At 39.7% G+C, this 144179-nt stretch overlaps 6 protein-coding genes across 12 annotated transcripts; 2 read left to right on the forward strand and 4 right to left on the reverse strand.

Moving 5' to 3' along the window:
- The first annotated feature begins 568 nt into the window (after positions 1 to 568).
- Positions 569 to 32780, forward strand: TRAF3IP3 (TRAF3 interacting protein 3). Of its 2 annotated transcripts, none has more exons than XM_070745601.1 (16): positions 569 to 696; positions 7691 to 8080; positions 9771 to 10160; positions 10762 to 10861; positions 13142 to 13199; positions 14238 to 14262; positions 14973 to 15002; positions 15710 to 15805; positions 19274 to 19345; positions 20335 to 20475; positions 22056 to 22193; positions 22902 to 23037; positions 25012 to 25074; positions 28654 to 28802; positions 31144 to 31257; positions 32514 to 32780. In XM_070745601.1, the coding sequence occupies exons 2-16, from the start codon at positions 7733 to 7735 to the stop codon at positions 32595 to 32597; spliced, it is 1944 nt and encodes a 647-aa protein (XP_070601702.1). In that variant the 5' UTR covers positions 569 to 696; positions 7691 to 7732; the 3' UTR covers positions 32598 to 32780. The 2 variants fall into 2 exon arrangements, 1 of the variants encoding a protein (XP_070601702.1); XR_011558560.1 differs by having other exon boundaries at positions 575 to 696; positions 28654 to 28810.
- Positions 31630 to 34121, reverse strand: C3H1orf74 (chromosome 3 C1orf74 homolog). The gene has a single exon (XM_070745602.1). The coding sequence runs from the start codon at positions 34030 to 34032 to the stop codon at positions 33232 to 33234; it is 801 nt and encodes a 266-aa protein (XP_070601703.1). The 5' UTR covers positions 34033 to 34121; the 3' UTR covers positions 31630 to 33231.
- An 8108-nt stretch (positions 34122 to 42229) lies between these two features.
- Positions 42230 to 68272, reverse strand: IRF6 (interferon regulatory factor 6). 2 transcript variants are annotated; one of them, XM_070745613.1, is made up of 9 exons: positions 68177 to 68272; positions 64833 to 65017; positions 56501 to 56677; positions 55113 to 55317; positions 54113 to 54235; positions 50344 to 50502; positions 45103 to 45495; positions 44706 to 44824; positions 42230 to 42755 (listed from the first exon to the last, which is right to left on the reverse strand). In XM_070745613.1, the coding sequence occupies exons 3-9, from the start codon at positions 56672 to 56674 to the stop codon at positions 42534 to 42536; spliced, it is 1395 nt and encodes a 464-aa protein (XP_070601714.1). In that variant the 5' UTR covers positions 56675 to 56677; positions 64833 to 65017; positions 68177 to 68272; the 3' UTR covers positions 42230 to 42533. The 2 variants fall into 2 exon arrangements, with proteins under 2 accessions (XP_070601714.1, XP_070601715.1); XM_070745614.1 differs by lacking the exon at positions 64833 to 65017 and having other exon boundaries at positions 68177 to 68261.
- Positions 68273 to 68619: 347 nt separating this feature from the next.
- Positions 68620 to 92642, forward strand: GUCA1B (guanylate cyclase activator 1B). Of its 5 annotated transcripts, none has more exons than XM_070748915.1 (6): positions 68620 to 68672; positions 70530 to 70615; positions 81113 to 81546; positions 87195 to 87344; positions 87970 to 88099; positions 90040 to 90242. In XM_070748915.1, exons 3-6 carry the CDS (start codon positions 81343 to 81345, stop codon positions 90162 to 90164), a joined length of 609 nt encoding a protein of 202 aa, XP_070605016.1. In that variant the 5' UTR covers positions 68620 to 68672; positions 70530 to 70615; positions 81113 to 81342; the 3' UTR covers positions 90165 to 90242. The 5 variants fall into 5 exon arrangements, with proteins under 5 accessions (XP_070605016.1, XP_070605019.1, XP_070605018.1 ...); XM_070748918.1 differs by lacking the exon at positions 68620 to 68672 and adding an exon at positions 71421 to 71476 and having other exon boundaries at positions 70104 to 70615; positions 87985 to 88099; positions 90040 to 92642; XM_070748917.1 differs by lacking the exon at positions 68620 to 68672 and having other exon boundaries at positions 70483 to 70615; positions 87985 to 88099; positions 90040 to 92642.
- A 6270-nt stretch (positions 92643 to 98912) lies between these two features.
- GUCA1A (guanylate cyclase activator 1A) lies at positions 98913 to 110344 on the reverse strand. The gene is made up of 4 exons (XM_070748919.1): positions 110147 to 110344; positions 104833 to 104982; positions 103206 to 103296; positions 98913 to 101271 (listed from the first exon to the last, which is right to left on the reverse strand). The coding sequence occupies exons 1-4, from the start codon at positions 110342 to 110344 to the stop codon at positions 101114 to 101116; spliced, it is 597 nt and encodes a 198-aa protein (XP_070605020.1). The 3' UTR covers positions 98913 to 101113.
- A 4339-nt stretch (positions 110345 to 114683) lies between these two features.
- CIMIP3 (ciliary microtubule inner protein 3) lies at positions 114684 to 125757 on the reverse strand. Its single transcript, XM_070748920.1, has 4 exons — positions 125677 to 125757; positions 124938 to 125246; positions 116345 to 116407; positions 114684 to 115429 (listed from the first exon to the last, which is right to left on the reverse strand). The coding sequence occupies exon 4, from the start codon at positions 115415 to 115417 to the stop codon at positions 115016 to 115018; it is 402 nt and encodes a 133-aa protein (XP_070605021.1). The 5' UTR covers positions 115418 to 115429; positions 116345 to 116407; positions 124938 to 125246; positions 125677 to 125757; the 3' UTR covers positions 114684 to 115015.
- Positions 125758 to 144179: the final 18422 nt, after the last annotated feature.

Here is a 144179-nt window from a genome sequence, read left to right on the forward strand (position 1 = left end):
GCACTAGTGTGCCTTTCGTCCCCTGTCCAATTGTCTTTCCTTTATCTGATATATCATATATATTTTCTTCCTTTCATATATCTTCTCCTCTATTTTTACATATTATCTTTATATATATTACTTCATGTCTATTCTCTTCCATATGTATTGTGTACTGGACAAATGAATAAAAAAATAAAAATGATTGTGAGGCAAGAGCTCAAGGTACCAAGCTGATAACTGCAGCAAAAAGTTGTTGCTGTAATGGAGATATGGGCTGCAGAAATGTGGATAGCCAGGAGATGGCAGTGAAGAAATATCATCACTGGGTTTTCTAGGAGGTTTTAGCAACTCAGATGTGGATGTTTTACCCAATGTTAAAAGAAATGTAGATCTGTTTGCAAAAAAAAGGGGGGGGAAGAGGGAAAAGAAACCAAATTACTACAAAACTGCTTATAGAAAGCTACAATTCCTTATTGTTTCAGATCAAGGTGTGTGTGTATGTCTCGCTGTGTGTGTGTGTGTGTGTGTGTATGAGAGAGAGAGAGAGAGAGAATGAGCACATGGGTGCAATACCAGTCCTGAGCTCAGAGCATTTCCATTTTTTTGAAAAAGGAACGAATTCTTGTTGCTTCTACAGCGAGTTAGCAGTGGAATACTAAAGTAATGCTTTGGATCTTGATGAACTTCAATCAGGACTACCATTGAGAAGCAAAGGTAAGGACTTCTCAGTAATGACCTCGGTTTTAATTTCTAAGTTAAGAGAGAGCAAGCATATTAGTTTTAAAACAGATCAGATTCTGGCATTCGCCTGCAACAATGCCCATACAAAAAGATAAAGGGCATTTGTGCTCATTAGAGAAAAACTTATTGGTCTCGAAAGGAAGAAACCCCATAATCTGATAATTAAACCTCAAAAGTTTGTCCAGGTTAATTAAATACTGTAACTGGAGTAATATATCTCCTCTTCATTGCTGAGAATTACTTAAAGGAAGGGCTTTTCAATTAGTTGCGCTATAAAGATATTGAAAGCATGGCATCTGAACAAGGTAAGCTGTTATTGCGTGCTCTGAGAAAAGGGCCAGTTAATTCATTTTTGGGGTTTCCAAATCATTCAAATGTCAGATGCACACATAAAATACTTTGAAAACTATCTTTTAATTTTTTTTTTAATGAAAAATTAATAAACTATTTAAATTTGTCTTAACTATAGACTCTGCAGATCAATTTTGTATAAACAAAACAAATTTTTATTATTATTACAAATGCCACAGTTAAAATCTAGATACTTTCCCATTCTAGCCTAAAATTTAATGCAAAACTGTATTTTCAAATCGGCAAAATGGGGGGAAATAAATAGAACAGTAATGGCAATTCTTCTTTTTCAACAAGAACAAAATACCTAAGATACAAGGCCTTGTGAAAGAAGCATTCCATGATATTTTCCATCTGGGATAATTCTGTTGCTATTTAAATCCCAGAATGCTATCTGCAATGGTGGCAAAATATCAAGTCTAGTGACATCTTTTCCAACTAATTGATTTTATTAAAAGCTATATACTGTATTTTTCTTTAATTTTCTTGCATTTAAATTTCTTGGTCATAAAAAGTGGTGCCATATTTCTTCAGATTTAGTATCATGGTCTAGCAATAGCTTCTTGGGTGGATATATTAGTGTATGCCACTTATACAAAATAGGGGTGGGGAAAATTAATAACCTAAATACAATATAATATTGAAACTAAGAAATTAAATATTAATTAATTTCTGCCCCAATTGCTTCTTTAGTAATATGAAATAGGAAATGAATTCCTACAGGATTAAAAATGACACATCACAAACAATCATAATAATTCTAAGCAATTAACTAAATATGAGTAGCTTATTTAACTTTTTCCAAACATCAATAATTTTAACCCAGATGAAAAAGTACACTGCCACAGTAAACTGGAGGTAGTTTAAAAATAAAAAAGCTTTCAAGTATTATCTAGAAATCAATTTAAAATATTTTTTCCAAAATATTATAATAAAAGAAAAATAATGCATCCTGGGGGCATAGGTTTTTATTTCCTGCACTAAACGTATTGTTTAATACAACAAGGAATTAGGTACAGTATGTTGGTTATGAGTGAAATAAAGAATTGTAACTAACATTTTCTACAGCTTATAACATAAACCACACTAAAGATAATTGTGAAAGACAATAAGTCCTAATCAAACAAAGGGAATGAGGGTGGAAACATATGCTTCTGTGCAATGGTGAAATCCCAATTTTTTTACTACCAGTTCTTTGGATGTGGTGTGTGGCCTGGTGGGCGTGGCGGGGAAGGATACTGCAAAATCCCCATTCCTTCTCCACTCCTGGGGGAAGGATATTGCAAAATCTCCATTCCCACCTCACTATTCAAAATCTCTGCTACCAGTTCTCTGAACTACTCAAAATTTATGCTACCGGTTCTCCAGAACCTGTTAGAACTGCTAGATTTCAGCCCTGCTTCTGTGTTTGAGTGTGCATTTACTTTTTCTAGCAGTTTTAACACAAAACAGAAGCATGTTTCTTTGACAGCATTTTTGGACATTTTTTTAATAGAATAGAATAGAATTTTTATTATTGGCCAAGTGTGATTGGACACACAAGGAATTTGTCTTGGTGCATATGCTCATATGTCTATCCTCTATTCTTTTGGAACCACATTCAATGTGGTCTTTTAGCAGATAAGGTAACTGATATGTTTCCTTTTTAGATATCTATACCCAAATGTATACTTTTGCTAATATGGCATTGCAGTGGCAAACTGAAAATTAGGGAATGGTGTAAGAGGGAAACAGTAGAATTTATATTGGTCATTTCATGGTTTCAGCCTTGATACATTTCATCCTTATCATGGGATATATAATGATGATGTTTGTCCATTGTTTTCAAAGAGAACCTTGACATCTTGGAGGAGATGTCAAGATTTACACGGGATATATAATAAGAGGCAATAGTCCTACAAGTAAAAACCGAAAAATTGAACTATGTTCACTTTTACTGAGATTATATGATAAATGCTGATGATGCTGATGCTGATGATGATGAGAGAGAGAGATGGATGGGTAGACATACACACACACAAATACACACACTTATTAAAAACAAATAAGACAGGAAGAGTGATGAAAAATATGGGAGGAATTCAAGTGGAAGAAGATAAAATAATCTAAATAACCTAAAGGGGATTGCAAAATAAAATTGCCAGAATCAGGAACCTGGTTTGACGAAAGGCAACAGAAGATTATATTTAGTCTTACAGATTTTGTAGGGCATATGTGTTCGCAACTGATAAACCCTTCGGGACATATATCTCACAGCTTCTTACATCTTTAAAAATATTTCAATTAAAAATATGCACTAATCACAAAAAACAGAACAGCTTATTCTAAAGTTAGAGGTGAAAGGCCTCTAGCCTGTAGGCCGGATGCAGATGTACAACATTGTAAATAGCTTTGTTGGGTTTGGTGACTACTGTGATGTGAAGGAGAGCAGAGAAGTGGTTTTCCTGCTCTGCAGAACTGACAGGAAGTTCTTTCTTCTTACTCAAAGTGGAATTTATATTCAAAGTAGGCAATAATGCAGCTCTGCTCTATAGATACAGTACTGAAGAAGATTGGAAACAGAGCCCCACATTTTGTAGAATGGATTTATTTATTTAGTTAGTTAGTTAGTTAGTTAGTTAGTTAGTGAGTTAGTGAGTGAGTGAGTGAGTGAGTTAGTTAGTTAGTTAGTCCAATACACAATGAGGGTTTTAGTGGGTATATATCTATATACACATAGTAAAATACATGATGAAGGTTATAGAGGAGATACTCATAGTAAAATATATCTAAGAAAGAATAGAAAAGAAGGTATAGTAATAGAACATACCAATGAAAGAATAGAAGCAGAGATATAGGAATAGAAGAAAGGTATAGGAGATATAGGAGAGCAATAGGACAGGGGACGGAAGGCACTCTAGTGCACTTGTACTCGCCCCTTACTGACCTCTTAGGAATCTGGATAAGTCAACCGTAGATAATCTAAGGGTAAAGTGTTGGGGGTTTGGGGATGACACTGTGGAGTCCGGTAATGAGTTCCACGCTTCGACAACTCGGTTACTGAAGTCATATTTTTTACAGTCAAGTTTGGAGCGGTTAATATTAAGTTTAAATCTTGTGTTGTTGTGGTTGAAGCTGAAGTAGTCGCCGACAGGCAGGACGTTGCAGCATATGATCTTGTGGGCAATACTTAGATCTTGTTTAAGGTGTCTTAGTTCTAAACTTTCTAGGCCCAGGATTGAAAGTCTAGTCTCATAGGGTATTCTATTTCGAGTGGAGGAGTGATTGTACTGTTTCAGTGTGTGAAATGGTGTCACAACATTGATTCTTCCCCTCATTGAGAAACATCAAGCAATAGTGGCAGGGAAAGAGAGACAACATAACTGGAAATATTGCAGCAAAGGGAGTTGTGGCTATTGATCTGCGGAAACTAACTTTGTGCAAGAGCCTAGAAAGCAGCCCAGAACCCAAACCACTTGGACTGAAATCAAGGCAGAAACTGTCAACCCAGAATGTTGAAGCCTCAGGACAATGCCTAGCTGGTTATAAACTGTGTTTGAAATACCCATGCATTATGTTCCATCACTACCATCCTGCTTTTTAAGGTACTATGTATGCATATATTTGCAGTAGCATGCAAAAAATGTTAATAGGCATATACTACGAATGAAGCAAATCAGATTATATTTTTCGGAATTCAGACTTTATAATACCGAACACTTACACTAGAACATTGTGCAAATGAATGAATCCAAAAGGAGAAGAAAGAAGATGGAGAGGAGTGAAGATTAACAGAATGAAACCTGTTAAAACCTATATTTAGAACCTTTTAAAATGCCTGTGGTCTTCTTAATGTTTGATGTAATCTATTCAATATAAAAGTCAAACTATATGCAACATTATTCATATTATTTATGATAGTTCTGCATCCTGTGTCCTATTTCTTTTTAAGAAATAGCTGGCTTGGGGGTTAGTGAATCATAATCAGTCGAAAATAAGAGAAGGTAAGCCAAATCATCCCCATTAAATTTCTGACTGCATGATGCTTTAGGAAAAAAAAACTTAATTTAAAAGCCAAACAGCAAATGAAGTTCACTCAACAGTTATTTCACTGGTTCCATGGAATAGTTATATTTATAATTTATAATAGTTATATAGTTATATATAGATAGTTCATTGGATTTGCAGCTGGCTGAAGTGTAGACATCAGAGAGTTGTTGTTAATGGCGAGTATTCTGAGCAGAGACAGGTTACAAGCGGTGTGCCACAAGGGTCTGTTCTGGGTCCTATTCTTTTTAATATGTTTGTGAGTGACATAGGGAAAGGTTTGGTACGGAAGGTTTGCCTATTTGCCGATGACTCTAAAGTATGCAATAGGGTTGATATTCCTGGAGGGGTCTGTAATATGGTAAATGATTTAGCTTTACTAGATAAATGGTCAAAGCAATGGAAACTGCAGTTTAATGTTTCCAAATGTAAATTAATGCACTTGGGTAAAAGGAATCCTCAATCTGAGTATTGTATTGGCAATTCTGTGTTAGCAAAAACCTCAGAAGAGAAGGATTTAGGGGTAGTGATTTCTGACAGTCTCAAACTGGGTGAGCAGTGTGGTTGGGCGGTAGGAAAAGCAAGTAGGATGCTTGGCTACATAGCTAGAGGTATAAAAAGCAGGAAGAGGGAGATTATGATTACGCTATATAGAATGCTGGTGAGACCACATTTGGAATACTGTGTTCAGTTCTGTAGACCTCACCTACAAAAAGATATTGACAAAATTGAACGAGTCCAAAGACGGGCTACAAGAATGGTGGAAGGTCTTAAGCATAAAACGTATCAGGAAAGACTTAATGAACTCAATCTGTATAGTCTGGAGGACAGAAGGAAAAGTGGGGACATGATCAAAACATTTAAATATGTTAAAGGGTTTAATAAGGTTCAGGAGGGAAGTGTTTTTAATAGGAAAGTGAACACAAGAACAAGGGGACAGAATCTGAAGTTAGTTGGGGGAAAGATGAAAAGCAACATGAGGAAATATTATTTTACTGAAAGAGTAGTAGATCCTTGGAACAAACTTCCAACAGACGTGGTTGGTAAATCCACAGTAACTGAATTTAAACATGCCTGGGATAAACGTATATCCATCCTAAGATAAAATACAGGAAATAGTATAAGGGCAGACGAGATGAACCATGGGGTCTTTTTCTGCCCTCAGTCTTCTGTTTCTATGTTTCTATACAGTATTTACACTTTTCAGTGAAGAGAAAATTATCTTCTGTAAATCACCAGCTGCATTTGAAACGCTGTTCAATTTTTAAAAGCAGTGTGAAGGAGAAAACATGTTTAATACCCACATGGAAAATGTAATCCTTTGCTTTCAAGTATATATTATGTGTTTTTGCATCTGCATTGAATTATGATTAGATAATATAAATGTTTGAATCATCAATCATTGTTCTCCACATCCATCTTTGTAGCGATTTGCTTAATTCCCCACAGGCAAAGCTTCTTCAAGACAAAGAAATCATCTTGCACACTGTCAAATCTAGATGTGAAACTTCATTTAAAAAAATGTTTCCTGGAAGGCAAAACTTGTCCATATCATATAAAACCCACTGGGATCTAATATTTGAATTCTGGAGATGGCTCGGAATCAAACACTGATTGTTCTTTATTCCTTTTTATGACTGTTCCTTCTTTTTCATCTTTTGTACATTTGTTGTTATGTTTCATCTTTTTCTTCCTTTGTGCCATTGTTCCTTTGGCTATCTTTATTATGCAGATGATGAGTTGTAGCTAAACATGTGTACCAGATGAGATCACTATGTTCCTTTGTTGTATAAATTTCGGTGTGCAGAAAAATATGCCACATATTTACTCTTTTAAATTCACTGCTGCCTTTATGTGTCATACGAGTTCTGCCCTGCATATGTTTGTTTATAGCATTAATGGACTTCTCTTTCAAAATATTTTCCAAAAAGTGCTTTTCAATACTATTTCAAATCCAATTTTCAACAATATTGTTTAAAATCCAAAACAATACACCTATCTATCTATCTATCTATCTATCTATCTATCTATCTATCTATCTATCTATCTATCTATCTATCTACTATCTATCTACCTACCTACGCACCCACCTACCAACCTACTTATCTGTCATCTATCTATCATCTATCATCTCTTTTTTAATTAAATATTTTATTAGTTTTTATAATATCAATAACAATAACAATATCATCTATCATGTCCATCTATATAGCCAACTAGTTAGCTTTCATCAACATGAAAAATCATTCAGATGATGAAGTGAGAGTGAAAAAATAAGTATTTCCAAAGATGCATTAAAAAAACAATGATTTTTAAAATGTAAACATCTTAATGACATGCTCCCTGGAAAAAGAAGCCTGAAAAAAAAGTTCTCTGAACATTTTAGTATCTGAGGAGTTTTTTTAGAGAGAGGGGAATGTTTTCAAATAGACTCAACTGTTGAGACACAGGTCTTTAACAGCAATACTTTAAATTGGACTTTGATATCTCACAGTAGTGGTAGCTATCACAAAGAAATATAGAAAATAATTTGCATGGCTTTATACAAAAGAACTCCATTGTCCTGACTGTTTTTTCTTAATTTTTCTAGGAAGTTGAGTCTCAACTATATTTGAAAAGTGTTGTTGGTAGGATGATCACTGGATTTGCCAAATCTCCTGGCCAGCAAGGCCGCCAGCATGAGAGTTATGAAGAAAAATATGAACGGCGGTGCAAGAAGCATGAAAGCCTGCTCAGAAGAAACAACAGCCCCACATGTCACCTCACAGCCAAATGCCAAAGCAAAGAAGCCAAGGAACCAGTTCTGAGCCCTCGACAAAAAGAATTCTTCCGAAGAAGGAATTTAACCACTGAAGAGCTTGGAAGGACAAAAATGATGTTGTCTCCTGGCAAGAGAGGATCTTCATTTCCTGTAAACTGTTCTGACAATCTAGGGGAAATACCACCTCAGACCTATTTGAACTATTTGTCAAATATCCAGGTAATATTTAATGATAGGAATAAAGCATCTATTAGACCATCCCAAAATAATTAGTTGGGAAATATATCTGTATATACCTTTTTTTCCTTGGATGCCAAAATTGCATGTGCCCATACCCATAATATAATGTCACCCGCAGGCTCTGCCTCCTGTGCATGCATGCACAATCCATCTTGTGCTGCTCCGCCCCTCATGCATGTGTGAATGGCCACCCCCACCCCCCCATTCACCCCATTTTGAGCCTAGCAAGCCTTCCTGAAGCCTCCGGAGGCCGGAAACAACCGGTGTCCTGACTTCTGGTATGTCTGTTTTTAGCCCTCCCAAAGCTCCGGAGGCTTTCCCAGAGCCTGTGGAGGGTAAAAACAACCTCCCTAAGCCCTCTGGAGGCCAGAAACTGCCCATTTCTGGACTTCCAGTAGGCCCAGTAGGGCAATTTTTCACCCTCCACAGGCTCCAGATGCTTTCCTGGAGCATCCAGGAGGGCGTCCTGGCCCTCTGGACGTCCTTATTTCCGGACTTCTGGGAGGCCCATTTTTCCCCCTCTCAGAGCCTCCGCACAAGCCCTATACTTTACCTGGGCATTAAAAACAGGCCGTGTAGATACTCCTGGGAGGGGTGTTGGTTCTAAACTGGCTCTGCTAATTGATGGATTAAAGCTTCTGTACAGCTGCTGTTTGGAATACTTTGTCTTCTACTTATATTCTAAAATATCAGAGTAGTAAATAAATAAGCAAAATTGCAGGCATCAAACAATGATATAAATGTGATATAAACAGGTCCATATTATAAAAAGCAGAGTGTGTAGTACACTTAAAACAAACCTGTGTTTTGAAACACTTGTTAAAATAAATTTTAATTTTATGCCAATGTAGTAGCTGTCTGGATGCTAATCCACATTACATGAACATTCTAGAGATGGAGCTTCACAAGAGAAAAGGCCTTATGCTTACCCTGTCCTCAACAAGATTCTCTTGGAAAAGGAAGCCTGGAAAAATGTTCCCTGAATATTTTAGTATCTGGGCAGTTTTTTAGAGAGAGGGGAGTGTTTTCAAATAGTTTAGTTTAGTTTAGTTTATTTAGATTTGTATGCCGCCCCTCTCCGAAGACTCGGGGCAGCTAACAACAATAAAAAACAATGTAACAAATCTAATATTAAAAAGTAATCTAAAAAACCCCAATTTAAGAGACCAATCATACCAACAAGCATACCATGTATAAATTCTATAAGCCTAGGGGGAAGGGAGAAAAAATTTTCAATTCCCCCATGCCTGACAACAGAGGTGGGTTTTAAGGAGCTTGCGAAAGGCAAGGAGGGTGGGGGCAACTCTGATATCTGGGGGGAGCTGGTTCCAGAGGGTCGGGGCCGCCACAGAGAAGGCTCTTCTCCTGGGTCCCGCCAAATGACATTGTTTAGTCGACGGGACCCGGAGAAGGCCAACTCTGTGGGACCTAACTGGTCGCTGGGATTCGTGCAGCAGAAGGCGGTCCCGGAGATATTCTGGTCCGGTGCCATGAAGGGCTTTATAGGCTCCTCAATTGTTGAGACACAGGTCTTTAACAGCAATACTTTAAATTGGACTTTGATATCTCATAATAGTGGTAGCTATCTCAAAGAAATATGGAAAATAATTTGCATGGCTTTGTACAAAAGAACTCCATTGTCCTGACTGTTTTTTCTTCATTTTTCTAGGAAGTTGAGTCTCAACTATATTTGAAAAGTGTTGTTGGTAGGATGATCACTGGATTTGCCAAATCTCCTGGCCAGCAAGGCCGCCAGCATGAGAGTTATGAAGAAAAACATGAACGGCAGTGCAACAAGCATGAAAGCCTGCTCAGAATAAACAACAGCCCCACATGTCACCTCACAGCCAAATGCCAAAGCAAAGAAGCCAAGGAACCAGTTCTGAACCCTCGACAAAAAGAATTCTTCCGAAGAAGGAATTTAACCACTGAAGAGCTTGGAAGGACAAAAATGATGTTGTCTCCTGGCAAGAGAGGATCTTCATTTCCTGTAAACTGTTCTGACAATCTAGGGGAAATACCACCTCAGACCTATTTGAACTATTTGTCAAATATCCAGGTAATATTTAATGATAGGAATAAAGCACCTATTAGACCATCCCAAAATAATTAGTTGGGAAATATATCTTTTGAATTTAGAAATTTAGATTTTCACATCTGTTGACCTGTGTTAGATTAGTCATGAGTAATGTATAGTTTTAATCTTTGTGTGTGTATACATGTGTGTGTGTGTACACAGTTCTTTTAACAGTCCCTGTGTATGTGAGTGTGTATGTTCCCGCTCTTTGTTGTCATATAAAATATTCCTAGGTTTGCAATTTACAAAATCTTGCTTAAAGTTACCAAAATTTCACAAGATTTCTTGATCTCATGAGATTTTTAGAATTTTTATTTTATTGTTTAGGAAATGATCGAAGAGTTTTTCTAAAATATTAATGTCAGGTAGCAGAAAAGCTTCAAAAACCGTTTTTCTTCTTTCTTTACTGATTTCAACACAATTTACTATTTAGCAACCATGCAATTAAACAATGCTCCTCATTAAAGTAAGAAAAATGTATCCCAACAAATTTGGAGAGTGTTATTGGAGTACTGTCTTATTTTCTCAGGAATGTAGTCAACACATGGAAATGACAAAATATTGTTCTGTTTTTATCTTTCAGCCTCATACCAAATCTATACAACATGACTTCAGTAATATTTTCCCTCTTAGCAAATCATCTCAAGCCATGCTTGTTGTGAATGTTCCCCAAAATTGTAAAAGTAAGTGAAAGTAAGAATGTATAAATCAGCATAAATACAACTTTTTTTGACTGTCCATGACTACCGGTAATTTTGATTATTTTTTTGTTGTTTTTCAGATTTTTAATTTTAAAAAAAATTGTATAGTGTATACAGTATTTTTATTGATAACTTTCCTCGATGTGTGGAGATTTTGCTTTCAGATTCCTTTAATATAGGTAACTCTTATCCTACATTCTGTGAGAAACGATACTGCTAAAAAAAAACCAAAGGAAACACTCAAATAACACATCCTAGATCTGAATGAATGAAATATTCTCATTGAATACTTTGTTATGTACAAAGTTGAATATGCACAACAGCATGTTATTGTTATTGTCAATCAGTGTTGCTTCCTAAATGGACAATTTGATTTCACAGAAGTTTGATTTACTTGGAGTTATATTGTGTTGTTTAAGTGTTCCCTTTATTTGTTTGAGCAGTGTATTTTAATCTCAAATGCATTTTTTAAAAATTTTAACTACAGTGATCCCCCGGTTATTGCGTCCCCGACCATTGCGAACAGGGTAATTTGCGATTTTTCAACCCGGAAGTCAAAATACCATCTACGCATGCGTGCCCTTTTTTTTCTATGGGCACGCATGCGTAGATGGCAACCGGGAGATCAGCTGCTGGGCGGCTTCCCTGGGTCTTCCCCCTCTTGCTGGCATCAGCGAGGAGTTTCCCCACCGCCCACGCAAACTCCTCGCTGCCGCTCGCCCGCCCTTCGCCTGCCCACGCCGTTCGCTCCCCCTCTTGCTGGCGGGAGGGCGAGAAGCCCTCCCCAGCACCCGCTCGCCCGCCCTTCGCCGCTCGCCCGCCCTTCGCCCTGGCGGAGAAATTCCAGCCCCCACCTGGTCCCGCCCGATCCTCCTCCCTGAGGCAGCTCGCCCTCCCATGGCCGCTTCCTCCACCCTCCATCGCAAGCCCTCGCCACCGCAGCCAACGCGCGCTGCGATCTTCAAGCCCGGCTCCTTTCGGCCCAGCATCCCGGGCCAAGCAGCTGCCTTCCGTGACTGAGCCTGGCTGGCCCGGAAGATCGTAGCGCGCGTTGGCTGCAGCGGCGAGCGAAGCCAAGCCGGCAGCAATGTCGCCGCCGCTGCAGCCAATGCATGCTACGATCTTCCGGGCCAGCCAGGCTCAGTCACGGAAGGCAGCCGCTTGGCCCGGGATGCTGGGCCGAGAGGAGCCGGGCTTGATCCGCTGAGCCTGGCTGGCCCGGAAGATCGTAGCGCGCGTTGGCTGCAGCGGCGGCGACATTGCTGCCGGCTTGGCTTCGCTCGCTCGCCGCTGAGGACCCGAAGATTGGGGGGCGGCGCGGCGAGCGAGCGAGCGAAGCCAAGCCGGCAGCAATGTCGCCGCCGCTGCAGCCAACGCGCGCTACGATCTTCCGGGCCAGCCAGGCTCAGTCACGGAAGGCAGCCGCTTGGCCCGGGATGCTGGGCCGAGAGGAGCCGGGCTTGATCCGCTGAGCCTGGCTGGCCCGGAAGATCGTAGCGCGCGTTGGCTGCAGCGGCGGCGACATTGCTGCCGGCTTGGCTTTGCTCGCTCGCCGCTGAGGAGCCGAAGATTGGGGGGCGGCGCGGCGAGCGAGCGAAGCCAAGCCGGCAGCAATGTCGCCGCCGCTGCAGCCAACGCGCGCTACGATCTTCCGGGCCAGCCAGGCTCAGCGGATCAAGCCCGGCTCCTCTCGACCCAGCATCCCGGGCCAAGCGGCTGCCTTCCGTGACTGAGCCTGGCTGGCCCGGAAGATCGTAGCGCGCGTTGGCTGCAGCGGCGGCGACATTGCTGCCGGCTTGGCTTCGCTCGCTCGCCGCTGAGGAGCCGAAGATTGGGGGCGGCGCGGCTCTTTTAAAACATCGCCGCCGACATGGGGGGCTTGCTAGCACCCCCCCAAACCCGGGTTGGGGGGTCGGGGGGGTGCTAGCGAGCCCCCCATGTCGGCGGTGATGTTTTAAAAGAGCCGCGCCGCCCCCCAATCTTCGGCTCCTCGCTAGCACTGCGGAAGTTTAAAACACCATCTGCACATGCGCAGATGGTGTTTTTACTTCCGCAGCGCTACTTCGCGAAAACCCGCTCGTTGCGGGGGGTCCTGGAACGGAACCCTCGCAACGAGCGGGGGATCACTGTATATATTTTTGATCATAATTTTAGAAACCTATGTTTTCTTACAAATGAATCCCTTACAGATAAAAACAGTGGTGTTTCACTATCAATTGTTAAAAGTATTGAAATGGAATTTATATTTATGTATTTATAAAGGTACACAAACCACAAAAGAACTGAGTTCTGAAAAGAAAAACTCCTATCAGCAAACAGAGTAAGTAAAGAGATTATTCAAGCTTTTTTCTCCTTTGGAACTAGTGTTTTTAAAATTGGATAGTAGGCATTTTATATTGAATATATAGTATTTTTTTTGTGAATAAAGATGATCAATTTTTTTCAGTCCATAAAATAATTGCAGTTTGAGTCATATTTTTAGATATATTTTTTCAGATTCAAGGTTCCTTAGTTGCTCATTCAAAATTATCAAAAATCCAGAACATTCTTGTTTGCAAAAGATTAAGGAATAGCATGCCATAACTTCATAAACCACTTACAGTATAAAATTCTCTTGAAGTTGTATAACAAACAGTGATTATAAGTCCCACCGACGCAAGGTCTTCTGTGCCCAGGCAGCAGATTAACCTCTGGAAAAGCATTTTTGAGCATATAAAAATGTTATGTCACTCTGATTTTGAACAATTCATAGCCTGACCTATGCCAGAAACCTTCCAAACCCTTAATGAAGCCTTGAATTGTTTTGTTTGCCATGCTTCAAAAAACATTATGCATTACAAGTATTACATTTACATCAGATGTTATGCACTACATTTGAGTTTTTCAACCACTGTGTTTACGAGCTCCCTCAATTATCTTGGTCATATAGCAACCAGTGTCGGGGAGGAAAAAATACACAGGTTCCTGTTCATTAAAAGGTGAATGGCAGCTAAGACTACAGAAACTCCATTTCATAGTGTGAATTATTGTTTGCACAAATGCATAGATTTATTGCAAATCTTCACATATGCAGTAATGAATGAATAGAGTTCTTGGATACCACCTCATAGTGATATTTCAGCGGGTAGAAAAAGATGGTAGCAAGTGGAAAATTCCATTGGGCTACCTAGCACTTCTTGACTATTCTAGAATTTTTTAAAAAACATTTTGATTTGGTGACTTTTTCAGGAGTTTTTGTTCAGCTCTTAAATGTTTATATGGGCAAATTCTATATGGATAATGTTTTACCTTCTTCCTCTTAACAGTCATATCACACTGCAACTGTCTCGTTGATAATTCTTTTCTCTTTTGTTTTTAGTTGTGGAGCAGAGATTTTAGATAAGGTATGGATAATGTGAAAATGAGTAAATAAATAAGACTTCAATGAGAAGGGAACAGCGCTCCGTGTTGTCATGCTGACCACATGACCACAGAAATGTCTTCAGGCAGGGGTGGCTAAACAGTATTGAAATGGAGATGAGAGTTGACAATAACTAGTGGAGGAAAATCCGGAGGGACTACTTTTAACGAAAAACGGAAGTAATGATATTCCTCTTTCTTTAAGAAATAAAGAAATGCAAATGTGGGGCAAATGGTATTTAGTATTTGGTATTTTTTTCTCATTTCTGTGTACATGCTTAGTCTTCCTGTTTATAAGGGCCTTAATCAGGCAAGTTGTTATAGTTGGGATGTTTTAGACCATAAAATCATGGCTCCTTTCTGAAGATGACCCATAGTAAAGTTTCACCAGATTTTCAATAATCAGATTTTAATTATTTAAGCATTTGGTGAATTTAAAAGAAGTGGAGGATACCGGAGCACTGTTCTTTCTGTATAATTCTGTATGTATAGCGTTTCCATTTTCCCCCTGATTATAAACATGTTTTAAGGGTAACTAAATAATAAATTATTATTATTAATAGCAATAAAAACTGGCCATCTTCAAGTATAGTAGACTTTTTTGAATTTTGTGATTCAAAGGCTGACAAATAGTACAGATTATATTTCTTTGCCAAGTCAATTGGGATTATAAATATCTTTATTTGTATTTCAGGAAATTACTCAACTTTCTAACTACCTCAACGTGAGTACTCAATATTAATATTCAGACCATTTGAAAGATCCTTTCACAAATTACCGTATATTTCAGAATATAAGACGCACCTTTCCTCCCCTAAAAGAGGATGAAAATGTCGGTGCGTCTTATATACCAAAAGCAGCCATTTTTGCTATTTCAAAGCCCCACCCCCACATCCCATTTTTGCAAAAAAATTGGGCTTCCCCCCCCCCCACCCAAAAATGGGGTGGACAAGGGGTCTGGGTGGCCTGCAACATTTGGTGTATAAGACACACCCAGTTTTTGATGTACTTTTTTGAGATAAAAAGGTGTGTCTTATATACTCAAAATACGGTAATTGGCATTAATTTCCAGCACTAGTGTGCAGAAACTGAAAGACTGAAAAGAAACAAAACATATGATTTTAGAGTGTTATAACTATAATTTAATTTTTAAAAGGATATGAAATATGATTGGTAAATGCAAATTAGTAACAGACTTATATGAGTTAGACTTTATAGAATCAGCTCAGTCAGACTGAATAGATGAAAAGGCCTGTATTCTCTGTGAAATAGTCAAATTGCTATAGTCAAATTTCTCCATGCTTTCTTTGAATAAGAAGTTTGATGGTAGAGTAAGAGAATCCTCGCTAATCATAGAATTAGGACAACAAATTCAGAGCATGCTTGGGATATCATTTGAACATTTTATGACTTTGATTTCTTCTTTTTTAGGAAGCACTACATCGAGAACTAGTATTGAAGCAGAAAATGGCGATTCTACAAGAGCTGCTAGCCATGTTGTTAGAAGCAGCAGAAAAATCTTGGAAGGTATCACATGGTCATACTAAGATTACTACTATCATACTTATGTGTTACTTTATATAAGGGCTGCCAAACTCCCAGCCCATGGGCCGGATGCATCATATGCTGGCCATGCCCACACCCGGATTAGCAAAGGGGAAAAAAGTCCAGATATGTCACATTAAACTGCTGTGACAATGTGAATTTGACATAGTTTGACAACGTGAGTTTGACTCTATAGCAATGATGGCGAACCTATGGCACGGGTTCCACAAGTGGCACATAGAGCCATATCTGCTGACACTCGAGCTGTTGGCCTAGCTCAGCTTTAACAGGCATGTGTGTGCTGGACAGCCAATTTTTGGCTCGCACAGAGGCTCTGGGAGGGAGTTTTTGGCTTCCAGAGAGCCTCTGGGGGGGATGGGGGAGGGCATTTCTATCCTCCCCCGGCTCCAGAGAAGCCTTGGAGCCTGGGGAGGGCAAAACATGAGCCTACTGGCCCCACCAGAAGTTGGGAAACAGGCTGTTTCCAGCCTCCAGAGGACCTCCGGTGGATGGGGGAAGCTGTTTTCACCCTCCCCAGGCATTGAATTATGGGTGTGGGCATTCACGCATGCACGATAGCACACACGCTCTTTCGGCACCCAAGGGGGAAAAGGTTGCCATCACTGTTCTATAGCACATATAAATATCATTAAAATTAATGACATTATTCTATAATGACAAGTGTATTAATAGACATCCTTTCCATCTTTGAGTGGCACACCTGTAAATACAAAGCTTTAGATAAATAAAATTGTACAATCAAACTAGATTTATCTTTCATATTATGTTTGATCCTGTTTGGAGGGTGGGGAAGAAGACATATCTGTGCTCCATGGAATTGTGCTTCAACTAAATAGAACTGACGCTAAAGAAGCGCCTCAAGTTACTTGGTCCAGAAAAGAAATTGTAATTCAGTCAAATTTTCAAACTAAATTCACTGCGAGATCTCTTAGAACAGAAGTGTCAACATTTACTGTTTGATACCATTGTGGTTTGTACTTCCTCTCTGAAACATGCTGTTAGCAGCCAGAAAAGTAGTTTAACATTTTTACTGACAGGAAGTGGTAATTAAAACCTCAGCTTAGCAGCAGGTAGGTGTGTACTGTCTCATTTGTTTTCTGTAAGTTTCCAGAGTAGCCCATGTTTCCGTTTGCTACTCATTAAAGCAACAGACTGCTTGTGGCATTTCCAAATGAATACAAAGCTGAAATTTTCATATTTTCCAATGATAAATGGAATAAGAGATGCAAATTTTAGTTGAGATATAAAAGTGTCTTTAGTGCTTTAAAGCTTTCAATTCCATTTCAAGCGCTGTTGCTGCTGGCTGGGGTGGCGAGATTCGGCTACTGCACATGCACAGAAGCCGAATCTCGTGTGCATGGTGTGTGCATGGCCGGCGGTGATGGACTTGCATGCACAGCTCTATTTCTACCAGTGGAACGGTGTTCCATGCTGTCCCACCTCTTGCCCACCCATGATTACATCTGTTACGTACAGCATATGGTTTGTTGGATACTTAGAAAATAAATCTATGGATCTCATATTCAGCAGTCCCATAGACCAGTGTTTCCCAACCTTTTTTGAGCCGCGGCACATTATTCATATTTTCAAAATCCTGGGGAACATTGAAAGGGAGGGCGGCGGGCTAAAGAAAAGTTTGGACAAAAAACCCTCTCTCTTCCTCCCTTTTGCTCTATTTCTCCCTCTTTCTCTCTTTTCCTTCCTTCCCTTCTTTCTCTCTCTCCATCCCTCTTTCTTTCTTCCTTCCTCTCTTTTTTGCTCTTTCTCTCTCCCTCCTTCCCTTCCTCTATGTCTTTCTCTCTCCCTTGCGCTCTCTCTCTCTCTCTGTGTCTTTCTTGCTATCTTTCTTGCTTTTTTCTCTCTTTCTTGCTCTCTCTCTCTTTCATTGTCTCTTGCTATATGTCTCTTTCTTTCTTTGCCTCTCTTGCTATCTCTCTTTCTTTCTCTCTCTCTGTCTCTCTTGCTATGTCTCTCTTTCTTTCTCTTTCTCTCTCTCTGCCTCTCTTGTTAAGTCTCTCTTTTTCTCTTGCTATGTCTCTCTTTCTTTTTCTCTCTCTCTGCCTCTCTTGCTGTCTCTCTTTCTCTCTCTCTTTCTCTGCCTCTCTTGCTGTCTCTCTTTCTCGCTCTCTCTCTCTGCCTCTCTTGCTGTCTCTCTTTCTCGCTCTGTCTCTCTTTCTCTGCCTCTCTTGCTATGTCTCTCTTTCTCTGTCTCTCTCTCTCTCTCTCTCTGCCTCTCTTATATGTCTCTCTTTCTTTCTCTCTCTCTCTCTCTCTCAGCTGACTGCAAGCGGGAGCCCTGACGGCAGCAGCTGGACGTGCTGCTGGGTGCCGTATATGCCAGGCCCACAGCGCTAGCATGTACGGCGTCCAGCAGCACATCCAACCACCACCGTCAGGGCTCCCGCTTGCAGTCAGCTGAGAGAGAGAGAGCTCTCTCTCGCCGCCGCCTGGAGCTCCCTCTCGCCGCCGCCATCTCCCCGCGACTGCCTGAGGCCGCTTCAGCCACCCCCACCCCCCGCTCCCACCGCCAGTGCCCTCCCGCCGGACCCCAAAGGACACTTGCCGCCGACGCCAGAGAAGCTCCAGCTGGGCGGGGCGCTGCCGGTGCCTCCGATCTGGCTGTGGAATTCTGGGAGTTGAAGTCCAGATCTCTTCAAGTTGCCAAGGTTAGGAAACACTGGACTAAACAATATTGTCTGGCAGGCCCCAGGGGAAGAGCCTTCTCTGTGGCAGCCCCGGCCCTCTGGAATCAACTCCCCCCAGAGATCAGAACTGCCCCCACCCTCCTTGTCTTTCGTAAATTGCTTAAGACCCACCTATACCGCCAGGCATGGGAGAATTGAGACATTTCCCCCAGGCTTATATAGTTTTATGTATGGTATGCTTGTGTTGTATGTTTTTATATAATGGGACTTTAGATATTTTTTCTTTTAAATATTAGATTTGTTTATTGTAGTTTATTATTGTTGTGAGCCGCCCCGAGTCTGCGGAGAGGGGAGGCATACAAATCTAATAAATAATAATAATTATTATTATTATTAATGTAATTTTAATAATATTAATAATATTATTATAATAATAATATTATTATTAATGTAATTTTATGTATGGCAGGCAAGTTTGTATGTGTAACTATGTTTGTGTTAATCCTGGCTGATCTAATTGCAACTACAGGTATCTGGAATTTTAAAATAAAAAAAATAGCATAGACCTTTTGGCAATTAGGATAGCTATAAGGATAAGTGATATGAATGATTTTCTTTTCTGTCCTGAATGCCATAGATTCCAATGTGCTTTTTTTGTGAAGGATCTGATGCTTAAATGAAACTTTTAAATAATGCGAATAAAGCAAGGCACTTGGTATCAGCAAGTTTAAAAGTTCTTATTTTCAAAATTATTTACAATTTTTAACTTTTTTTATTCCATTAGGGTCAGTTTAATGAAGACAAACTCAAATGCAGGCTGACCATGCTAGAAAATCAACTGCAAATATGTACCCAGGTAATATATTAGGCTCAAAAAGGGAAAGCTTAAAATTTTAGCTTTAAATTTAAAAATTTAAACTAAAACTAAATTTTTAAAACCATAAGTATATACACGGAGAATGTCAACTTCTGTAGTTTGGGGACATGCTTTGTTCTCCAGGTATCAATTCATTAATAATATTAACATTATACAAATATTTGATATATTTGAAAGAATATAGTCATAACTTTTCCTTAAAAACCTGAAAAATGATAACATCTTTTCTTTGAAAAATAATTTGTTTCCTGTGCATCGTGAGGGTTTTCTTTTATACTTTGTTGTTGAACTATACTGTTTCTATTTTTTATGGTTGTGTCTCACATACATTCAGATTTTTGTGATTATTGCTAAAAGATTTGTCCCTATAGAGTGCATATAAAATTGCAGTACAGAAACATTTTACATGAGATCAACATATTGCTTCTTCTCCATATACGTAATAAAAGTGTGACACTGCTAAGAAAGTTTAACACGACTAAGAATTTTTTGCAGATCCTAGACATCATTTTAACTTTTTAAATAAGGTGGTTTAAAAAAAAAAAAAAAATTTGATTCACATTTTAATAGATGCAATGTAGGCTTCATAACATTTCAAAGTTTTGGTCTGTTGGCTGTGCCTGGAATCTTAATTTAAGAATGTTTAACATGTTAATGGCTTTTATAGTGTTAAATTGCCAGTTTTCTTTGCCATTTTTAAAGAAACAATATTCTTTAGAATATTATTGCTTGCAAAAAAAAGTACCTGTTACAGCAAGTTTAGCTTGATGAAGAATGAATCTCTTGGATTTCAGTAGGTTAGATCCACATTAAGTCCTGTCTTAGTCCATGCTAATCATGACTGATATATCTCAGTGGGATAAAGTTTATCAGATAAACCAATTAGATAACGCATAGCATGACAAGTATTTTAAGACAAGGAATTTTGATCCCCCCCCTCTCTTGTTTTCTTTTCTTTTTTTTCTTAGAGTTATTCAAAGCGAGGCTTAAAAAGGATTCTTCTCGAGATGGAAGATCAAAAGCAGAATTATGAACAGAAAGTAAAAGAATCTCTTCAGAAACTGCTTGAGGAGAAAACACAGGCACAAAAGCAATTTCAAAATGCCCAGGTAGGCAAGGATTTTAGCCTGAGGCCTATAGGAAGATGCATATATGTTATTGAAGCTCTAAATATCTTGAGATGTTTTCAGATCATCAAAGATTATCAGGAAACTCCTTGATTCATTGAGGATCATTCTGCTTGTGGGAGAAATTCTTCTCAAAAAAAATGAAAGAAATTGCATTGTAGGGCAATGTTGTTTCATCATATGTTGTTTTCTACCTGATATGTAGAAAGATCATTTTGATGAATTCAGAAGAATGAAACTATTCTAAAGAACTGGAAGACATGGGTATCAAACTGACAGCCTGCAAGCCGTATGCATCATGCACAGGCTATGCTCACCATGGCTCTGCAAAGGCAAAAATTGTTGATGATGCCATGTGACACGATCATGTTTGACACCCATGCTATCGAAAATCTAGAAATGCATGTGAGTTAGGAATAATGTACCAATATAAAGTATATAAATGATTGAAAATGAGAAAGCCTCTGTTGTGGTTAGCTCTGGCCCAGCTCTTGCCCCAAGGAATGTGCAGGTGGATGTGGGGGAGACATCCACATGCCACAGGCCTGTTTTGCTACCGATGGAATCTGCCGATGAAGCCTACTCTGACCAAGGAACCATGAGTGACAGGGAAGAGGGGAGTTTAGCAGACAGCCCAGGAGGAGATCAATCATCTGTATCATCCTTGGATTCTGAACAAGAATTAATGACACATCCACACATGCGTAGAGTGATGCATAAGAGACAACAACTGAAGGATTATTACAAGAGAAAATGAGACCACCTGTGGTTGGGTGGGGCTCCAGTAATTAGGGCTGCTGCTATAAATAGCAGTGTGTGGGTTTGGCCGTTGTGAAAGAGTATCTGATCGCAGTTCTTCAGGAATCGTGTGTTGCTGTTTTCTGAACTTTGTTTGTTGGTTTTTCACGCCTTTGAAACCAAAGCAGAGCAACGTGTGTGTGTGTGTGTGTGTGTGTGTGTGTGTCTCACTTCTTTGGAAGAAGAAGGAGTGTGAAGTTTCTTCACAGCTGCTAGCTAAGTACTTAATGACTGCTTAAGGGAAATTGTACAGACTACCCCGTTGTTTTGGGACGTTGTTTTGCAATACAAAAAGAGTGCTTAGTTTATTTTGAATTTTGTGATAAAGAACATTGTTTTGAATTTTCAAACGTGTGTGTGTCTGCAATTTGTACCCTTGAATTTTTGGGAGGCTCCATCAGAGAGCCCAGCAGAACAGCCTCTAGCTCAGGTTCTGGGCCAGCTACTATTTCAGCCTCAGATCCCAGGGAACAGCCCTTCACAAGAAGAAAGCTATTTAAAAATGGATGTCATTAATCCAAAAAATATTGATTTATTTTGACTGTATATTCCATCTTTGCAAAATAGGAGACCAGTTATCTCCATGTATAAGCATGCCTATCAAGTTGTAATATAGTTTGTTCAATCGGATCCCCTATCACATCAAATTAGATTTGCAATAAAATTGCCACATTTACAAATGAACCATTATTCTGATTTTAAACAAGACTGTTAAGACAATGTTTGTCAACTTTACTTATGATAAATGATTCTATTCCTCTTAGAGAGCCCTAACTGTTGCTGAGGATAATTGCAACCTCTGGAAAGATCAACTTGACAATTTACAAAAAGATTGGAGTCAACTAACTGACCAGCACTCTGAAGTCAAAAACAAGCTGCATGCCTTGGAGAATAAACTGCAGGTAACCACCTTGTGAGGCTATATTTTAGTTTTTTTCAAGTTAGCAGTTTTTAGTGAAAGAACTGGAAAACAAAGCATGGCTCAGACACCCATTTATGGTGAATTGCTACCAGCATGCCAAGGACAGTAGCATATATTTTAACACATAGGAACAAAGTTGCTGCTGTTATTGTTTTATGCACCTTGACAAAAGTCATAGTAATTACAAAATTATGTCCAATACAATTAGCTTACAACTTAGCATCCAAACCAGTAAATAAACATCAACAACTAATATAAACTAAATGCAACAATTATACATATTGAAAATGCCATATGGCTAAGAACATATACAACCATCATTAAAATAAAACCAGTAATAACTCAGGAACTGTCAAAATTGACAGTGGGGGAATCATGCTTTAAAGAAACCCATTAGTCAAATAAGCAATTTGAAGCAATACTGAAAGAATTTGAAGTAATCTAAGCACTACATTTCCCCAGACACAACAGATTTAAAGTACCACCATCCAAAAACTTGTTTTCAAAGAGGTAGAATTCTAGTTGTTAAGCTTAAAGACATCTCATTTACATGTTAAACTATAAATCAGTGTAACAGCCGTCATGTTATTTTTGTTCAACACTTGAATACTCTTTTGTGTGATTTATAAAAGCAACTCCATTTTTCTTTCTTTGGCTACTTCTTATTGTGCTTTTTTCATGCTTGCAGTGGTCAGACACCCAGAACTCTCAACTTCAACAAACCCTAAAAGACATGGAGAATGAGTGTGCAAATCTATATTCAAGAATTGATCATCTGCAAGAAGAAAAGAGACTCATCATGGAATATCTTGGTGAAGTGGAAGGTAAAGAATCAACAGCATGAACACGCTGAATTGTGGTAGACTTAATTTATGTAGAAATCACATTACAGTGATCCCTCTATTATCGCGAGGGTTCCGTTCCAAGACCCCTCGCGATAATCGATTTTTCGCGATGTAGGGTTGCGGAAGTAAAAACACCATCTGCGCATGCACGCCCTTTTTTCTATGGCCACGCATGCGTAGATGGTGGAGTTTGCGTTCCCCGCCGCCCACACAAAGGGGAAACCTCCGAGACCGCCTTCTGCCGCACGAATCCCAGCGACCGATTAGGTCCCACAGAGTGGGCCTCCTCCGGGTCCAGTCAACTAAACAATGTCGGTTGGCGGGCCCCAGGGGGAGAGCCTTCTCTGTGGCGGCACCGACTCTCTGGAACCAACTCCCCCCGGAGATCAGAACTGCCCCTACTCTTCCTGCCTTCCGTAAACTCCTCAAAACCCACCTTTGCCGTCAGGCATGGGGGAACTAAACATCTCCCCCTGGGCACATTTAATTTATACATGGTATGCCTGTGTGTGTGTCTGTTAGTGTATGGGGTTTTTTTAAATCTTTAAATATTTTAATTAATTGAATTATTTATGATTTGTTTTACACTTGTTGTGAGCCGCCCCGAGTCTTCGGAGAGGGGCGGCATACAAATCCAAATAATAAATAAATAAACCCCGATTCGGCTCCTCGCTGCTGCTGCGCTACCGAGCAGATCAGCTGCTGGGCGGCCGAAGGAACCTTCCCTGGGTCTTCCCCCTCTTGCTGGTGGGCGGGCGAGCGGCGGGCATCAGCGAGGAGCCGGGGTTTCCCCTTTGCGTGCGCGGCCGGGAAGACCCAGGTTGGGGGTTCGGGGGGGTGCTGGGAAGCCCCCCAGGCCGGCTGCGACCTTTTAAAACAGCCGCGCCGCTTCCCAGCTGAGTCCTGAAGCCAAACGCGGAAGTTCGCCTTTGGCGTTTGGCTTCAGGACTCAGCTGGGAAGTGGCGCGGCTGTTTTAAAAGGTCGTAGCCGGCCAGCACCCCCCCGAACCCGGGTTGGGGGTTCGGGGAGGTGCTGGGAAGCCCCCCAGGCCGGCTGCAACCTTTTAAAACAGCCACGCCGCTTCCCAGCTGACTCCCAAAGCCAAACCCGGAAGTGGTTTTTTTTTTAATTAATTTTTTTTTTTAAATCGCGATATAGCGTTTCACGAAGATCGAGATCGCGAAACTTGAGGGATCACGGTATACTTCTATTCAAATTACCATGAATAATGAAAACCAAGTGATGCAATTTATACAATAATAGTACACTACAAATTGAACTGAACTGAAACAGAATTGCACAATTTATCAGGACCTTAGGCAAGATAGAGTCTGGTAAAGTTAAAGATCTCCCCCCCCCAATCGCGTGTATTTTATGTATAGTATTTTAAAACTAACTGTCTGTTTCTGGGATAGTCGCCACTGATTTCAAACACTGCTGAGATACTGAATAATAACTGAATAACCTTAGAATTAATAAATTTATATCACAATAAATTTATAACTGAATAAACTTAGAATGAATATTGAAGAAAGGTTATTTGAAAGATCTGCTCTTCCCTGAAAATCAAAATTTATAGCAATTTGCTGTTAAGTGCTAGCTGTGGAAAATAGAAATGTAAATATATTCAGGCAAGCAATTCCCTCATGCATTATACTATAAAAGATTTATCAGTCCTGAAATCTGGAATACAATCGCAATAATAAGTTAAACCTTTTTTTTAATGAAAGGTACAGCTTACTTCTTCTTGAGCTACCAGAATATTCAAGTTACTAAGCAAGTGACAAAAAGTGCTGCTCTGCTTAGTGTGATAACAATGCTGCCTCATTTGGTTTTAGGGAAAAAAGAGTGTCAAGGATACAGTGTAAATTTCTATAAGCTAGACCTAAATCCATCTCCCACTTACAGCACACACACAAGGAAAATTATGCATCATTCCTTACTGTTTTCAGGCAAGCTGCAAACTGAAGAAAAACAAAAACTTATACTGGTGGCAAAAACTGAACACCTTCAAAGTAAGTAAAGCTGTCTGAAAAAAAGGGTGAATAATTAGCTTGGAGGTCTACCAACATAAGGTAGGTATGAGAATACAGTGGTCCCTCGACTTGCGCGTTCTCGATTAGCGCGAAACGCTGCAACGCGGTTTTTCAAAAAATATTATTTAAAAAAATAAAATATTAAAAAATAATTTTTTTTATATAAAATATTAAAAAATAATTTTTTTTTTATTCTGTTCCCTGAATGGAGACCGCCGGCCGCTCAATCGGGCCGGCAGGGAACAGAATGGAGCCTTCCGCGGCGGGGCTGGTAAGGGGGGGAGCCGAGGGGGCAGCCGAGCCCAGCCCCGTGGCATTCGCTTTCCTCCCGCCGGCAGCCGACTGATCGTGGGCTCCTTCGCAACCTCGGAGAGCTTCCTGGTTTTCGTGAGCTTTCATGCCCCGGAAGCTCTCCGAGGTTGCGAAGGAGCCCACAATCAGTCTCGGCTGCGGGTGGGAGGAAGGCGAATCCCCCGTGGGCTCCGTTACATCTTCCGCTGCCAGCCAGGCCATGCTGGCGGCAGCGGAACAATCGCTGGCTGTCAACTTTTCTTTTTAAAACTGGGCAGGAGCTGACTTGCCTCCCCAGTGCTAAAAAGAAAAGTTGACAGCCAGCGCCACGCCTGGCTCGACTTCCCTGGCTGCTTGGCCGGGGAGGCTCGGCCGAAAGCGGCTGGAGCGGCAGAGCCGAGCACGCCTTCCGCCCGGGAAGTCCTGCCCCTTCATCCCCACCCCTCGCCCCTGTGGTCGGCGGGGATGAAAGGGCAGGACTCCCTGGGTGGAAGGCGTGCTCGGCTCTGCCGCTCCAGCCGCTTTCGGCCGAGCCTCCCCGGCCAAGCAGCCAGGGAAGTCGAGCCAGACGTGGCGGCGGCAGCGCTGCTTCTCCGGTCGCCCGGTCCTCTCCTGCCTCCTGCGCCGATGTTCCCCGCTGCGACGGAAGGCAGTCGCTTGGCTAGGGAGGCTCGGCCGAAAGCGGCTGGAGCGGCAGAGCCGAGCACGCCTTCCACCCAGGGAGTCCTGCCCTTTCATCCCCGCCGACCACAGGGGCGAGGGGTGGGGATGAAGGGGCAGGACTTCCCGGGCGGAAGGCGTGCTCGGCTCTGCCGCTCCAGCCGCTTTCGGCCGAGCCTCCCTAGCCAAGCGACTGCCTTCCGTCGCAGCGGGGAACATCGGCGCAGGAGAGGACCGGGCGACCGGAGAAGCAGCGCTGCCGCCGCCACGCCTGGCTCGACTTCCCTGGCTGCTTGGCCGGGGAGGCTCGGCCGAAAGCGGCTGGAGCGGCAGAGCCGAGCATGCCTTCCGCCCGGGAAGTCCTGCCCCTTCATCCCCACCCCTCGCCCCTGTGGCCGGCTCATCCAGGGGGGCGTGTGTGGACTGGCAAGCGGCAAGCGGGAAGACCAAGGGAAGGTTCCTTCAGCCGCCCAACACCTGATCCGCTCCGCAGCGCGGCAGCAGCGAGGAGCCGAAGATGGGGTTTCCCCTTTGCCTTTACCCCATCTTCGGCTCCTCGCTGCTTCCGCGCTGCGGAGCAGATCAGCTGTTGGGCGGCTGAAGGAATCTTCCCTTGGTCTTCCCCGCCGCCCACACGCAAACTCCACCATCTGCGCATGTGCGGCCATGAAAAAAATGGCGCACATGCGCAGATGGTAGTTTTACTTCCGCATCCAATATAACGCGGAAATCGGTTAGCGCGGGAGGTCTTGGAACGTAACCCCCGCGCTAACCGAGAGATCACTGTATTGTGAATCAAAAGCCTCAAGTTGTTATTTTTGTTTCTTCTCAGTATATGAACGCTTGGGAATATAATTCCTGCAATTTCCCATTTTTTACAGCTACCATTGCGGCTACCAGGTCGAACCAGTAGCAACCCACTACCAGGATAGATATTCTCTTACCATTTCCCTGTTAATTTTGACTTGCCTTTTAAAATTACAGTATTTTTATACATTGGACTGGTTTTTTTTTCCTTTTGTGTAAAGTTCTGCTTTCTCCATGCTGCTTATCATTTTCTTGTCATTTTCTCTCATTAATGGACCAATCATTTCCTTGACTTTTTAAATATTTTACATGTTGAAAGAAACTTTAAAATTTATTTATTTCTTTATTTATTTATTTATTTATTTATTTATTATTGGATTTATATGCTGCCCCTCTCCGAAAGCTCGGAGCGGCTCATAGCATATAAAAAATTAAACAATACAATATAGTAGCCTAAATCCAATTAATTTAAAACTAAATATACAAATCTATAATCCCAAATTTTATTTAAAAACCAGTCATACCCACTCAGACAGCAACCATATGAGATATTCATCGGCCAGGGGGCTACAGTCTAATCGCCGCAAGCCTGGCAACATAGGTGTGTCTTAAGATTCTTGTGGAAGGCAAGGAGTGTAGGGGCAGTATGAATCTCCGTGGGGAGCTGATTCCAGAGAGTCAGAGCCCCCACAGAGAAGGCTCTTCCCCTAGGCCTCACCAAGTGACATTGTCTAATTGACGGGATCTGGGGAAGGCCGACTCTGTGGGACCTAACTGGTCACTGGGACTCATGCGGCAGAAGGCAGTCCCACAAGTAATCTGGCCCAATGCCGTGTAGGGCTTTATAAATCATTACCAACACTTTGAATTGTGTCTGGAAACCAAATGGCAGCAAATACAGTCTGCGGAGTGCTGGAGAAACATAGACATGCCGAGAGGCCCATGATTGCCCCCGCGGCTACATTTTGCACAATTTGTAGTTTCCCAACGCTGTTCAAAGGTAGCCCCATGTAGAAAGTTTTATCGCAAACCTCAGTTTATTTTATGCCTTAGCTTTCCTGACTTTATCTTTGCAAGTTCAAGCTATTTCATAATGTTCTGCCTTAGTTATATGCCTTTTATTTATTTATATATACCCACTAAAACTCTCATTGTGTATTGGACAAAATAAATAAATACTTGTCCTTTTCCATCTTTTAATTTTTCAGAGTTCTTTTGTAAAGCCATGCTGGTTTCTTTTGAGATCTCTTATTTTTATTCTTCATTGGAATTGTGATAGACTGTTTTTATAATATAAGTTGCCTAAGCTTTTTGAATTGTTTTCCCCTTGCGGCTTCTTGCCCTGGAATCCTTCAGCTCTACATTTATTGACATCAGCTATCTTGAAGTATCTAAGATTTTAGTAAGTTATATTAATTGTTTCATACTAGTTGAATATTTGGGAACTGTTATCCAGTACCCATGAGACCCATACATCAAGGATTATTCTAATATCTTACCGTTGTGCTCATTTATAATTTAAGCAACTTTGGTCCTATATTTCCACCCAACTTTTTCAGCTGATCAGTTTATATGCTTTCTTGTAGATTAACAATATGGCACCTGCATAATGATATCATGGCTTTCAAAAAAGGTGTATCCTATTTTAACATACTATTGACTTAAACCCTAAAGGCATATAAATCAAATAAATAAATAAATAAATGATACAATTTAATTCATGCATTTATTGGGCAAGGCAAACATCTTGCAGTATCATAGGAATCCAAGAATATGTTTCTAATATCATTGTTTTTATAGAGCAGATTGCCACAGTGCCCAATGAACTCCTCAGTTGGGTGACAACTAAGCAGAATGTCCAATCATTGGATCATGAGGGAGAGAAAGAGAGCAGCTTGAGAGAAGAACTGCAAAAAAGGACATCCCAGCTTGCAGCTAAGAGAAAAGAGGTGATGAGGTGATTCAAATAGTTAATAAGATTTAACTTAAATCTCTCATTAGGAGATTGTTATTTGTAAATACATTGGTACCTCTGCCTAAGAACGCCTCTACGAACTTTTCTAGATAAGAACCAGGTGTTCAAGATTTTTTTGCCTCTTCTCAAGAACTATTTTCCACTTACAAACCCGAGCCTCCGAAACTATAACCAGAAAAGGCAGGGAGAAGCCTCTGTGGGGCCTCTCTAGGAATCTCCTGGGAGGAAACAAGGCCGGAAAAGGCGGGGAGAAGCCTTCATGGTGCCTCTCTAGGAATCTCCTGGGCGGAAACAGGGCCTCCATGTTCCCTGTGGTTTCCTCAATCGCACACATTATTTGATTTTACATTGATTCCTATGGGAAAAATTGCTTCTTCTTACAAACTTTTCTACTTAAGAACCTGGTCACGAAACAAATTAAGTTTGTGAGTAGAGGTACCACTGTATCTTGCAATGGAATTATGAACGCTTTGTGTTATCAGTTTGTATCTCATCAAGCTTAGTGTCTTGCATTTGATCTCTTACATGCATTATTTCAAATTTATTTTACACTAAATATATGTCCAACAATATATTTCTATTGTGTATGAAAACGCTGATCATTACTGTACTGATACAGTACAAAGACGGGGAAAAGAGGGATTGATCCAGATCCCATATTGGATTTCTCACATCCAGTCACTAATAGATCAACTCAGTTTTAGCATATGTTAACACAAGAGCTAATGTTTCCCTGATCACAATCTAATTTGAGAATCAAGTCCATATTATTTCAGCAATTTTGCAAACTAAAACTTGTACTTGGTACTATCCTGTCAATTAAGAACAAGGTCAAGAGAATTAGCATGTATGTCATAGAAATAACTAGTGTTCTGTCCAAAAATGTGTTGCACATCTTTTCATCCATTCTTAAATGAGCTGATAAAATGAATTCTCCTGAAAGAAAATTTCACTCAATACTGTATTTCACCCATGTTTCGACGTGTAATTAGTTACATATAAAGGAGACAAGCTTGGTATGTAAATATCCTGTCTTTCATTGTCTCCTCCAGCAGCATGTAGACTTTGCAGCTTTCCATTATTGAGTTACAACCCAAGCAATTTATCATAATGAATCAACTCTTTTCAAAGCAGCTCAGGTAGCATTGCCATAGAATAACATAGAATGCTTTTAAACAATATTGATAAGACATTTTCCTGTTGTTACATTTCTCTCAAGTGTTGTTCTCTAATTAAGCTAGTTTCCTAAATTTAAACTAAATTTAAGAAAGGTTTTAACATCCCTGATCCCTTTGTTCCTTTTGCTATTGGGGCGGACACATATACAGATTTAACAGATTAACAGAGTTGGAAGGGACCTTGCAGGTCATCTAGTCCAGCGTTTCCCAACCTTGGCAACTTGAAGATATCTGGACTTCAACTCCCAGAATTCCCCAGCCAGCGTTTGCGGGCTGGGGAATTCTGGGAGTTGAAGTCCAAATATCTTCAAGTTGCCAAGGTTGGGAAACACTGATCTAGTCCAACCCCAAACAGGAGCTGTTACATCTGCCTCTACCTAGGATTAAATTCCAACCTCTTGATTATATCTCTCAAATTGTCCCTAATGTTTCTTAACTTCACTGCTTATTGCTGCCCCTCCTAATTCCAAAATATATGGACAATTCTGTAGTATTTATATAGTTTCCCAGTGAAATGTGGGCCTCACAGTAGGAACTGTGCCATTAAAACCCTCAAAGAAAATGCCATCACCTTAATGACTTTTCTAATACAATACATTGCAGCTAACTTTGACACAAAATGGAAAAGCTTCCCCTACAATCATCGGGAACCATTTTTTTTCACCTGGCAGTATATAAAATGCCAACACTGCTTTGCAGACAAAAATTGATAAAGATACATTCAGGGGCAGATGTTTCCAGTGTGGCAGGAAGGTAAACATATACATTTAAAAAAATTGAAATTGTAATTTCAGAAAATAAAGCAGAACTATAATCTGTGGAACCAAGAAGCAGAACTGGAACATAAACTATGAAACAACAGATGTTCATAACTTCACAGTAATTCAGAAAAACTGGGAGGTTTAAAATAAAATAACTAACTAGCAAATGATTTTGTTTGTTAAATCAGCTAGAATTGCACATACTGCAGGATTTTAGCAACTTGATCTTATGTTAGAAAACTTTGGGGTCTGTAAAAAATAGGAATGAGGAATGGCAGATAGCTTCCTGGGCTCATGATGCCCACCCCTACCATAAACCTTTCTTTAAAACAATATAGAATAGGCATGTTAAGCATGTTTTTGTTGTCTTGTCCAGTGCACTGATCTCTGCCATAAACTAGAGATCCTGAACAATAAGTATAGCAGTTGCCTTGAAAATTTACAGCATTGCCTTGATGAACTCAAGCACTCTCAAAGCAAGCCTATCCAGGTAAGAGGTTTTGAACTTCCATTTGTGTCACCTAATCTTGCAATCTTAATAATCAAAGATGGCATCATCAATGCCAAGTTGATTTCCCCAATCAATTCCATAGAAATTGGGATTCAAATGCCCAGAATTTAGAAGTTGAAATCCTACCCAATCCAAACAGTTCCTGGTCGACAAAATTATTGTAGCCTATCTTCCTTGTTTTGGTGCCCTGCTTATTAAGGATTTGAACTTGGATGTTTCAAAAATAAAATACATACATACATACATATATACATACATACATAAAATAACGATATGATGATGTTACATTACTATTAGATACTGGATGTCAGGCAGGCCTTCATAGAAAGCCGAGGATATACAAAATGGGTATTTTTTATTTTTTTAAATAAGTTTTATTCACAAATAGAAAAACAATACAATTGAAAAATAATAGTAAACAACCATTACAAACATGTAATTAAGAGAAAGAAAAGAAAGGGTAAGGAGAAGAAAAAAAGAAAAACCTAGCAAAAGAAAAGAAAGAGAAACAAGAAAGTTGGACAGAGAGAGAAAAAGAGAGAAAAGAAAATAGAAGAAAAAGAAAATAGAAAAATGGGTACTTTTAAATTAGACTGTATATTCCTAAGGTCAGTAAGAGGCGTACATAAGCGCACTAGAGTGCCTTCCGTCCCCTGTCCAATAGTCTCTCCTATATCTCGTATTTCTTCTCTACTATATCCTCTATAACCTTCATTGTGTATTGTGTATTGGACAAAATAAATAAATAAAAATAAAAAATATATACATATGTATGAAGGTATGAAGGTTGTTTATAATAACCTGCCCGGAGTCACTTAGGTGAGAGGAGTGATGTAGAAATGTGATTAATAAAGTCTTTTTATACACCTGTAATTTTCTTAAGAACGATGCACAAAAGATTCACCTTGCATCCCTGAAGTATTTCTATGAAATGCAGCTTTTAAGATACTGGTAATCTTTTTACCAAAACACACTGAGTAGCATTGAATCCTGATTCATCTATCTTCAGCATGAACTGTACTGTATAGGGGTTTTTTTCCCTTGCTATTGCAAAGGGGGGAAAAACCTCTTTTACTTGATACCGATAGCAGTAGAAGCTTCTCTGGAATGAAATAACAATGTGAAAGCACAATAGAAATGTCACTACATGACCAGAAGTACTGTACACTTGTTTTTTTTCTGTGTATTTTATTTGTAATCAGTTTATTAACTCAAAACATTTTATCTTTTTTCAGAGAAATTACAAGCATTGGATTCCTATCATAATGGTAATCATGGTAACAGCTCTGGTATGTTACTTAAGCAACTTTATACCTTGAACATACCTGGACATATTTGCCTATTATTGATTGCAATATAGCAGTCTAGATTATTCCAAATGGTTGGTATTTCAATTTTAAAATGTCTTGTAAAATTAAGTATTGTGTATTGTACTCAAGGAGTCTAGTTTTGTGTATTGCTTAAATTAGTTTTTGAATTATTATTAAAACCAAAGCAACAAATATTATTTGTATGTCTATCCATATATTGTTTGTATGTCTATCCATATATATCATTGATCTCTATAACCACTGACACAATAGCCATTCTTACAGTTGCAAAAATCTTAAGTTCCTCAATTCACTTAAATTTTGCTTGATCTTACTGGAATTGACATCATTGCCAATTCTAGCTGGAGAAAAACACTGAATTCTTTTTGCCTGGAACTTGAAATAGAAGATCAGTTAATAATATTTTCTGGAAAAGTATGCTAACCTGAAATAGATTATTGGAAATTTAATTATGAAGGATATCCTGAATGCTGCTGAAAGGAAAAGTGCATACAGTATTTGTTTAAAACACTGCCATAATTGCTTGAACTATGCTTCCAAACTTCTGTTCTAAAGCTTTTAAACAAATCAGTAGAATACTGTGGAGCAGCACTGTTATCTATCTCTAAACTCTAATTCATATTTACAAGGCCACTGCTGATAGAGCAACCACATCACTTGCAATGCAGAGATCAGCAAATTCTTTCTGAGCTTTAAAAGCCTCTGTGAGCTTTTCACACCATGCACTGAGGTTCATTTTCATGTCTGGATACAAGACCTCTGGGATGCTGAAAGAATAAAACCGAACTCTGAAATCACTGTTAACCATACAAAATGTGGCTTGAATAGTAAACACTCTCAGTGGAATTAGTGTAAGACAATTATCAAAACTCTTCTGAATAGGAAAATTATAGGATGCTGGATACCCTAGCAATACGCCAAATAGAGTACAGAGATTCCATTCAGTCGAAAAGAGTTCACTTGAAGATATTGTCTGGGATGTCTCTTCTGTTAATGCTTTAATATGATTCAATATCTCTGACACATGGCTTTTTATAAGGTTCACATTTTCTGGGTTAGAAAAGGTAGGACATGGTCTAAAAGCAGAAACGTCAATGAAGATGACATCATTGCTGAGCAGGACTGACTCCAAACACAAACACATCCGTTCCAGGTTGATTATGAGAACATTTTCAGCTATATTAAGAATATGTAGCCGACATGTAAGTTGAAGAGTAATTTGAAGATGTTGAACATAGTCCAGTATCTGAGAACTCCCAGCAGAATTGTAATCATACAGAAAAGCTGGTTTCAACCCAGTTGCTACTGCCAGTACCTCCCCAGCTACATTCAAGGAGGCTGAAGATGATAGTTTTTTCTTCTTTCCAGTTCTAAGGTGAAGTTGAGCTGTTTTAATAAGCTGTTGTATCAATGATTCCGCCATTCACAGGTCATTCATTCATTAGAGAGAGAACTGTATTAAAGAACTCCTGAAACACTTAATTGTCCACTGGCTTTAGACATCTGCTTCTTCAGCCAGGCCTTAGGAAATAGTAAAACATCAATTCATGGTAATGTAACAAAAGTAACCAATAGAGTTTCATTTTTATAAATGAGTCAATAAATTAAATTGAAAGAAATAATAAGAGGACGTTATGTGAGGGGAAAGAGCAGTGGACAGATTTACATACATGTAAGAAGTCAAATAAATAATAATTCATCCTGAAAAAAGTCTGTAATACAGAAGTATACACACCAAATTCAGAAAACAAAACAGAAGTTCAGAAAGGTTCTCAGAAAAAACACTGGATGTTCAGGCTTTACTGCAGTCTGGATAAGCTTAATATTACATCTACAGGCAGTACCTCATTCAAATCAAAGTAATCCAGTGGAATTTTTTTTTTCACAGTAACCAATGTTCTGCCTTGCAACAGCAAAAATCATAAAGTAGACTGGTTACTGTAAATATAAAGCATGTAAGAATTAATGAAGTTGCTTCTCTGTTCAAGGACTGGAGAGGGGGGAATAGGTGCTAGAATGCTTTCTGGCCATCTAGTTGATTGTTTAATCAGCTTCCTCCTCTATTTTTTATTTATGTCTTCAAGTAATGACTCCTGGCAACTGTTTGGAGAAGCCCTTGTAGATTTTTTGGCAAGATGTTGAAAGTGGTTTGCTATTGCTTGCTTAAAGTTGATAGGTTATGACTGGCTCAAGGTCACTTAGTTTCTGCCTAAGTTCTGACTAGTACTTACAGCCTCCCAGAAGAACTAGCACTTGCAGCTTCTATATCATATTGGCTCTTCCCCTCAACTTACATTGAGATACATATTAGTCTGTTGGTCTTTATTTAAATTGTTTAGGTTATAATTCTGTCATATATTCCCGTATTGCTAAATGATACCACATAAACCTGATCTGTAATAGTACATGCAGTTAATATTTATTAACTATATATATCCCCATTGTGCACGCCACTGATTTGGTTAAGATGAAGACACTGAAAAAGCCCATTTTTCCTCTTGATGGAAAGAGTAAGTCAGGAGTAATGGATCTGTGCCTATTCAGATGCTAGTTATAACTTCTAGCTTCTGTAATCATGGGCTAAATGAAAAGATGTAGTTCAGAAACACTGAGAGGACCATTTGGTTCTAACTCATTTCATGTTACATACCACACAATACAGAAATAAGAAAAGCAGTGGTGGAGATACTGTTGCTACAAAATGGGATCAGAAAATCCAAGCAAAACCAATAACAAAATTTGTTGAAATAACAAAAGACCCACTTTGGTTATGAGTTGTACATCTCAACAATTTGCAAAGGATCAGTGCTTCAATCACATTAATTCCAACTTCCCGCTGCATTTCTTAGCCTCTGGTCCCATTTTACTTTTTCAGTACTAGCCTTTTACTGAGGACAGGCTCTGATCCATAAAGCTCTAGCAGCAGAACCCAGGCCCGAATCTCGAAGTAAAATACCACAAGACTGAAGTTATCTTACATTTATTTAATATCTCCCCATCATTCATCCTTCCGGATGTAAAAGCCAGCTTCAAAAAGCTAGATCACCATCTCAATAATGGTTATTTGTTGTATTTATTTCTTAACGGTCAGTCCACATAAAGATCAATCTTTTTATTTATTTATTTAATTTATTTACCTGTCAAACGTGCATGGAGGTTTATATAAACGTAAGTAAAAAGTAATGATAAAAGAGGACAATAGGGCAGGGACGTCAGGCACAATGGTGCGCTTATGAACGCCCCTTACAGACTCCTTAGAAATGGAGAGGTTTGGTTACCCCTATTTTCTTGACTTTATTGAACGAAACTTTTTGCATTTGTGCCCTGCAGTGAGATGCTCTCTCTGCAATCTACTTGTGTAGGTTGAATGAGGTTTTTGTCCAAGTCATCATTTAAACGAGGTTTTATATTCAGTAAGCCACCTCTACAACCTACGCTCAAGTAGGTAGTAGTTTCAGAGCGCAGGTAGGAGGATATCGCTAAGCGACATTAGGAAGCCGACCTGCCTCCGCTGCCCGCTCTCCCTCCTTAGTTCGCTAGCTCCCACTAACCTCCGCGAAGCTCGGCCACGCCGAAATAAAGCAACTCGGTTCCGTTCGAGAATGAATTGCATTTCCGCTTGCGAAGGCAACCGACGTAGAGCTACAAACCGGAAGGGAAAGGCTGGCTCTCACCGCCAACAGCCCGGCCTTAAAGAGACAGAAGAGGATTTGGTACCGAAGAGGGAGGCCGGTGATCCAAGTTAGCCCGCTAAGACAGTGTTTCCCAACCTTGGCTGGGGAATTCTGGGAGTTGAAGTCCAAATATCTTCAAGTGGCCAAGGTTGGGAAACACTGCGCTAAGATATACTAAGCTCGGGAGGGGAGGGGAAGAAAGGGGGAGCGGATTTCGTTCCCCCAGTAAAGCTAACGTCTGTATCACCAGTGTTGCGCCAAGGGCTGATTTTTTTTACCCAAATTTACCTATACCTACTTGCTTTTGTTTATGTTTATACCATACCTATTATCTTATACACGTTTTGATGAATGAATGGATAATAAATATATTATAAGAAATAAATAATAATTTTAATAAATAAATAATAAATATATCCTTCCTGTTAATGACTACTTCAGCTTCAACCACAACAACACACGAGCACACAACAGATACAAACTTAAAATAAACTGCTCTAAACTCAACTGCAGGAAATACGACTTTAGTAACGGAGTACAGTACATGGAACTCACTACCAGACTCTGTAGTATCATCACCTAACCCTCAAAACTCTCCTGATTCCTAAGAGGTCAATAAGGGGCATGCATAAGTGCACCAGAGTGCCATCCGTCCCGTCCTAATGTTTCTCTCTTACTAGTATCATGTATATAAATATTATTATATCTTTGTATACCACTAATACGTACTTGACAAAACAAGCAAACAAACAAAATAAAATATAAATTACCCTGGAATAACAGCCACAGGCTCTACCGAAACGGATGTAGTAAATGTAGCCACAGCAAACTGATTTATCAGGATAACATACATGCTTAGAACCAGGTAGTATCCTGCTTCTAACCCTGCTCGCACATACTGTAGATACACACTCACTTTCATGCCATTCTATAAATCATACTTTTCCCTTTGTGGCTCGCTTCCCACCCTCTAGGGCTGATGCTCGAGTAAGTCTTGAAATAGTGGTTTATTGTTTTGCTCATTAAAAAGGAGTTTATCATTACTGTAGTTTTTGTCACTGGTATCTTACGATTTGTATTATTTACTTAGTACCCTAGCATGATTTATGCTTATTTAGTATCCCTGACTATCACTTGGGATTGTATGTATCTAATGTTTTATGATGAATGTATTTTTACCGTGCCAATAATGATCTATCACTATTGTTGTATGTACAAAGATCTTATGGACCAAAATTCTTAATGTGTCTAATCACACTTATGCACACGCTTATGCACAGTAGTGCATAAGCGCACCACTGTGTCTACTGTCACTGTCATATTGTCCACTTTTATTGTTACTTTTTACTTATGTTTATACAAACTACTACTAGCCTATAGATGTTTAACAAATAAATAAAATTAAACTTAAAAAACACACTTGGCCAAAAATGAATTCTAATTCTAATATGAGGAGAAAACAACAGAATTGGAAGGGACCTTGGAGGTCTCCTAGTCCAAGCAGAAGACCCTATGCCATTTCAGACAAATGGTTATCTGAACCATGTTGTAACTTTGAAGAGGCCAGAGAACTAATGAATGTGAGTATTTCTGAACATTTGACTTAGCTATAGCTACTAGATCTGAGCTGGCAAAATCCAAACCCTCGCTATCTGTAAAGCATTTAAATTGTTTAACTCTTGTCCGCCATCTAATGGTCATGTTTCTTGGAAGTTTGCAGCCCTAGTGTCTAGGTACATTATTTAGTAAACAGGAGAGGAGAAAGAATGATAAACTCATGATGGTAGTTCACTTGATCTGTATTTGGTTTTTATTTGAAGCCATTCACAAACTGGCTTCATGGAAAAGTTGGAAGTAGATATTTTTAAAAGGTGCACATTTTCATGTATGCCATCATAATGTTCTTATGTAACATAGGGCATTTTACAAGGCTATTTAGTAAGACAATAGACGATTCCCAACTGTTCCATTTATTGTAGAAAAAAGCAGCTATGAAAACATTTTAATATACAAATGATTTTCAAAACAAGAAGTTCCAAATCAAACACTTAGTAGAAAGCAGAATGTCAATTATGTTTGGAATGCAAAATAGGTTTGGTTCAGTTATATGTAACTGCTACTTAGCAAAAATGTAGATGTATCTCATGCTAAGAATATATGATGTGCTATATGAAAATATATTTTACATCAGTCAGTCTACAACTAAACTACAATTACAATTTTAAAATCGCCATATTTTATTATAATTAAACATTGCAATTAAAAAGATAAAAATACAAAAAAACCCAAAGTGCATAAAAGAAAGAAAAATAAAAATATAGTAAAGAAAAAGAAATATAAAATATAAAGAAACAACTTTCCCTCTAATCACAAGTTTAAACAATTTTAGTAATATATCACCCTTTCTTAAAAAACAACACATGAACTCTTTTCTCTGTATTTCATCTCTTATTTATAAACAGATTCTTAAAATCTTGCCATGTACCGGGTCTGCATAAATGTTACCAGATATAACAATGGATCTATTCTAACCAACTTTACATTCCTTCCTTTTACTTTTCATCCTTTTAAATAATGTCCTAGAACTTGAATTCTTTTCTCTTTATTGTCCCTTCTCATATGTTTCAAAGGTCTTAACAGATCTCTTTTGTAAATCAAGTATGGGATCATTATCCAGGCAACCTTTAAAATTATTATTTGTGTATCCCTTTTAATTATTAAGACATCATCTGGTTTCATATGCCCAGTATGGAATATTTTTCCATGTCATGATTGTATCCTATCATTTTTAAATCTCTCAGATCAGTCTCAGACTTGTTCCTCTACCATAACATCCTTTAAACATTATCTATGCCAGATGCTCTTAAAATTTATTTCTGTGTCTGTTGGTCAAAAGTATCCTTCAGTATACTCAATGTATTTTGCTCTATTCTGTGTTAGTAACAACTTGCCATTTAATTGTAATATTTAATTCTTTCTTATTTCCCTCTAATATCCAACTTTCAAAGTTTTATCCCATTTTTTGAGGTATTTATTTTTCCATGGGAAGAATTCTTACAATTCCAAAATTTTAGATCAAATCCATCTTTCATTTCTATCAGCATTCTAATTACCATTTTGCTATTTAATTAAAAAAGTATTCAAACTTACATTTAAAACTATTTTTCTAAGAATTGAAGCAAAATTACTTGGTATTATAAAACATGTCAGTCCAAGGGTTCTAATAACTGTAAAACAGTTTGCTAAAGTGATTTTTTTTAAAAGAATGTACTCAGTGTCCTTTTAAAGGTGCCAACTATGATGTGAATATAGCTTTCCCTCATCTACTAAAGTTCTAAACCTGCAAAACACAGTCTTACAGTCTGTTCATAAGGAACAGCTATCAAAAATTGTTATAAGCCAATTTCAAGAGAAATTATAAAGTGCCAGTTTATTTTTTATATTATTTCATTCTGTCATGGTCTTCAGTTCACCATTTCTTCTCCGGAAGTTCTAAAATTGCCATATTTACAACAGACTGAATAAGCTTTTGTCAGAATATTTATTTTGTATATTCACATTTTGGCAACATTAATTAAAAAAACCCCCTTCCCACACATGCTGTCTTGTATCTTCTATCAATGTAACAGTTTAATTCAGTTAGAAATGCCTGATTGCATTTGAATAATTTTTTCACACTGTAAAAGTAGGTTTCACGTTGGGCTACAACATTCAGTACATAAAAACATGAAAAGGGCTATTTTATCAAACTTTATATATATTATTAAGTCTTTGTTATTCCTTTCAATTGGTTTTAAATTTTAAAATTTAATTTTAAAACATCCTAAGCTTTCCATCTTAAAACGTATGTATTTTCTCATTTATAGACAAATAATAAAACAACAAACACTCTTTAATAGAATAAAACTGCCTACTGCTAATTATCAGGTCACTATTTTGAAACATTTAGTTTGTAGTGGTTATATATTTCACATGCAGCAGGAGTATTTTTTTAAAGTCATCATTAACTAATACCGTGTTTCCCCGAAAGTAAGGCAGTGTCTTACTTTCTTTTTATCCCCAAAAGCCCCACTATGTCTTACTTTCGGGGTATGTCTTATATTGGAGGCGACCGGGGAGGCGACCGGCAGCGAACGGGAGAAGCCGCCGCTGCTTCGGAGCCGCTCGCGGGCAAAGAGCGAACGAGAAACTTTCCCCGGATCTTTTTTCCCAGCGACGCGATCTGGAGGAGGAGAGATCCTGCACCCGCCAGGTGGGGGGGAGGTGGGAAAAAAAGTGCCACAGCGATAGCGCTTGGGGGGGAGACGCTTCGAAGCGGGGGGTTGGTGTCAGTCTGGGGAGCCGACCGGCAGCGAACGGGAGAAGCCGGCGCTGCTGCTGCTTCGGAGCCGCTCGCGGGCAAAGAGCGAACGAGAAACTTTCCCCGGAGGACTGCCCGTACAAACCCGCCTCCTTCCAGCCCACCGACCTTTCAGAAGCGGGTTTACCGCATACTCGGTATGCAGCCGCTGGCATCGTAGCTCCTTCTGGACCGTCTCCGTGAAGATCTTGTTCTGGCTTACTGGGTCCAATGGTTCCTTTACGCCCCCTTTAAACGCAGCCATGAGGCCTTCCTTGGCTCGCTATCATTCATTTATTCATTGGCTGAATAAATTAAAGCTCAACGCAAGCCGGGATCTCTAACTCCGCCTCTCCTTTTTTTCGTTGGCTGAAAAATTAATGCTTTAAAGAACGCAAGTCGGGATTTTTAACTCCGCCTCTCCTCTTTTTCATTGGCTCAAAAATTAAAGCTTCCCCAAGGCTGATTGGTGGTTGCGGCCGGTGGAAAAATATTTGAACCCCGCAGCGCGAGTCAGGCAACTCGAACGTGAGAAATGTCTCTTTCAAACCGGCTCGGTCGACGGCGGGCTGAAGAAGTGATCTGCACCGCAACCCAACGCGTGGTTTGAGTGGATCCCGATCTCGGGTCTTTGTCATGTTTGCATGTCCGCTCTCTCGGCTTCACCCCGCAGAATGCGACCGGCGGAAGACTCGGAGCTGGATGGGCGGATTCGCTGCACGGTGGCAGTGGAGCATCTGGGTGCGGCGGCGGCCCCAAACCGGCTGCTGCTGCGAGATGCCTGGGTCCACCTCGGGCGGAACGAGTTTCGCGAACTGGTCTTGCAGGTGGCAAGCGCCTCGGGTCCGGCCCGTCTCCAGACCTTCCCTCTGCGGCCGAACGAACTGCGCCTGTTCACGCGTTTCGCGAAGGAAGGGAAGAGCTCAATCCGGTTGGGGGCCCCGGGTTCCAGTTACGTGCAGGTGCTGCTCTCCAACTGCCCTCCGGATCGCTTGCGTCGCTTCGTTCAGACGTTGCGCATCAAATTTGAAGCGGCCCAGCACGCAGGGCGGCCGGTGGCTGAGCGGACCAAGCCGCCGCCCCGCTCGGCTTGCTTCGGACCAGCGCCGTCCTTCGCTTTGCCAAGCCGGGGAAGAGGCGGTGGCGGCGAGGCGAAGGACGGCGCTGGTCCGAAGTGAGCCGAGCGGGCGGCGGCTTGCAGCGAAGGCGCTCGTCCCAGCAACCGACCCGCAATGAGGGAAATCCTTTGTGCCTTGCCGCCGAGCTCTCCCACCTGCTCAGCGGCCGCAAGCCTCTCCCTGCCACTGCGCTGCCAAGGGAACCGCCGCCAGGGCTGCTGCCGCGCTGCCGAGCAGATCAGCTGCTGGGCGGCCGAAGAAACCTTCCCTGGGTCTTCCCGACGTCATTGGGCTCCCCCCCCCCGCAATACCCCCGTGTTTCCCCGAAAGTAAGACATATGTCTTACTTTCGGGGTAGGGCTTATATTAGCCGACCCCCCTGAAACCCCCCATATGTCTTACAATCAGGGGTGTCTTACTATCGGGGAAACACGGTAGAACACATTTAACCTATTTTAAAAATACTCTAAGAATGAAGTAGGAGTGAAGTTAGTAAGTAAATAAAAAGCAACTTTAAAAAAAAGCACAGTATTACATGCAAGCAAAGAAAAGTTTAAAGCTTTACATTTATATAGTTACATTTATAAAAGTGAAAACAACTAGAGAAATATGTCTACATGTATTTAACTTGATCAATTTTTGCTAAATTATTTAAAACAGATTACATTGTATATCAACATTCCTTATTAAAATGACACATACTGAAGAGATATTTAAAAGTGTTCCTATTTCAATTAATTTCGATCTAGAAATGAAGAATCCAGAAATTGCTTGGTTATTCAACACCGGGATATCACTGTGCTGTGAGGGGTGGAGTCATCTGCATATTTGGTGACTGCACTGGCCAACTTTCTTGGTGATTCTGCAGCAGACGGTAGAGTTGTTTCAGCTGGGCAACAATGTTATCCTTGATATCCGGGATAGAGATCTGTAGACGCACACTGCCACTGTCAAAGGAGCGGGTGAAGTCACCAGAGAACATTTCATAGATCATCCGTGCTACAATTGGAATTACCTGTTTGAAAAGAAAGTTTGTGTTAATCTAATATAAGACGATATCTAATATTATCCTAAAAGTTCATCTGGAAACGTAGAATAAACCAAACGCTCAAGCTGGTGAAGACTATTGAGAAATATACTCTTGACTGATCATATTTACACTTCCCGCACAATCTCAAAGGATTCACGGTGCTTTACAAAGTTAGAAGTATATATTTAGAGTTTATATAACTTGCTTCTTTGAGATCGAAGTCATGAAAACATTTCAGGACAGAGGTAGAAAAAAAATGCAGCAACTATCAGCATTCTATTCAGCACTGAAATGGAAAAAGAAAAGTAGTGTTCCATCCCAAAGGTGCTTTTCAAAAGGCAACTAACATCCTTGATTTTATTTTCCTTGAAAAGGTTTCACTTCTTATCCAAGAAGCTGCTTCAGTTCTGAACTGAAGAAGATTCTTTGATGAAGTGAAAGATTTTTAAGGAACAAACCAAGGAAATCCAGTTGCCTTTTGAAAAGCACCTTTGGAACAACCATTACCCTAGATGATTGAAAATCTTCATTAATATGTAGTATTTCATCAAAACATTATTAGCTACTATGGATTATGTCACCTGTGAACAGTCCTGCAATGAAGAGGAGCCATGGAGGGAAAAAATGCACCAACAACTATGCGCCAACTGCTATACCATTAAGTATTTCAAAACAACTGTTTCCAAGGACATTCGGGTACTTGATTGATTTCCATTAACTCATTAATGCAAATCCAAGTCTGTGATTTCTACAGTCCACACTATATTTCATATTTAAGACAAACCTGCTCAAATCCAGCACTAACACAACAAGGCAAAGGTTCTTTCCATAGCAGCAAGAGATCAGCAAAAACAATAGATACTAAAAGGAAAAAAGCTCTGTCTTTCATGGAATAATAAATAATAATAATATTAATAAATAATAAATGGAATTGTATAATCATGTCTATGGGATTACTTGAGTTGTAGATCTGCATCCCTATGGCCAGATTCATAACTGTGTAAACCACTATCATTAGTAAATCACATCAATATATTCATACAATTTTTTAGCTATGTTCTGCAATATAGAAAACATAGTATTTTGGTTTGTACAGCATAGACAAACCATACTATGGCTGATTAGCACATTATTATTAACACAATGTGTCAAGACTCCATCATCATTTATACACATGTAAAACAATTATTATTTTGGTAATTGGTTAATAGCAGAGATATTCACTGACTATAGGTTCTAGTCGCTTGAAATTACTTTTGGCATAAAATATTTGTAATCTTTCATTTAAATTGTTAGGAAATTTCTAATTAGGCTAGTTCTTATCAAAGTGAATAGGAATTGGTGTCAAAAGATAAGACGTTCTGACTATTTAGTCTGACTCTAATGATGGTGATAGACCAAAATAAATCACATTAGAAACTTAATTCTTCAAGGTACACTGCTACCACTATTAAATGGGAAAGATATTCTTCCCAAAATCAGTCTTTCCTTTCAGTGTCATTTTATTGGGTTTCATTCAATCCATTACATTTCCTTAGTTCAGACATTGGTAGCTTCACTGCATTAGACAAAAAGGAAATGTGGATCCTGATTTTCATTCTCAGATTCGTATTAAATCAGATTTGAGAATGGGTGTCATTGATTGATTGATTGACTGACTGGACTTGTATGCCGCCCCTCTCTCACTGTCTCTCTCACTGTCTTTAACAGTCTTTCCTTTGGTTCATCTTGCTCAATACAAGAAAACCTGAAAACAAGAGATGAAACGTGTGCACTAATGAACTAGCAGCTCTGGCTCTTTATAATATTCAAAAAGAACACATGAAGCAGATTTTACACATTCTAGGTGAAGATTTATTCTATGGTAGATGCAACTTCAGTCTTCTGCTAAGGAGTACTAGCATAAAGTATTTTTGCAGCAAATGGTCTTCTTACCTGAACAACAATCAGCTTTCGCTCTTTTGATTTTCCATCTGGCCATTCTTCTCCAAAACAAAAATAGATTTCATATGGTGGCTGTATACTAATCTGTCCTTTCTGATGGGCAATTAACTCTAAATTACAGAAATAATGTGAAAAGGAGAGATAGAGTATGTGATAAATTACATTATTATGATTAGAGAACAGATTAGTTATGTCCAGTAAGATATGCATACATTTGAAAATGACATATTTGAAGAAATTACTTGAAGCAATTATCCTTCCCTCAACTTCCTATTGTATTAATTGATCCAATTAATAAATTGGATTTGCCTTCAAGGGTTAAAGGTTAAAATAAACAACACTGCTAATTATTCATTGATAGTGATACAAAGGCATTAGAGCTACTCACCACTTAGAAATGTTTCCAAACAAAAGAGCTTAACTCTCTTCTGTCTTTCAATTAAGTTTGGTGTGGTGGAGGAAGGTGCACATGGCCCAGACCAATATACTTTGCACTGGCAAAGTCTGATAGCATAGATAGCATGGCCACTGACTTCTAGTATTAGCCCTCTGTCCATTACATCAAGCAGCCGGCTGGTGAACAGCTTTTGTTTTTCATTCGGGATGGATTCAGGCCCTGGAAATTTGACTTGCTCCAAATTAATAGGCCCGAAGAGTTCTTCTTGATCTGGCATAGGACCTAATTCTCCATAGAAAAGTCTGCAGCCTTGGGGGTTGCTCACAGTCATTGTCTGCCCAAACTCCTTGCCACGATATTCAAACTTGATTTCAAGATCTGTCACTTAAGAAAAATATATTATTAATTATATATTATTAACAGCAGGCACTATAATTGTATTGTACCATATCTAACTACCGTATATACTCGAGTATAAGCCGAGTTTTTCAGCCCAAAAAATGGGCTGAAAAACACAACCTCGGCTTATACTCAGGTCATTGACAAAGTCACCACACGAGGGCGCCATTGCTTGAGCCAGAGCGAGGAGGCACCAGCTTTTGTCCGCTCTCGCACGCCGTAGTTCCTCTCCCTGGCTCAAGCAAACGAGGCAGCCATTTGCTCCAACTGAGATTCTCCTCCCCCTCCTTTGAAAGGATTTAAACTGTTTAAAAAATGGTATTTTGTGGTAGTTGCTGTCCTTGCTTGGATAGGATCTAATAATGTGTTATGAGGCAGAGCTAGACAGGAATTCTTTTTCTATCTGTCTATCTTTCTATCTATCTATTTTTCTATCTATCTATTTTTCTATCTGTCTATTTTTCTATCTATCTATCTATTTTTCTATCTGTCTGTCTATCTATCTATCTATCTGTATCTATTTCTATCTATCTATCTATCTATCTATTTTCTATCTTTCTATCAATCTATTTTTCTATCTATCTATTTTTCTTTCTTTCTATCTATCTATCTATCTATCTATCTGTATCTATTTCTATCTATCTATCTATCTATCTATCTATCTATTTTTCTATCTGTCTGTCTGTCTGTCTGTCTATCTTTCTATCTATATCTATCTATCTATCTATCTATCTATCTATCTATCTATCTATTTGGTTTTCTATGCTGATAACCTCACAGCAGCTAATGCTGAAGCTCTTCTTTGGATACACTTATTTATTTGTTTGTTTGTTTGTTTATTTATTTAATTGGATTTGTACGCCATCCCTCTCCAAGGACTCAGGGTGGCTCACAGCATATATAAAAACAGAACAATAATGTAAATCCAATTAATGATGAGAAGGAATCCAGTTTTGAAGGATTTTAACTCTTAGGTTTTAGCTTTGTTGCTGATCGAGCTACTTTTTTTACTTTTTACTTTATTGTTAATATTGTTAATTTGTTTACCCTCTTTTAAATTTACAGAGCTAGTTTACTGGTTTTCTTTAAAATAAATATTCTAAAACATGTCTCAATTAATGTAATTTTATTGTTTTCCATTTTTATAAGTTACCAGTAGCCACTGCATTTTCTAACTTCGGCTTATACTCGGGTCAATACGTTTTCCCAGTTTTTGTGGCAAAAATTGGTGCCTCGGCTTATACTCGGGTCGGCTTATACTCGAGTATATACGGTAAATAAAATCAATACAAAGCAGGACAGACTACAGGTATTAGGGGGGGAAAGATATAATTTGCCATAATTACAAAAAAAAAAAATACCCTAAAAATCATGGAGTCAGATAGATTTTAAAATTACTGTTAAAAGACCTGCCATTATATGAATCCAGTGCTTGCCCATAGCAGCAATCTAATCACCTATTATACCTATTGCTTACCCATAGCAACAATCTAATCACCTGTTATATGCTCAATGGCTACCCAATTAATGACAAGCCACCCTAACATCATTAATCAACATTTCAACAGCTTTCAACTATAAGTAGTCATTTCTTAACAACTATTTGTTCAGCACCTATTTGAAAGTAGGATAGCACTGGACTAGAGATTTATGGCCTATGCCTGAAATTACAAACACAGCAGCCTTCCAATGAGATGATAAAAATTTGGTGTTTGGTGATGCAGGCCTTAAGACCATGGGGGTGTTGTAATTCTGTCCCACCTGCCTATACCATCCTCTCCAGCATCTGAAATACAGGCCCAAGGCCTTTGATAATCTCAGCCAGCTGCCACTGCCCCAAGCTTTGATGTCAGCTTCAACACCACCAACTGCCAAGCAGAAATACCACCATGAAGCATTGTCCAAGGCAGGCAAACCTTAAGGAATTGTATGATTTCCAAGCATCCCCCAAAATTTCCCATCTTCAGGTGTTTTTCTCCTGCTGTTGAGAGGCCAAGTGTTGAGTCCCGGCAACAGTCGGCCCTCACTGATTGGAGCACCAGCCGAGCAGGAACAGGGAAGATGTTCATTGGTCGCCGTGTCTGACAGCTCTATATAACAGAACTGTCACAATGTGGCTGAGGTGATCTTCTGCGCTCTGCTGATCACTGTTTGCTTTCGTTTTGCTGTTCTTCTACTGTTGCAACGTTCAGAATTAAAAGAAGTTGCTTCATGTCTGTCTATTACTGAGAGGCCTTCCCAGAACTGCCTTGAAGCCAATTCTAGAAGGACTTCTGAACTGTCAGATAGGCCATGTGGACCTCTCAATAGCAGGGGGGGGGGAAACACCTAAAACTAGACGATGCACAGTGAGGAAAACTCACTGCCATTCTCCAAAGTGTGTGAACCTTGCGGAATGGCACAATTGCCGCTGCTGCACAATGCTGCTGAGGAAATGCCACACGTTGCTTACCTTCAGCAGTTTTTTCGTTTGCTGTTGAGAGACCCGTGCAGTCTATCCAATGTTTCAGAAGGCTTCTGAGGCTTCACTAGATCTTTCTTTCTCTTGCTCTCTCTCTTGCTTTCTTTCTCTCTTGTTTGCTTTCTCTCTTGCTTTCTTTCTTTCTCTCTTTCTCTTTCTCTTGTTTTCTTTCTCTGAGCTTCGCGGCACACCTGATCATGTCTCACGGCACACTAGTGTGCCACGGCACACTGGTTGAAAAACACTGCTCTAAAGCAGAGGTCCCCAACCTTTTTTGCACCAGGGACCGGCTTTCAGCTAGACCAGTTTTCCATGGCCCGGTGGGGGGGGGAGCTAGCTGTCAGCGGCGCCGTAAAAGGGGCGATCAAGAGAGGAATGGGTGAATGAATGGACGGAGGGTGGGAAGGAAGGAAGGAAAGAGGGAAGGTACAGGAACAGAAGAAGGGTGCAAAGAAGCAAAGAAAGGTGTGAAAGGGGAGAGTAAGAGAGGAAGGAGTGAAAGAAGGGAATGAGGGAGGAAAGAAGGGAGGAAGGAAAAGGAAAGCAAGAAATGGAGGGAGGAAAGGAAGGGAGGAAAGGAAGGAAGGAAGGAAGGAAGAAGGAAAGAGGGAAGGGACAGGAACAGAGGAAGGAAGCAAGGAAACTTATGAAAGGGGAGAGTAAGAGAGGAAGGACTGGAGGGAGGGAGGGAAGAAGGTAGGAAGGAGAAAGAAAAGAAATAGAGGAAGGAAAGGTAAAAGAGAGAAAGAAAAAGAGCAAGAAAGAAAGAAAGAAAGAGAAAGAAAGAAAGAAAGAAAGAAAGGCAACTTCAAAGAAAGGCTCACTGAGCATCTCTCTCTCTCTCTCTCTTTCTATCCCTCTTTCTTTCTTTCTCTTCCTTTCTCTCTCTCCTCTTCCTTTATCTCCTCTTTCTCTCCCCCCTCTCTCCCCCTTTCCCTCTCTCTTTCTCTCTCCCTCTCTTGCTATCTCTCCCCCCTTTCCCTCTCTTTCTCCCTCTCTTTCTCTCTCTCCCCCCTCTCTCTTTCTCTCTCTCTCCCCCTCTTTCTCTCTCTTCTTCTCACTTTCTCTCTCTTGTTTTCTTTCTGTCTCTTTTGCTTTCTCTCTCTCTCACTCTTTCTCTCTTGTTTTGTTTCTCACGCTCTTTCTCTCTCTTGTTCTCTCTCTCTTGCTATCTCTTTCTCTCCCCCCCTTTCTCTCACTCTCTCTTTCTCACTTTCTCTCTATCTTGCTGTCTGTTGCTTTCACTCACTCTCGTTCTCTCTCCGTTCTTCTCAGCGGTGACGCGCGCACGCCCTGCCCGCCTCACATTTGCCGAGAGGACTTTCGCCCCGGGCTCTCAGCAAGGGGGTTTGCTTGAGAGGCGGGGCCGGCGGAAGGTGATATTCAATGTCGGGGGCGCACGGGCGGTTTTGCGCGCGCTCCCTATCTCCCTGCTAGCCCACTCGGAATACGTATTCAAAATAAGAAAAGCCTTTGCCGGCGAAGGCTTTTCTTATTTTGAATACAGTATTCCGAGTGGGCTAGCAGGGAGATAGGGAGCGCGCGCAAAACCGCCCGTGCGCCCCCGACATTGAATATCACCTTCCGCCGGCCCCGCCTCTCATGCAGCCCCCTTGCTGAGAGCCCGGGGCGAAAGTCCTCTCGGCAAATGTGAGGCGGGCAGGGCGTGCGTTCCGGGTGCGGGAGGAGCTGCGGTGAAAGGCAGGAGGTGGCAGAGGAGCAGAGGGGGCAAATCGGGCGGGCGGTGGGCAGCGCGGAAAGGCCGAGGGGGCCCTGGCGCCGCGGACCGGCTGAAAACCCCCAACGGCCCGGGCCCGGTCCCGGTCCGCGGACCGGCGGTTGGAGACCCCTGCTCTAAAGGACCCAAGTCTCTATTTCTGGCTTAGGCCTCATGCTTCTACTGAGAAATGCCACACTGCAGGGCCATGCTATAGCTTTGTACCACACTGTAGCATCCTCCCAGCTTGTCCAGGTCCTACACTGGATCTTGCAGGACTTTCCCCATAGCTCAGCTTAATGATTGCAAGTGCAAGTGCCAAGATGATGGCCATGGACCAAAGTGGTTGTGTGGGCATCTCACTTAATAACTGCAAGAACATATGACCAAATTACAATTTCAATTGTGGTAATAGGACAAGGATCCCATGCAGGTTTCTTTTACTGGCTGATTACAATAAATGTACTTTAAATCAGAGTTGTTTCCTGCCCAGACCAATTTGAATAACAACTGCAGAAGAATGCTTGTATTTGTTCAACAAGTCTTCCAGAAATGCAGCTTATTTATTAGAGGTGAGACTCAAGACTTTCCAAATAAAAGAGTGCATGATTTGTCCTCTATTTATTCTAGTGGCTCCTGGGCCAAAAAGACTTACTTGGAAGTGAGCTAATCCAAAGTTCAGGAGAGCTGTACATATCATGTTGTAGAGCTGGCAAGGCAGGAGGCATTGGCATCTCCATATCTTCAGGTTCATTCTTTGGCCACACAGCTTCAGGGCTACAGGTTTCTGCACTGGCGGGAGCCATTGGGGAATCTAAGTAAAATGGATGAAATATAATCAGGTAATCCCAACCTCTTCCTAACATTTATAAAGAGATCCAATCATTTTCATAAACAAGCAGATATCATTCTACTTCCTATGCAAGTCAGTACAAGTAATCTTGTACCATTGGAATGTCACCTCTCCTTTCATCTAACCTGATAATCTAAATTGAAAGCTTGAATTATTTTCCTCTAGTAAGTCTTTTATTAGTGCAATCCAACGCTTTGGGTCCTTAAATCCCAGGATTGTCAGCCAAGTGAAAGATGGTAGTTTTAAAGCCAAACATAATTATATATTTCTAGTCAGCATAGCTAAGGAGCTGCTTTGTGAGTGCCTCAACCCTTTCCTCATTGCAACCTGAAGCTACTGGATAAGGTTATCCATCACTATGGAGTGGGGATTCACAAATATGCCAACAACAACATCCCCTTGTAGGTATGATTGGTTTTAAAATAAGTTTTTTTAGTTGTTGTAGTATTGGATTTACATGCTGTTTATATTATTGTTGTTAGCCGCCCCGAGTCTACGGAGAGGGGCGGCATACAAATCCAATAAATAAATAAATAAACAACAACAATTGTTAAGTTGCCACTGTTAAATCAGTGCTAAGAGACTGCTTCAGTTCAACAGGTTTCTTTTATTCATCTTGGACATAAGAAACGCTCTCTACAACAATGAACTCCCAACAAGGACAACGGCTAATCCGTTGCCCTATTTATACATTTCTATTAGGCGGGAACATTTTCAGACAACCGTTTAATTTTGGCGGTTCTTTTAATTCAAGCCGCAGCTTAACCAATCAGCGATTTTACTGCTTATTTCTTTTAAGACATAACAACAACAATAATAATTTATTAGATTTGTATGCCACCCCTCTCCAAGGACTCGGGGCGGCTCACAACAACATAAACAGTGTACAAATCCAAGTTTTAAAAATACAATTTAAAACCCTTATAATAAAATAAAATAATCATACAATCCAATCAACCAACCTTAACAATTTTGGGGGGGGGAGTAATTTCCCCATGCCTGACGACAAAGACGAATTTTTAATATTTTTAAAATAATTTTTAATAACTTATGAAAGGCGAGGAGGGTTGGGACAGTCCTAATCTCTGGGGGGAGTTGGTTCCAAGGCTCTTCCCCTGGGTCCCACCAGACAACATTGTTTAGTCGACAGGACCCAGAGAAGGCCAACTCTGTGGGACCTAATCGGCCACTGGGATGCAGAATACCAAGTTCTGCATCTCCTTTCTAAACCAACTAAGCCCCAAGTGTTCCCAGCACCTGGAAGTTGTGAGGATTTGAATGGCAGAGGACAGGCTTCAATTCAACCTTGGCCAGAGTCACTGTAGGTCAGTGATGGTGAACCTATAGCACGGGTGCCACAGGTGGCACGCGGAGCCATATCTGCTGGCACACAAGCTGCTGCCCTAGTTCCAGCTCCAAGGTGTGTGTGTGGACAGCTGATTTTTGGTTCATACAGAGGGTCTGGGATGGCGTTTTTGACTTCCAGAGAGCCACCAGGAAGATGGGGGAGGGCATTTTTCCTCTCCTCTGGCTCCAGAGAAGCCTTTGTAGCCTGGGGAGGGCAAAACACAAGTCTATTGGGCCCACCAGAAGTTGGGAAATACTGTTTCTACCTCCAGAGGGCCATCAGGGGGTGGGGGAAGCTGTTTGTGCCCTCTCGAGGCATCAAATTATGGGCATGGGCACTCAAGCAACTGTGATAGCACGTGCACACGCACTTTCAGCACCCGAGGGAAAAAAGGTTCGCCATCACTGCTGTAGGTTTTAAGGCCTTCTGGTTCTGGGGGTTTTCCAGCTTTAATTCAGCGTGGGAGTAGACTTCTTCAGCCAGAGCTGGTATGCAGAGCTGGTATGCAGTTTACCACAACTTTTGTTCCTGTTCAAAGAGCTGCGGCAACTCAGGCCAAAAAGGTTTTCCATAGGTTTGTCTTATGCACCAATTGTACCCATTTCTGAACTGGAAGACCTTAGTCATGGTGACTCACGCCTAGAGCCTGGATTAGACTACTCTGTCACTGCATGCCAGGGAATGTATGTTTCTATAATTCAGAGATGGCTGCAGAGCTGCTACATTTATACATCTGCAATTGTTAACATTCTGGCTAGGGGGCACTCAATCAGCATGCAGGACGTGCGCTTTCTGCATGCTGGGTAAGGGGATTTCCCTGTTGGGATTTGGGAGGTGTGCACATCAGCCTTTCTGCGGCCATTTGCAACACTTACCTATCCACCCTAAATCAAGCTTTAGTCACCTCCTGTTTGGATTACTGTATCACGTTCTAAATGGAGCTATCCTTGAAGGGCATTTAGAAGCCACAACTGGCCTCGAAATGCAGCCGTGCAGGCAGGTTTTAGTTTTTCTCATTATACATATGTAAAAACACTGCCCCACAGGTTGCACTGGCTCCCAGTAGGCTCCCAAGTACAATTTAAGATGCTGGTGGTCATCATCTATAAAGCCTTCTACAGCTTAGGGCAGGGTTGCTAGTAGACCAAAAGAGAAGATCAAGAAAGCTTTAGATGCAAAGCGTATGAAAAAAAATAAAAAATAAAATGTGTCACTGGTCGATTAAGAAAACTTTTTTAAAAATAACTACATGGCACCATCAAAATGTAATTTCAACAAGGTCTAAGTCTAGAAAATTAATGCAGAGGTATTTGTTGAACCAATGATGCATTAAAACCTGAAAAACCTGAATTTAGCTCCAGGGAATTCCAAGACTTTTAAAGTTGTTATAGATTGCCTTTGCCAGGAAGGTGTGTCTGTTCCTGCTATGCTGTGGGAATTTACCTTCCTCTAATAGAGTACGGTACACAGTGTGTATGTGGGAGGGACAATATGCCTCCATGGAAACATCCCACTGTGGTCTAGTCTTCTTAAGCTGTTTCAAATAGCAGAGCTGGACACCATATGACATGCATACACTTATCTAGGGTTATAAAATCTAGACAACTAGCAAATAACAACAAAAGGTTTGATATTTCTGTATCTGTTGCCATCTAGCGGTTGTTCAGATTCCTGCAGAGTAAATACCATTGTCATAACTTATTCCACCCATTCATTAATTCCAAAGCTTTGGTGTCATAATCTTCAGGAACCCAATTAAATAAATGTTCAGCAGCAAGGGAGTGCCCTTTGTTTTAAATCCTGACCTGCCTTACATCAAACAGACCTGAAGCAAATAAAAGCAGGATTATGCCACACACATTTAGAAAGATATCAAGTCAATAATTAAGATTCTGAATTCCACTTAATATTAGATTAAGTGGCTGCAGTATGTCAATAAGTATATACACTCACCTGCATTTTTTATTAAATGTCTAACAAATACACAAAAAGCAGGATGAAAGTATTTACTAAGGAGTTCAGCATATACTACTTGTGCTAAATATAAGCTATATCTCTGTAGCATGTTGCATGCTAATTTAGTTGCATCTAGAGATAAAGTTGCATCTTTGAGAAATCATTTGTCAAAATGTTGTTTAGTTCAAAATTAACAAAAATAAAACAGTGTTTTAAAACATAGATTTAAATTCAGTTTCATTAATCATGTCAGAATAATCTACTAACCATTGATATTAAGAAATGGAAAACTGTCTTGTATTGTTACATGCTGAGACTCATTTAATTCATCTTCATCTTCATCATCTACATCATTATCCTTTTCATCCCATGGAACTGAACCGGTGGATCCTGGAAAAAACATAGGAATTGAAATATTGGAAAGTAATTAACAATCAAATTTTTAATAAAACCTAGGAAAAAAATGGAATTCTTCTTTAGATCTATGACAATGTTGCAGAGTAAAAGGGGTTTTTTTGGAACTCTTATGCTAAATATTCTTTGGTTTCCAAACATAGGAATGTCTGTGAAATCCAAAATTCATTTTTGGTTCTTTAGGTCTGTTGGCATAAAACAGTTCTCTCTAGAGTTTGAGAGTTTCAGGATAATACTATGTCTATCACTAAGCTATGTAGCCAGAGTGTTAGAAAGTAAAAGGCAGATAAGAAAGTTTGCTTTCTCAAATATTTATTGGCCCTTCAGATTCAAAAACTAACCCAAGTTATTGTATTTCTTCCAACCATGTGCGGACAAAGCCTTTTAGCAAACATGAAATGTGCAACCAAAGTTCCTAACAAATGCCATCTAGCCTAGTACTCTTTTTAGAATAGGAGTTTTTGTAATTATCTCCATATTTCAGTTCAAATATGATGCAAAAGGAAACCCATGGTCCACCATCAGAGATGCATAAAAAAACAGACATTCCAAAACCTAAATTTTGTGTTCTTCCTCTGGATCCTTGCCAGGATGCATTTGAACTTCAAAGTTTTTAATTGATGTTGGCTTTTAAAAGGAAGCTGAGCTATTTAGATTGTACCATATAGTTAGTAAATCCCATCTTAAGTACAGTCAATTAAATAACACAATGGATAAATTGATTATGTTTGTTCAATATAGTTGCCGTATTCACTTAAACCTAAGTAACCCAGGAGACCTCACTACCAAGAAGACAATTAGTTTAGGATTAGCTACACGCTTCTCTAAACAGAAGAGTTTCTCTGTTTCTCACCAGGATTAATAATTGGCGTCAGGGATGGTGGGATGTCACATACTTCATAAATTTTAATTGGATTCATTGGTACTTCTTTAGTACCATCGTATATGAGCTTGAATTCACGGCTTTTGTTGAGAGCACACCGGAGTTGGGCTTTCCATTTTGCGGGGTCAGGATCATCAACCCCTTCTTGATACTTCCCTGTTTCCACAGCCCACGCCTGGGAGCAAAGTACATCATGTCAGTTAAGTGTTGTCATTATGCCAGCTTCTGTTGAACTGTGCTGCCAAACAAACTCTCATCTATAAGATACACCTAGGCAATAAATACTTTCTGCAACAGGTAATTGTTTCCTTTCCTTTCCTTTCTAAAAAACCCAGATGTCTATTAGATATTTTCTTCCTTGAGCTTTTTCTAACAAGATACCTGACTCTGTTAAAACAAATCAACTCAATATTACCATTCCTTTTTTTAAAATGCTGAATTGAATTCCAGGTTTATCTAGATAAAATTAATTCACTATCTTCAGGAATACAAGGTAAAAGAAGAAACCTACACCAAACAAAAAACCCACTAACAAATGCTGATTATTTTTCTTTATAAGATTGTCAGAAATGTTTGCATGAAAAATCTTACCTATTTATACAAATAGCATGCATTGCTGAAATTTATTTCATGAAAACAAGTGTATAATTTTTTTTAACTCCAGATGAATACAATCCTCAGCAAAATGCTAAGAAGAAAATCCAACAGAGTTGAATGAGGCTAACTCCAAAGAAAGTGAGGTGCCTAAGATAAGGAACTTTAGCAATAAGTGACAAGAACAAAGGTGGAGAGTTGAAAATTAGATAATTAAAATGCTGAATCTGAAAAGTCTCAGAAAGAAAGCCACAATACACCAGGAAAATTAGTTCTGCTATAGCACAAAGTACACAGGGTAGGCAGAGACTGAAGGGGATTTTTATCTACTAAGTACCTGAAACCCTATCTGAATACATTATGTTTTGTATATCACTTTGCCCTTCATTTGTCCCTGTGCATTAATGCCTTTATACTGCATGCATGCTTCTCCACATAGGATTTCAGGTTCAGAATGTGATTCTGCTTATGAAAACAATGCAGGATAAATCTCCATCAGGTAACTATTTTATTGTTTACAAAAGAGCAAATTTAAGAATATACATATACTACTTTTGCTATTATTAATGTCATCTATCCATTGAAGAGAGAGGGAGGGAGGAAAGTAGACAGAGAGGGCAGGGGGGAAGGAAGAAGGAGAGAGATAGAGAGACAGACAGACAGACAGAGACAGAGGCAGAGGCAGACATAGAGAAAGAAACAGAGACAGACAGACAGAGAATGCAATCATGTAGCATACTAGCAGAAGTACATTTTTCCGTTACCTTAAAAATTGTATTTTCTTCTTCATGCTGAGGACTATGTCGAGTTGCATGCTTCCAAGGAATTTGAAAGCGCTTTGCATCCCTATTAAGCCACATAAGACCTGGATACATTCCACTGTCTACTTGAGCTACCAGCCAGGGTTTCAGTCGAACTCTGCGTGGATGCGATGCCATTATCTAGAAGGATAAAATACACACAGCCAACAATGTGAGGAGTTTGTAGGAATCCCCATTTTCTAAAGAATAAAGCAATAAAAACCAATTGTGATTGTAATCATGTTGCTCTAATTTTCTTGTAACCAACTGTTCTATCAACTCATCTTATTTCTTTGTAGATCAAAAGACAGAGAGGCCAACTTAACTTTTTCAGTATACTGAGACCACCAATTGTCACATAGGCAAAACAATTGTTCAAACTGAATTAAGTTATGCATACGGTAGTATACCTTTACAATGAAATATAGCAGCATGTATAGAAAATGGAGGGAGAGAGTTCCCACACTCTGGAACATCTTTTTCCAGAATTTTTGCTCCCACTATTTTGATCTTTAGGAAGAGTCTGAAGATTTTGCTGTGTCATTGTTTCTGGAGATCCAGCAGTAGTGATAAACCTTGGCAATGGTTATATTAAATGGAATGTGGTTGGCAAAGATAATATTAAACAGTTATATTAAATGGAATCTCCAAAACTATAAGAATTATCAAAAAAAAATGTAAAGCTTTTAATAGGTACCACAAATACCATAAAAAGAGCTCTTGGAAATTTGGAAGTGAAAGGAAAATTAAATAGACTATCATTCCATTGTGAGGAAAAAATAATGGGACTTTGGGAGGAAATACAGTGGAACCCCGACATAAGAGCTGCTCTACTTAAGAGCAACTCGAGATAAGAGCTGGGAGGGGAGAGATATTTTTGTTCTACTTACAAGCCCAAATTCGAGATACAAGCGCCAAGGAGCTGTCTCCTGAAGCCAAACGCTAACTTCCGCGTTCGGCTTCAGGAGACAGCTGCGAAGCGGCGCGCGTGTTTTAAAAGGTTGCAGCCGGCCTGGGGGGCTCGGGGGGGTGCTTGCAGCTTTCTTTCTTGCTCTTTTTCTTTCTCTCTTTTACCTTCCCTTCCTCTATTTCTTCTTTTCTTTCTCCTTCCCACCTTCTTCCCTCCCTCCCTCCCTCCCTCCCTTATTCCTCTCTTACTCTCCCCTTTCATAAGTTTCCTTGCTTCCTTCCTCTGTTCCTGTCCCTTCCCCCTTTCTTTCTTTCTTTCTTTCTTTCTTGCTTTCTTTCTTGCTCTTTTTCTTTCTCTCTTTTACCTTCCCTTCCTCTATTTCTTCTTTTCTTTCTCCTTCCCACCTTCTTCCCTCCCTCCCTTCACTCATTCCTCTCTTACTCTCCCCTTTCATAAGTTTCCTTGCTTCCTTCCTCTGTTCCTGTCCCTTCCCTCTTTCCTTCCTTCCTTCCCACCCTCCGTCCATTCATTCACCCATTCCTCTCTTGATCGCTTAAAGCCGGTCCCTGGTGCAAAAAGGGTTGGGGACCTCTGTCCTACAGGATTGGGTGGCAGAGAAGTTGAACATATGTAAATTTAAAAGTTTAAGAAAGTTTACAAGTTAAGTGAAAGAAACTTCATTATTCATTTATATGTACATGTACATTTCTTCATTAAAAACATGTCTTTCTGCATAATTTAGACTAACTTTGTGAGTTTTTTGAGGACTGGAACCAATTAAAATTATTTACATTAATTCCTATAGGGAAAAGTCGTTCGAGATAAGAGCTGCTCGACTTAAGAGCCCAGGTCCGGAACGAATTAAACTCGTATCTCGAGGTACCACTGTAGTGGACAGAAGAGCCAACAAACAGACCAGTTCTTGTAATTTCTCTACAGACCAGTAGATAATTTGCGATCACCCACAAATGTCCCAGATAGTTGTTCCCTGTGAGGACTTTACACAATAACAATCTCCAGCAAGTTTAGAATTCTGGAAAATAAGGAAATAGACATCTTGCTCAAATTGAGACTGATACCTTTAAAAGGACAATGAATTCACTGCTTCCTTTTCTAATCACTTTGGAAAATTGGTTGCAAACTGTTTTTCAGTTATTACAAATGTTAGAATTAGCATGTTTTATAGCATTGGATGATTTTCCCTCAAATATCTGTGAAAAACAAATAAATACAAGTGTAGGGTTTGGGGAATAAGCAGTAAAAGAATAATTGAAACTTTTTTTGAAAGTTAAAAACAGACAAATGTTAGATTTTAAAAATTGAACACTAGAGAGAAATAGAACAAACTAAAGATTACAGTTAAAGGGGAAGAATACTTGAATTCAATTTAAAAATATAGAATGAAATCCTTCAAATATTCGAGGTTTTTTAAAAAAATGGACTCAGGAATTAATTTTAAGGGTGTCTGCCTCTATAGATACAGTATGTTTAAAATACGTTATGGAACTAGTTTTACATGACAGAACTGAGATTGATTTGAAAAAATATTTAAAAATGATAAGTTATAAAAATGACATGGAAAAAGAAACTCTACTGGGTGTACTAATGAAATCACATGTTATCTTAATAATTAAAAGTGAGGTGCAAATAACAAACCAAGAGTAGCCTGGATAACTTTTCTCTTTTGGATTTATAAAAGAAACTTGTTAAAGCTTTGAAAAACTTTGTGACAAGGGACGAAGATAAACTGAAAAGAAACCAAGTTCTAGGTTTCAAATCTTGAAGGGACTAAAGATTGTTAAAAGTAAAAGGAAGAAATATAATGTTGGTTTATTTGATCAAGATTAAAATAGAGACATTATCTCAGGAAGACGACTCAGGAAACCATAGACTTGTCAGCTTGACATAGTAGGCAAAGTCTCTGACAGAAGTATGTATGACTCTGAACATTTAGGCGAAAAAGGGAACTAGCATAGATTTGTTGCAAGCAAATTGTGCCAAATTGACTTATCTCTTTCATTGAAAGAATAACTTAGTAGATCAAAGTGAATAAGAAAAATTAAGGAGATGAAAGAAAATATCATAGACATACCTGAACCTCAGCAAAATATTCAATAAAGTACTTCATAACATTCTCTTTTATACAAAGGTAAAATGAAGACTACATGATAATATAATTAGATAAACACACAGCTCACTGACTGTACTCATTAATGGCTTGACTTCAGGTTAAAGAGGAGCTTGTGTTCTATGACTTTGTGGTCGAGGTTAAATATTGTACAACATATCTAATATTACAAGAGGGCATACAGGAAAAACTTAAAACTGTGAGGCTTGCCTAATAATTTTAGATGAAAGAGGATTTTTAAAAAGATCAAACTAGACAAACTTGAGCAATACATTGACCCAAATAACAAGCAATTTAACAGAGAAAAATACAATTTTCTGCATTTGGATAGGAAAATGTAAGAGATGAATGGAAGTTATGGAGGAAAACATGGTTTGTACTACATGTGAAATAGATCTGTGTTCAATCAAGATCAAACATCAGCAATATGATGCAGTATCTAAAAAGTCAAACAATATTTTGCAATACATTAACAGAAGCATAGAGTCCATATCACAGACATAATTCAATTCTACATGTCCTAGTCAGACACTATCTAGAACAGTAGTTCTCAACCTGGGGGTCGGGATCACTTTGGGGGTCGAACAACCATTTCACAGGGGTCACCTAAGACCTTTAGAAAAGACAGACTTCCCATGGTGTTAAAAACTAAAGCTTCTGTTCTGGTGCCTTGGAAAATATTTTTACAATTGGATCAATCAGGTATTTACAGTAGGGGTGTCCCTCTGACCTTCCTGCCAATCAGCTTAAAGAGAATTGGGAGAATTGGAGCTAGACTTATGGTTGGGGGTCACCACAACATGAGGAACTGTATTAAGGGGTCACGGCATTAGCAAGGTTGAGAACCACTGATCTAGAATATTTGGTCCAGGTCTGACCACCACAGTGCAGAAAGGACAATAATAATTTAAATCAAATTCAAAAGAGGGCTATTAAGACAGTGATGGAGCTGGAAACAAGGCTGCATGAGGAATAATATGTACAAGATCCAAGTATGTTAAGTCTTTAAAGAAATGAGGCTAAAATAAGATATGATAATGCCTTCAAAAACCTGTTCATACAGAGGCAGCATTGGACTTGAGACAGCACGATCAGAACCAACAGATTACAATTACAAAATCAGGAATGAGGAAGATTTCCTGGCAGAACACGCCCTCACCTAGTGGAAAACACATCGGGCTGAGTATTCCTTCAAATAGAAGCTAATAGTCATAGGCAATGTTCCCTCTAATTTTTTTTCGGTGTGGGCGGAAAAGTATAGTGTCTGAGCAGCAGTCCCCTTGGGACTGGGCGGCATAGAAATAAACAAACAAACAAACAAACAAATAAATAAATAAATAAGAAAAAATTCCTTCTTTTTTATTAAAATAAATTAATAATTTAAAAAACCCAAAACCCATTACTATTAAAACTAAAACAACCAGCAAAACCAAAAACATAACTATTAATAAAAACAGGTGAGGGCTGGGGTTTTTTTTCTCTGTTATTATTTAAGTGCTTTTAACATATGCTTTAAATCAAGAGTCACTTCTTTCTCTGTTTCTCTCTCTTTCCTGTCATTCTCTGCATCAATCATTTTCTCATTTCTCTTTTTTCTCCCCTTTTTTTCTATCATTTCTCTCTCTACCTTCCACTCTTTTCTCTCTCTCTCTTGCTTTCTCTCTCTCTCTCTTGCATTCTTCCTCTCTCTCTTGCTTTCTTCCTCTCTCTCACTCTCTTCCTTCCTTCCTCCCTCTCTCATCTCTTTCTCTCTCCTCCTCCTCTTGCTCTCTCTCTCTTTTTCTCACTTTCTCTCTCTTGTTTTCTTTCTCTCTCTCACTTTCTCTCTTGTTTTCTTTCTCTCACTCTTGCTCTCTCTTGTTCTCTCTCTTTTGCTATCTCTTTCTCTCCCCGCTCTTTCTCTCTCTCTTTCTCACTTTCTCTCTATCTTGCTCTGTCGCTCTCACTCTCTCTCGTTCTCTCTCCATTCTTCTCACAGTGGAGGCCGGCAAAGGTGATTTTCAATGTCCAGCGGGCGGGCGGGCACGCAGGCAGGCACGCGGGCAGGCACATGGGCAGGCGCGCATGCTCCCCATCCCCCTGCCAACCCGCCCGGAGCATTCAAAGTAAGAAAAATCTTCGCCAGCAAAGGTTTTTCTTATTTTGAATGTTCCAAGTGGGTTGGCAGGGGGATGGGGAGAGTGCGCATCCACGCGTCCAACATTGAAAATCACCTTCGCCGGCTCCGCTGTGAGAATGCCTGCCCCGCCGCTCCTGCAGCCCCCTCGCTGAGAGCCCGGGACGAAAGCGCTCTCGGCAAAGGGGCTGTGACAGCAGCGGGGCGGGCGTTCCCGCGCCTCAAGGTGGGAAGCGGAGGAGAAAGAGAGGCCGGAGGCGCAGGGGGGGCAAGGGCGGCCGCGGCTCCGTGCACGCCCTTGGAGGGGGTGTCTTCGCTGTGGTGACTCCCTCGACTGCCTCCCATACATCTGACGCAAGTTTGCCTCCTGGAGCATCTGGGCACAGAAAGGCAAAAGGGTTCACCCTGGCTGGATCAACTCGGCTTCAGCCAAACCTATGAGTCACCACAGTGAAGGAAAGGTGCCGGCTACGAAGCGAGTGAGCAAACCCTTCAGCATGTGAAGGAAGCAGGTAGCAGCAGCAGCAGCAGCAGCCACCTTTCGGTCAAAGAAGTGGGAGGTTCTCCCCTCTCACCCACCTGGGTTTCTCTCTTTGGCACAGTGTATGGGAAGTGTATGCTCCTCCTCACCGCCTCAGAGTCCCTCTTTTGTTTTTTAAGCATTAAAGTTTTGGATTTTTTTTATTCCTCTCACCTCACCTTCTTTCTTCAGCAGCGACTGTCCTCCTCTTTTTCTTCCTTCTCCTCCCACCCAAATTCCAAGCTTTTATTTCTTTCCTAATGGATTTGCACGCATTATTTGCTTTTACATTGATTCCTATGGGAAAAATTGCTTCTACTTACAAACTTTTCTACTTAAGAACCTGGTCACGGAACGAATTAAGTTCTTAAGTAAAGGTACCACTGTATATCAGTGGACCACGTTTTTCATCCATTCTGTGAGATTTATGGCAATTTACTTTAATAGAATACAAATAAAATGGAAATAGAATAAAACAAAATAGAAATGTTTGTTGTGCATCCTCAATGCTAGGTATCAGAACAGTTTGTTATGGTAACTAAAAATTATAATTTAAGGCACATCTACGGGGTCAAGTAGCCTGTACAATACTACGTAGAATGAGATGAAAAAAATAAACAATGTAGAATAGGGTTATCCAACCCCAAGTCTACAGACTGAACCGGTCCACGGCATGCCAGAAACCAGATTATGCAAACAAACTAGACCCCATCTCTGGGATGAAGGCAGCACACAAAGCCATGCCCCTTCTGGCTAGGAGAAAAACCTGTTCTCATGGAACTGGTGGCTGGTGCCCAAAGATTTGGGGCTGCCAAAGTAGACAGCATAGCCAAAGGTTTTCTCTACATCAAGTTTTCTGTTACACACATTTTAACTGCTTTTTTTTTTTTGGTGAGATCTCAAATTATTAAGTTCCCAGACCCTATGCAGACAACAAATGAAAATCTTCAATACTGCAGATTAGTGCACTGCAGAAAACAACTACAGAAGAAACTACATTCACTGACAAGCACATACTGCTGTGATGGCGAATCTATGGCACGTGTGGGCAACGTGGCACATCAAACCAGGTCACCCGGTATGTGTGGCTTTGTCAGTTGGTCTTCTGGGTTTCTGTTGCGCACATTTCAAGTGCCCACAATGATCAACTGTCCTTTGTGTGCATGGCATTGCTGAAAATCAATGTGAGCATGCACGCCGGCCATATGATTGTTGGGCGCACATGCATGCTAGATCCCAGAGGTTTGGCTTTTCAAGAACACTCACTCGCCAAACTTCTGGATTCTAGCATGCATGTACACCTGACGATTGGCCAGTTTCTGGCACTGCCACATGTGTGAAGGATGCCTTCACACATGTGGCAGTGCCAGAAACTGGCCAATCATCAGGTGTACATGCATGCTAGAATCCAGAAGTTTGGCTTTTCTGGAGCATGATCCCGAGGAGCAAGCATACATGTGATGTTTCCACGCAACCTTTTCAGCATTTGGTGCTGAAAAGGTTTGCCATCTTGAAGAACATAACCAGACATATTAAAGATACCACACTTGTCTTTACTGAAATAGATTTTATACTTTTTTTCATGGATCATTTCTTCAGATAATCAGGTCTATCAATTATGGAAGCTATATCACATTTCAATCACATTCAAATTCAGAATATCAACTGTTGGAAAACTTAAGAAAAGAGTACTAATATACTGCATATCCACTTGTAGGTTTTCCAAGGCACGAATCCCAGCGGCCAATAAGGTCCCACAGAGTTGGCCTTCTCCGGGTCCTGTCAACCAAACAATGTCGTTTGGCGGGCCCCAGAGGAAGAGCCTTCTTTGTGGCGGCACCGGCCCTCTGGAATCAACTCCCCCCAGAGATCAGAACGGCCCCCACCCTCCTTGTCTTTCGCAAATTACTCAAGACCCACCTTTATCGCCAGGCATGGGGGAACTGAGACATCCTCCCCCAGGCTTTTATATTTTATGTTTGGTATGTATGTGTTGTATGGTTTTAATTGCTGGGGTTTTATATACGTTTTATTTTTAGTATTAGATTTGTTTCACTGTTATATTGTTTCTATTATAGTTGTGAGCTGCCCCGAGTCTTCGGAGAGGGACGGCATACAAATCTAAATAATAATAATAATAATAATAATAATAATAATAATAATAATAATAATAATAATTTGTAGGTCCATCATGAAAATGAAATATTATATTGAAATAGGTCACTGATTTTTATTCTTACACATCTTACACATAACTTTACAGTGGCATAAGCACCATAAGGTGAAAGTAACAGGGAACAAGGCATGTTACAATGCTAAACAATGCAAAAGGTAACCCATACAGAGTATAAATAAAAAATACAGAAGAAAGAAGAAGAAAAATGCATCCAATCAGAATGATGGTGGTTCATATCTAATAATCTGTATACATAATGCAAATCAGGTTTCTATATTTATGCACGTAATTTCTTTCTGTAAAGCTATTCATTTCCAATCCCAATTTAACCCAAATATGTGGGTATCACTGCTGCAAATGGTTTCCAAAACCTGGGGCAAGAGTCATTTTTCTGTAACAATTTTTAAAGTCTAAGTAATATAACAAAAAATAAAAGATTTACCAACCTCCTGCAATAATACAAATCAAGGTATTGCTGCAAACACTATCCAACTTTGGTTTAACTACTTCTAGTTTTTCATTGGCGGATGCTGGGGTTTCACTATTTCCAGAGTGGCCCCACGGGACAGGCCTAAGCACCCCATGGGCCGGATCCAGGCTGCAGGCCTTGAGTTTGACACCCCTGTAATAACTGGAAGGAACAAATTAGGAGGAACAAGACAATATGGGTGAAGAAAATAAAATCTATGCATTTCCAACTGTTCATGGCTTCTGACTATAATCCTTAAAGCAAAATTGGAGAAGGCCATACACAGAGTGATTATTTTAAGTTTTGTATACAGATTTCAGCAAGCGAAGGAATAAAAACTGGATTCAAAAATAAAATCCCTGAAATACCCATTTTTGAAAATATAGACAAGATTAGAGAAACCTAAAGCAATACTAATAAGCAGAATTTAAATAAATCCTGAATGCAACTTTCATGTTTACATCTATAATGTCCTTCATTAATATTTCCCATCTTATTTCATATTTCATATTAATATTTCACATCTTCAGAAAGGGACGGCATACAACTCTAATAAATTATTATTATTATTATTATTATTATTATTATTATTATTATACAAATTGTTTTTAACTTTAAAAATGCTCAGAGTCTTCGGAGAGGGGTGGCATACAAATCTAATAAATTATTATTATTATTATTATTATTATTATTATTACTATTATTATTAGATTTCTACTATTACATTGAAATGGAATATCTAATTATGCATTATCTTTACTAATCAGCAGTTCTGTCCAGTGAAGGGCATTTTCTTCCAACATCTTTCAGTGCAAATTGGGTGTTCTGGAGTGGAGCTCCATTTGCTACCTCACTGCGTCGTCCCCCCCTGTCCGGGCATGGGATACATAACTAGTTCCCAATTACTTCCCCTGGAGTATAGACAGTGGGGACTACTTCCCGGACAGGGGGAATGCAGTGGCATAGTGAAAATGGAGCCCCACTCCAGAGCACTCAATTTGCACTGAAAGATGTTGAAAGAAAATGCAGGGCATCTTGCATAAGCCACGCCCACAGTGTGGTAGTAAAACATTTGGTAGCCCTTCACTGAGCCCACCTCTACTTCTGTCCTTTACATTTTTTTTAAAGGAAAACTTCCTCAAGAGGGTGAAGGAAGTACAACAGACAATATGTAAAACAAGCCAGTGTCAACTTTCATCCTAGTACCGACACAACCAAATTAGGAAAACTTAGATAGAATTCCCACCTCTTCCATCACAACTGCTCTGATATCATTTCTATGACTCATCTTCAGAAAAACTACAGCATAGATCTTAGCAACTGAACTTGTTTTTCCCTTTATAGTATTGGCTTTACAGAATTACTGAAAGTTATCCAAGTAGACTTTCAAATAGCCATAGACATACAGTACAATGGTACTGTCCAAATCAGCTATGCTGGCTGGAGAATTCTGGGAGTTGAAGTCTACAAGTCTTAAAGTTGCCAATTTTGAAGACCTCTGGTCCAAATTATAATGTTAATACTAAGATTTCTGATTCTTGGTGTTCGGGCTCAAAATCATATTCTAGTACATTTTACACTGCATTATGAAAACATTGACATTTACAAATAGTGGAACAAAATGATATCAATAGGTTTGTTATTGCTCTTCTCCTTGATCAAGGCACAATGCTTGAAGCAGCATATAAAATTCAAGCAAGAATACAACTGTGAAATTTGTGAGAGAGGACAATCATAACCTTGGTCACAAGGACAGCAAAAACAACAAACCCACAAAGCCTTTGTTGATATATGTTATCTAAAAAATCATCTGCAATAGTAATCCACACCTCCATGCATTACTTACAAACAAACAAACAAACAAACATGTATAGTGTACAATTCTGTGTTTTCTTTAAAGTGCTACATAAAGGTTGATTTCAGATTTTAGTTTCAGATATCTAATCCAGTAAAACACTACCAAGTGCAATGATGCTGTTATGGAAAGATGCACAAAATATAAAAGGTTACAGCTTTTGTACTGCTTTGTAGGAAATGTTTCAAAGATCTGATCTCATTTCTAAAACTGGTTTGTGTACTTATGGCATTGTCATCATCCTGCATTTACTCAACCTGCATTTCATACCAAGGTTTGCTTAAATATAATTGTACATCCACTTGGTTGAGATTGGGATTCTTCTAGACCTCAATTTTAATGAATATCATGGATCAGTCTTGCCAAGTAGGTAGACTACAATGTGTCACAATACCACATGTATAGTTTCTCTGGAGAGCATTAGGCTGAATAAATCGAGCCTAGATCCTTCATTTCAGTATGATCAAATAGCTAAAATGTTTAATACACTGCTAAATCATCAAATGAGGATAATTTGCAAATTAAAGAACTTTTTAAAAAATGTTTTCCAGTTCAATCTATGACTTGGAAGGGGATCGGATTAACAGAGTTGGAAGGGACCTTGCAGGGCACCTAGTTCAACCCACTGCCAAAGCAGGAGACCCTTAACATTTGCCTCTAGGAAGAAGTAGCGCAAATCCAATCAGTGTAGCAAATACCCCGGATAAACAGTGCTGAGCTGTAAATCTGACTGCTGGTAAAGAAACAGCTTCTCCTACAATTATCCTGAATTGGGAGTCTAAGGAAAGTCTTCTCTACCGCCTTGCCTTCTCAACCGACTTTGAACTTCTAAGGAAACACGCTAGGATCAATGCCGGGCTATAGTTGTACCTGCCTGCCGCTACTTTTGAAAGATTGGGAGGATGTTTACATGCAGGAGTAAATAATCGACAAGCGTCGTAACAAGCCCGCAGTGAACTCCGGGCACGAACTCGCTGAAACTTCCCTCGGGTAGAGGCCTCTTATGGGGGCGGGAGGGGGAGAAGGCTCGTCAGGTTTTCCCACGAACCCAAAAGGCAGAGGGGCAACGTCGGAAGCCTTTTGCAGCAGGATTCAGGGGGGAGACACGACGCTCAGCCTCCTTCAGAAATGGAGAGGGACGAGGAGGAATTACTCGCGCGCAAAATGAACCCGAGGGAAAACTGAGGCAGAAGCTTAGCTGGGAAGGGAAGAGTCGGGGAAAGCCAATCGTCGGGGGGAGCAGAAGAGCGTAAAGGCGAGCACACGCGCGCGCGAGAGGGGCGCGAGTGAGGAAAAAAAAAACGCGGGGAGAAAAGGCTCGTGCGAGCCCGAAGCTCCTGCAACTCAGGAGCGGAAGTGCTCTTTGGATTGCACATAGCCGACCCGACCTTCAAGGGGTTCCCCGACGGGCTTCCCCTATCCCCCCACCCCACCCCCCACACACACCCAGCTCCCGTAAAACTTACCGCTCCTTCGACTAGACTCCCACCCTAGGTGTGTAATGCAGCTCGCTCACCTGGCCCAGGTACGGAGGCTCCTGGATCCGCCCCCTCGGGTCGCGTAGGGGAAGTGAAGGAGGGCCGAGCTTCCAAGGGGTGTGGACGGGGAAAAGGGAGGAGATGCCAAAGTGCGGGGAAGAATGGAATGAAAACGGAAGCGCGAGGTTCGGTAGCAAAGTGGCCTGTTAGGAATAATATTCATAATAAGAAGAGTTCCTTTTGGGCGCCCTTAGAGTTTTTGTCTTGCCTCTTCATTAGCTCAAGAAATCATTGCTCCCTTCCTTTTGCCTTCTCTTTTGCGGATAGAATGAAATGGAATGGAGTAGAGTGGAGTGGAATGGAATAGAATAGAATAGAATTCTTTATTGGCCAAGTGTGATTGGACACACAAGGAATTTACCTTTGGTGCAGATGCTCTCAGTTTACATAAAAGAAAAAGATACATTTTGTCAAGAATTATGAGGTACAACACTTAATGATTGTCATGGGGGTCAAATAAGCAATGAGGAAACAATCAATATTAATAAAAATCTTAAGCAACAAGTTATAGTCATACAGTCATAAGTGGGAGGAAATGGGTGATAGCAATGATGAGAAAAAATTAGTAGTAATAGAAGTGCAGATTTAGAAAATAGTTTGACAGTGTTGAGGGAAATATTTTTAGCAGAGTGATGGTGTTTGGGAAAAAACTGTTCTTGTATCTAGTTGTCCTGGTGTGCAGTGCTCTGTAGCGACATTTTGAGGTTAGGAGTTGAAACAGTTTATGTCCAGGATGCAAGGGGTCAGGAAATATTTTCATTGCCCTCCTTTTGATTCGTGCAGTATACAGGTCCTCAATGGAAGGCAGGTTGGCAGCAACAAGTTACAGTCATACAGTCATAAGTGGAAGGAAATGGATGATAGGAATGATGAGAAAAAACTAGTAGACTTGAACCAAATTCTGTCATATGGTGAGAGACTACATGGCACCCTGAATGAGAAGTATGGCGTTGGGACATAGCTCACCAGCCCCCAAATTGGGAAGGCTTCCAGATTGTTTGAATATGACTGTTCCTTTAAAAACAAAACTTCTCCAGGCATTTTCCATGGGAGCAAGCTATTGTAACCGGTCTAACCTGTATGCTACCCCTCACCCCCACCCTAATGCCAGGATGTTTCATCCAATTTTTGCCTTGGAGGTTCCACTTTCAATTTGAGTCAACTGGTGCTACTACTTTTACTTGGCATTGCTTTAATCTATTTCAGTTTCCTGGAAAGTAAACTGTAGTATGATTATTGAAAGCAGGTGCTCACAAAATAGCCCTATAATAGTTTCCCAACAGTGTTCAGATGGCAATTCCACCTAAGGCCAGGTAGTTAATACTTCCAGGCGATAGTTAATATAATTAGGATACATTAATCCTGAATATAGAGGTTTCACTCGCAAGACTTTAACAGTAGGCCATGGTGCCTTTTGAAAGCAAGTATAAAAATGTTTCATATACATCAATAAATTTACGGGACCGTCTCCTGCCGCATAGCTCCCAGCCACTGGTTAGAGCTCACAGGATTGCCCTTCTCCAGCCCCATCAACTAAGCAATGCCAGATGGTGGGACCATGGGGGAGTGCCTTCTCTGTGGTGGCCCTAGCTTTCTGGAACCAATCCCCCCCCCAAGACCTGCACTGCCCCAACTCTACTGGCTTTCCAGAAAGCCTTGAAAACCTGGCTTTGCTGGCAGGCCTGGGGGCCATGAATTATTGCCACTTCTTAATTCCAGGCTAAATGACTTGATTGGGATGTATGACATAGTATGATTGCATTAGTGAGATTTTAATAGGGTTTTATATTATTATTATTATTGTGATTTAATTGTTTATACTATTTTTTTCTATTTTATTGTTGTAAGCCACTCTGAGTCCTTTGGGAATGGGCAGCATGCAAATGTAACAAATGAATGAATGAATGAATGAATGAATGAAGTAAAATAAATGCTGTATCTCCTTACAACTCTTGTACGTCACTTTTAAAGACCTTATATGCAATTCCTGGAAATGTCATGTATGTATGTATGTATGTATGTATGTATGTATGTATTTATTTATATGTATTTATAGATATAGATAGATATTGATATAGATATAGATATCCTTGTCGCTTCTTTAGGTAGGTACCTCTATCTTTTGGCAGCAAATTCTAAAAATGTATCTAAACTTGATTTTAATGCCTCAGTTTAAATTTTAGTATCAAATATATTGTTATTGGATTATATTGTTATTAGACCAATTGTCACATATTTAACTCAAATATACCAATTAAAATAACAACATCTGCAAATGAAGAATAGAAGAACAAACCGAAATATGTTTCCCATCCTCAACAAAAGACTTTAAAAATTTCTATTAAAAACGATCATCTTAAAATCAAGGTAAGAATTTTTTCTAAAGAGTGTCTTATAATGCCGGATAAGATTTTTTATATATTGAAAATACTTCGTAATACAGGTAACAAAAATATTCATAATAATTTCTATATGTCTTTTTCTGAATAAACAAAACTACTTTGTTTTTAGGAAAAATGCTTAGCTTTTAATTGTCTACCTTTTGTCTTTTTCTATGCCTCTTGTAGTCCCTTGATATTTTATTTTAAATGAAGATATTTTATTTTCATTTTAAACTGTCTAGACTGTTGGTTCATTATCTTCTCTAGGTTTCTTCACTTAAAAAAATGGTGGTCATTATGTCATATATCAGCTTGGTTTCCCCTCTGCATATCTCTTATGACATATTGTTGTTGAATATGTGCAGTAAATTTATCTATGGCTGGTTCCCTTTTGTTGGGAGAATTATCTTTGTTCTTGAGGGCACTCAAAAATCTGTTGGAATAGACCTTTTCAGGATTTATGGAAATTAAGTCTCAATTTCTTAGGAGTTTATCTGGGATTTAGCAATAAATCTATTTTTGGAAACTCAAACTCCTGCTTCTAAAGCTAACAACAATAAAGAATCAAGGTCAAAGCTCAGTTAGATAAGTTTCTTTTATTTCAGATACAAAATGCCCCAGGAATAAAGACAGTGAGATAATATGCAATGATGATCTCTATGTATAAGAGCCCATAGTTTAAATATATTTTACTCATTCTGTCATATGAATGGTAACATATCCTTGTCGGGACTTTGTTCTCTGTGAATATGGAGGAATTTGTGCCCTATTATAATCTTATTTAATTACAGGCTCTTTGCTTCTGTCATTGATGGCTTCAACTCCCTCATCATCTCAAACTCGGAAAGTGAGTTGAGTGCTGTTCAAAACCTGTATGCAATAAAGAAATTGTGAAAAGTTCAAGTCTTACCAAAATAAATGTAATGATTCTGTTCTTCCCTAAATCAGCTTTCCCATTGGATGTGTAGCTTTTAGAGGGATTTACCCAAATCAAAGCAAAATGACAAAAGCAGTATTGTGCCATCTTACTCAAACTTTGACTCTTTGATACATGTGGGAAGAGTCAAAAGAGGAAGACATAAAATACATCTTTTTCCTTATGGCATTTTATATCATTTTGGTCTTTTCTGTACATTCATAGATTTGACTTAGGGTGATAAAGAGCCCAGACAGATAAGGCTATCAGTCAGTTTACTAGTAAAAATGGTTACAGAAATTCGCTTTCCAAGCTCTCTTCTCAAGGGTCTGAACCAGCAGTGGGTTGATCCTACTGTTTGATTTGGCCTGGTTTGATGAATCAGTAGCAGTGGGAGGCTCTGTCCACCCACCCAGGATGCTTCTGCTTATGCGCAGAAGCGTCGTGCACAAGTGCGAACCAGTAGCAACAGGATTTAGAACCCAGTATTGGTCTGAACCTGTATGGGCATCTCCTTTTACACTTGTTTATTGTCTCTATAGGAATCCCTTAAATTTAACTGTAAACTGGTGAAATATCTTCTGAGTCTGGCTGGACATACAAGACTCATTTTGAGTTCTTTCCTAGAAAAGCCAATCCAGCTACTACCAACCTGTTTAGCCACCGATCCTTTTTAGTGGGTCATCTACCACTGTGGTTTTTTCAGTAGGCAGTTGCCACTGGATATCTTTGGAGGGCTTGACACAGAGGTCTCTTAGTAAGCCACACACTTCTCACACAGTAGCTTTGTGATTGACTTACTTACCGACTACATTTTTTCACTAAGCCTCTCCTATTGAATGGCTTAAAAAAATTACTATGTTTCATTTATAAGATAAAATGTAGAAGAAACAAAACTTACAAAAAAAAGAAAAAGAAATGCATACATTTTTGACAATTTCATAGGCATTAAATACCGACAATGCAGCAGTTTATAAAAGTTTCTTTCAAACTATAATTCAGTGTGAATTAATCCATTATTCCACATGCTTTCCCATTGGTCAATCAATATAACCAAACTTCATTGCCCGTTGGACAATCAGTCTTTAATATGTTTATTTTCCAAATTCAGTTTTAAGAACAAATCTTAGCAAAAATATGTTCTTCATTAGCATACAATACCATTTCAAATTCAGTTGATTATACTCAAAACAGTGGCTTTTTAAATCTAAGTTAAGCCTTTTAATTGTAAAAATTTGAACCATGCCCTTCCAACTTCAATTCTTCTTTCAACTCCAAGAAACGTAAGAAAGCCCTGTTTTATATTTAATTCAAACTCTTAGAATGGCATGGCTTAAAAAAAATATTCTTAAAACTGCATTCGCTTTAGCTTTATCATATCAAAAATATGCATGGCCCTCCAAATCTGTTAACATCTTAATCTTCAAAGTATCCTAGTCTTTCATCCAAACCATGCAGAAAACATCAAAATATAATTTTAGTCTGATAATTTCCTCTCTCTTTAGCATCCTGCACCAATTTCTATTTAATTTTCATTTTTTTTCTCTTGCCATATTTTTTTTGCCATTGCTTAAATAGAACATCTGTTAACTGCATTGGTAACATCTGGAATAAAAACATTTTAGGTGACGCATTCTTCTTAATTATAAGTACACAACTTTCAAAACATTCTTGGTATGATTCCTCACTTTCATTGTCTCCTGAGCTAAGGATCTGATGATTCAGTGATGACACTTGGTTTCGAGAGAGCAAATTATGCACCTTAATTTTATGCTTATAAATCAAAACAAAACAGAAGGTTCCCCTTCTTCTATCCATACAGAACAGCGATTTTCATTATGATGTGTGGACTGGTAAACATGCTTGATGAGGAATTCTGGGAGTTGAAGTCCACATATCTTAAAAACACCAATATAGAATGCAATCTGCTGTCAGGTATTTTCAATAAGGTTCTGATTTAGGGAAGTTTCTGTGGCAATATTTTGAAATTTTATGATAAGACCACAGAATATTGCATTCAGTTTTGGCTGCCACAATATAAAAATATTTTGACACTAGAAAGAATGCAAAGAAGAGTAACAAAGATGATTAGGGGACTGGAGAATAACATATTTGAAGAACAGAGGCAGCAAATGGGTATGTCTAGTTTAATGAAAAGAACTAGGAGTGACATGATAGCAGTGTCTCAATATCTAGGGGCTGTTATAAAAAAGAGAGGGTAAGCCTATTCTCCAAAGCATCGTAAGGCAGGACAAGAAGTAATGGATGGAAACTAATCAAAGAGAGAACCAACCTAGAATAGAGGAGAAATTTCCTGACAATTAGAACAATTAAGCAGTAGAACAACTTGCCTCCAGAAGTTGTGGGTACTCCAAGACTGGAGGTTTTTAAGAAGGGATTGGACACCATTTATCTGAAATGGTGCAGTTTCCTACTTGAGCAGGGGATTCGACTAGAAGGTCTCCAAGATTCCTTCCAACTCTGTTATTTTGTTATTCTATTCATCTTAATAATTTCTTAATAAGCAATAAAAGGGAAATGTGTCTTGGTTTTGCTAGATTTTTAAACAAATGTTTCTATTATTGCTATTGTTTTATGACTGAAAGGCAAATACTTCAGAGTTGAATTATGAAATAATGAATTTAATTGTTAAGCTATCACTGCAAAATTAATTACACAGGCTTCTAGAAGATTTTAAAGCATGAATTGTGCTTTCATTTGTGGCCTCTTCTTCATAGCTGATTTCTATAGTGCCATAATACAAGACTAATAACTAATGATCTCCTATTTATAACGAGCCAATTTAAGGAAATGGTGCTTCTCTTGGCCAGTGTAATGAGGACATGCAGAAAAAAGTGGTTCATAACATGTCTCAGGTCAAGCAAGGGAGAGATAGTGTTTAGCCAAAAAATACTCTTATATTGTATGTTAAGTTGTAGGAATCACTACTCAGGACACAGACTTCTGAATAACTGTTTATCAACAACTTTCTTTACAACCAGCAGGGAGGTGTCAGATGCATTAACAAATAACGTTTGAGCATTTTCTTGCTCAAATGCTGGACCTGGGTGAAACCATGTTCAACTGTCAGTACACAACGCCATACCCTTATACCTTGTGCTCTTGTATGTTATTTTAAATTAAGATAGTACTGTATTCCAGTCCTGAATATACTTTCTAGAGCAAAACTTAATACAAAATTGACTATGTTAGTGATACTTTTATCCTTGAAGGAACTCATAAGTCTGTGATTGTGGATTTATGGCACATATGCCACAAATGGCATGCGGAGCCATTTAGCTCATGCTTTCTCCTCACTTTCTGTGGCCTGTGCCTACCCAGCTCTCTGGAGATTCCACCCCAGTGCTGTTTGGGCATGCATGGCTTTTCCTCCCTCACAACTCCATTTGGGGGATTAGACATTTTCCCCACTCCCACAAACTCTGTTTGGGGAAAGATACTTCCCCCCCTCCCAGTTCTGTTTGGAGATGGGAGGTTTCCACTCCCAGCTCCATTTGTAGAAAGAGGCTTTTCCCCTCTCCCACCACTGTTTTGGGATGTGAGGCCAAAACGGGGGTTACACATGCATGTGCAGGGGATGGGATGGGATGCACAGGAGGGGCATTGCATTAGGAGGGGCATTGCATTATGGGTGGGAGCACTCATGCACTATGACGCCTAAAACACGATCTAATATTGCCCACAAGATCATATGCTGCAATGTTCTACCTGTCAATGACTACTTCAGCTTCCATCGCAACAACACAAGAACATGCAATAGATTCAAACTTAATATTAACCGCTCCAAACTTGACTGTAAAAAAATATGACTTCAGCAACCGAGTTGTCGAAGCATGGAACTCATTACCTGACTCAGTAGTGTCAACCCCTAACCCCCAACATTTTTCCCTTAGACTATCCACGATTGACCTCTCCAGGTTTCTTAGAGGTCAGTAAGGGGCGTGCATAAGTGCACCAGTGTGCCTTCCGTCCCCTCTCCAATTGTCTCTCTCCTTATCTCATTTATCTTTTCTTCCTTTCAAATTTGTTCACCTATACTTTTATATCTTTTCTTCTATTCGTTTCTTTAGTTATATTACTACATATCTATTCTCTTCAATGTGTATTATGTATTGGACTAACTAACTAACTAACTAACTAAATAAATAAAGAAATAAATAAATAAAGAAATAAAGAAATAAGTGCACACTTTCAGCACCCAAGGAAAAAAAAGGTTTACCATCACTGTCATAAGTGATCATTAAACAGTAGCATAATGGAATTTTGCATTCCACCCTCTGTATTAGATTCTTAAGTTGTAGTAGATGCTATTATTCCAAATGGGAAATCTCAGTGAGATCTTTTCCCTCAACCTTTCTTATAGCCAACAAAAATCTGATCCCATCCTGTTGCTGGCATTTTCTGAATGTCTTTCTTTCTTTAACATAGCTAACATGTGAGAACATGCTTTATAAATAGTCTTTAAAAATGAGTAATCATTTTGTCACATTTTCCCAGCGTTCTTAACAGGAAAGATCTTTGTGGTCATGTTTGCTAATAGTACATATTAGTATAGTATGTAGTATGTCTTGCCTAGGACAGCTAATAACTGGGTATCGTTTCCCAAGATAATTTTTGCTGTTGCTTCCTTATCCTGTATGAACATTTAACATGCTATAATGAGTTAGTTTAATAAATCTATGCAATAAAAGCAAATGATAATTTGATTTATTTGATTTCGTTGAGGAAAAACTAAGTACAGTGGAATTTATTCATTTACTTACTTACTTACTTTCCATCCTGCCTGAAGGCAACTCTAGGTGGCTTACAATCAAGATTTTCCCTAAAGTTTGTGAAATATCTTTGTTCATGTTTTAAACAGAAGCTGGTGTCACCTTATTAGTAATAAATGGTTTGTTTGTATTGGTAGGGAATTAAATTAGATGATTCCTGAGTTCCATGTCGCTTGTGATTTTATACCCACAATAGCATTGACATGAACACTGTTGTTCTGTTATATTGTTGTTTTTAATAATACTCAAATTCAAGCAGGCATCTCTGAAATGATAAAGATACATTTGGGTATTATGATTCCAAAATGCCATAAAAGTAAAATAATAGATATCCCCTGTAATCCATTTAAGAATCTTTAATTGTAATTAGGATCATCAGGGGGTTATTTCAGAGTAAATATAGAGAAGCTATTTTGTCTTTCTGAGAACTAATCATTAACATCCAAACTTACATAGAAGTGATGCAACACTACACGTTGAGCATGTGGAATCTTGTTTCACATAGTTGATTTTGAAACAGCATGTTTGAGAATATCTCGCACTGCAAGAACAAATAATTCAATACCAGATCAAGTAAAACTAGACGGTTCCCCTGGAAACTCTAATAATGACGTAAAACTTAATCATTTAATCAGACTTCTTAGGAAGACTCTGAGACCTGAAAAACTTTAAAGAGGCTGACAGAAACAAATGGCTAAATGCTATCACTGATGACACAGGCATGTATGGTGTATGGGATGTTCAGGGAGGGGTATCACCTCTGGTGAAGAGGCATGTCATGTCCTTTTATGGCAGCTCGTTTAGGGCAGCTTTTAGAGCAGCTTGTTCACCTTTGGTCCCTTCCTGTCACTCAGCTCTCACCTGAGGGTCCTAGTAGCTGTAGCAAAGGCAGTGGCCACACCCCAAGCAATAGCTCTGACTGGCTGGCCAAACCAAGCTGAGAATAGGCGATGGGTCATTTACTTTTGGCGAGATAGGGTCTTATCTATCCCAAACATGTGAAGACAGATTCCATGATGAAACCTACTAGAATAGCTCAACAGTCATGAAGGCAGTATCTGCAAGTGATGTGGTATGCTAAGAGCATGGCAAGACATGAAAGATGCCCGGGTCAACCACTAGGAGAAGATAAACTCTGACTGCAAACCTCCACGGCCTTGTGGCTATATTCATCATTGGAAAATAATGGAATAAACCTTGAGGCAAAATCCCGAGCTGGAATCCCGGAAGCAGTTTGTGACTGTGTACAGCCACGTTCTGATAACTCCTGTGACGTAGCTGGAACCAATCGTACTGGCCTTTGCCATTCCATTGGATTATTTCAGACATGTGTAGAAGGGGTGTCTGCTACTTGGGTAACAGTTTATCCTCCATATTAACCTACCCAGGCTTCGTGCTCTGAGGAGTCCAGAGCATGATATCATGGTCTTTCGAGACCGAAGGATGCCAATGCAAAAATGCAATGCAATGCATTGCAATGATCTTGCAAGAGAGAAATGGTTACCGATAAATAGTTCTGGTGAATGATGCCCATCAGTTTAAGGAGAACCAGAAGCCATTGAATGACTGAAGCACACAGTAAGAAATGCCTTGTCCTCTGTTTCTGTCGCTTCTCAATATCCCATGCTAAGGATTCATAATATAAAATAACATAAGTACTACTAAGCATGGACAAATATGGGCAGATTAAACTAGTTTAAATGGCTTTAAGCACTAATGAGCTTTTGTTATAACCCCCTAATAGAGTATCAGTCACAGCAGTGAATACAGACTTATTTTTCTACTTTAGTTGGCTTTCTACAGCAGTATAATTTGCCTTCTGTGGTGAATAATCATTTCAGAAAACATAGTAGTCATTTGGTACAATAACTTGTGGTTTGACTTCTTATTTTCCATTATGGTCACATTTGGATCAACAGGATAGTTAGTGTGATTCTTTATCCTGTCGATCCATATCTATATTCTTACTGGCCAGAAAAATATTTGAGATACAACAAGATAACATCAAAAGTTGAGCAGTTTGGAAGGAAGGGGATGTAAGATAAGTAGAATGATCAAACAATGTATTTTTAGCATATGATAGTGGCTAATTGATAAAGTTATTCTAATCTGCCTCACAGATAGTCAATTGTATCTGCATAATCCCTCCTTTCCCCCACTGTATTCCAGTTTACCTATTCTAATGTAGCCACTGTATTAGAAACTCATGGTGAACTGTAAACTCACAATAATGTATACTTTTTCAGAACATTTGTTAGTCTGAAATGGTACTGCCAGACTCCTTTTGATGTTTAACATGAGAACAAAAGTTTGATCTGATATAGCAAGGGAATGACTGAATGACAAGCGAATTGGGATAAGCTATTAATTTAATAGTGAAGTATGATAACTTAATAAAAATTTATACAGTATTTGCAAAACAAAAGCCTATTTAGGAGTTTAGTATAATAAGGCAAACTGCCCTTTCGAGAAGAGTGTAAGTAAATATATTTATTTCAAAAGCTTGAAAAAATGATAGCAACTATTGTTAATATTGCTATATTATAGTTAGGTTGAACTATGAGGTATAATTATCTAGATTCATGAAATCTCATGGAAAATGACTATTAGTAGTACAGTGATCCCTCGAGTATCGCGAGGGTTACGTTCCAAGACCCCTCGCGATACTCGATTTTTCGCGATATAGTGGTGCGGAAGTAAAAACACCATCTGCGCATGCGTGCCCTCGCGCATGTGCAGATGGTGTTTTTTACTTCCGCACTTGGGAAGACCCCCGCCCAACAGCTGAGGACCCGCCTGCCCGCCGCTTGTCCGGCCGCCGCGCCGCTCGTGCCGCCGCTGCTGGCGCGAGCAACGCCGCTTCCCAGCTGAGTGGCGCGAGCAACGGCATGGGTGGGCGAAGGGCGCGCGCGCGGACAAGGGGCGCACGAGCGGCGTGGCGGCCGGACAAATGGCGGCCGCGCCTGGCGGCAGCACGAACAACACAAACAGCGTGGCGGCCGAACAAACGCACGAGCAATGCAAGCGGCGTGGCGGCCGGACAAATGGCGGCCGCGCCTGGCGGCAGCACGAACAACACAAACAGCATGGCGGCCGAACAAACGCACGAGCAACGCAAGCGGCGTGGCGGCCGGACGAATGGCGGCCGCGCCTGCCGGCAGCACGAGCAACACGAACGGCGTGGCGGCCGAACAAACTCACGAGCAACGCAAGCGGCGTGGCGGCTGGACAAACGGATTCTCCTCCGACCTGCCCTCACCTTAGCTTCCAGCTGATGCTTCGATCCTTGGAAGAGGCCAGAGCGCCTTTCTGCACCACACTCTGCGCTCGGGTTCCTTTCCGGAAGATGGAAGTTTCTCTCTTTCCATCCTTTCTAGCAATACAATACTCGATGGTTAAAACCATTTTAACCATCGAGTATTTTATTGCTAGAAAGGATGGAAAGAGAGAAACTTCCATCTTCTGGAAAGGAACCCGAGCGCAGAGTGTGGTGCAGAAAGGCGCTCTGGCCTCTTCCAAGGATCGAAGCATCAGCTGGAAGCTAAGGTGAGGGCAGGTCGGAGGAGAATCCGTTTGTCCGGCCGCCACGCCGCTTGCGTTGCTCGTGCGTTTGTTCGGCCACCACGCCGTTTGTGTTGCTCGTGCTGCCGGCAGGCGCGGCCGCCATTCGTCCGGCCGCCACGCCGCTTGCGTTGCTCGTGCGTTTGTTCGGCCGCCATGCCGTTTGTGTTGCTCGTGCTGCCGCCAGGCGCGGCCGCCATTTGTCCGGCCGCCACGCCGCTTGCGTTGCTCATGCGTTTGTTCGGCCGCCATGTCGTTTGTGTTGATCGTGCTGCCGCCAGGCGCGGCCGCCATTCGTCCGGCCGCCACGCCGCTTGCGTTGCTCGTGCGTTTGTTCGGCCGCCATGCCGTTCGTGTTGCTCGTGCTGCCGCCAGGAGCGGCCGCCGTTTGTCCGGCCGCCACACCGCTCGTGTGCCAATGTCCGCGCGCCCGCCTTTCGCCCGCCCACGCCATTGCTCGCGCCACTCAGCTGGGAAGCAACGCTGGGGTTTCCCCGCCGCCCACGCAAAGGGGAAACCCCGGCAAGAGGGGGAAGACCCAGGGAAGCCACCCAGCAGCTGATCTGGCCAGGGGGAAGCAAACTCCACCATCTACGCATGCGTGGCCATAGGGAAAAAAATGGCGCACATGCGCAGATGGTGTTGTTTACTTCCGGGTTGAAAAATCGCGATATAGCGTTTCGCAATAATCGAGATCGCGAAACTCGAGGGATCACTGTATACAGCAATCCAGTGAAAACAGTAAATGAATAAGATAGTCATTAGTTAAAACCATTAAATCATGACTACAGTGGCTAGGTTTACGTGATATGTTAAACCCAACACAAGTAAGACATACTTTGCTTTACCAAGCCAACCTTTATGTCAGAGATTATGGAATATAAAGAAAATCAACAAAATGATTTATATTTAATTGCATCTCCATTTCTGAATAGCTCATATAATTTGAAATTAGTAACGACGGTAGGTTATTATTTTATAGATGGGTTATTCTCTTGAGGGGGGTGATAAGTTCATAGGTGGTCAGAATAAGGTCAACAAAATGAGGTTATAAATAACTTTTAATCGGGTAGCATTCATATTAGTAGATTAGCATCAGAGACCAACCTCGGAGTTCCAACTAAAGGATTGTGTTGAGCCTGGGATATTAGGAGGGCTCTGTGCTACGTATGTGGGAATCTTTGAACTGACCTTAGATATTTTTATCTTATAGTTCAGGGAAGGTACATGAAGATGAAACAGTGAGAAAATTCCTCAACAAGATTAAATTAGAGGCTGCAAGTAAAAAGGAACATGAGGAGAAGAAGCCCAACTTTCATGTGCAATAGTCACTAAGAAAATGTAAAAGAAATTAAATTTCTAAGAAGAAGAAATAAAGGTTTGCAAGAATAAAATTTAGAAGAAAGAAATAGCAAGCATTTCTTCTCCATTTTTCAAAGCAACATGGGACAACACTTCACAAATGAGGAAGGAGAAACAGTTGAGATTGATGTGGCTGAGTTACAAGAATGGTATAAGAAGTTTGTAATAGAATGCCCAAGTGGGACACTTTTCAAGCATGAATTCAAACAATTCTTTGGAGTTCAAAATAATGAAGAAGCATCGGAGTATGTGGACAGCATGTTCAAAGCTTTCGATAAGAATGGGGTAAGCATGTTGCAAATGATATTAAAAGTTGAACGCTCACATTCTCCTGGTTTCTAAATGTGGAATTTCTCATCATTACAATCACCCATTTCTTCCCACTTATGACTGTATGACTGTAACTTGTTGCTTGTATCCTTGAGATTTTTTATTAATATTGTTTCTTCATTGCTTATTTGACTCCTATGACAATCATTAAGTGTTGTACCTCATGATTCTTGACAAATATATCTTTTCTTTTATGTATACTGAGAGCATATGCACCAAAGACAAATTCCTTGTGTGTCCAATCACACTTGGCCAATAAAGAATTTCTATTCTATTCTATTCTATCCTATTCTATTCTATTCCCTTTTGGCTAGATGCTAGATGCTATTGTTAATGCTACAATTAGACAGAATTTACCTAGAAGCAAATCCCAACAAAAATAAATTTCTGAATGAGCTTGTAGAAAATGATATGTTTCAGATAAATATGCTAAGAACTCAGGAGGTTCAGAATGCTGTACAGGAAAAGAACTAATCAGTTAAAAGTTGTATTTAATTGTCAGATTCTTATTCTGTGGTAGAATATTGATAGACTGTATCATCATCATTTTAAAATAAATAGTTGTTTGATCAAAATTCTCTCAATACTTTGGACAATTGTGTTCCATAGCATTCATTGTTTCCAAAAATTGGGGAAACTGATGAAGTGTATTGTAGTATATGATAATATTTCCAGGAGGGGGGAAAAAGTAGGGGTGCTAGAGCTGGAGAGGTTAATGTCGTTATAATTTATTTGAGTAAAGAAGCAAATATAGGTTTCATGCTGACATTTCTGTGAAGTGGAAAATAGTTTTGTTTTATTTTTAATGCAGTGACAGTATCAAATGCATGAAATACTTATTATGCCTGATACTGGTCAAATTGCTGTGTTAGTGGCTTTGGATCAAATAACCTGTTTTGCTCAAAGAAAAGCAAAGTTTAGTTACAAGAAACTAGAATTTTTTCATTAAATGTAAATACAATACAAATGCTAAAGGCATTGCAATCAACACCTGCTTGCTCATTTTATAACATTATGGTAATGTCACAATACTTTATATTATTCATGCACCCATTCTAATCAGGAAAAAGTAATAAAAAGTAGTGTACTGAACCTGGCATTTGAATATGGTTCAATCTTTCATGAGAAATGTGTGTTGCAATATTAGGATACAGCATTAAGCACATGCAAAAACAGTTTAAAAAAATAAACCTATTTAGTTGCAGTGTATTACAAATAAATATTTTCAGCCTCATAGGTTCATGTGTCCAGGTATCAGCCAAAAAAGTAACAAAATATGCGTAGGGTCACACACTCCTTAGATATCCACATCACATGAACTGGACTAGAAGTGCTTCTACATGTTGAAAATCAAAAGCACTTAGATTCCAGTCATCCTAATGATATTCTGACTTATTTTTTTTACTTTTTTCTGGAAACATCCATAATTTTGTAATTTAGCTGATAATTAATTTAAAAAATTAACACTATTACAGGAGGTAAGGTTTATGAAAACCAAGGTGATTTTCTCATTTGTATGGGATAATTATTTTAATATAGAATTTGAATGCAAAATATTTAGCGCAAAACCAATTGAGGATGCCTATTTTGTAACATGATGGTCTTGTATAGCTGTTGTAACATTCACAGATTTTATCTGGGGGAAAAAATGAAAAAAAGTAGTGGAAAAATACTGGAAGACTATAAATAGATGAGAGTTGTAAATAAACATTATCTGAATGTTGTCTTGAAATCTCAATGCCAGGGCAGGAGGAATTACACAATAAGAAGCTTGTCTGAAACAACTGTTAAACATTTCTGTTGAGTTTTGCATGCATTAGCAGTGAGTCTTTCTGCTCTTGATGTATCTTGACTAGAGGTAAAGGCACGTCATCTCTATGTGACATAGGTTCTGTTTTCCTCTATGGAGAAGGTGTTGAATCCATTCAGTCAGTCAGTCAGATATTGACTGATTGGTTGGTTGGTTGGTTGGTTGGTTGGTTGGTTGGTTGGTTGGTTGGTTGGTTGGTTGGTTGGTTGGTTGGTTGGTTGGTTGGTTGGTTGGTTGGTTGGTTGGTTCGTTCGTTCGTTCGTTCGTTCATTCATTCATTCATTCATTCATTCGGTTTATATGCTGCTTGAGCTGTTCAAAATAGTATAATGATTCAACAATCCTGTGAGGTGATTGGGCTGGAGAAGACTAGTCCAAATTACCAAAGAGCTTTCATTTCTAAAGCTTGTATAGAATAGATTACGCTATATGACTGCTATACACTCAATTAACTTTGGTTTATTTGATATACCATGTACATAATCAAACTATAGCTTAGGTGAAGTGTGAATCACATCTTTAATAGGAACACAAGTGATGTTTAATGGGCAAATAGCAATTGCAGAAATGTCAATGGAGATTCTCATTCATCCAGGTTAATGATTGTCCCAAAGGTGCTTTTTCCAAATGGCAACTGGACTTTCTTGGGGGGAAATTTCGATTCTCATCTAAGAATCGAAATCGGTTGTCTTGGTGTGCAGTGCTCTGTAGCGACGTTTTGAGGGTAGGAGTTGAAACAATTTGTGTCCAGGATGTGAGGGGTCAGTAAATATTTTCCCTGCCCTCTTTTTGACTCGTGCAGTATACAGGTCCTCAATGGAAGGCAGGTTGGCAGCAATTGTTTTTCCTGCAGTTCTGATTATCCTCTGAAGTCTGTGTCGGTCCTGTTGGGTTGCAGCACCAAACCAGACAGTTATAGAGGTGCAGATGACAGACTCAATGATTCCTCTGTAGAACTGTATCAGCAGCTCCTTGGGCAGTTTGAGCTTCCTGAGCTGGCGCAGAAAGAACATTCTTTGTTGTGCTTTTTTGATGATGTTTTTGATGTTAGGTGACCATTTTAGGTCTTGAGATATGATAGAACCTAGAAATTTTAAGATCTCTACTGTTGATACTGTGTTGTCTAGTATTGTGAGAAGTGGAAGGGTGGAAGGGTTTCTCTTAAAGTCTACCACCATTTCTACGGTTTTGAGTGTGTTCAGTTCTAGATTGTTCTGGTCACACCACAAGGATAGTTGTTCAACTCCCCGTCTGTATGCGGATTCATCATTGTCTCAAATGAGTCCGATCACTGTTGTATCATCTGCAGACTTCAGTAGTTTAACAGATGGATCGTTTGAGATGCAGTCAAAAAAGAAAAAAACAAACCAGCTAAGTCTAGTTGCCTTTTGGAAAATGCTCCTTTAGAACAATTGCAGAAATCCTAATTCTGATCAAAATTACTGCATTAGGATAGATTAACTATTTTCTCTTGACTTGTTCTAATCAGACATACAAATGCTTTGTCCTGGAAAAGAAGAACTTTAAATAAAAATGGTTTTCTACTAGAAAAAATGTTGCATTGCAAAAATATAATAACAATCTATATCTGCCAACAGCAGATCCAAATTTCATCTTGCCCCTCAAGATGTCATCATTGCCATCTTGATGGTAAGTCAAACTGCTGTAAAGTCCTTTAGTATATTCTTTCCACCTGTTCTTGATCTTCTGCTGGTCATTTAGTATATTCCCATTGCAGTCTTTAACAGTTCCTTGCCCTGCTGAAAAGCTGAATCATATCATTTTCACTATGGCAAATATGACATTAGTATGTCCTTTTCTGTTAGTTTCTTCCAGATGTAGACACAGTTTCCCCCCCCACTGCCTATTTTTGTCTTTCCCAGCTTCAAATTGGAAAATTGCATTCAAATTTTCAACTTTATTCTTTATTACCTTTAGTTTGGCTGCCCTTGTCTATTGTATTGTCATATATTGCATTATATATTCTATTTTAATATTAATACAATATATAGGTGGATTAGGTTTATGGTTCTCTAGTTAAGCATGCACCAGATGTCTATGGAGATTCTCAATCATCCAGGTCACCTAGTTCAATGGTATCATCACACAGCCACTTGTTTTCTTTGGGTTTTGATGTGTCACATTCTTTTCAGCAATTTCCATGATGTTACCTTGGAACTCTCACTACTGTTCACTTGGGTTTTTCTTCTTCCAAATTTAGTGTCTGTCAGTGTGTATAATTGTTGCTTGAGTTTCATAAATCACAAGTTTATTATGCTGAGATGATTTTCCTGAAAAAAAACGTGATCGCCAGCTTCATTTTGTCCACCTCCTAGCCCAAACTATTCTTACAACTTCTCCTTGGCTTACCTTTGCATTGAAATCACCCATAATATACAAAAGATCATTTTTAGGGGTGAGAGCATGTTGAAGCTCACTGTAAAAAAGCTCATCATCAGAGTCTAAATTGGAGCGTAGATTTGTAGCATAGTGATATAGAATGAAACTATCATATTTACTAGTCTGATTGAGAACTTTGTAGAGGGGGCGGTGTTGCTACTTTTTACAAAAAGTCCTTAAATCTAAAAAACATCCAAATTACACATGAACATGCTCTTCCTGAGACCATTGTCTTTCAGATATCTTTAAACACCACATTATGATTTCTACTGTGTTACAGATCCCCAGACTACGACATCGAACATGCAGCCTCTGGCCCATACCCTCTCATTTTTCTTGGTAAACTAAATCTATCAAATAGTCCTCTTATCAAATAGTCCCTTAGCAAATCTACAACAGAATCTATTCATTCAACCCTGAACAATGCTGTAACTAATCTGGGACTGGATCAATTAGTAACCAACAACTTTAGACTCAACAACTGCCTTGATTTGATCTTCTGTAACAGTTCAAACTCTATTTATGGATTACAAATAAAAGAACCCTTTTCAAACAGTGGCCACACCATGATTGACTTCTATTTCAATATACACCCTTACAATATACACCCTTACAATATACACCCTTACATCAACATAATGATGGCATCCCCCATTATAATTTTTTAAAAGCTAAGTATGATCTCATAAACATTGACCTCTCATCTCTTGATTGGCAAACCCTATTCACTGGCTGTAACACCACTGAAGACCATTACAACATTTTTTTTACTTGAAGTCAAAAGAGTCATTAGAAACATAGAAACATAGAAGACTGACGGCAGAAAAAGACCTCATGGTCCATCTAGTCTGCCCTTATACTATTTCCTGTATTTCATCTTACAATGGATATATGTTTATCCCAGGCATGTTTAAATTCAGTTACTGTGGATTTACCAACCACATCTGCTGGAAATTTGTTCCAAGGATCTACTACTCTTTCAGTGAAATAATATTTTCTCATGTTGCTTTTGATCTTTCCCCCAACTAACTTCAGATTGTGTACCCTTGTTCTTGTGTTCACTTTCCTATTAAAAACACTTCCCTCCTGAACCTTATTTAACTCTTTAACATATTGGTCAAGTCACATGGCCGTCAAGCCACTTCTACCTGGTCACATGACCATCAAGCCACACCCACAAAATAAGGCACGCCCACAGTGTGGTAGAAAAAAATTGGTAGTCCTTCACCGGCTGTTTGATATTGATTTGGGGGGATCTTCCCCAATCTTCAAAAGCCATGAAAAAGAGGCAGAGGAGCCATTGGTGTATTGTGTGACAGAGCACATAACAGTAAATGTACTGCTGTTGAAATTTAAATTGATCACAATTAATGTGACTATTTTATATTATTAGGATAACACCATTGACTTCCTAGAATATGTGGCTGCTTTGAATATGGTTTTGCGAGGGAAACTGGAACACAAACTGAGATGGACATTCAAAATATATGATAAAGATGGAAATGGCTGCATAGATAGACCTGAACTCCTAGAAATAATTGAAGTAAGTAGAAATGTGTGGTGTTTTTGCTGAATGTTCTTTTTTCATCTGAAATGTATTCTTTTAAAAAAATGTAGTCTCCACAACAAAAGAAAGAAGGAAGATGAATAGAAGATTTTTTTTTATCCTTACATTTTAAGCAGAAGTTTAGGAACACTTGAAAGAAAGAGAATGGATGTTAATAATTATTTGTTGACATATGTTCCCAGTTTTTGTTTAAGAGCAAACAAAGTTTGTCAAAGACAACAAATTATTTCTTCCCATTTAATTTTACCTTCCCCTCAGAAAGAAAAAAGAATATGAGATAATAAACTATGTCTATTAGATTTTTTTCCCCCAAACCTGAAATTCTGGGTTATAGATAACATCGCTAATGTATGTTTCATTGTAGTTTTCCAATTGTTCCTTTCATAAATTTGTATTAAAAGTGCAAAACACCTGTAGAATGCATTGTATCTGATACAGCACTAGGTGTCCATGTAGAAACAGTCTACATCAATCATTCTATAAATTTCCTAAAAGGTTTCTTTTGTTATACTTAACATCAAGCTAGTCATCAAATTTATATGTGCATCCATCACAGAGGTTTACATATCCCTTATTATGTGACTTCCACGTAATAATATAGGTTTTTCCTCCCCAGGCTATTTATAGCATTAAGGAAGCATGCAAATCTGAAGAAGAAAGAGCTATTCCTGGTCTTACTCCAGAAGAGGTTGTGGAAAGAATATTTCTTGTCGTAGATGAGAATGGAGATGGTAATAACTTGATTTGAAGCCATACTGATGTCTTATTTTAAATTATTGTTGGCAATGTGATGCCTTTCTAGACCTTTTGTAACACAAAAATTCCCAAAACATCATGACTCACTACAAGTCCAATATAATTACATCTCAACATTTCTGGTGGCAACAGGTTGTGCCTGATACAAGTAATATACAGATTTAATCCATGTCTTTTAACATATGGAACTTTTAATTGACGTTTTAACAGTTATTGCCTTACCAATTCACAGTAATGTGGACGATGAGAAATCCTAGGAACACACTCATGTTGAGTTCTTTTTTTTTTACAAAAAAATAACAATATCTGAATTATTAAATTACAGATTTCCCCAATTTTTATTATTTAAAAAATATGGGAAATGATAACAGTATTTGAATAATGTTTAAATAAATATTTGACACCCCAAATTCCATAATGCTAGTGACTGGAAACTTAAGCTTTCTCTTTCTCATTCTCTAATAGACACCCAGATTCATTATCTGTACTATTCAGCAGGGGTGGAAGGCAGAAACAAATTATCAGTTTCTCAGATTATGAGTCATACACCTTAATTTTGGTATAATATTGTGGTGAATACTTTCCAGAATTATTCATTTCTGCAACACACCTAAATTTCCAATATACTGTAGTATAACAGTATTGAATGGAGTAAAGTTTTTTTATTGTTATTGATTATTAAGGATTTTTAATGTTAATAAAGGAGTTTATTTTAAGGAGTTTTTATTATTATTAGTGCTCAATTTGACTTTTTACTGTATTGCTGCCTTGAGTCCTGTGGGATTGGGCAGCATATAAATCAACAAAATAAATAAATAGATAAATAAATAAATAAATACATACATGCATATATATATACATACATACATGCATGCATACATGCATACATACATACATAAATACATACATACATACATACATACATACATACATACATACATACATATATACATACAATTTCAGGAAATTGTGTTTTTTTGCCCCAGCTATGGACCACAAAGAACACAGCACATAAAAAGTCTGTACAAATCTTACTTTACTAATTAAGGACTACTAATGAGCTTTCTTAGTAATCATCAAACACAAATACAGTTTAAAGCAGTCTTTTCTGAACACTGGTTGTTAATTCAACTTCATTAACAGCCAGCATGAGTCCACAAATAATAACTCAATTTTGAGTAAATAGTCTTGTAGATATCAGCAAGCTTACAGTGGTTGCCAAAAGGCCCAGAAGCACTTTGCAGGAAAAATGCCAAGAGAGAGAACAAGAGCTGATCAGAGTCAAGACACAAAGGAATATGAACGAACATTGTTTCCTACAAATTGCTTCCTTTTTTGTCATCCCTTAAATAGGCTAGGGGAATGGCCAATAATACTCAAGCCTCCTACTCCCGAGGAGGCCTCTTCCTGAGGAACCATTGTTGCCTTTTGGCAGCTCTGCATGCCTGTGCATTGAGAATAAGCCCCTCTTCTTCTTCCTCATCACTGATAGGAGCTTCTAGAGGTTCTGAAGGTCCTGGTTGAATCTTCGCCTCTGGAACTGACTCCTCTTATCTTCCTTACTGTCCAACTTGGGTGCCAGTTGCACAGGCCATTGGCACATCACCACATCAGCCTCTTTGGTGCTGGCATCAACTACCAGGTGAACGGTCTGGTGGCGGGTCAGAACACTGTTTCTGAAATTTCAAATCATATTTCCCTTAGTTAATTATTCTTGTATAATCACTGCCCTAGTTAAGGAAAATATAAAGGATTTAATCTGTTCTCAATTGAAGAAGCAACATTTTGATCCGTTAATACATTTCCTTCTCCTCTTTATAGTCCAATGAAAAAGGAAGATGGGAATTGACTAGTGGGATTGGATCTCCCCCAATTTTAACACACTATGATTTCTTTCTTGCCATTGATTCTTTAGGACAATTATCTCTGGATGAATTCCTTGATGGAGCACAAAGAGATAAGTGGGTGATGAAGATGCTACAAATCAATGTAAGCCCAGGTGGATGGCTTGCCAATAGGAGAAGAAGTGCAATGCTGTAATCATTACTTGTATTATTTCAAAAGTGTAACAAGGAAAAAATTATCCCTTGTCCTTCATTCTGTTTTTTTTTTATAGCAGCAGGTTGAACTGTAGGGAAAAACCAACAATATAATGCTGTTTTAAACCATAAAACCCCACCTGAAATGTAGGGATGAGGACTATTTGGGTGGCTATAGCTGATTTGGGGCTATTGACAGTGTTGGCAACAGGCCTAACTCATATCTCGGGATAATAGCAACTACTCCATATTGCTTACTTCTGACCCCAGATTTAGTCATCACAAAATGATGATGTGCTTAAAAATAATGTCTAGGCTGTCATATTTCACACAGCAAAGTGGTATCATATGATGAAATGTTCTGTCCAAGAGAAGTCCATATATAGCAAAAATTAGCATATCAAGGAAAAGCTAATGTTTTGTAATCTTATAGGGAGAAGCAAATAATCCAGTTGCAAGTGTTTGTAAACTATCCGGTTTGCATAATATATTACGCAATATTACGCATAATATATTTTTTTGAGTATAAGGTATATCTTTTTCTCCTAAAAGAGGCTGAAAATTTGGGTGTGTCTTATACTGTCCTCAGAATGTAGCTTATTCAAAGCTTTTTTTCCAGCCCTAATGATCTGCCCAGCTTGCAGGATTTTTTTCATTCCTACTCACTTCATAGAAGATTTTCCCCCCTAGCCCTAAGTCTTTGCAGGCTTGTTTTCATTACTACTCTCTCTGAAGAAGATTTTTTTTAGTCCTAACCAGGGGATAAGATAATGTGCTGAAGCTGACCAGACTAAGAACACTAGCCAGATGAATACCTGGTAGGTGTTGTGAGTGGCCCAGGGCTGGATCAGCTAGTCACGGACTTTGAGAAAGATGAGCCGGGTCCATCTGGGTATCCTAGGCCAGTGTTTTTGCTAGCTGAGTCTGAGAGTGATAGTGGAGTTAGAACCAGAGGAACTTTGGGAACCACCAAAGAGTGTAGAGCTATGGTAATGTCAGAGTCACAGGATGATGGGGATATTGAGGACCCAATCTTAGATGCTAGAATTAGAAGAATGAAAGACAGACATGAACATCTCTATAGACGTAGATTCAGGCATTGAATATCTCTATGTACGTGTGGCTGTCCCTGGAAGTATAAATAGAGCTGTTTTTTAGCATGTTTCTTGATAAAGACAATTGTATAAGGTTACCTTTGCATCCAAGTCTTAATTGTAGATTAATGATTGATAATTAATAGGCCCAGGCAGAACAGTAGGTAGATATTTCCCCCCTATTTCCCTCCCCCAAAACTAAGGTGCATCTTATATTCCAATGCATTTTATACTCTGTAAAATATGGTAAGTTATAAACAAGTTAGATATACCGTAGCTTAACATTTTGAGCAAACTCAACCATTCAGTGTGAATGTAGCTCAAAACGGCATTAGAAGATACAATTGACATTCTCTGATTATTGTTGATGGTACATGGAATGGATGAAACTACTTGCAGAAAAATGCAAAAATCATTTGAATATTGAAATCATTTGATTTCAGTGAACTAAGGTCTCTCAGCAGCAATTGTAAATACTAGTCTTGAATGAAAGTCAGAAAAGGTGACAACACAGAATTTCCAGTAAATTAGCTATGTGTTAACAATTTTTTTGGAACTGGCTTGGAGAACAAAAAGAGTTTTCATAAGTTTCCTTTTGTCTCTGCTGCTCATAAAAGAACGGTTTCCTGATCTTAGAATTTTATGATCATAGGTTCAACCAATGTCAGTTATTTGTTAAAGTTGTAAAAATGTCAGATGAGGAGTAACAACATATCATTTCTCTTACATGTTGGAGCTTTAAAATGTTATACTAAGGTCTTAATATTGTGTGCAGTGTAAGCTGCTAAAGTTTGCTGAACTTCATAAGCTGCAATGGATCACTTATGTTATAAGTTAAAGATCACTTCATCTATCCTTTGGCTTTGGTCTTTCTGGTCAACTTGGAGATGAGAAGAAGATTTTTAATGGTGCAGCTTCTTCAATCACTTGCTGGAGAGATCGCTGATAAAAGAAAATTAAGCCCTTGTTCTGCCCAAATTTCATCTTTAATTCTAACTTCTTCACAGAAATATCAACAGGTCCAAGATCTGTGAATAGTAACTACTTGGAGTGAAGTTGATACATCTGTCTGTATCTTATCAACTTAACATAATTCCCATTCCCAATATTGTTACTATAGTAAATAGGTAAAAGAAATTCTAAAAATTCATAATTTATCTGAAGTTAATATATACATTAATTCTAGGTAAATGTTAGAATCTGAAAGTGTATGTGACTTTGATTTAGACTTTTGTCCCATGGCAACATCAAAATACACTTTTAATTGTCATACCTTGTTTTGGTGTCTGTGTCTCCTCCCCCCCCCCCCCTTAAAAGAAATCTTGATCTATACTATGTTTTCTTGGATATCCCATAAAGAAATAAAGATGTGGGTTCATTCCAGGCATTCAATGCTTTATTATTCCAGTGCCAGAAAATTTTAAATCCATGATTGTAATAGCTACTTGTGTGCCAAGGAAGCTGTTCTATGATTATGGTTTCACATGGATCTCATGTAGACAATGCCATGTAATCTTTGAGAACACATATTGATTTCCCAAAATGAAATAAACCTTTTTTTATCTCACACACAATCCAGGTGCTTAACACGCCCAACAATCCTGGCAACTCATACTGGGCAGGGATGGGGAGTGTTGAAAAGGGAGACCAAACCCAAAGTTTTAATTTCTTGGTTACACCAATAATCTCTGCGATTTCATTCTTTCTCTTTAGTTTATTAGCCAGCTTCATTTTTGTGGTACAAAAGGAGTTGTTAGTGCTTTGCATATGAAGCTTATGTCAAAGATGGGAGAAAGTCAGAACATTTTATTGTGGAATAGTTTTCTTCTAACTCAAGGATGGGTGAGAATCCTTTAAGTCATCATATCCTTTTCTAGAATACTGTATATTTGTCAGTCTACAAGGCCAATTGTTCTCCTACAATTTTCTCCATAAATTTCCTCAGAGTTGCCTCACAGGAAGATGGGTAACAAACACATTTAATAAACATAACATAATGCCTTCAATTTTCTACATGTTCATTTCTATTATGGAATTAAAGTGCTATCCACAAATCTAGAACTATCATCTATGTCCCCAATGGTAATTCTTAACTCTGCTTCTGTTATATTTGTTCACATTCCTCTGAAAGTGAGCAATTAACCGATTTTATACATCTTAAAAGTTGTTGGATAATGTCAGAATATAGAAGAAAAAACTATTCCTTTAATACCAGTACAACTAAATGCAAGGTTGTCTCCCACTCATGAGATAAAACACAGGAAGGTGTTTCATAGGAACAAGGAAAGCAATATGAATTGCAGGGAGGGATGTCACAATTTAAGAAGGGATGCTAAGAATTTCCCATCCTTAATGGGTTGGAGGCTTGTTTTTGTTTTGCTTCAGAATTATTTCTTCCCTTTTAGCTATTATTTTCAATTTTAATTTAGTTATACTTATGTATAATTAAGACAATGGTGGTGCAATGGCTCAGCGGTTAAGATGGTAGACTTGGAAAGCTGACAGCGTCGGTTTGAGACCCGAGAACCATGCAAGGGTGAGTTTCTGTTACTCACCCCAGCTAGTAACTGTTCTGTCTGGATCACTCCAGAAGCCAAGACCAACCCAAAAAGAGAAGCCAGACACACCAGTAAAAGGCAAAGGCAGTTTATAAAATTCAAGAAAAACACAGGTAACAGAAAATGTCCTTACAAACAGGAAAACGCTGTATCTTCAGATATATCCACGAAGACAAAAGTCCATGCAGCAATACAGGATTCTTGCTGCCAAGACGAGGCTGTAGATAGCAGACCTACACCTCCCACGGGTCTTCCAAACTGCTGGGCCACAAGCCAGAACAAAGCAGGACACCCTAACTCCAAACTGATAACACTCCACATGGCTTCAAGAGCTTGCCTGCCTTTTAAACCCTGCTAAGGAGGACCAAACCCAAGCCCAGCTGTTCCTAATTCAGTGCTGATAATACTTCTTTAATCGCTCCTTTCTTTGATCTGAACCTCTCTGTCGCATATCAATGATGGTTTGTGCATCATCACCTAATGACTCCAAGCTACTGGCTGGGGAGAGCCCCCCCCCCCCCGGGGCTCTCATGCTGTTCTCCTTCGTCCCATTCCTGACTTTCCTCTCCCCCATCCCACTGTTCAGCCCCCTCCTCTTCGCTGTCCTCCTCCTCCGGGCATGGAGCCAGCAGAGACACAGCTGGTCCCTGAGCAGCCTCAGGCTGAATCACAACAGTAACCAACCTAGCAGTTTGAAAACACGCAAAGGTACTGCTTCACTGGGAAAGGTTACTGCATTCCATATTTTTATGCTAGCCACATGAGGATGGGAGCATCTGTCAGACAACACAGGATCCGTCAGCTGGGAATCAGAGATGAGCACCACCCCTTTGAGTCAGTCACAACAAGAAAGGGAAAATCTTTAAAACTTTATAATTAGGCTAGATGTCTTAATTTAGCTTTAATGTTTTTATGAAGTCACTTTGAATGTATTTTATAAATAAGGCAGGTATTACAAATAGCTAAACAACTATAGATGTACAGCTTCCCTTTGTCTCCTATGAACTGGTGAAATCTTTCCATATAATAAAGCTGAGTGTGTATTTTATGAAATCAATGGTCTGATTGTGTCACAGAAAATCCTACCACAGGATTCAAAAAGTGAATTGATGATTTAAAATTTCCTAAAGCTTATGTGCATAGTCCCATGGCCCAATTATACAGTTTGAGAAATCTTTATTCCAAATCTCTGATGTCTATATATTTGTGGTGGGAGTGAAACAGCTTTTTAGATACCTGTTTCTGGGATGACACAAAAAGGCCCATTTCCTGTTGCCCTTGCTAACCTTTTGATCACTACATGATTCCAGCGGTTAGAAAGGTAGAAAAAGAAACAGATGCCCACCACCATCACCACAAAATAGGCACTTACCTTCATCCATGAGGGGGAATTGTTAAAGTTACTGATGTTAATGGACAGATAACCAATCTGTCCATTAGCAAAACAAGATATACAGTGATCCCCCGTTTATTGCGTCCCCAACCATTGCGAACAGGGTACTTCGCTATTTTTCAACCCGGAAGTCAAAATACCATCTACGCATGCGTGCCCGTGGGCACGCATGCGTAGATGGCAACCGGGAGATCAGCTGCTGGGCGGCTTCCCTGAGTCTTCCCCCTCTTGCTGGCGTCAGCGAGGAGTTTCCCCACCGCCCATGCAAACTCCTCGCTGCCGCCCGCCCTTCGCCCGCCCACGCCGTTCATTCTCGGCGCTTTCGAGCTGAGTCCGGGAGCAAATTCGCTCCCGGACTCAGCTCGAAAGAGGCGAGAATGAACGGCGTGGACAGGCCGTTCCTTGCCGTTCGTTCTCGGCGCTTTCGAGCTGAGTCCGGGAGCGAATTTGCTCCCGGATTCAGCTCGAAAGCGGCGAGAATGAACGGCGTGGACAGGCCGTTCCTTGCCGTTCGTTCTCGGCGCTTTCGAGCTGAGTCCGGGAGCGAATTTGCTCCCGGATTCAGCTCGAAAGCGGCAAGAATGAACGGCGTGGACAGGCCGTTCCTTGCCGTTCGTTCTCGGCGCTTTCGAGCTGAGTCCGGGAGCGAATTTGCTCCCGGATTCAGCTCGAAAGCGGCGAGAATGAACGGCGTGGACAGGCCGTTCCTTGCCGTTCGTTCTCGGCGCTTTCGAGCTGAGTCCGGGAGCGAATTTGCTCCCGGATTCAGCTCGAAAGCGGCGAGAATGAACGGCGTGGACAGGCCGTTCCTTGCCGTTCGTTCTCGGCGCTTTCGAGCTGAGTCCGGGAGCGAATTTGCTCCCGGATTCAGCTCGAAAGCGGCGAGAATGAACGGCGTGGACAGGCCGTTCCTTGCCGTTCGTTCTCGGCGCTTTCGAGCTGAGTCCGGGAGCGAATTTGCTCCCGGATTCAGCTCGAAAGCGGCGAGAATGAACGGCGTGGACAGGCCGTTCCTTGCCGTTCGTTCTCGGCGCTTTCGAGCTGAGTCCGGGAGCGAATTTGCTCCCGGATTCAGCTCGAAAGCGGCGAGAATGAACGGCGTGGACAGGCCGTTCCTTGCCGTTCGTTCTCGGCGCTTTCGAGCTGAGTCCGGGAGCGAATTTGCTCCCGGATTCAGCTCGAAAGCGGCGAGAATGAACGGCGTGGACAGGCCGTTCCTTGCCGTTCGTTCTCGGCACTTTCGAGCTGAGTCCGGGAGCGAATTCGCTCCCGGACTCAGCTCGAAAGCGCCGAGAATGAACGGCGTGGACAAGCCGTTCCTTGCCGCTTGCTATCGGCGCTTTTGAGCTGAGTCCGGGAGCGAATTCGCTCCCGGACTCAGCTCGAAAGCGCCGAGAGCCAGCGCCCCCCGGACCCCCAACCCGGGTTTGGGGGGCTGCTAGGAAGCCCTCCATGCCGGCGGCAAACAGCCGCGCCGCCCCCAATCTTCGGCTCCTCGCTAGCGCTGTGGGAGTAAAAACACCATCTGCACATGCGCAGATGGTGTTTTTACTTCCGCAGCGCTACTTCGCGAAAACCCGCTCGTTGCGGGGGGTCCTGGAACGGAACCCTCGCAACGAGCGGGGGATCACTGTACATGGAAATTGGACTTCCCACTCAAAAATAATCTTTTGATTTGATTATAAATAAGGCTTGATACACAGCAGTCACTAGAATTCTTCTGTAATGGCCTTATAGATTTTCCTATAAGAATTTCTACTTCTCCAAGCCTTTTGTATTCTTGGAAATCTATCAAACCTTTGTCTTGCTACCCAGGGGAAACTTAAAAAGAATCCTACTGTGGAAAGCAGTACAACATCACTTGTTTTACTGTGCAACTCACTATTATCATCTCTGAGATCTGATGATGCAATTCCTTATATGTGGGAAGTATAGAATATGCATGGTAAGGCAGTCCCCCTGCCCTTTGGCCCATGGATTAGCTAGTTTAAGACCAGTTTTGACAAATAACCTACAGTTTTCCTCCTCTCATAAAAGGCAATTTGCAGGTTTTCCCCCCAGCAACTGGTGCACCAATCATTTTGCTAATGCCCCACATTAAATTTGGATAAACTGGCAGTCGCAGGCCTCACCAAAGCCAAACATAGCTCAGCAGTGCAAGCCTGCCAGCAAACATCAGTTTTGCTTATCAACTCCATAAAAGCTCATTATGGTGGCAGTGAGAAAGAGATCTTGAAGAACCAGTAAAGAAAGCAACATAATGTCTACAATTCAGTATCAAAGTTTCTTTCTTTTTAAAAAAACCTCACTAACTATAATGGTTTTGCAGCCATAAAGAACTGGATAACTAAATAGAGAATACTGTACACAGATGACACACTATTGTGGTAATGGTTTAACAAAACTTGAGTATGAAAGATGTCCTGGTACCAGAAATACATAACATTTTTGTGACATGAATATAAGTTAAAGGAGTGTAATTCTAGAAATGGCCAGTTGGTGGTATTCTAGGCTATGGAAGAAACAAAAACATATATTTTTTTTATAAGGACAAAGATATCTCATGAAAATCCTTGCAAATTGAATTCTACACAAACTTAAATCCCTCCCTCCCTTCCTTCCTCCATTCCTTCCTCATTCCCATGCAAATGCAGAATAGAAAAGCAGCTCAAATTGATTCGCAGTTACATAAATACAAATAGAAGATATTTTGATGAATAAGGAATAATATACATGATTATAATTCTTGTCACTTGTTGTGAGCCGCCCCAAGTCTTCGGAGAGGGGCGGCATACAAATCCAAATAATAAATAAATACAAATCCAAATAATAAAATATTACTAAGAGGTCTTTAAGGAGTGTGCATAAGTGCACCAGTATGCCTAATGTCCCTGTCCTAATGTTCCATTTCAAGTATTCATAATTATGTTTTATATGTTATCTCAATACATGCCTGAAATAATAAATAAAAATAACTAAATAAACATTAAGAAAGCTAAAAAAGCATACAATTAATAACATCCTTTATCATGATGGCAGATGATAAAGGGATACAAGTGGAAATAGAATTCTGGCTGCAAAGTCTGGAGATAATACACATTTTAAGGGACATATCTGGAAAGACTAAAGATCTTTGTTGGTGTTTTATGGAGCAATCTAATGAGGAAACAGGACTGGAATGTAGATGATAAAAGATAGCAATAATTCTTTCATGTGATATATAGAATTCCAAGTAAATAAACTAATAGCCAAATGGCTTTTAGAATTTTATGATTCTACAGATGTTTTTATCAGTCTAGATTGTGGAATAAATTGTTTAACCACCAACAAGTAGATAACTTGGTCAGCAAATACAAATGAAATAATTTGATATGAATATATTGTATGTTAGTAAGTCAAGTTCACTGTTTCTTATCTCAACCACTAATACCCTGGTTGATTCTGTATTACCTTACAAGGTAGTCTCTCCCTTTCCCTCTCCTTCTCCCCTCCCCTCCTTTTCTTCAAAAGAATTGAGGCTTTGACTATGCTGCCACAACTATCATCTTAAACTTTTGGGCAGTCCCACAAATGCCATTGAGTCCCATGCTCAAATTTGTTGCAGTTTCCAGCATTATACTTCATCATTATACCAAACATTTTGGAAAATTTAGGGAAAAAACATATACAGTACTGATTTCAAAAATAAAAATCCCAAATGGATGATTTTATAAAATGCAAACTTTAATGAGTCATTTCATTGTGCTATAAGTATAAAAAAATAAAATCAGACATGTAAACCGAAATATATATAGAAAATCAGAGGTCTATGTAAACAAATCTAATATAAAATAGTTATACTCAGGGAAATTATTAATTCCAGTATCAGTTCAATCATTCAAACACCTGCCTACATATATATTATCAGTGGGTATGGCAATGATACAGATAAATGTGTTGCTATATCAAGTATCTTATAATATTACAGTTTCCATAAAGTGTTATGGCGCAGCACTTATTTTGAAGCTAAAACTCAAAGAAATAATGCTCACTTTCCTCTTATTTGATTTTAAAGCAAGCATTATTCCCCCCCAAAAATCTAATTTATGGTTTTAGACCTTAGGGGTTTTTTTTCCCCTCTCCCCTTCAGGATTAATCTCTTTATTTTCTCACTTAATCTCATTTATTCTCTCAATGGCAACACCATTTTATTCAATTTGTGTGGCAATTTTCAGCCCCATTGTTCATGTCAAAGATGACACATGTAACTCAAACAGATTTTTATTCATGCCACCACTGATTAGCCAATAAAAACTTTACAATGAAAATGTGATTGAGCCATGCATAGTTCTGCATGTAGCATTTGTAATTCATACTAGAAAGTATTTTCCAGTACTTTCAGGTACTTTATGATTCCTTAGTCCCTGTTATGAATTTAATATTTTATTTATCTTTTATTTGTGTTACTTATATCCCACATTTAATTTTTTTTACAAATAACTCAAGGTAAACATACCCAACACATGGTCCACCCCCTATTTTCCACACAACAACTGTAACAGGTGAAATGGGCTGAGAGAAAATGAATGGCCCCAAGATCACCCATCTGGCTTCCATGGATAAGGCAGGAATAGAACTCACAATCTTCAGCTTTCAAGCCTGGTGCCTTCACCACTAGACCAAAGCTAAAAGATAAGTATATTTTTTCCTAGTCAAGTATATAGGTGCGTTTACATAATTATTCCTTGCTAAAAATGTCACAAATGTTCAGAATTTCTCTTACAAAAGTCAAATATTTTCTGTATTTTTTTAAGAATGGATTTTTTCATTGTAGTCATTATAATGCTTAGGCTACAAAATCCCTAATGAATATTGCATACAATCAAAAGCTTATTCATTTAGAAAAGATTTTATCATCTGGGGCTTTTCTCTATGTACCTGCATTTGAGTGTCAATCTGATACCAACTAAACATAAACTGTGCTTCATTTCCTTTTTTAAAAAGTACCTACAGAAATAATAAATCTCATATTTTTTTAAAAGAAAGAACACAGAATTTTTTTAGGGAAGCAAAAGTGGTATGCACATATGAAGAACTCAAAGGATGTATTATTTTCTGAAAAAAGTAGCATATTATATGAGCAATATTTGCTACAGTAAAAAATAGCACTTCATCTTTAAGCGGCATGCTGTAAAACTATATAAAGCCAAAATATTATTCGTTATCATTCATGTATTAAAAAGAACTTCTGAATATGTAAAAATGGCTTATATCAAAGGAGTTATAATAGATTTACAGACTCAAGATCAATTTTGGTAAATGGTATTTGCAGCACTGATTTTAAAGAACCATTTTTAGATATTCAAGAAGTAGAAGGTAATCTTGGATGCCATTTAATTTCACTATTGCTTAGGATTATAAAAAAGACATTCTACACAAAGCTGTATTTTTCAACTTTCCTTAAGTTAATTCTCTTCTAACTGACTTGTGTCCTCACCATAAGAAGCAACCACAAGAAGCAATCAAAATGGCATAAGGCATCTTGTGGATCCATCTCAGAATTCTCTCTTATACCTACTTCACAGACACTTTAAAATAAACCAGAGGTCTTCAAACTTGGCAACTTTAAGACTTGTGGAATTCTGGGAATCGAAGTCCACAAGTCTTAAAGTTGCCAGGTTTGGGAACCCCCGAAATAAACTAAGGATCTTCTTCTATTTTTATGTGTTCCTCCGACCCAAAAGCATTGATAATTGCCTTAATTTTCTAGACCAACCTGATGACTTCAACAATTGGTGATGGCAATTATTCAGTGTGTTCATAATAGACAGTACCTCTTTTACATACAACATAAATATTCTAATTTTTAGTGTTAAGTTTTTGTTCTCCAAATATTACATTTTTTCTTCAAAAGACAATAATTTGACTATTCATCTTTTGTGGCTGCTCCAGATGCTTCAGGGTTCTTTCCATCATTCTGGATCATTTCAAAGATATGTTTCAGGTCTAAACTACGGGTAAGAATGTCAAGTAGAACCTCATCTTTCTGTACTCCATCTAGGAATTCTTCAAGAGACAAATCACCTATAGAAACAAACAAGAAAATTTAGTTCATGTATGGCCTGCCAAAATGAATGAGAGCTGATTTTGTGAACAATGGATATCCAGTTAGCACTAACTGCATCATCCCCTAGTGCTTAAGTCTGGTCACCTTCTGGGGAAAAAAAGTATCATTTTCTTATGCTTTGACAAATAGCGCCGGTGGACCTCACTCACCGGCGCCTTTCGCAGGAGGGTTCGGGCAGACACCAGGACACATGGCGTAGCCGCCATGTTATTTTCGGCCGAAATCTCGCGAGATCGCGAGATTTCGGCCGATGATCAGGACAGGGTGGCCTGATCAATGATGTGTCCGGGCGGGGCCTACCTGCCCTATAAAAGGGCGGGCAGGCCCGGGCTCAGCCTTTTCGCCCGGACCTGTCATTACGAGCAGACACCCACCCGCCCTCCCTATTTTGCAGTGTGCTATTCTGGGTCGCCCTTAGGGGGCCGAGTAGGAATTTTTTGCAGTCTGGCCTCTTAGCTATGGCCGTTTTTTCGCCTATTCCACACTGTGGAGAAGGATAAGCGGTTAGGGGGTGCTTGCACCTGTTAGGTTAATTGGCTTACCTTTGGTCATTTGGGTAGGCAAGTTAGGGGCGGAAAACTGGGTGGTGGTTTAGCAACTGCGTGTTCTCCGTTGGGCATCTTTGGAGATGATTGACAGGTTCTCTCCAAAGCTTGTGGTATTGGATACCTGAGCAGTTGGGGGGAACCTGTCTTTGGGTCCCGCCCATTTAATTCCCCTTCTAGGGGTTAGCCGGCAGGACCTCCCACATGCAAGTGCATGGCAAAGTCTCAGGTGAGGGAGTGGTCCCTCACCTGGATTAGCATGGAACTACGCCCAGAAGTTGCCCAGGAAGTTTATTCTACGTCATTTTCCGCCCCGGAAGTAATTGTTTGACCCTGCGGGTCCTTGTTAGGGTCATAGTTAATTATTCTAGTTATGCTAATTTAATTAATAAATTATGCAAATTTATGTTAAATAAAAATGACCCAGTTTTAAATCCAGCTCTTGTGTCCGTGTCGTTACTCTGCGTCTCCTGCAATACAAAATTCCCAGTTTGGTTAGAACATTAAAAAGTTTGATGGATAAACCAACCAAATTCAAATCCACCAACATTTGCCAAGGGATCTGTTAAAGAATTTAGAATTGACCTTGGAGGTAGAGAAAAAACAAACAAGCAAACAATTAAGTTCCTTCAATCCTGAGAAAGAGGAGAAAATGAGAAAGAAACACAAAGCAACCTTACTTTGATTGTATATGGTATAAGATAGGACAGGGAGAAACTTGGACAGCTTTCAAGGTTCTGTTATTCTATCTTACTACAAAACAAGCATTCCTGGAATCCATGCCATGCCTGTTTCTTGATCTAGCCTGCATCAAAGGCTGACATCAGACTTCAAAGTCTGTACAAGTTTCTCTCTATGGATAGATGCAAGACTCAAAACTGAAGCAGATGGCTGAATGGATGGGATAGGCATATGGGTTTCATTCCACTTACCATTTTCTTACTTTCACATAAGAAAATTCAGGCTTCAGCTTGTAAATAACTCCTCTGCTTCTGATTTTAAGTAACTGGAAGATCTGATTTCTGGACCTCAATATTTAGCTGGTTTTAACTTTAACTTTCTCTTCTTGATGAGCACTTTGGGTATTTCCCATTGATAATTATTCCAATATTTTGGGGACTAATTTGAAGTGGTGGTGGGTGCCATACAATAGACTTCAAGGAAGTAGAATTGCTAACAGTTTAGCTAAATTCAGTTATCTAGCCAAAAAGAAATGGGATAGCATCCAGTCATTTCCAACATTGACAAATTGTCAGTTTTAGCCTTTTTCCTACTCAGGTATCATTATTTATTATTGGATTGCATCCAATCAGTAATATCTCAGCGTAGATAGAAAAGTTTCTTACCATCTCCATTTACATCAATTTTATTAAACACCATATCTGTGAATTCCTCAGCTGACATGATTTCTTGACATGGATTAATGGTGCGAATTGCCTGAAAAGAAATAGATATATATTTAAAAATATCTAAAAAGGTCTACATTCAATTACCTGTGAACAGTTTGGAAATGTATGACTTTTTTTAAAAAAAGAAAATCCACAAATTTTCGTATAGATTTTCCAATAGGAGTTACAAATTAATTTATGATTTTAAAATGTGAAAATCAGATTATATTTTTATATATTTCTGAGACAGTTCTAATCAACCTAGTATTTTGTCTGTATATCCATTGATCCAGTGTCTTCCTGCTTTCTGCTTGTACGTTAATCTAGGAAAGGTTGTGAAATTTCTTTAAGCACTTTGCCCACACCAAAGGAGAAATATATAATAATAATAATAATAATAATAATAATAATAATAATAATAATAACAACAACAACAACAATAATAATAATACATTATTAGATTTGTATGCCGCCCCTCTCCTCTGGTCTGCCTCTCACCCATTAATGATTTAAACATTTTGAGGTGATCCATTTGACCCCTGCTCCACCACAGTTTGATTCTCCTCTAACAGACATTGGGGTTTTTTAAATGTATTTTATTTAGCAAACGTATACAGCTGCCCTTCTCAGATGACATAAATCTGGGCAATGTATAACCATTGTACCAGTAAACAGTATAACCATCATCAAACCCTAAGTACAAGTACTGTAAATGGTAAAAACATTTTAAAAAACCCAGAGTGCAGGAGAATACTAATTAACTTACATATTACCTTCTACTTAGAGTCACATTGAAAAGAGATGGGCACCAAATATATTTCATAAATAATAATCAACACGTTGCAGGCTTCCCAAGGGTTTTCCAAGATTGCTGTAAAAAGTATGTTTTAAGGAAGACCTTCTGGAAGGCTAAGAGACATGGGACTAAACTCACCTCGGGTAGAACGTTCATTACCATAGGAAATTTTAGCAACTACTATTCTGACTCATATTTTGGGGGGAGTGAGAATCACCAAAAATAGCTCATGAATCTTCCTGCTTCTATTCGTAATAGAGAAGATTGAATATTAGGTTTATCATTATAAGTTCCAAGTATTGTTGATATTATTAATATCTCTTGAATTATTATAGTTATGACAATTATACACTGCCAATCATTAGTGCTTAATAATGTTGCTAGACTAGCTGACTTGACTAAGTGACTTTATATAGAGTTTAAAATCACCTCTATTATAAATATAGCATCCTCTACATTGAATATATTACAATTTCTTCTTTCATTTTCCTGTACATAATAGTGTGGGTGAAACTTAAATATATGGCACATGTAGTGTGGGGGAAACTTAATTTTTTTTAGCATCAAGGGCAGTGTTTCCCAACCTTGGCAACTTGAAGATATTTGGACTTCAACTCCCAGAATTCCCCAGCCAGCAAACGCTGGCTGGGGAATTCTGGGAGTTGAAGTCCAGATATCTTCAAGTTGCCAAGGTTGGGAAACACTGATCAAGGGCAATGTCTGGATATAGTCAGCATATATAATGAAAAGAGCAATTGACTGAAGAAAAGATTGAAGCAAATAATTTACCTTAATGATGTTTAACAACTCATCTCTGTCAATACAGCCATTCCCATCGACATCATACAGCTTGAAGTACCACTTCAATTTCTGTTCCACTTTCCCTTTCAGAACCAAGCTTAGAGCTGCCACATACTCCATAAAATCAATGTATCCATCCTATTGAAGAGGAAAAAGTGACACATTCATTTAAATACGCTACAGCTATACTTCCACAGCTTTTATAAGTGTACTTTTGAACTTGTGCTTTATGATTATTATTGCTGATGTTGCAGCTACCATCAAATGTTGTAGTTATCCTCTTGAGCTTGAAAGCTCTTATTCAGAAATTATGTTTTTTTTCCCTTTTGTACTGATTATTTTGCTTAAGGCCAAACATTCTTGTTTTAGAATGAAAGTTAAAAGATTAGGACTGTCCCATGCAATTGTATAATAAAATTGCTAATCAAAAAAGTAAATAGTACTGCATGGGGAACTGTTCAAACACAAGACATTTTAACATTAATTTCAACTGTTAACATTCAGTCATTATGAGCAAAGAAAATAAATATGACAATTTTTTCAATCTGGTTTGTTGGTCTTCAACTCTTTGCACATCATTTCTTAAAATGGTATGCTATTAACTAGTAATAATGTGATGGTCCATTGAGATTCATTGGCTTTATGAGATCAAACAAGGTTTTCAGGTAAGAGATTTCTTAAATGGGCCAATACAAATCAATCAACCCTATAAATTAATTTACGAAAGAACAGAAAGGAGCTGCAAACTCAAATTCATCTGTAATGGTGTCCAAAGAAAGTGAAAAAAATGTATCACAATCTTGGCACACAATGGACAACACTGGTTTTCTTTGTACAGATGAATTTATCTGTACAATATCACAGTCTGGAATTAAGGCAGCTTGATTAAACAATTCATAAAAATTACATCCTGCTGAATAATACAGGGCTCATTTTTACATAAATATTTGTGTAGATTAGATTTGCCCATTTGCTACTTGTTTGATCCATTGAGTAATGAAGCCAATCAAAACTCCACTGTAATTTTGATTTCTTGCTCCATTTTTACCAAATTTTGGGATTGTATCAGAGCATTGCTTCTCTGATAGCATTTAATAAAAGGACTAATAAAAGATGTGATTTAGGCTTGAAAATTTTGTTCAGCACATAAACAAATACTTAGATATACATACACAGTGAATGAATGTAATGATGTAACTTAGTGCTGTAATGAAACATCTGCAAACAACCAACTTTTTAAAAATGTTTTTTGTAGTTTTAGATTTTAAATTAATTAATTGGATTCAAGATATTGTATATTATTTATTATATGTTGTGAGCCGCCCCGAGTCCTCGGAGAGAGGTGGCATAGAAATCCAATAAATAAATAAATAAACTAAGGTTAGAAAGCATCAAGAATTCCACATTCAACCATGAATTACCAATGATTGATTGGTTGGTTGGTTGGTTGATTGGTTGGATTTATATGTCACCTCTCTCCGAGGACTCAGGGTGGCTTACAACAAAATACAAAGTGTTCTGAATCCAATTAAATTTAAAAACAAGCTAATCTAAAAACTCTAATTTCATTAAAAATCAACAATTCCCATTCCAAACAAACATATATTTCATTCATTGGCCAGGGGGCTAGAGTTTAATAGCCCCAAGCCTGATGGCCAGGGCCACCATCAGGAATTTTGGGGCCCCATACAGCCTAAGTGTCTGCCCCCCCCCCCCCCCGCCATTTTAAAACTATTTTAAGTCGCCAAGCCACTCCATCCCCCGGGGATCATTTCCCGCTTCACGCCAAGCGAGGCGGTCCCATAGGCCAGTGTTTCCCACCCTTGGCAACTTGAAGATATCTGGACTTTAACTCCCAGAATTCCCCAGCCAGCGAATGCTGGCTGGGGAATTCTGGGAGTTGAAGTCCATATATCTTCAAGTTGTCAAGGTTGGGAAGCACTGCCATAGGCTATTTCAGGAACTGGGTTAAGCCGATTGTGTGGACTCGTCCAGGAGAAAGAAAGAAGCGGGAGTGACAAGGGAAAGAAAGATCCTGGCATCGGTCAGGCGGAGCGAGGCTTATTTACGGCTCCTTGGCACTTCTCCCTTCTTGTTGACAAAACCATGTGCTTTCTAGCGAGGGGAGAGGGGAGGGGGATCCCACACCCGGCAGCCACCGGCGAGGAGCTGGAAAGGACGAGGGGAGAGAAAAAGCAGGGTACCAGCAGTCAGGCGGGTGTCTTGAGGGGGCACTCCCATCTGGAAGGAAGGGAAGAAAGGCGAGGGCGAGCTATGAATGAAGGAAGGAAGGAAGGAAGGAAGGAATGGTAAAAGGGGCGATCAAGAGAGGAATGGGTGAATGAATGGACGGAGGGTGAGAAGGAAGGAAGGAAAGAGGGAAGGGACAGGAACAGAGGAAGCAAGGAAAGGTGTGAAAGGGGAGAGTAAGAGAGGAAGGAGTGAAAGAAGGGAGTGAGGGAGGAAAGAAGGGAGGAAGGAGAAGGAAAGCAAGAAATGGAGGGAGGGAAGGAAGGAAAGAAAGAAAGAAAGAAAGAAAGAAAGAAAGAAAGGGGGAAGGGACAGGAACAGAGGAAGGAAGGAAGGAAACTTATGAAAGGGGAGAGTAAGAGAGGAAGGACTGAAGGAAGGGAGGGAAGAAGGTAGGAAGGAGAAAGAAAAGAAGAAATAGAGGAAGGGAAGGTAAAAGAGAGAAAGAAAAAGAGCAAGAAAGAGAAAGAAAAAGAATGAAAGAGAAATAAAAAGAGAGAGGGGGAATGAAAGAAATGGAAGGAGGGAAGGAAGGAGAGAAAGAAAGAGGAAGAAAGAAAGCAAGAGAAAGAAAAAAAGAATGAAAGAGCAAGAGAGAAAGAGAGAAAGAAAGAAAAAGAAACGAAATAAAGAAAGAAAGAGGAAAGAAAGAGAATGAAAGAGAAATAAAAAGAGAGGGGGAATGAAAGAAATGGAAAGAGGGAAGGAAGGAGAGAAAGCAAGAGAAAGAAAGAAAGAAAGAGAAAGAAAAAAGAATGAAAGAGCAAGAGAGAAATAGAGAAAGAAAGAAAAAGAAATGAAAGAAATTGTGATTTTGACTATGCCGGCTCCTTCCCTACCCCGCTCAGCAAGAGGGAAGCGCCCAAGGCGCCGGGTTCTTCCCTTTCTCCCTCACCCGCATCCTTGCCGCGGTGACTCACCAGGAGAAGGCTGGAGACCCATGCGGCTCCTTGGGGGGCCTTGCGGAAGGCAGCGGCGGAAGCCCCCATGGCCGGCGCTGGGTGCGAGGAAGGATGCTTTCTGCGCGGGCGGAGACCGAGAGCTGAGAAGGGTGCGCCTTGCCCACCCTTGCCAGAAGAGCTGCCCATCTAGCAGTCCCGCTGCCCCATTGCCCGGCAGGGGATGATGGGCAAGGGACGCCTCGGGGAAGGAGGGCAGGGCGGGAAGGGAAGGAGGGGGCTGGCGGGGGTTTAGGAAAGGGGAGCCCGCCGGGCACGAGGGAATGCTGGCCGCGCGGGGTTCCGAGGCCAGCCTTGCAGCTCCTCGGCGGGAGGAGCCGAAAGCCACCGGGAGAGGACTGGGCTCAGCAGGAGAAGCACCGGGCCCCGGAGCCCCCCCCCCCATTATTCAATTGCCCCGGGCCCGTGACGCCACTCCCACTAGTACCAGTCTATTGGCAGCCCTGCTGATGGCACAAGTGAGTCTTCAGACTCTTGCAGAAGGAGAGGAGGGTGGGGGCAGTGCGAATCTCTGGGGGGAGCTGATTCCAGAGGGCTGGGGCTCTCACAGGAAAGGCTCTTCCCGTAGGCCCTGCCAAACAATATTGTCTAGTTGATAGTACCTGGAGAAGGCCGACTCTGTGGGACTTGACTAGTCACTGGGGCTCATGAAGCAGGAGGTGGTACCTTAAGTAACCTGGTTCGATGCCATATAGGGCTTTATACCATAACCAATACTTTGAATTGCATCTGGAAACCAATTGGTAGCAATGCAGCCTTTCTATTGAATATTCCCTTCTATTGAATATATATCTGAATATATATTCATTATACCATAATTTTTACTTAACAGTCTATATTTCAGGACCCTTTAATTGTCCGTATTAGAACCATATCTTTCAATGTCTTACAGAATTCTTTCTGTTAGAACTACTATCAACTTTTTTCCTATATGGCATCGATTTTGCCTGATCTCTCATGGTCAATCATGTGTGCTCCATCTCCACTCACATAATGAAATTCACATAATTTAGCATTTCACCGAATTAAGGTGCTTTTTATTTTTCATTTTACTCTTCCTAACCAATACCTCATTGGAAATTATGTATTACAGCTAGGAATTTCTTAAATTTCCTTCAAAGGATTTTTCATGCTTCAATCTATTTTGCTTTGATGGAGAAAGCTGACCCAACAAGAAACCCTAGCCTGCTTCTTTAATGTCAACAAACAAACAATTCCATATTTATATGCTTTCCTTCAGAAAGAGCTATTCTCCTCAAAGTTTCCCACAGAATTCTGTATCTGGTTCCCTACCATTGTCAGCAGTCAACAATTGAGCTTCATAATACGACTTAGTGTCTTAGTCAAAATCATGACCTTCATAAGATAACTCCATTCTGGACTGGAACTATAGCATAGTTGGGGGAACTATAGTACCCCCAAATTCCCAGCCAGAATTTTTAACTTTGTCTTATAGAAAGCTGATTCAGTGTTATCATTTTATATTTGTACAACTGCAATTGACAGATATTGTTAATACTTGCCACATTGAAATTATTTGGATATGAAAAGCACTTTTGTAGTGTTAAGTATTTAGTGATTGATCTAAAAAAGTAAATGACACAAGAGAAAAACTGAAGCAACCTGGTGTTGTGTAGAAGGAAATTACAATGAAAATCATTTGGCTATCAGCCAAAGCAGAAAACGAATCAATGTGCATAAATTATTTCATTGACCATTGCGTAATAGATCTCTATATATCACTTGCTTGTCAGCACAAGCACAAATCTTGAGACACATTAAAAATTTATAAATCATTCTGACATCATGTTTCATATATTATGCTTACCCATGAATATATCATCTAATAAATGTGTGTGGGTTTTTAAAGAACCACAATACTCCATTTGGTTATCTTGATCAGATCAACATTTCTAAATCTTCTGCAACTTAAATCTTCTCTCTCTCTACACATACAGAGAGAGAGAGAGATGCAAATACAGAATAGTATATGCAATAATAATAATAATAATAATAATAATAATGCATTAAACTTGTAAAGTTAAACTGTCAATGAATCTGGGAAGCTATAACTATTATATTAAATCACTTACCTTATTAAAATCAAATGTCTCAAACATTTGTTCAATGTATTCGTTTGATGGTGGACTCAGATTTTTCAATCCAAAAAACTGTTTAAATTCATGTAGAGTCAATTGTCCAGAGGGACACTCTGTCATAAATTTCTTGTACCACTGGTGGCACTCCGTAGCACTCAATTCTTCAACAGATTTGCCATCCATATTCCCCATATTTAAAGCTAAACAGGAACAGTGAGGTATTCTAAAAGTCCCCCCCCCCAGTCTTTATTAAATATTCATATAGAAGGGATCACTCAGAAGAAAACTAATAAAGTAGAAAAGAGGACAGAAGCTGTTAAGAATAAACTTCCTTAATGAGGGAAGGCAAGAAGCTCTTTGAGAGTTTTAAAATAGTGACAGCTTCTTCAAAGCAGCTTCTGATGTTTAAGTAGGCGCTAAAGACTTAACACTAAATAGCCAATGAGAGAAACGTCCTGTGATGGGTTACTGGTGTCATAGAAATTGAGACTAAGAATAGAACAATGTAGAATGAGAGAGTAGTGGATTACAAGGTACAGGAAAAGATGAAAATGGCCATAACCATAACTTTGAAAATAGCTTAATAATATATAATCCACTTTTGAGTATGTCAGACATGATTATAAGAAAATAAGAGTTTGAGAAAACAATTATGTTTTCTTCCACATAATCCTATTCCTATTACTTTCCTTGCTGAATTATAAAATTTTAAAAAGGCTTTTCAGTTTGGTAGCAGGCCTATTCAAATTAGCTTAAGCAATGCCCTCAACTGAGTTCTAAAGCTCATTGCCAGGTCAGATCATTCCCTGCTGAGGCTGGACTTTAATATACCAATCCTCCACCGCACAGGTTCCCCTGGTGCACCAATTGCGGCCCTACCTGGACCAGGAGGCTCTGCTCATGGCCACTCATGCCCTTATCAGCTCGCGGCTCAATTATTGCAACATGCTCCACATGGAACTACCTTTGAAAAGTATTGCATGAATTGTGGGGGTATCCGGGTACACCCACGTCACACCAACACTCTGAGCTTCATTGGCTTCCAATTGATCTCCGGTCACAATTCAAGGTGTTGGTTATCACCTATAAAACCCTACATGGCTTAGAGCTAGACTTATCTCGGGGACCATCTCCTGCCATATAGCTCCCAGCAACCGATTAGAGCCCATAGGATTGGCCTTCTTTGAGTCCCATCGACTAAGTAATGTCAGCTGGTGGGGCTGTATGGGAGGGCCTTCTCTGTGGTGGCACCAGCTCTCTGGAACCAACCACCCCTCAAGATCTGTACTGCCCCCCAGTAGTTAGTAGCTCTAGAAAGCCTTGAAAACCTGGCTTTGCTGGAAGACCTGGGGGCCATGAGCAATTGACCCTCTTTAGTTCCTGCCACAGTAAGATTGCATGAAATATGACTGTATTCATGGGATTTTAAACTGTTTTTATACTATTTTTTATTGTTGTAAGCCACCCAGAGTACTTCGGGAGTGGGCAGAATACAAAATAAATAAATAAACAAACAAATAAATAAATAAATAAATAAATAGCACAATAGACACAGTGCAAGAAACAATCCACTGGGCTATATTGAATAACTATACAATGAGGATGAAATAAATACAACAAACTAAGTAACATGTTATGCATAACCATGTCTTCTACTGAGATATGCCTATACCCGTGATAGCGAACCTATGGCATGGGTGCCACAGATGGCATGCAGAGCTATATCTGAGGACCCTCGAGGCTTGCCTTATGTTAGCTTCCACTGGACTTCTGGAGCAGCGTTTCCCAACCTTGGCAACTTGAAGATATTTGGACTTCAACTCCCAGAATTCCCCAGCCAGCAAATATCTTCAAGTTGCCAATGTTGGGAAACATTGTTCTGGAGGGCGGAGGAGGGGGAGGTCATTTTTACCTTTCCCAAGCTTCAGGAAAGGCTCTGTAGCCTGTGCATGGTGAAAAAAGACCCAATGGGCCTACTAGAAGTTTGGAAATGTACTTCTGGTTGAGCTGTTGGGCAGTTTTTCACCCTCCCCAGGTTTTAGAAGCTTTTTTGAAGCCTAGGGAGGGCAAAAAACATCCCAACGCACCTACCGGAAGTCCGAAGTGTTTAGTGAGCCTTGCATGCATGCAAGGGGGAAGGCAGCATGGGGGAGTTGTGTGCACATGCACGGGGTGGAGGGCATTGAATTATGCGTATGGGCATGCACACACTATTGCACTCACACGCACCCTTTTGGCACATGAGCAAAAAAAGTTCTCCATGACTGCCCTATACCATAGCATCACATAGTAATGGTACGGCTAAAGAAAAATGGTTAACGGCTTTCTTCATATACTAAGTACAGTGATAATAATAATTTAATAATTTATTAGATTTGTATGCCACCCCTCTCCGCAGACTTGGGGCGGCTCACAACAATAATAATAACAATGTGACAGTGTAACAAATCTAATATTTAAAAGAAAGCATCTAAAAACCCATCATTTAAAAACCATACAACACAAGCACACCATGCATAAAACTATATAAGCCTGGGGAGATGTCTCAATTTCCCCATGCCTGGCGATATAGGTGGGCAATTTACAAAAGACAAGGAGTTGGGAGCAGTTCTGATCTCTGGGGGGAATTCATTCCAGAGGGCCGGGGCTGCCACAGAGAAGGCTCTTCCCCTGGGGCCCACCAGACAACATTGTTTAGTCAACGGGACCCAGAGGCCAACTCTGTGGGACCTTATCGGCCGCTGGGATTCGTGCAGCAGAAGACGGTCCCGGAGGGATTTACGAACCCCTCTTCATACGAATACAAACCCGGTGCTTAAGATTTTTTGGCCAAACTATTTTCACCTTACAAACCTGAGCAGCCACTGCTAGGATGCCCCGCCTCCAGACTTCCGTTGTCAGACAAAGTGCGGGGATTCCCCTGAGGCTACTCTCACTGGGAAATCCCCCTCCGGACTTCTGTTGTCAGCCGAAGCGCGGGGATTCCCGAGGCTCCCCTCGCTGGGAAACCCCACCTCCAGACTTCCGTTATCAGCCGAAGCGCAGGGATTCCCCTGAGGTTCCCCTCATTGGGCTTCAAAGCAGCGCTGGCAAAAATGAAGGGTATCACTGTATATAATGAGCACACTGTATCTGCCCTTGTGGCAGCTTTTTTCTTTTGTTATCTTTTACTAAAAGCATTAAAGTTCTGTGCAGACAGTGGCTGCTCATGGGTATAAGTAAATTGAACTAGGAAATGTGGGTATATGTTTAAGCTCCTTTCTACAGATTTTTGTATTGGAAAGGATTCTCTAAGCACATTCAGCTAATTCAGCTCTGATGATCCAGAAATTCAGTCGTGGCAAGGTTTTTCACAAGTGGTTCATTTTGCTTCTTTTCTAGGACTGAGTGTAATTGGGCAAGTAATTCAACTTGTATTCACGGCTAAAGTGGGACTATAACTCATAGCCTCCCAGTTTATAGACTGATGCCTTAATCCCTACTCCGTACTGGCACTCTACATCCAGTATTGGGCTGTCCCCAATGTGCCTGGGATCACTGATCCGGTAGTAGAAACGGCAATGCGTGTGCACCTGCGCATCCCCACCATGCGGAAACAATTGGTGAAAATCACCGAAATGTCATGCAAGGACACTCGTATGTGTGAGATTTTGGTGATTTTGGCCTTTTTTGCTTCTGCGCATGCACGGAAGCAAAGAAACCAGTGAAAATTGCTGAAATCTCACCCATGCGAGTATCCTCATGTGAAATTTTGCCGATTTTCCATGTATGCGCAGAAGCAAAATCTCGTGTAGGGGGTGCGCGCATCCACCACCGCCCGTCCGAGCCCCTGCCGGCCTCTGAGACTGATCCGGTAGGGAAAGGTAAGTGCGACCCTTCACTGTCTATATCCAAGACAATTTAGATCTACTTATAGACAGATCAACTGCAGGTTTTTATGGTTATTAGTATTTCTGCATACTCTTTGCTTCCTGAACAAATTATCAGTGTTGTTTGTTTCAGATATCTTTTCCAATTTCTGTTTCCTCATTATGTAATAATTAACTTGAATGTAAATTAACCGTATAAACTATTGTCAAGATATCGTCTTGAGTAGGAAATTATATTATCAGACATATGATTCATGCTTCTTATTCTAAAGTTTCCAATACATAAGCAGCGAAGGGCTACAAAAGTTTTTACTACCACACTGTGGGCGTGGCTTATGCAGGATGCTCTGCATTTTCTTTCAACATTTTTCAGTGCAAATTAGGTGCTCTGGGGTGGAGCTCCCTTTTTGCTACCCTACTGCGTTACCCCTGTCCGGGCAGCAGCCCACCCCTGGATGTAACCCAATTGAGTTAACTCACTAAACAGGCCTTGTAATTTTTACATCTATAGGGGATTATCCTTATTAGATTCTGAATATCTATGGGAATGTTATACAGTTCTGTTACACAGATATTAAAGGGAGTATTGTGGAGGTTTTTCATTGTAATATGCTTGGCTAGACAAAAAAAATCTTAAATTTCTTTGGCTTTAGTTCTCCCCATTTCTCTGGGAATAATAAATATATATAGTAAACAAAGTAACAGAGAGAAAAGAATCTGCTCATTTGATCTTCATTTTGGTGTGTCTCTGGCTGGTGGGAGATCTACAGCTGTAGATATCAAAGCCAAAGTAATGCAGCTTTGATATCTTTCTTGTAGGACTTGATTTATTCCATCATGGTTGGTTTTAGAAGCTGTAAGGCAGAACTCTGTTGTTGTTGTTTTATTTGAAGCTCCCACAGCATCTCCTTTTAGACATGCTTGAAGGATGACAGAGTTCAGATTTTGAATCAGAATGCTGTTAGGAAAGTCTCAGGAGAAACATGTGGTTGTTTCAGACTTTTGAGCCTTCTGGAGCCAAACCTGGCTTTTTCTGCACAATAGTTCTCCATTTTGGAATATTTACTCTCTCGATATCCAGGACTTTCCTTCGATGGTCAGTGTCTCGACAATATCGATAGCCACAGGTTGGTTTTTGTAAAGTGTAAAATGGATTGTAGCAATTGGAGTAATTAGGGTTATAGAAGGCAAAGCTAAGATGCTCAGGCTTAAATCCTCCTGAATGTATGACTACAGGGACATATTCAGAAACTAAAGCCTGCTCCATCTTGTAGCCCAGAATTACAGGATGTTTCTTTTGGGGTTTGCCTGCAGGATCTGATGACTTGGGCAAAGCTGCAGCCCCTTTCTTCTCCTGTGCCATCCTGCCAGGCTTGACTTTAGACCTTGTCTTCATGGATAACTTGGTCTGTAAAGAGAAAAGCCAAGGGAGGGGGGACAGATTTACTCTCCCTTTTATATAAGCAAGAGGAGTAGCAATTGGCCAATTAATTGTCCCCAAATTCAAGGCTACATTATAATTCTGCAGCAGAATCCTGTGAATATTTATGTTAGCTTGAGTTCAGAGCAAGGGGGATGTTCAATTCAATTCAATTCAATTAATTAGATTTGTATGCCGCCCTTCTACAAAAACTCGGGGTGGCTCACAGAGTAAGTATAAAACAAAGCATATAGGACAAATCTAATACAGTATATTTTAAAACTACAACTAAAAACCCTATATAACACTCAGTCAGACAGTCCAATCACATCATACATCACATTTATTGGTCAGAGGGTCAAGGTCTAATTGCCCCAAGCCTGGCGACATAGATGAGTCTTAAGACTTTTGTGGAAGGTGATGAGGGTGGGGGGCAGTACGAATCTCTGGGGGGAGCTGGTTCCAGAAGGTCGGGGCCCCCACAGAGAAGGCTCTTCCTCTAGGCCCCGCCAGATGACATTGTCTGGTTGACAGGACCTGGAGAAAGCCAACTCTGTGGGACCTAACCGGCCACAGGGATGTTAATGATAACAAGCCACCCACCACCAAATTTTCCCCCCAAAGATTTTAAAAACCTATTTCTCCCCTAATGGAGAGGTATTTTAAATCTGAAACAAACTGATTAAAAGTACCCACGTGTAGGAAGTAAAAGAAAAGGCGGGTGAGAAAACCCACTTTGAGATGTAAAATAAAGATGAGATTTCCATCCATAAAAATACTGTCCAGTAGCTTGAATTCTGCTATGATGGAAACAAAAAGCCCAACTTTTTCTACAGATCTCTATAGGTCTGCAAGCACTATGTTTTTTTTTAAAAAAATTAAAATAACTTTCTTCTCTCCTACTTTTCCAATTAATTTTGAAAATGTTCTCCGTGGCAGAAGAGGCCATGCAGTCGTGCTCCCCTACTGGAGAAACAACAACGACAGTGAATCAAACCCTTCCCACCACAACAATAAACAATCTATCCTGCAAGCTTGTCTCTCGCTTTTGGTTTTGATTGCAAAATAACAGATCGGTGAAAAGACGCCTGGCAGCTCAGCAGTTCTAGGCAGAAAGTAAAAGATTGAAAGTAGGAATCAATGTGATTTTTTTAAAAACTCAAGCTGGTAGCCATGATACATGACTGAATCTCTGCTTGCTTTTATATGTCTTGTACATATTTTTGGCACAACCTTAAGCATAGCTCATAACATTATCTACTACAACATCCTACCTGTCAACAACTAATTTAGCTTCAACCACAACAATACACAAGCACATAACAGATACAAACTCAAAGTGAACCGCCCCAAACTTGACTGTAGAAAATACAACTTTAGCAACAGAGTGGTTAATGCCTGGAACTCACTACCTGACTCTGTGGTTTCATCACCAAACTCCCAAAGGTTCACCCTTAGACTGTCCACTGTTGACCTCACCCGATTCCTAAGAGATCAGTAAGGGATGTGCATAAGCGCACCAGCATGCCTATCGTCCCTGGCCAATTGTTCCCTCTTTTCGGTACCCATCTTATGTATATAAACAATGTTATATCTATGTATATTACAAATATGTACTTGACAAATAAATTAAATAAAAATAATATATACACAGTATAATGCCCAGAAAACTGTGCAGAGCTGCTATCACCCTGTCACAGCTGTATTTTGACTTTTTTGACCATACCCCACAGATTTGTAGGAATTTTCAGAAAGTGCTGCAGTTTGTCCAGATTATCCATTATTTCTTTGGGTTTTCTGTTAGCTTCTTTGCAATTTGAAGCTACTTTCCAAACACCAAAACTCTTGGGAGGCCCAGAGAAAAATCAGAGTTCTTCAGCAAGGAAAGTTCATCTTTTTTTCAGCAGTTTCCATGGATGAGCTGTTAGTCTTCTCTCCTGCTTCAAGAACCCTTAGCTAACTTGTGAGAAGTATGATAAGAAGTAATAATTTAAAAAAAGTAAAGCTGCAGGGAGAAAAATGCAGAGGAAAGACCTCACAAGATAGGACATGAAAAGAAGGGGCTATTTGCCCAGAAAATAAAAAATGGAAGCAAGTAAAAAAAATCAAGGAGGCAGTCTGGACAAAGACTTTTACATAGAGGAACCTATGGGTCATCCAGCAGCTCTTTTTAAGCCCATTTGATTTTAAACCATTTCAGCTTACAGGTCCTGACATTTGTCGAACAGAAGTTGGGTTGATCAGTACATCAAATTTGCAAGATGACACAGGAAAAGAGAATTCCTAGCATTTTTATGAAAACATTGCATCCTATTTGAGCTTTTCTGTGTCCTGTTAATATATATATGCCATCAATTGAGAAACATTGCTTTAAAGACTACTGTGATTTGGGTGTCTCGGGGACCTTGTTACCATCATGTCTTTCTGGACTATCTAAGTACAGTGGTCCCCCGATTATCACGAGGGTTCCGTTCCGCATGCGCAGATGGTGTTTTTACTTCCGCCGCAGCAGCGAGGAGCCGAAGATTGGGGTTTCCCCGCCGCCCACGCAAACTCCTCGCTGCTGCCGCGCCCGCCGCTTGTCCGCCACCTGCCTGCCCTTCGCCCGCCCTTCGCCCGCCCTTCGCCCGCCCACGCCGTTCGCTCGCGCCGCTTCCCAGCTGAGTCCTGAAGCGGACTTCCGCGTTTGGCTTCAGGACTCAGCTGGGAAGCGGCGCTGGGGTTTCCCCGCCGCCCACGCAAACTCCTCGCTGCTGCTGCGCCCACCGCTTGTCCACCCGCCGCTTGTCCGCCGCCTGCCTGCCCGCGCGCCCGCCCTTCGCCTGCCCACGCCGTTCGCTCGCGCCGCTTCCCAGCTGAGTCCTGAAGCGAACTTCCGCGTTTGGCTTCAGGACTCAGCTGGGAAGCGGCACTGGGGTTTCCCCGCCGCCCACGCAAACTCCTCGCTGCTGCCGCGCCCGCCGCTTGTCCGCCGCCTGCCTGCCCGCGCGCCCGCCCTTCGCCCGCCCACGCCGTTCGCTCGCGCCGCTTCCCAGCTGAGTCCTGAAGCAAACTTCCACGTTTGGCTTCAGGACTCAGCTGGGAAGCGGCACTGGGGTTTCCCCGCCGCCCACGCAAACTCCTCGCTGATGCCCGCCGCTCGCCCTCCCACCAGCAAGAGGGGGAAGACCCAGGGAAGCCGCCCAGCAGCTGATCTGCCCGGCGCCATCTACGCATGCATGGCCATAGAAAAAAGGGTGCACATGCGCAGATGGTGTTTTTACTTCCGGGTTGAAAAATCGCGATATAGCCTTTCGCAATGATCGGGATCGGGAAACTCGGGGGATCACTGTATATGCAGCATTGGAGCAAGTCATGTTCAGCCTGTGGTTTAATGCTGGACAGCATGTTTGTTCTTCTGACCATCTGTAGTAGTAATATCTATAGTTTAGACATTTATTGTTATGCCAAAATACAAAATATAAAGCAAGGATGAAGAGCATACTGAACAATTACTATTTATTTATTTATTAGATTTATTAGATTTGTATGCCGCCCCTCTCCGAAGACTATATTTTTGGGAGACTATATTTTCCTTTCTAAAAGAGGCTAAAAATTTGGGTGCATCTTATACTCTGAATGTAGCTTTTTTCAAAGCTTTTTTTATCCAGCCCTAAGTAGGTGCCAATGATGTTTCCAGCTCTTACCGGCTTGCAAGCTCTTTCATTGTTACTCTCTGTGAAGAACGTTTTCCAAACTCTATGCCTTTGCAGGGTTTTTTTTTAAATTGCTCTACTTGCTCCCAATGTTTCTTTTCAGCCCTAACCAGGTGCTAACAATGTTCCCATCTCTTACTGGCTTGCAAGCTCTTTCATTGTTACTCTCTCCAAATAAGGTTTTTTTAAAGCCCTAACCAGGGGATAAAATAATGTGCTGAAGCTGACCAGACTAAGGACACTAGACAGATGAATATCTGGTAAGCAGATTCTTTTCCCAACAACTACAGTACGTCTTATACTCCAGTGCGTCTTATACTCTGAAAAATAAGTTACCTCCAGCCTTTCTCAACAGCTTGATCTTTCTTGACACTGTGCTTTTTCCAATGCTAAGAAATCTCTTGTCACCTATGGCAGAAAAACTATACAGGCTTCAAATTTGCGGCCCCTGTTGTCAATACCTTAGTCTACATATTGCCTTTGCTCCCACTCACTACCAATACAGTGGAACCCCGACATAAGAGCTGCTCTACTTACGAGCAACTCGAGATAAGAGCTGGGAGGGGAGAGATATTTTTGTTCTACTTACAAGCCCAAATTCGAGATACGAGCGCCAAGGAGCTGTCTCCTGAAGCCGAACGCTAACTTCCGCGTTCGGCTTCAGGAGACAGCTGTGAAGCGGCGCGCGTGTTTTAAAAGGTTGCAGCCGGCCTGGGGGGCTCGGGGGGTGCTTGCAGCCGGCCTGGGGGGCTTGCCAGCACCCCCCCGAGCCCCCCAGGCCGGCTGCAACCTTTTAAAACACGCGCGCGGCTTCGCAGCTGTCTCCTGAAGCTGAACGCGGAAGTTAGCTCTTTTTCTTTCTCTCTTTTACCTTCCCTTCCTCTATTTCTTCTTTTCTTTCTCCTTCCCACCTTCTTCCCTCCCTCCCTTCACTCATTCCTCTTACTCTCCCCTTTCATAAGTTTCCTTGCTTCCTTCCTCTGTTCCTGTCCCTTCCCTCTTTCCTTCCTTCCTTCCCACCCTCCGTCCATTCATTTATCCCATTCCTCTCTTGATCGCTTAAAGCCGGTCCCTGGTTGCAAAAAGGGTTGGGGACCTCTGTCCTACAGGATTGGGTGGCAGAGAAGTTGAACATATGTAAATTTAAAAGTTTAAGAAAGTTTACAAGTTAAGTGAAAGAAACTTCATTATTCATTTATATGTACATGTACATTTCTTCATTAAAAACTTGTCTTTCTGCATAATTTAGACTAACTTTGTGAGTTTTTTGAGGGCTGGAACCAATTAAAATTATTTACATTAATTCCTATGGGGAAAAGTCGTTCGAGATAAGAGCTGCTCGACTTAAGAGCCCAGGTCCGGAACGAATTAAACTCGTATCTCGAGGTACCACTGTATTCTGATTTTTCCACCCAGAATTCACACGTTATTTGCAGATTATTGGAATAAAGGGGGGAGATGAAATATTTTGACACTGGTGGGTTCTAAATCCCATCACTACCAGTTCATGCATATGCAATGCTTCTGTGCATGCTCAGAAGCATCCCAGGTGAGTGCTCAGAGCCTCCCACCATTACTGTTTAGTTGAACCAGGCCGAATTGGAAGCAACTCACCACTGGAATGACCTAAGGAGACCTCATTCATGGAACTCAGGAAAAGACAATGTCATGGGGATTCAGCAGGGAAAAAAAGATGTTGCCAGGGGAAGTTTATGCCAGAGCACAGTGCAAGGAGAAAAAGAATCAACATTTATTTGCTTATGCAAACTCTCTGCATCTCTACTTATTTATTTTCTTCTGATGGGCTAGACAAGGAGAAATAAGCAGACTATTTGCAGGAAGGGGAATGAGTAGTAGATTGTTTGAGTTTTAGATTTATTTAATAAAAATGTGATGGTTGAAGGGCATTTTAAAGGGATTTTTTTTAAAAAAAAAATAGAAAAATGTCAAAAACGTTAGTCAGATGATGGTTAGGGTTAGGGTCAAAAACTTTAGTTAGGGATGGTTGCGCTTGAACAGACAAGCATGCATATATGTGCATCCCCACTTGCACAAGTAGCGGACAGGTGTGCCTACCACTTGCAGAAATTGAACTATGCACACGCATGTCTGTCGCTCATGCAAATGCAGATGTGTGCCCATTTGGCGTCCACTTCCAGAGTTCAGCTGTAAAGGGCTCAAGGCCCAGTGGTGGGTTGGGAACCACTACTCTAAGAGTTTTTGCCTTTTAAAAAGGCAATGAAAATAATTTGCAATCAGTTATCATTCATTTTATGAAAACTAATAAAAGGAGGCAGTAAGACTGCAAACCAGCTTTCTTCAAACCAGAAGTGAATCTTGCTAGTTCTGCCTTGGTTTCAGCCAGTCTTTTAACATCTTGGTATGACAACTATTTTTTATTGTTATATGATTCCAAATAAAATATTTTATTCTCCATACTTTCTCTCTACACTCCTAAAGACTGTTGAATGAAAAAAAAAGATTTATTCAGTAGTTAATTAAACTATTTGTTTGAGCATTCTAAACATGGATGGCCCTTGACGTTATTTTAAAACCTTATTAATGGTTTTCTACTTTCCATGACGCTCTGAGCTTGTTAGGCTGCACTAATTCAGCTCTCTAAATCTAGTTCTGTCCACTACCTTACAAAACCATTAATCCTCTAACAAGGGAAATTATCTAACAGCAGTAAATCCCTATGCAGCCAAGTAAATAGAGCAAGTTAACCTGGTTTTGTTTGGGTGTTTTCTGTATAGAGAAAATATACCTTTCATCAGCCACCCTTCACAGAAAAAGATTATTGTTGTTGTTGTTAAATAAAAGTTTTAAGGAACACAGATATTCTTATTAAAGAAGCAGCTCAGTTTTAATAGCATAACAGTCTAAATGCAGATTATTATTATGCATTAAATATATATAGTTGTGTTAAGCCCTGCTAAACTGAAACTAACCTTTAGATGACTCTAACTGTTAACCTTGTTAAACTGAAACTAACCTTTGCATGACCCTAACTGTTAACTCCAACTGTTTTGGAGGAAAACTTAAAAGCATTCATATTAGGGTGGGCTATTTCAAGGATTATGATAAATTAAGGCGCTGTGGATTCAGGATATAAATTATAGGCATTTGCCTATTGTTCCTCAATTCCAGATTTACTCAATAAATGCTGTTGTAGCTATGCTGGTTTGTTTCTTACCTACTGAAGCCCACTATGCAATAATTATAGTGTATGCCACTGTTTCTCAACCTCAGCAAGTTCAAGATGTGTAGACGTCAACTTTCAGAATATTCTCAGTTCTGAGAGTTGAAATCTACACATCATTAAGTTGCTGAGATTGAGAAGCATTGTTGTACACCAGTGTTTCCCAAATTTTGACATGTGTGTACCCCTTCTATAATTTTCATAACACTTAGTGCCCCTCATCAAAAAAAGAGAATGTATTTTAATAACAATCAAAATATTTTTCTTTTTTCTTTTTTTTTGGTACATACACAAAATAATAATAAATGAAAAATAAAATTATTCATAATAAAATATAAAAGTTGTATTATAAATAACATTTATTTGGATCAATGAGAAGGATGAAATTGTTTGTACTGAGATGACAGATCGTCATAATTTGGTTCCCCGGTTGTTAATTTTAATCTGAGATGCGGTTCCACGTCCAATAGTCTGTTCCTTTTTTTCCACTTAATGTCTACAAATGCTGAAAAAGCAACTTCACATAAATATGAAGTTGGAAAAGGCAAGGTGTGTTGTGGTTAGCTCTGACCCAGCTCCTGCCCCTCAGGTCCACAGAAAAACTTCTCCCCAGAACCAGTCCCACGTGCCCAAACGGTTGGAGGGCATTGCAGTACATGACACATTTGCAAGTGAAATCAATTTGTGGACTCAAGTGCCCAATCCCTTTTCATAGCCTTTATTATTATTTTTTTATTCTTTGGCCAATATACAATACATATGGAAGAGAGTAGGCATTAAGTAATACTGTATATATAAAGATAGAAGGAAAAAGAGGATATATATGATATAAGAAATAAGGAGAGAATATATATGATATATGTATGTATATATATGTAGATAGATAAATATATGTAATGCTGCTCTCAAATTTTTAACATGGTTGTAAGTGAATTCTGGCTTCCCCTGACTTTGTCAGAAGGTTGCAAAAGGTGATCACATGACCCTAGGATAAATATGAATCAGTTGCCAAGCATCTGAATTTTGATCACATGACCCCAGGGATGCAATGGTGATAAGTGTGAAAAACAGTCATGTCACCTTTTCCAGAGCCCTTGTATCTGTCAATGTTTATAAACTGTTGCAAGTAAAGGACCATCTGTATTCTCTTAATAGGATCTTTTAGAACGAAGCAACCCCAATTCGAGTACTCTGCTATTACACTTTTGGGATAGTTAGTAAACTTTGCACAATCTGGTCTCAGCATGTGGAGGACATTAGTGTTATATACTCGAGAACGAGAGGTTCTGGTCACCAAAGAACTTTATTTAACAACAGTAACAAGCAGAAAACAGTGGAAGCGAAGAATACCTTAGCCGCGCTCTGACAGCTCTTTTATATGAAGCTGTCAGGTGCGGCAACCGATCAGCGGTGCTAGAGCTCCCGCTCTGTATAGCAACCAATCAACTTCAATCCCGGCTATTGTTGGGGTTGCCATGGCGCAACAATTAGGAAAAGGTTTTTTTTTTTAATTTACAGTACTTTTTAAAAAAAACATGGACATGACGTAACATTCCAGTTTACACATCTCCATCCAGTTATTTCTCTTCCTAAATACAATTCTTTATCACTATATAAATATATCCCAATTTTATGTACAATACTAAATACATTTTTCCTTATTCACTAATATAAAAGTATATACTGTACATCTCCAACTTATCGCTAAATCATAACCCAACATTCCTCTTCGATTCCCACCAATAATATAATTTAACTGGATGATTTTTAACTGGATGGAATGGATAGGTTTTGACACAGCTGCCCTGTAAACTAGCTTCCGCATATATTTTTGTAATTGTTTTACATAAATACATGTTTATTTGTCAAACATACATGTTTACATGTTCATTTGTCAAACATTTATAGGATAGTAGTAGTTTGTATGAACATAAATAAAAAGTAAGGATAAAAGAGGACAATAGGATGGTAGGACAGGGACAGTAGGCACAGTGGTACACTTATGCATGCCCTTTGCAGACCTCTTAGAAATAGGAAGGGGTTAAAGTTTTTTGGGTTTGGGGAAGAAACCAGAGTCAGGTAGTGCATTCCAGGCACTGATCACTCTATTGCTGAAGTCCTATTTTCTGCAATCTAGTTTGGAGCAGTTTACGTTAAATTTGAAGTAGTCACCTTTAACAACTTTAAATATAGTCTAAATATGCCTTTAAATATACTATACTGCGGTATATTACAGTATTTGAAAATGGTTCCTAGGATCAAGCATTAATGATTAGATGCATTATTTAGATTAAAATGATCAAAAGACAGGATGCGAAGCTTGAGAACATATAGTCAATCATCACAGTCGAGTTTGGAGCGGTTTCCATTGTGTTTGAATATCATGATCAGACCATTGTTTGATTATTCAATCCAGACACTTTGACAAAGGAAGCTGCTTTTCCAGGTCACATGGCCAAAATCTGCAGTGATTGGAATTTTGCAGCACATCCACGAGTTAAGACAGCCCCACTGGATTCCTTGGATCCTGAACAAATGGAACGGGGGATTCCCTTCCTCGTGCTCCGCCCCACACTCTAAAGCCCAGACGGCTCCTTACCTTCGAGGGAATCCCTCCTTTCGGGTTCTCCTTTGGCGTTTGTCACGCTGCAATTCTTCTCCACGTGAGCACCGCGTCCCTCCTCCCTCCTCCTCCTCTTCCAGTCTTTCCTTAAGCTCCTGGAAAAAAGCGGCCGGCAGAGAGGAGGGAATAGGTGGGCGTTGCTGCCGGGCACATGATGACCAGAACCGTCCAGTGCCACTTCTTGAGTGCAGCTGCGGATGGCGCCGCGCTGCGCCGCCTGGTCCAGATCTGGGTCATTGTGACTGGGGAAAGGCGTCAGCTGGCGAGGCAGAGGTGGATTGTTTCCTGCAAAGGGAAAGCTAGTGGCTGGGAGTCGCTGGCTTCCCGCGGGGCTCGCGGGAAAGTCGAGAAGCAAGCGAGGCTTCGTAGGAACAAAACACCTGTCCTGTTATGGGAGCAGCCCATTGTCTGCTGGCCCAGAAAGCGAAGGCCGCGCCAGACAGAATCAGAAAGCAGTTGAGCAATTAAATGCCCCGCGCTCGCTCAGCGGTATTGTTTTAAAAATCCAGATTCTGAAGCCGAGCCTTGGTTCATCTTGGTTTCAAGAAGCAAGGAATTATTAGAAGAATTCTAACGGTGTCGGGAAAGCAGTTAGAAAGAATCGTATGGGCGGTAATAACATAATATTAAGATTTACTACACTGCTCAAAAAAAATAAAGGGAACACTTAAACAACACAATATGTAACTCCAAGTAATTGTGGTTGGTCTGTTACCTTAGAAATGCATGCTGTGATGTCTTTTCCGATCTTTTTGAATAGAATAGAATAGAATTTTATTGGCCAAGTGTGATTGGACACACAAGGAATTTGTCTTGGTGCATATGCTCTCAGCGTACATAAAAGAAAAAGATACATTTGTCAAGAATCATGTGGTACAACACTTAATGATTGTCATAGGGGTTAAATAAGCAATGAAGAAACAATCAATATTAATAAAAATCTTAGGATACAAGCAACAAGTTACAATACATAATAATAATTTTTCCTAGACTTCACTAGCACATTGTCAGAAGATTGTGCGATTCTCTTTTCTGGAATAATCTATTTTCCTTTATGTGGCGAATTGATTATTATTTTTGTTAGAACTCATTGTTAGGAATGGATGGCAACCTTTGCCTGTTGCATCTCCCCACCAAAGTTTTCCATAACTTTCATAACTACAGTTTACCCCCATCCCCACCCCTTTTACTGAAAAATTTGTTGTATTAATATATTAATTAACTTATCAATATACTGTACGTAATATGCTGTCCCTTCTGCCAAAGGTTCACAGAACCATATGCATATGCACACACACAAACACAGAGTTATCAAATCAAATCAAAATATTTATTATGGTCATAAATCAGGATAGACACCCATCACATATGCACACCCAATATATACTGCTAAAAAAAAAATAAAGGGAACACTTAAACAATATAACTCCAAGTAAATCAAACTTCTGTGAAATCAAACTGTCCACTTAGGAAGCAACACTGATTGACAATCAATTTCACATGCTGTTGTGCACATTCAACTTTGTACAGAACAAAGTATTCAATGAGAATATTTCATTCATTCAGATCTAATATGTTACTTGAGTGTTCCCTTTATTTTTTTGAGCAGTATATTTTTGTAGTACTGTTTTATAAAGTTGTCACCTTGATACGGCCATGAATGATTGCGAGTATGTATGTTTTGTAGGGATATTAATGTATTTTTATTGTGTTTTTACTGATTGTAGCTGGATTGTATATTATTTTTTTATTATTGTAAGCTGTCCAAAGTCCATTTGAAATTGTGTAGCTTATAAATGCTACACAACAAACAAAAAAACAAATAAAATGCCGCTGCTTATGTGCGTGCACCGGAAAGCCTGGAGTCTCAGTGGCGAGATGAACGGGGACAGAAATAGCTTACAGAAAGCAACAAATATTTTAATATTCTCCTCCAGCAAAAAGGCAAGTTCAGAAGGCTAATCTGGTGTCTTTCTTTTCATGGCTTGCAATTATTCCCCTCTTCCCCTTTCCCCTAGCCCCACTTTATAGATCACGATTTCTTTGTCTACATTTGAAAAAAAACCCATCACTTTGAAAGGAGATGGGCAGCAAATAGATCTTATAAATAAATTTTAGAGAAGTCATGATGTCAAATGAATTAACCACATTTATCTATTTGAAAATTTCTGGCTGCTCTTCCATTTATTATTTTTTGGAGGTGATCAAGCTAGTTGAGAGAGAGAACTCATCAAAACAACAATTAGATGCTCTTCTGAGCATTTGTCCTGCTTAGCAGAGTTCATCAATGTGTGAGGAATGAGAGGTTTGGTGTTCTGCTAACCTTGCAAAACTTGAGCCTAATTAAGACCCAGAAGGCATGACTGGTCAAAGTCCCCCAACTGGATTCTCTGCCTAATAGAGGTCTAGATTCAGTGGCCCTCAAACTTGGCAACTTTAAGACTTGTGGACATCAACTTCCAGAACTCTCCGGCCAGCTATGCTTTGCTGAATGGGGAATTCTGAGAGTTGAAGTCCACAAGTCTTAAAGTTGCCTAGTTGGAAGACATCTGGTCTAGAATCTAGGTCTCCCTATTCCTAGTCCAGCACCTTGTTTCTCAACCTTAGCAACTTTAAGATGTGTGGACTTCATCTTTCAGAATTTCGTGCTGGCTTGGGGATTTTGGGAGATGAGTTGCCACAGTTGCCACAGTTTAAAAACTCTGCTGTAACTACTACATCACACTGCTTCTCAGAGCAACAAGCTTCGAGAAAATTTCATTTAAGAAACTGCTAGTGCCCTGGGAGATGAATTGATGGGCAATGTAGCTTAAGACAACTGTATTAAACTGGTACAAATATATATATGAACCTAGCCTGTGAAAACAAAGTGTGAGAAAGAAACTCAAAATCATTTCACCTTGACTCTCTTTGTTATAGGAAGAAGATACAGAAGAGAACACTCTGTCAGGATTTCAAGATTGTGTTACTAAAGCCTGCCTCAATAAAGTATTTTCCGGTATATCTTGTGATAGCTCTAGCCTACCTCACCTGAATTCTTCTAGATATAGCAAGATTGTAGTTGTTAGTAGCCATACTGGCCAAGAATCCTGGAAACTGATCTATTAAGAGGCAAAAATATATTCTTATAGTTTTCATAACCTTATTCAGTAATTATCATATACAATTATCAATTAATCTGCTCCCAGCAAGTTTATATAAACTTAAGGGTAAAAGCTTGCCTCTTGATTTTGTCTCCCCATAACTCACAATTAAAAAATTCTGTGCATAATTGCGTGATTGTGGGTGAAATGTCATATCAATCAGTTTGTTCCTGCTTAGTTGTCTGTGACAGCTTATCATTCTTTAATATCTTTTCAAAGGGACTACACCCTTCTCAGGCATGCATCATTTAATGTTTATGCCTAGCTGAGTTTCATGTGAGTTAGCGGCATGAATAACTTGCGTCATGTCATAACAGATACTTACAGGAAAGGGAGTGCTGTGATTTTATTATATAACCTCCCTGTTCTATTTTTTATCCAATAAGCACATAATTGTCATTGCTGGGCATATTCATCGCTGACCATATTCAGATTTGTGAATATGTAAAAGTGTCTCTGCATAATTTGAACTATTGTCTTTTCATTAATCAAAGGGCACTCTGATTTCCAAGGCAATTATATACAGATCCAGAGATAACAAGTCATAATGATTTTGCTTCCTACCACACCTCTTTAAAAAATGTATTTTTTTCAAGTTACGTTCCGCTATTAAAACGCTGAGCATGGTGCAGGGCTACCTCCAAGCTCATCTTGTGTTCTTTCCTTCCCATAACGTCATTACACTTAACATTTATCACATAATGTCATCACAATATCACTCTTCAATTTCTTTCCTACCAATTATCATGGATGAAATGAGTTCTAATGTGGCAGCTAACAAGGAAAATTATCAGGCATTGAAGTCTGTTCAACCCTTTCTAGTGAAGTAACAATGAATCTTATTTATTTCAGGGTGTTTCCATTGCAAGGAATCATGAAAAGTACATACGAAGCTACCTTTGTTTCAACTTGTTAAAGCAGCTTTTTAAATGCCATTTCTGGTGGTATCCACTGACATTTGCATGTAGATCAACTTCAATGTGCTGGCAATGTAAAGCAAAGTGACTGAGTACACTAATCCCTCGATTTTCGCAGGGGATGCGTTCTAAGACCACCCATGAAAAATGAATTTCCGTGAAGTAGAGGAAAGAATTTTTGTAATGTATTTAATGAGTATTTGGACTTTTAAAACCCACTCTTTGCATTAAACAGTTATTCTATAATGTTTCTCAGCTAGAACTACATGTGATATCCTACCAGTTTCTTTAATAAAGTACAGTAGTACTGTAGAAGAATTTTATGAATTTTTAATGGATTTAAAATTTTCAATGGATTTAATGGCTTCAATCCCCCTTTAATCCCCCCGTGAAGTAGCGAAGTAAAAGATGAACCATGAAGTAGCGAGGGATTACCATATACTCAAAGTACCTCTACTGTCGTATCTCCAAATGTACTCTGTTATTGCAAAGCATTTCTAAAGATGGTTATCTCTTATTCAGGTTTTATGTGCCATTTCTAAAATGGTTGAGACTGAGATGAACAGGATTCCCCCTTCTGTGTTTACTTTTTATATGGCATGGAATGCACACAAATCAAATGGAGAGATCAGATGCTATTAATGTTAAATATCTCTTGGGTTTTTTAGAGCACTGCCCTCTTGTGGAAAAATAATCTGTCACATTATTTCTTCTCCAACATTACCTGTCTATATTTTTTTATTTTTGAACACATGTCATCATTACCACCATAAATGCTAATTCTACTATGGCATTCATTTCCCACCTTATATTCTGAGAAATATACTTCTATTTTGGGAAAATAATCCAAGTTTCTGTTTGAAATATTCTGATTTTTTTATTTTCTATAGGGTTTATTTGAAAATATATAAGGAGAATAACAAGCAGTTTTCAAGGGTACCCATACTCCTCCAGACTTCAAAGACTAAATCTAGAAAATTTACAACTACGTCATCTCCGAACTGATTTAACTGTGGTTCATAAAATCATACATCATAATGTACTCCCTGTCAGTGACTACTTCACCTTTACAACAACAACACAAGAGCATGTAATAGATACAAACTGAATGTAAATCGCTCCAAACTTGACTGCAGAAAATACGATTTCAGCAATAGAGTGGTCACCGCCTGGAACTCATTACCTGACTCTGTTGTTGCTTCCCCGACCCCAAAATATTCAACCTTACATTATCTACAATTGACCTCTTCACTTTTCTAAGAGGTCTGTAAGGGGTGTGCATAAGTGCACTTACGTGCCTAATGTCCCTGTCCTTCTGTCTTATTATCCTTTCTATTACTACATTCTACTTACGTTATGTTAATATGTACTATAATACTATACTTGACAAATAAATAAATAAATTAAATAAATAAATATGATTGCAGAGCATAAATTTCCCTGTCTTCATTCCACTACATTAGCAGGAAAAACCCTGTATTAGATTCTACCTTTATGAAGGATGTTAATGTACTAGAGCAGTGATGGGGAACCTTTTTTGTGCCAAGTGCTCAAAGCACCCCCAAAATGCAATGCGACCCCCCCCCCCATGCAGGGTTTCTTAGTTATTTTAATATTAGATTTGTCATATGCTGTTTTATTATTGTTGTTAGCTGCCTCGAGTCTACAGAGGGGGGCGGCATACAAATCTAATAAATAAATAAATAAATAATAAACAAACAAACACACATAATAAATAAATAAACAAATAAATAAATAAATAAATGTGCCCTGCCCCTCAAGCATATGCCCTGTCCCTCCACCCACTTTTTGGCTTCCAGATTGGTGCAGGAGACTTTCCAGTCCCAAAATGGGATTCAGAGTGCATGTGTGGCATTTTGGCTTCTAGGTTGCTGCAGGAGGCTTTCCAAGCCTGAAACAGGATACAGGTGTATACACAATGCCCCATGCCCCATTTTGGCTTTCTGGTTGGTGCAGGAGGCTTCCAAGCCCTAAAGGGGACCTAATATGGCACATGTACATCCCCCAAATGCAACGTGAGTGCCCCCCGTGCATGCGTGGCAGAGACCTGAAGACCAGCTGGTCAGCGGGAGATACGCATAGATACACGGTGGAGCTGGCGACAACTGACATGCCTGCAGAAAAAGCTCTGCGTGCCACTTGTGGCACACGTGCTATAGGTTTGCCATCATGATACTAGAAACTGGTTTACTGCAAAATGAAGTTTGGGGGAAAGATCTCTCTCTTTTTCTCTTGTTCTGTCTCAAAATAAAGATATAAAAAATACAGTGAAAATCTTCTAATCTGGGCAAACAACTGAAATGTCCTCCAACTGCCTTCAATCATCGACCCAAACTGAATCAACCATGACTTGTTTAGCACCAAATGCTACTTGGCACAGATCAAATGCAAAATTTATTTCCTAGAATTTGAGCGACATTTCCTGTAGCACTTTGTAGTTAACAAAATATCCACACAAATAACTTCTTCTATTGGGCAAAAGAGCTATAAGTCAGCCAAATGTCATCAGAAAACACTTCTGAGAATTACAGTATCAAAGAGACCATTCCTATTACTGCTTCAGGGTGGCAAACTTAAATGTCAGATTACTAACATTTATTTATCACCAGTGTGTCAATCATTTGACTACATTTTCTAGCTTAGGCTTCATACCATTCAATACTTTCCAGTTATGTTTTTATCTTGTACTGCAGCATTGTGAAACCGGCTGTTAGTACAAAACAAATATGTTTATTTTCACATTGTGATGTGGTTTTAGAGGAATATATTATTGTGCATGTTATATTTTTGTCTGTTGTTATGTTAAAGTGTTCATCCAAACAAAGCAGAAAAATGCAGGAAATGAATATTGCCATATTGAAGAAATAATCAGGGCTTCTGATAAAGCACAAACAGAACTAAATAGGTTCATTCCTGTTGCTGGAGCAAATTCTATTCTGGCATAAAACTGATTTGTCAAGCAGGATAGAAAGGCTGTTAATGTTTAGCTCTTGCAAGATTTCTAACAAAATTTAATATACATTTTAAACTAAATAGTGCTGGTAGTCTGTGCTGGTAGAGTTTTGTTTAGGACAGTCATGAGACAAAATTCCCTCTTGTTTTATCATCCTTCAAGATGGCCATTTTTATGTCTGTTCTTTGTTTGCATTACGGATACTACATCATTATTTTTCTGAGAAGTTCAGGTCAATGAATGTGCTTCTTCCTTCTCAACCACCAATTTATCTGCAAAACATTCCAATGAAATAGTTTAGACTTAAGACCAAGGTCAGACAACTGTGTCTCAAGACAAAATATTAAAGGGCAAAGATATCATATGGATAACAAATGTATGTAACGCCAAGGTTATTGTTTGCCCCGTTCTAATATATGGTGTTAAAGAAGCAGTTACTAGTCAATGATTCGGGCAAAAATGATGCCAAAAGTCAGGAATTGCCAAATAAATAGTTGGTTGGTTGGTCGCATCTCAGACATTAACACCCTTGAAAATGTCCAAAGATACTTCACCAGAAGAGCCCTTCACTCCTCCACTCGAAATAGAATACCCTATGAGACTAGACTTTCAATCCTGGGCCTAGAAAGTTTAGAACTAAGACGCCTTAAACAAGATCTAAGTATTGCCCACAAGATCATATGCTGCAACGTCCTGCCTGTCAGCGACTACTTCAGCTTCAACCACAACAACACAAGAGCATACAACAGATTTAAACTTAATATTAACCACTCCAAACTTGACTGTAAAAAATATGACTTCAGTAACCGAGTTGTCGAAGCGTGGAACTCATTACCAGACTCCATAGCGTCATCCCCAAACTCCCAACACTTTACCCTTAGATTATCTACGTTTGACCTATCCAGATTCCTAAGAGGTCAGTAAGGGGCGAGTACAAGTGCACTAGAGTGCCTTCCGTCCCCTGTCCTATTGCTCTCCTATATCTCTTATACCTTTCTTCTATTCCTATATCTCTTCTTCTATTATTTCATTGATATGTTCTATTGCTATATCTTCTTTTCTATTATTTCTTAGATATATTTTACTATGAGTATCTCCTCTATAACCTTCATCATGTATTTTACTATATGTATATAGATATATACCCACTAAAACCCTCATTGTGTATTGGACAAAAATAAATAAATAAAATAAAATAAGAATTTGTCAACCTAAAGAATCACAATGGCACTTAGACTTATATACAGCTTTACAGTGCTTTACAGTCCTCTCTAAGGAGTTTACAGTCTGGGTCCTCATTTTACTGACCTCAGAAGGATGGAAATCTGAATCAACTTTGAATCGCTCAAAATGGAACTCCTGGAGTGAACAGTAAGTTAGCCTGCAGTATTGTATTCTAATCACTGTGCCACCATGGCTCTTTTAGATGTGTTACATATAAATCTGGACTTTAACTTCCAGAATTCCCCAAGAAGTATGTTGGCTAAAAGATTCTGGGTGTTGAAGTCCACACGTCTTAACACTGGAAAGTTTGAGCTCTATCCACATAAAATGAGAACTGAAATTAGGCTTTGAAGTTTGGAAAGAAAAAAAGTTTAATGGGGCTGCTCCTTCTATGGACAGCAAACTACTTCAACTTCAGTCTTGTAAAAGCAAGGCAATTTGTGCCAAAGTACAGATCTGTAGGACAAAGAAATCAAATGTCCTCTTTGTAATGAACAGTATCTGGGAAAATTGCCGATGTCAGGGGAAACTCTCTGCCAGGAAACATGAAAATGTATAGAAATAAGTATAGGGAATGGCAGTTGGATTATTCTATGTTTATATTTTTATATCAAAAGTAGGCATACACCTCTTTGTAGGTCATAGTTACCATATTTTTCAGAGTTTAAGTGGCACTTTCCCCACAAAAAAGTGGGTGGAAATGTCTGCCTTATCGAGCGAATATTGCATTGACAGTGCCAATCAACTCTTCTAGAATGGGCCACGGCAGTGGTGAACAGGTGGTGGTGAAAGGCCATGGTGAATGCTTCATGGTGGTGAATGGGTGGTGGCAAATGGGCCACAGTGAATGAGCGGTAGCAAACAGGCAGCAGTGGTGAAGGGGTGGCAGCAAACAGGTTGGGGCAAATCGACCACAGCAAACGGGACAGATGAATACTGGATGGATGCTGGGAGGCAGAGGCAGATTTTGTCTCTTGTTTTCCTCCTCAAAAGCTGGGTATGTCTTATAGTGTCTTATAATCCAAAAAATATGGTAATTATATTTGTGGATAAAGAACTCAGTATTTTTAATTCTGTTGAATTATGACTGGAGAGCTTCTGGTGAATTATTCCTTTGTCAATCATCAATCACTCATTTCAATCAACTTTTCTCTCTCCATCCTTCTTCCTTTTTTTTAGAAGCAAAAGTTTAGAGTTGTGTTGATTGCCAGTACATGATTTTTCTATATTACTTAGATGAGTTGAATAGCTTCCCAAGGACCTTGCTTCGCTGTACAGATTATACAAGCAGTCCAGAGCAGCCTGTTTTTCCTCAAGGTTCTGTCAACGCAGATGAAGATTAAAAGGTGAAATTTTTGAGTTCAGTTTCATGATTTTATAGACACATTGTGACAGATATATATACAAATGGAATTGAAGCTGAATTGAAAAGGTTACTGTTCTCTTATATATGACTTGAGGATTGAATAGAGATATGGGTCAATCTTACTCCTAAATGAGCCTGCAAATACAATATTATATGCAATTGCCAATTTCTAGTGCCGACCAGAAAAAGACTTCCTCTGATAGGAAAGCCTGCTATTCAGTTCTCAGAGAAAAATGCTTCCTGTAAATGTTCAGATGTTCTAACTTCACTGCTACACATATTCTGAAGCTCTACTTTAGCATTACAAATGCTTCCTGATGACAGGCAAGCCTTAACTTGTTGAACCGCATCTTGTTTCAAATAGCTGACTATGGATAGAGCATGTCATGGGTGTTTTTGTGAGTTCATGTCTCTGGTTATTTATGATATACCGTGGTTTAAAGATTTGTAATAGTAACGGGCAAAGGAACGAACAATTTCTTCCCCACTAATGATTTATAATGTCTAATACTGTCATTCTGCATTCTATATAGTAAAGCAGCAATAATGAATGTATGCTTACTTTGCAATAGTGATGACTAGTTGATATCATAAAACGCTACTAATTGTTAGTGTGGAAATGCAATATGATTGCACAGACTTCTTGGTGGGGAAGCAAAGAAAGCCTGAAATGGTTGGGTATTTTAAAACAAAAGTTTTATTCTGAAAGGCTGCTCCTAGAATTTTCACCACCTAGTCTCAAAATGAAGTTACAATAAATAAGGAAGCACATATTAAAAGAGCAACTACATCAGAATTTTCTATTCTTAGACATAATCCAGCGTTTTACATAACTGAAAGCATGGAAATATAGGATTATCTTAAAGAACATGCTACCAAACAGATGACCTTGTACTAAATTGAGTTTGTCAAATCAAGACATGCCAGTGTCCCTTTGCATGTTGCTTCCTACCTTACTTAAATACCTCCTACATTGCACCACAAATGGATGAAAGAATTGTACATTCTATACCAGGGCTCCCCAAACTTGGCAACTTTAAGATTTGTGGACTTCAACTCGCAGAAATTCTGAGAGTTGAAGTCCATAAGTTTTAAAGTTGCCAAGTTTGAAGATCTCTGTTCTATGCCATGGTTGAAAACTGGAATAGGAATATGATGGGTGGAATGACTGATGTAGCCATGCATTCTAGCCTGAAATGAGGTTGGAGATAATTTCATAAGTAGTACCACTTCTTTTATCAGAACCTTCACAACATCCCAAACTTGGAAAAGGCCAACTGGGTGATTATTGTTTATTTGTTTACTTTATTTGGTTTATATGGTAATCAGGGCCCCTGGATGATTAACAAGACAATAAAAACAATGATCAACCAAAACTAAAACCAAAGCCATGTACAGTTTATGTACTAATGTGTTTATTTATTTATTTAGGAGATTTATATTGCTGCCTATTCTCACATATGTTCCGTATGCCACAAACTAAAATAATAATGGATTGGAAACTGGATAAGCCATTCAAGTGGTTGAATATGATTGCCTATGATTTTCACTCTCAATTTAACTATGCATATAGATGATGAAATAGATAGAGATGATGTCAATATAAATTATAGATAGAGATAGAGAAAAAGAGAGAGAGAGAGAGAGAGAGAGAGAGAGATGGACGGACGAACAGACGGATGAACAGATATTTGTTTGTTTGTTTGTTTGTTTGATTGATTGATTGATTGATTGATTGATTGATTGATTTTTATGCCGCCCTTCTCCTTAGACTCAGGGCGGCTTACAACATGTTAGCAATAGCACTTTTTAATAGAGCCAGCATATTACCCCCACAATCTGGGTCTATACAGTAGATATAGATAAACATAGATAGACATCACCCTGCCAACAAAAGTACATATAGTCAAGGGTATGGTTTTCCCAGTTGCAATGTATGCCTATTTATTTATTTATTTATTAGATTTGTATGCCACCCCTCTCCAAAGACCATAAGAAAGGCTGAGGACCAAAGAATTGAGGCCTTTGAACTATGGTACTGGAGAAGACTCCTGCAAGTCCCTTGGACTGCAAGGCAATCAAATGGGTCAGTCCTACAGGAGCTCAACCCTGACTGCTCTTTAGAAGATCAGATCCTGAAGATGAAACTCAAATACTTTGGCCACCTAATGAGAAGGAAGGGCTCACTGGAGAAGAGCCTAATGCTGAGAAAGATTGAGGGCAAAAGAAGAAGGGGACAACAAGGAATGAGGTGGTTGAATGAAGTCATTGAAGCAGTAGGCATGAGCTTAAATGGATGGTAGAGGATGGACAGGAAGACCTGGAGGAACATTGACCATGGGGTTGTGATGGGTCAGACACGACTTCGCAACTAACAACAACAACAACAGATATGATTAAGAGACAATATACAGTAGCTATTTACTGAAAAGGAAATATATGCAGAGTATAACTAAATTACCATGTGATATCTTCATGTAACATCAGAAATTAGAAGGTTTTAAAAGGTACCCTACCCTTTAGAGCCCTAACTAAACAGCATGCAATCAAAACAAATTTTGGAGCTGTTTTATATTTTCCTATTTTTTCCTCTTTCAAACTAAAAGAAATGATAGTATAAGCCAGTGATAGCGAACCTTTTTTCCCTCAGGTGCCAAAAGAGCATGCATGCTCACTATCAAACATGCCTAAGTGCCCACACCCATAATTCAATGCCTGAGGAGGGCGAAAACAGCTCCCCCCCCCAGAGATCCTTTGGAGGCCAGAAATGGCCTGTTTTCCAATTCTGGTGGGCCCAGTAGGCTTATGTTTCACCCTCCCCAGGCTCCAAAGGCTTCCCTGGAGCCAAGAGAAAGTAAAAACTTCTTCCACATCCCCCCAGAGGCTCTCTGGAAGCCAAAAACTCCCTCCCAGAGCCAATGTGTAAGCCAAAAATAAGCTGGATGAAACAGAAGTACATTGGAGCTGAACTAGGGCAACGGCTCGCATGCCAGCAGGTATGGCTCCACATGCCACCTGTGGCACCCATGCCATAAGTTCACCATCATTGGTATAAGCAATGTGAAAATTCCATACATGATCAGGAAAATACATAAAAGAAACATCTTCATAGTATAAGAGTTCCTAAAGAGGTGTAGAAACACCAACTTGAAAGTTCTTAAGGGAGAATGAGAGGATTAATAATGATATCTAATACATAGTAGCTTTATTCTAACAATCATGAGTAGTAGACATCCCTCTTGGTTCAACAAAAATAAATCCCCAAATAGCAGCATTATACCATTTGTATGGTAAAATAAAATAACTTACATCAGTAAGCAAGCCCCAAAGCTCCCCAGTAATGATAACACGAAAAGCTTTCTCCCTTTTTCCTAAATAATTCCTGCCCTAATACATGTTTCTACCAACCTTTAAAGATAGTACTCTTTTAAAAGGCACCTCCCCTTTCTGTTCCTTCCTTTCTCCTGTGTATATAATATAGCTTGCTAAACAGGTTTGATGAAACAGTGCAAATACCAGGCAATATGTCTTGCATATTTCTCATAGGTATTTATCCTGCACATTGCAAGCACATATCTTCTCTACTGTATATGAAAATTACTGAGACTACTTTTAACCTCATTGAATTGAGTGGGCTATATGTAGACTTGTATGAATCACAGTGTCATAAAAGTAAGGTTTGGAAGTTACCTTGATTATCTAGTTCAAGGGTGTCAAACTCGTGTTGACACATTGTCATCACGTGATGTATTACAACTTCCCCCCCACCTTTCCTAACCCAGGGTGTCATCAGCGTGTGATGCAATCAGCCCATGCACCACAAGTTTGATACCCTGCCCTGATCTAGTCTAACTCCTTGCCCACAGCAAAAATCCACTAGTATGGGTGGGCTGCCCAGACCGGGGGGGGGGGGGCACAGTGGGGTAGTAAAAATGGAGCTCCACCCCAGAGCACCCATTTTGCACTGAAAGATATTGGAAGAAAATGTAGGGTCCTGCATAAGCCACACCCACAGTGTGGTAGTAGAAATTTTGATAGCCCTTCACTGGGCGAACCTATGGCATGGGTGCCACAGGTGGCACGCGGAGCCGTATCTGCTGGCACACGAGCTGTTGCCCTAGCCCAGCTCAAACATGCATGTGTATGCTGGCCAGCTGATTTTTGGCTCGCACAGAGGCTCTGGGAGAGCATTTTTGGCTTCCAGAGAGCATTCAGGGGGAAGGGGGAGGGCGTTTTTACTCTCCCCCGGCTCCAGGGAAGCCTTTGGAGCCTGGGGAGGGCAAACCACAAGCCTACTGGGCTCACCAGAAGTTGGGAAACAGGCCATTTCCAGCCTCTGTGGGGGTGGGGGAAGCTGTTTTTGCACTCCCCATACATTGAATTAGGGATGTGAGCACTCGCGCTTGCGCAATAGCGTACACACATGCTTTTTTGGCACCCAAGGAAAAAAAGGTTCACTATCACTGGTATAGCATGTTTGATAGATAATAGATCCCAACTGTGATTTTTCAAAAGGTAACTGGGCTTTGTTTTTCTTTGAAGATGTTTTTCTTCTCATCCAAGAAGCTGAAAAAGCTTCTTTGATGAGAAATAAAATGTCTTCAAAGAAAAACAAAGGAAGTCCAGTTGCCTTTAAAAAAAATATTTGCGACAACCATGACCTGGATAATTGGGAATCTCCATAGACATTCTTGACAGATGACCATCCAAACTCTTAATTATCTTTAGCAATAGAGATTCCACTACTTTTTAAGGCAATCCGTTTCATTATTGAATAGGGATTTTCCCACTGGGAAATCTTTTCTAATGTCCAACCCAAATTTTATTCCTTTTAAATGTATTGTCCTGTGTTCTGGAACAATCCTGAACACTTCTGCCCCATATTACAGTCCTCCAGATTATTGAAGACAGTTATCCTATTTCAGTGATGGCAAACCTATGGCATGGGTGCCACAGGTGGCACGCAAAGCCCTATCTGCTGACACACGAGCCATTGGCCTAGCTCAGCTCCAATATGCATGTATGTGCCAACCAGCTGATTTTTGGCTCACACAGAAGCTCTGGAAGGCCGGTTGCGGCTTCCAGAGAGGCCCCGGGGGATGGGGAGGGTGTTTTTACCCTACCCCAGCTCCAGGGAAGCCTTTAGAGCCTGGGGAGGGTGAAACATGAGCCTATTGGACCCACTAGAATTTAGGAAACAGGCCATTTCTGGCTACAGAGGGCCTCCGGGAGTGGGGGGCAGGGGAAGTTGTTTTTGTCCTCTAGAGATATTGAAATATTTATTTTATTTATTTATTATTTATTTATTTATTTATTTTGTCCAATACACAATGAGGGTTTTAGTGGGTGTGTGTATATATATATATACACATAGTAAAATACATGATGAAGGTTATAGAGGACCTACTCATAGTAAAATATATCTAAGAAAGAATAGAAGAGAAGATATAGGAATATAACATATCAATGAAAGAATAGAAGAAGAGATATAGGAATAGAAGAAAGGTATAGGAGATATAGGAGAGCAATAGGACAGGGGACGGAAGGCATTCTAGTGCACTTGTACTCGCCCCTTACTGACCTCTTAGGAATCTGGATAGGTCAACCATAGATAATCTAAGGGTAAAGTGTTGGGGGTTTGGGGATGACACTATGGAATCCGGTAATGAGTTCCACACTTCGACAACTCGGTTACTGAAGTCATATTTTTTACAGTCAAGTTTGGAGCGGTTAATATTAAGTTTAAATCTGTTGTTTGCTCTTGTGCTGTTGTGGCTGAAGCTGAAGTAGTTGCCGACAGGCAGGACGTTGCAGCATATGATTTTGTGGGCAATACTTAGATCTTGTTTAAGGCGTCTTAGTTCTAAGCTTTCTAGGCCCAGGATTGAAAGTCTAGTCTCATAGGGCTTTGGACATTTTCAAGGGTGTTAATGTCTGAGATGCTTGGGCTTGGGCAACTGCACATGCATAATAGCATGCTCTTTCGGCACCCAAAGGAAAAAAAGGTTCGCCATCACTGCCCTATTCTTCAGGTTAAACATATTCAGTGCCTCCAATTATGTCTCATGATGTTCTCCTTGCAGTCATCCTTTCCTATTGATTGCCATCTCTTGGGATCAGCTTCACTTTGTTTGCCAAGGAAAAGCAATGCTGGAACTGAAATGCAGCTTGATGCATGCAACATAGAGGAATGATAGCTTTCCTTGATCATCACATGAGATTACCACTGATATATCATCACTTTTTTTCCCAGTTGCATCAGACTGTTGGTTCAAATTCAGCCTGTAAACCACTAGGATGTTGAAATTCATCTTACTGGTTTCTGTCCATTGTTTCAGCTTCTCAGGATCCTGTATTATAAATGGACCAGCAAGATAAATATTTAGAAGGAAGGAAGTAGAATGTTTGTACTCACAAAAACAGTTTCCTTCTTCACACCTCAGATGAATTGTTGTCATACTAGAGAAGCAATGCATAACAAAAACATTCAGATTCCCTGCATTTCTGAAGGCCAATAATGGAGAATTCAGAACAAGGAAGCTAATCCACAGAATGATTGCAATATGGGTATGAGAAGCTTTGGTGAAATTCCATTTGTGTACTGCAGCCTCACATACATATATAGCAAATTTCCTGCATGGTTGCATTTTGTATCTAAATACATAGATATCTGAAAAGTTTGCAATTACACCTGGTGTGTGCAAATAAATCAGAATCATATTCTGAATCATAGACTCTCCACGATTAACCTCTCCAGGTTCCTAAGAGGCCAGTAAGGGGCGTACATAAGTGCACTGGTGTGCCTTTCGTCCCCTGTCCAATTGTCTTTCCTTTCTCTCACTTATCATATATATTTTCTTTCTTTCATATATCCTCTCCTCTAAGTTCACTTTACCCTTATATATATTACTACATGTCTATTTTTCTTCCTGTGTATTTGTGTATTGGACAAATGAATAAATAAATAAATATTGATGTGCTGTATAATCATAATTAATCAAATGGACAAATCAATAATACACAGCCACATGAGGCAAAAATTATTCCCCATTGCCACCTCCTCAAACAAGCTGTTAGTTCCTCTTTCACTTCCTATTCTGGTGCCATAGATCCAAAGAAACCTAGAGTTTAATTTGCTAAGCCAATTTGTCAGAAAGCTGGAGATTCATCCAGGAAGAGCACAGCTGTTGAGGATGGTCACAAGAGATTCTTTTCATTAGTTATGACTTCTAGAATACTCCGACCCGGCACTTTGGCACCAATTCTGGATCACTTGTGCACCTGTCAACCACACCATTGTCACAAATGAGCAACCAAGTCAATTTACTTCCAGCTTGATTGCTGGGTGATGTGATTGCAATCACATGACTGCAGCTCCAGAGGAATTGCAAAATCCTGTTTTGAAACTAATAGTAGAATTTCTAAGTCTGTTTTCCCATTGGCAGGAGTGACTGCCTCGTCCTGCTTTCCTGGCTATTCTTTCCTGCAACTGCCAAACTGCTATCATACAAAAGTGAAGGAATGTCTTAAGTGTTTTCCTCTCTCATTGACTATTATGCTGCACTTCTTCAAAACAAGCGCATTTTGGGGGGGAAAGCTTTATATGTCACAGAATGCTGTAGACATAGAGAACATAGAATTTCTGGTTATATTTCCTTCATAAAATGGTAACCCACCAGTAAGATGCTACTTCTGTTAGATGAAGTCATGATGGGCTGAATGATCACACTTCAAAAGGGCTCCTTAAGGGCTCCATCTCAGCTTGGAGGCAAATATCAAGTAGAGTTATTAGGAACTTGGATGAAGTAGTTGAGGTTACAGTTATGCAGTTTGCAGATGATACAAAGCTAGATGACTTTAGATAAAAATGAGAAGCTTTCACAGGATACAGATAAGTTTTAGCAGTGACCAGCATAATTCCCTCTAAGCTGAGCAGTGAGCAATCGCTCACTTAAAAATCATCATCAACTCAGAGTTTTCCAAACCTGCCCAGAAGCTGAGAGGGAAAGAGTGAGAGGGAAGGAGAGAGAGAGGAAGAGAGGAAGAGAGGAAGAGAGGAAGAGAGAGAAACAGATAGAAAAAAGAGAGGAAGGAAAAGAGAAAGAAAAAGAATTGGAGTAAGGAAGAGAGAAAGAAAATCAAAATCTAGTTTAAAACTAGCTCAACTATTTAAGTGGCATTTTTATATTGATAGAGTTGCCCTATTATGAGCTCACTGTTATAGACAAACAGTACAGTATTTAATTTTGAAATTCTCTGAGGCAAAACAGGGTGGGATTTTTATTTGTTTGTTTGTTTGTTTGTTTGTTTGTTTGTTTGTTTGTTTATTTATTTATTTATTTATTTATTATTTCTGTGCCGCCCAGTCCCGAAGGGACTACCGCTCAGACAGTATACTTTTCCGCCCACCCCCCAAAAAAATTAGAGGGAACACTGGTGACCAGACATTAACAGGATACTATTTTAAGGAAAGAAATATAAAATTCTGGACCTGGGACGAACAAATGCAAGTATAGTTACGGGTATCCTTGTTTAATCCCAGAAGAGTTTGCACTTTGATGCAACAATTAAAAATATAAAATTTATCTGCAAGCATATTAACAAAAGCACAGAGCTTGGGTTCAGTCAGAGGCCTCAGTTAAAAAAAACTAACAGGGACAAATTGGAACAAGAAGGTATCAAAAGCTTTGCAAACAAATGCTATGAGAAATGATTAAAAGATTTGAGTGTGTTTAGCTTACAGAAAAGATTGAAGGGACATAACAGCCACCATAAGATACCCGAAGGGTTCTCACATAAGAACAGAACTAGCACATAACAATTATAAGGGAAAGGGTTCATGTTAGACATCAAAAAGTATTTCCTGATTATAAAGCTACTCCTTCACTTAGAACCATTAGCTTAGTGACAACTTGAAATTATAATGGCACTTTAAAAAGTGACTTATGACTATTTTCCACACAACCATTGCAACATCCTAATGGCCCATTGATCAAAATCCAGATGCTTGGCAACTGATATTTATTTATGATGGTTGCAGTGTCCTGAGGTCATGTGATCACCTTTTGTGAACTTCTGAGATGCAAAGTCAATGGGGTAGCTTGATTCCCTAAACAACTGTATTACTAACAACTGCAGTGTAAGAAAGGTCATAAAATGGAACAAAACTCACTTAACAGCTGTCTTGCTCAATTGTGATAAACCAGGGAGCACTTGTATATGTTGATTGCCAATAGAATAGGCTCTTTTGCTGGAGAGAGATCTTTAAACAATAGCTAGATGGTCATCTCTCAGAGATACTTAGTGGTTCCTGCTCTAGCAGGAGGTTGAACTAGATAATTTCTGAGGTCACTTCCAATTCTACAATTCTCTGATTCTGAAAAGAGAAGGACAGAAAAACAGTTACTAGATGCTGATTTTTGTACTCCCATTGTTCTGCTTGGTCATCTGGAGTTATTCTCAGCAACTACAGTCAGACAAGTCTAGGCTGTCATGAAATTGCTTCAGAGCTTGGGAAAGATTTAATGAATGACAACCAGACTGTGAATATGCCCTTGGAGTTTTTAAATTGTTTGTTTTTACTTAGCTTTTTAA

This window comes from Erythrolamprus reginae, chromosome 3 (genome assembly GCF_031021105.1).
Source record: "Erythrolamprus reginae isolate rEryReg1 chromosome 3, rEryReg1.hap1, whole genome shotgun sequence".
Lineage (NCBI taxonomy): Eukaryota > Metazoa > Chordata > Lepidosauria > Squamata > Dipsadidae > Erythrolamprus > Erythrolamprus reginae.

Bases quoted from the DNA above. Each gene is read 5' to 3' on its own strand.
- TRAF3IP3 (XM_070745601.1), top strand. From the start codon at position 7,733: ATGATCACTGGATTTGCCAAATCTCCTGGCCAGCAAGGCCGCCAGCAT. The intron at 15,003-15,709 runs GTGAGTACTCAA...CTTCTTTTTTAG, and splicing joins AACTTTCTAACTACCTCAAC to GAAGCACTACATCGAGAACT. The intron at 19,346-20,334 runs GTAATATATTAG...TTTTTTTCTTAG, and splicing joins AACTGCAAATATGTACCCAG to AGTTATTCAAAGCGAGGCTT.
- CIMIP3 (XM_070748920.1), bottom strand. From the start codon at position 115,417: ATGAAGACAAGGTCTAAAGTCAAGCCTGGCAGGATGGCACAGGAGAAG.
- C3H1orf74 (XM_070745602.1), bottom strand. From the start codon at position 34,032: ATGGCGGAATCATTGATACAACAGCTTATTAAAACAGCTCAACTTCAC.
- IRF6 (XM_070745613.1), bottom strand. From the start codon at position 56,674: ATGGCATCGCATCCACGCAGAGTTCGACTGAAACCCTGGCTGGTAGCT. The intron at 55,318-56,500 runs GTAACGGAAAAA...CTTTGCTCCCAG, and splicing joins AAGAAAATACAATTTTTAAG to GCGTGGGCTGTGGAAACAGG. The intron at 45,496-50,343 runs GTAAGTCTTTTT...ATTTTTCTTAAG, and splicing joins TTGGATTAGCTCACTTCCAA to TGACAGATCTTGAAATCAAG.
- GUCA1B (XM_070748915.1), top strand. From the start codon at position 81,343: ATGGGACAACACTTCACAAATGAGGAAGGAGAAACAGTTGAGATTGAT. The intron at 81,547-87,194 runs GTAAGCATGTTG...TTATATTATTAG, and splicing joins AAGCTTTCGATAAGAATGGG to GATAACACCATTGACTTCCT. The intron at 88,100-90,039 runs GTAATAACTTGA...TTGATTCTTTAG, and splicing joins CGTAGATGAGAATGGAGATG to GACAATTATCTCTGGATGAA.
- GUCA1A (XM_070748919.1), bottom strand. From the start codon at position 110,344: ATGGGGAATATGGATGGCAAATCTGTTGAAGAATTGAGTGCTACGGAG. The intron at 104,983-110,146 runs GTAAGTGATTTA...CCTCTTCAATAG, and splicing joins AGACATTTGATTTTAATAAG to GATGGATACATTGATTTTAT. The intron at 103,297-104,832 runs GTAAATTATTTG...ATTTCTTTTCAG, and splicing joins AGTTGTTAAACATCATTAAG to GCAATTCGCACCATTAATCC.